The sequence below is a fragment of the Quercus lobata genome, chromosome 8 (assembly GCF_001633185.2).
Source record: "Quercus lobata isolate SW786 chromosome 8, ValleyOak3.0 Primary Assembly, whole genome shotgun sequence".
NCBI classification, from domain to species: domain Eukaryota; kingdom Viridiplantae; phylum Streptophyta; class Magnoliopsida; order Fagales; family Fagaceae; genus Quercus; species Quercus lobata.
Window position 1 is genome coordinate 52,435,159 of NC_044911.1, and position 103,490 is coordinate 52,538,648.

The following is a 103,490-nucleotide window of genomic DNA, read 5'->3' on the forward strand; positions in this document are numbered from 1 at the left end:
TTTACAACCACCCTCAACTACTCTGAGTATGGGCTGATAGGACAAGTATCAACCCTAGAAAGTTGAACCTACACGTGGACGTTGGAGGGAGGGTAAATGCTAGTATAAAAAGAAAAGAGAAGCAATTCAGGAAGAGGGTGACAAATCGTCTCTCGGACCATGGAGCCCTAAAAAATGAGAATCATAAGATCAGGAAGCTCCTCGAACGAGGTCCAAGGACCGAAGCCACTCAGGCCGTACTCGAAAAAAGTCTTGTTAGATACACTGGGTTCATCCTAGTGCGAATACCATGAAAACCATGAGTAACCATTGTCCGGTGACCAAGGCCTAGCCTTTCAGCCCACGCTCTACAAATTTTATTGTTTGGGCCTTTAACGTATGAACCCAATACCAGTTTGGAATCGTTACAAATTGAGTCCTTACAATTGGCGTCGTCTGTGGGAAAAGCTTATGCGTTGGCACAGGCGGTGGATCGAGCTCCTATCAAACAAGGGTCTACGAAAGCCCCTTCATCACTTCCAGCAACCCGTTATTGTTGCCCTAATGTAAAGTTCCACTAAGAGTTACGCTTCGAAGCGCCAGTGGCACGGACAGTTCTAGGGGCTTCCAGCGTCAGGTCAATGCCCTACACCTTGGCCGATGGGCTAATCCTCGAAACTCAAAGAAAATCTAAGTTTTGGACAGAACCAAGGTATTGCATGGTCCTCGAACTTAAACCTATGGGGAAACCAACTACTTAAAGAAAATCTAAGTTTTTGACAGAACCAAGGTATTGCATGGTCCTTGGACTCAAACCTATGGAGAAACCAACTACTTAAAGAAAAATCTAAGTTTTGGACAAAATCAAGGTATTGCATGGTCCTCGGACTCAAACCTATGGGGAAACCAACTACTTAAAGAAAATCTAAGTTTTGGACAGAACGAAGGTATTGCATGGTACTCGGACTCAAACCTATGGGGAAACCAACTACTTAAAGAAAATCTAAGTTTTGGACAGAACCAAGGTATTACATGGTCCTCGGACTCAAACCTATGAGGAAACCAACTACTTAAAGAAAATCTAAGTTTTGGACAGAACCAAGGTATTGCATGGTCCTCGGACTTAAACTTATGGGGAAACCAACTACTTGAAGAAAATTCTAAGTTTTGGACAGAACCAAGGTATTGCATGGTTCTCGGACTCAAACCTATGGGGAAACCAACTACTTAAATAAAATCTAAGTTTTTGACAGAATCAAGGTATTGCATGATCCTCGGACTCAAACCTATGGGGAAACCAACTACTTAAAGAAAATCTAAGTTTTGGACAGAACCAAGGTATTGCATGGTCCTCGGACTCAAACCTATGGGGAAACCAACTACTTAAAGAAAATCTAAGTTTTTGACAGAATCAAGGTATTGCATGGTCCTCGAACTCAAACCTATAGGGAGATTAGTCGTTAGAAAATGGATTAAGTCCTAGACAGAATGGAAATCCCGCCCTGTCCTCGGATCTTCAGTTCTAAGAAAACTAATGCAAACAAGTATTTAGACCCGGTATAGTCATACCTCGGTCCTCAAACTGGATGCCAAAAATGGTTAAGGCCATGAATGTTGTCAGGAACATGGCAAAGCACCCTAGTACTCGGCGATCCTCTCGGATGGTTCATTTTGGGTTACCCATCCTCGGATGATCACCTCATACGCAATACAGAGCATTCAGCTGTTATCTTGGTTAATCTTATATGTTTAACCTACTATAGGTTGGTATTATTGTGCCTGTTAGTCTCAATAAGTTCAAAGTAATAGCTTTTTGTTAACAAGGGTTTCGGCCCTAAGTATCGTTCCAAAAAAAAAAAAAAAATAGCATATCCATTCACAAAATAACTACTGTAGAAAAGAAGGAATATGTAGAATAAAATAAAGTCATCTTTTATTAAGAGAAAGAAATAGTACAGCGTACAACGAGGGGCTTAAGTAAGCTTATACCAAAAGCTAACTACAAAAGCAAAAAGAAAAAGATACAAGGAAACGATAAATCTTTCAAAATTCTGCTCTAGTAGCGGCTACGCATGACAGGATGGCCCCATTAATGGAAGGGAAGAAGAAGCAGAAGAAGAAGTAGAAGCACCAGGATGGCCCCGGTGATGGGAAAGAAGAAGAAGCGGAGGCAAAAGGAGGCACCAGTGAAGGAAGAGAGGAAGAAGCGAGGATGCCTAATCCCTGCATCAGCTCTAACTCCTATCACGCAGGTGTCATATTAGCAGCGCTCGAGAGAGAGCGGATGGTACCAACTATGAGAAATCTCAGTGCTGTCGCACCAAAAATCTGATGCGACCAACGCCTGCTTCGGATTTTGGTTGAAGAAGGAAGAGGCTTCTTTCCCACCTTGTCAAGGGAGAGAAATGTCTTGAGTCTCTATCTCCCTTACCCTGACCAGGCCATCTTGAGTCTCGGAGAGACCCAGTGCTTCTGGAGAGGGTGTGGTCCCTTCATCCCCACCTTTGCCTCAACCATATCACTCCCTAAGGCTTAATCGCACCGGTAATGAAAATTTTGAGCGCAGCTGGAGGTTTAGGAATTTGAAAAGACTAAGGGGTCTGTATGTAAAGGAAATGACCTCCTACCTTGCTTCTTATATGGAGGGCAAGTCTTGTGGCATTTAATCTACACAGATTTCCAAGAAGAGCTACAAACGAGATAATTTCCACTCGACTCCCAACACCGTCTACAACCATTGGATTTGAATTACCTCGTAAAGGGAACTTATTAAAGACGCGCCTCGTGCACTGAAATGGCAAGAGCGCGATGTGAGTAAAACTACGGAAATGTTTCATAATCAGGCGCATTTCCCAGGCAAATGAAGAGACACTGACATTTATGAAGGGCAAAGCTAGGCAAGCCATGATATAGGCCTGACATCACCAAAACCCTTCTCTCCGACCAAGGGGTCAGACAGCAGGATTTTGAGGGGCTAATGTGGAGTCAGAGAATTTATGACCCCGGCCTACTTTACATTAGGATCCAAGGCCCGAGTCAAGGAGAGGCATTGCCGAGGACACACAATGAAAGTCCAAATGGCCTAGAGATATGGCCAAGGATGATCTTATCCTCGGCATCCCAGAGCGCCCCTAAAAGAAAGGGCGAGCCTCTTCAGCTTTTACAACCACCCCCAACCACTCTGAGTATGAGCTGATAGGACAAGTATCAACCCTAGAAAATTGAACCTACACGTGGACGTTGGAGGGAGGGTAAATGCTAGTATAAAAAGGAAAGAGAAGCAATTCAGGAAGGGGGGGACATATCATCTCCCGGATCATGGAGCCCTAAAAAAGGAGAATCATAAGATCAGGAAGCTCTTCGGACAAGGTCCAAGGACCGAAGCCACTCAGGCCGTGCCCGAAAAAAGTCTTGTTAGATACGCTGGGTTCATCCTAGTGTGAATACCATGAAAACCATGACTAACTACTGTCCGGTGACCAAGGCCTAACCTTTCAGCCTACGCTCTACAAATTTTATTGTTTGAGCTTTTAACGTATGAACCCAATACCAGTTTGGGATCGTTACAAATTAAGTCGTTACAGAAATATATATATATATATATATATATAAGGCTAAAAGTCAAACGGTAATTGTTAATATGTACATATTGTTGATTTAACAAAATCTTAAATCTTATAAAAAAAACAAAAAACAAAATCTCAATGAAACTTGACCGATAACCAATACATACATACATATATATATATATATATATATATAACAATAATCAAGTTAAAAATGACGTTTACATTAAATTTCATTAGGTTTTTTTTTCCTAAACAAATAGCCTGAAACAGGGCAAGGAGACAATTAGCTGTGGAGACCATACTTGGCTATAAACATAATAGTACTTACTTGTTAAGGAACTCATACTTGAGGGTTCTAGAATCTAGATGACATGAGAGTTGACCTTAGATAAATAAATAAATAATAAATACTACTATTAATTTTTTTTTAGAATCAAACACATAAGAGAGATAGAATAAAGTTTTAAATTTTAATATAAAAGCATGTCACAAACTCCATTCAAAAGAGATAGAATAAAATTTTAATATAAAAGCACATCACTAATTCTATTCAAAAGTTAAAATAGAATAATTTATATTACATGATAATCATATTTCTGATCTGATCTCATGTTTCTATTTTATTTATTTATTATCTAACATGTCAGTGAACTTGACATGCCACGACTAGGTGTCAGAATTTTTTTTCGTTCTTTATTGCAAATTTGCATATTCTTTTATTGTTCCTTTATCAGCGTCAATTTCTTCAGTCAGAGAATTCAGCTGGGAAATTTCCTCTTACTTTGCAATCAAGATTTGCGTGGAATGTACAAAGCACACATGTAAGTGTACAGAATGACAAATATAAATGTACATATACACATAGACGGCAACGAAAACAGAAAGTACATGTATATTGCAATTGTTTTATACAATCTCTTCAAAATAATCAAATATAAAATGGTATTTGTCTTATACAATTAACTATTCCTTAAAAAAAAAAAAAAAAAAAGTATTCCTCCTATTACTTCCAGAAGTAGACTTTCCGTAAATTTCTCAGAAGATTTCTTAACTTTTTAATGAATAATATTCAATCACATCGTCATATATAAAGAGAGTGAAAGAGAGCTATTTCTTCACATGAGAGCTAGGCAATATTACAGGAACCGAGTTTGGCATGAAGATAGCTTCCAATATTCCTGCACTTCTTTTGTGCCTAATAATCCTTCTAATCCTCTTGATCTTCTTTTCTTTGTCACTCTCAGCTTCTAAACAGCATAACCCTTTTCTTTCTACGTACGAGTTTATTGTTTTGAAAAAGTCTAGTCGGGGGGCTGTGTTTTTCGTGTTTAATGTTATTGTTATCACAATCTGTCGTGGGAATTTTAAGCCATCCGATGGAGATTTTGATTACTTTCTTTCTTTCCCTCCTACAGTATATGAATTTGATGATGATACAAAAGATGAAGCAAAAGATGAAGATTATGATGATAGTGATGTTGATGACAGTGACGAGTATCATGGTGATGATGGTTATGACGAAGATGGTGAAGGTAGTGATGATGATGTTGATAGTGATGATGAGCAAGTTGAGGATTTGGAGACGAGGATTGAAAATTTCATTGCCAAGGGCCATAGGCAATGGAGGGAGGAGTTGATTTATGAGAGGTTTCTTTGCATAGCAGCTACAGAGTTTCAATAAACGAGCTCTAGCTTCCAAGGTTCAAGAAAAAAAAAATGCAGTTTGAGTTGAAAATTTGTTGTAAACTTAAGTTTTTATATATGTATATACCAAGAGTTTCTCTGGGGGGGTTGATTATAGTCTTGATAGTTCTGGTTTTTTCTAAGGCACTATTACGACTCAGCAAATGTACATTATTTGCTTGAAATATGTACAAATGAATTGTATGATATTCATAAATAGTTACAATAATATGATTTAGAAGAGTACATAAGTGTGAATGTAAGATATTCATAAATAGTTGCAGTATTTTGATTTCTATGAACATAACGCTACGTTCAGTACATTCATAGGGTTTAGGGTTTTATTGAGTCTTAAGATCTGTTTGGAAACCGTTTATTTTGTTAAAACTAAAAAATTATTACTGAAAGTACTGTAAATAAAAGTAAAAGTTAATTGAAATAGTACAATAGAGCCTATAAATAGTGCCAAAAAGTATAATGAGACTTATAAATAATAGCAAAAATAAGCTGAATAGTGAAATAATTTTCATTTTTTTATTCTAACCCAAACGCACACTTATAAAATCAGCTTATTTAAAGTTATAATTTCAGCCTTGATATAGCCAATTGCAGTGCTTGGAGTGATTTCTCACCATCAAATGGGGTATGCACCCCCATGAATCTATTACGACTCACTTTTTGATAATTGGAAATAAAATCTAAAACATTAATGTCTTTAAATTAATTCAAAATAAAAATGTTATATCACGTCTTAAAAAAATCAAGGCATACATAAAATATTGTAAAATTTTAGAGTATATAATTATATTGTTGATAGTTCCGAGTTAATTTAATTTTTTCATGTTACTTTTAAGTATCTAAACAGAGTTATTTGAATATATTACACTTAGATTAATATTTTAACTTCACATACTAATGGCTATTTATTAATTATTTATTATTTTTTTTAATTTTTTGAAATATATATTTATAGTCAACTTAAATTAATTATATGAGGTAGATTAAGCATAACAATAATTATATTAACTCTAATACTAGGCTCAAAAAATGAATTGAAACCAAGCATGGAAAAAACAAATTATAACTTATATTTACATTATATTTTCTATGTTAATCAAATAAGGTGTATTCCAAAATACCAGTGGCAAGCATGCATGTGTAAAAAAGGGGTATGAATTCTATACGAATCAAATTAATTAGTTCGGAGAAATATCATCCATCTGACATTCAACCCGAAACCCTAGAAAATGAGCTTCTTCCACTTGATATATATTCACTTAACCAACTCATAGAAACCTCCTATGACCCTTCGTGTCAAATCGAACTAATTGGGTGGGTCAGATTTTCCCGGTCCCTAATCTTACATAACCTTAACAAATGACTTAATTCTCATATCAATGCTTAAGATAAACCATCTAATTTTTTTATTATTTAAAAAAAAAAAAAAAGTTAAGATAAATCCTCAATTTTTTTTTTTTTTTTTTTTTTTGAGAAACCTCTAATTTAAAATTTTGAATACAAAGATAACGTGAGATCATTCATAAGCCTCTTATTTTGGGTAGGTACATTCCTAACACTGCCAAAACAATAGAAAATGCAGAAGATCAGCCGTAGCTGCCAAGTTTTGCTAAATTTCCAATGATGTTAGCATCCATTAATTGGGTAAAAGCAAGATAGTTAAGCAATTAAAATATTGTCTACTTAAAATAAATTTACTAAAAGTCTACTAGCTAGCTAGAGCAAAGTCTAATAAAGAAGGTTTCAGTTGCCAAACCAGCTTAATCATTGATGTGATCAAGCATCTGTTAATTTGAGTGAAATGGAAATATCCTGTAAAAAAAAATAATAATTTATTGACTGCCAAGTCTTCTTAAAAAAAAGTTTCAGGCTTATTCAATAGAGGAAGATTCATAATATAGAAGACTGTTGTGCATATATATGTATATAACATTCAAAAGATTCAGTTTACAGTAATCTTCAAGAGTGATCTAATGTCAATTTCAATCAGATTTTTTGCGTATTCATTTTCTCTTGCTAAAACTATAAAGAAGCCAAGGACTAGAGAGTTTGTCTTGGTCAATTAGGTTAGGTCGGATAATATTAACATGTTTCTCTAATAAAGATTGGTGGTTGGGTTTTCTACAGTATGATGTATGCATGTTGACGTATTTAAACCTTGTGGACCTGCTTACACTCGATTTGTTGGGTACAATGATTTAGATTTAGCCTACAAACTTTTTTATCGGAGCTATAAAAGTTGAGGGAGGTTGCTTTATGAGTTATGTGACACAAAACAAACTCTTCCATCTCGGGGAGGCTTCTTTGTAATAATTAACTATTATAAATTACTCTATTATGCTAGAGTAAAATTCTATTTCAAAGCAAAAAATAATAATAATAAATAAAAAAAACCTATAAATATTTCTCTCACATGAATGTAAAATTCATTATTTATTTTTATTTTTCTATTAGGTAAAATTCATATGTTGGTCTCACATGTATGACATTTATGAATCTCACATAAATGTAAGAGTAGTGTACGTATACCCTTATTGTATAAAAAAAAATATAATCTGCTCAAAGGTGATGAGTAGATGCATGATTTGTTACTCACATATTTTACATCAGAATGAATTTTTTAAGTGAAACTTATTTTATTGGAAAGAGTACATCTAGATCTTTAAAATAGACAAAAATTTAAGCAAAACTAATTTTAAAATAAGTGAGACATGATATAATAATTTAAAGTTGTCACAACTTGTCTCCAAGAATTGGTTGTACCCTTGCTAGACACTTGTTTGATTGAAATTGCGACAAACAGTAAACCAACTTTGAAGGCTCAACAACTTAAGCTAATGATCTCCTATATGAAACCAACCCTTATTATAGTGGATTTTCTATGAGGTTAAATCCCCTAAAGTGTTTTTTCCTCTGAAGTTTTCTTTATCGGTTTTTCACTTTGTTACTAAATTTGTGTGTCTTTTACTTCTTTATATCTTAATTTATTGCTTTTGATTTGGGGTTTTTTTTCAATTGGTAACGGAGTTTAGGTACACTGCTTAAGAATCTTTTCTTGAGTATTGTTCTTGACTCCTACATTCAATGAATAAGTAGCAATCCCTTATTATTCCCCCGTACATTGATAGAATTAAATTACTTGTCTCCTAGAGCTTCTCACTTAGGAAAATGAGTCCAATGAATGTGATATGATGAGCCGTTTCAAAATTATTCAGATGAAGAATATGGAATTCAAGAAGCTTATAATAAGATTTTTAGGGAATGTATATAATTGAAGAAAATTTCTAAGAAATCCCTAGAAAAAATTGAATGATGTTGAACTGGAAATGTTGATCAAGCCCACAAATTGACAATAAAGTGTGAGGAAGAGAATGCCTCCCTCATGGAGAAAGTCATGAACTTAAAAAATAAGCTTGATAAGCCTAGATCTCTAAAGAAGTTCTCAAAGTGAATTTTTTTTTTTCAAATGCTCAGTTTTCAAAATTCAAGTTGTGACAGGAGTGGTTTATGATACATTAAAATGGGATCTTTTGTCCCATACTCCCATCTACATCATAGTCCCTTGCTAGTAATGAAGGAAAACAATCTTTGTCTTCCTAGTATTCTTGAAAAGTACAATGTTTATAACACTCTAGACATCATTTCAGGCCAGATGTACCTGTCTTACTCCATGTGTTTGTGAGTGGAGCAAGTGGGCCGGTTTGGGGGGTGGGAGGTGGGCGGCTAATGGGCCAAGGTTTCAAGAAACCCTTCAAAACTAATTTGATATATATATTTATTGAATATGAATTTTGAAAATCTAACAATTGGATGATGTGTTTTATATGTTTTTAACATGTATATAAAATTTCTTTGAAATCAGATTTTATTTACTATTTGATTAATGAACACATTTTTTATGCATACTTTTAAATCACAAAAACATAAAATTTAAACATATAATCAATGACATAATTATGGATTTTTTATCTTCTTGAAATTTTACAAGTATGGATGATACAATAAGAACATATAATTTAACAATTATATTTTCAAAATTCATATTCAATAAAAAGATATAAAAAGAGTTTGAATGATTTATATCCAAACTAATTTGGAAAGAAACTTTTTCTATGCTAATGTATTTAGAAAAAATCTAGATCGATCATACCCTTTTATGCTACAATTTTGATGTGTTAGGCTGTAAATAGTAGAGAGAAAAAAAAAATTATGGGTTAATATGAAAGTGACAAAGAGTCAGTCGCAATATGCCACACATGATAGTTGTGAATAAGAGTGGGGTCCTAGTATTACATAATGTGTCTAAGGGGGCAGCCAACCAAAAAATTAAACTATACCAGTAGTAGGGTACTTATCACTAAAAAGCACAGGCGGAGCCAAGGGGGGCCATGGCCCCCCTGAGTTTTGAAACTCTTTTGATAATAGTAATAAAATGAAATAAAAAATAAAAAATAAAAATAGGTAGAAATTAATTACCGTGGTCCCCCGAAATATTTTTGACAAAAAATATATACAACAATTTCAATCCTAAAAACTAAATAACTATGGGTCTAGGACTAGAATAAAGTAATGCAGCTGTAGGTCCTTCGCATGACTGAGTAGTTTAGTACTTAAATTAAATTTATTATAATTTGTTAATAGTAATTTGTTAGTTGTTTGTTTAATTGATATTAGTGGCTTGGATAATTAAATTAAATTATCATTATAAACTTGTTTATTCTATCAATTTGAGGTATTGAGGTTATAAAATTTAATATTCAAGATTTCATATTTCGTAATAACTTATGGAAGAAAGATCTACAATTGATGCAAAAATGACCTCTCATGTTGTTTGTACCAATTTAGTTTAGCATCAATTATAAGTGATTTTAGTGCCATGAAAGAGCGTAAAAGCAACCTTTTTAAGTTAAAGTTAATTTGTGAAATTAAGATTTTTTTAGTCTCCCCTTAAAAAAAAAAAAAGATTTTTTTAGTCCATTTTTTATACATAAAAACTTTATTGTGTTTACCTTGGCCTCCCCTGAAAATATTTCCTAGCTCTACCACTGCTAATAAGATGGAAGTTTCAAGTATGACAAGAATATATGAACTTCCGAGAGAGAGAGACAGAGAGAGAAAAAAAAAAAACCAAATTAGCACTATTATAAAAATAATCTTAGCTCCAAATATAATCCTTAACCCCATAAAAAAACCAAATAACAGCAAAATTAGCCCAAGCAATAATAAGATTAGATCAAAATATAAATAAAAGAACAAAATATTCAACAAAAATCCCATTAAAAAATAAATAAAAATCTTCGATCATTTAGATTCGTAACTCATTTAACTCATTTCATAAAATAATATTTAATTTCATTTTTCATTAAAAAAAAAGGTATATCAAGAGAGATATTGTGGCCATAAGTTCTTCTCAACATTGCCGATATCTATGCTCTTCTCAGTTTTGAAATATCAACATTGATAGTAAAACTATTATACAATAGTTTCAAAATATGAAAACTTGCAGAAAGAAATTATAAAATACTAAAATTCATATATTTGTATATATATGTGTGTTTTTTGTTTTGTTTTTGGTAATATTGATATATTCAAGTTCTTTTTTTATTAGATTTTGTATAATTTAAAATTTTTAACGACTACTTTAAAAAAAAAATTCTTAAACTTGTCATTGTAGGTTTATAAGTGTGTGGGACTATCAAATATGAAAGAGATGGTTTTATACATTGAGCAAGATCTAGGTACAGTATTTAAGTAATGTTCTTTAGATTCATTTTTTAAGATTCTGCCACGTGAATTTTTTTTCATAAAAAAGAAGTGTATTTTTTAGTTAAGTAGTCACATGACTAAATCTTAAGAGGAGAATCTAAGAAACAGTATCTAAAATACTATAACTAAATTTTGTCCTTTTACATTAGTCTCATCTCATGGTGGAATCTTTGAGCCTGATTTAGCCATTGGTAGTGCTCATCACCTAAAAGAGCAAGTTGCTTCAATTATTATGTTGAAAGTGTACGTCTTTAATTATCTCCGACTATGCATCGATCACGTGGTAGAAGACTAAACACCTCAAGTTAGCAAATAGCAATCGACACGTAGCATGCATATGCTCGACTCTAGTTTAAACTTTACAAAACGAAAGTCAGATAAACTTTTTAATTGATTGTTAATAGGCTTATAAACTGAGGTTTTATGCCGTAAAGATACCAAAATATACCCTACAATAAATGTTAGTTAATTTCCAATATGCCGAAAGTTTTCCTTATCATCTTGACTATTCTCAAACTTATCATCTTTTTCTTGAATTATACTTTACTGGCAATTGCTTAGCACTTTCTTTCCATTCCCAAAGAAAAGTTAGTTTCCAATTCCAACTATATCACCTTGATTAATTATTCACGAACTTAACTATCATCACCTTGCAACTTGCTAATATATTTTTTCTTTTCTTTTCCCCTTTTTTCCCAATCGAACCTTTCTAGAATACAGAGTTTATAACAAGATGAACATTCCAATAATGTTTGTCATTACTCATTATGTTCACATTTGATTAGACAATAATTAATGAAAAAAATGAATGGTCAGTTGAACTGGGGCCTTTGAGATTGATCGTGTCTGAGAAAGTGAGAGAATAGTCAAAACATGCATGCATGTCACTTGTTAAAATTCCGTACATACTGTGAATACCTTTCGTACATATTCTAGCTGTTGACTTTTCCATGAAAATTTCTCATTTTTCTATATATATATATATATATATATATATATACGCAAGTGCCGTACGTTTTTTTCATGTAATTTGCTGAACATTTTCTTACCAATCCGATTGTGTCCTAATCAACCCAAATACTCTGCAATGTGTCTTTTAAGTTTACACTTGAGCACAAATAATCCAAATGAAGAGTCATTTAATTTTGTGTAAGCCCCGCAGTTGGCTCCAGCTCCTTACCAACAACCTGGCGCTTCGCCGGAACACACCACAAGTCAGTCCAACAACCAGTTGGCTTCTCACTGCTGCACATTAGCAAAAATAAATAAATAAAAGACTGAATAGCCAACTTCATGCAAATTTCTCAATCGGTTTCCTTTATCCTTCATTTGGTATTAAATAACTCTTTCTCATGTGTAGATTTAAATTCTTTTTTAATAGGTAAAGCTCGACACATAAGATTTTAAATGGCATATAGTGTAGATCGAGAACTCAAGATGCACTCTAATACAATGTTAAATTACTAATTATTTCAAAAATTTAAACTATTAGGAGATAACAAATTTAATGATTTACCTACATAATTCTATCACTCACAAATCATGTGAAACTTATAACAGTAGCCTAAGCTTCTATCACGAAACTTCTCTTTTGATAGGATTAAAAATAGATGATCTCCAAATTAGCGCCTTGTCACAACTTATTTCTAAGCCCAAAAAAAAAAAAAAAACTTTTTATTCTTTATTTTTTATACTAACATCAATTGATATCTAAAGACCACTTTGTTAAAAGCACTTTGCTACGTTAAAGTACAAAGTCATTAGGCTCGTTTGAATAGTATCGATTAAGCTTTCTATTTCTAACACCTCTCAAATCTTCTTCTAAATATCAAGTGACAATACCACTATCATGACAGCATCTTCAAGACCACAACTAAGCATCACGAAAAGTCCAGTCCCAGAAATTTTTACCATCGAAAAACCAAATAACTAAATATATATGATGCTTTGGAACTTAAATATTGATAAAAGAGAAGATGAAAAGATTTAGAGAAAGGTTAGATGAGTTGATAATTTGTCACAAAGGTGACATGTTTCTCTTCCATTTTAAAAGTAGGGTCACAATTTTGGGACCCAAGCCTAAATTGTATAGAGTCTTGGTCCAATAAACCCAATACAATGAATTTGTAGAGAATGGGTTGGAAACTTGGATCTTAGCGAATCAAACGATTGACCAACAGGTCTTGATGATAAAGAAAGAAAGATAACATAGATTTACTATGAAGAGACGTCCTCGAATTTTATCCGAGGAGATTGATCCCCCTCATATATCGTCCCCCCCCCCTCTATTTTATACTTTCTTTCTCCCATTTCCACCATCCACGTGTAGATCTAGATTGGTAGTGCTGATACTTGTCCTATTAGCCATTCCTAGAGTCGTTGGGAGTGATTGTAAAGGCTTAAAAGCAGGGTTCAGTGAGTTGCAGAGCACTTAATGCAATAGTAGCAGCTTTCTCTTAGATATTTTCATGTCTTCCCTTGACTTTTTCTTTCTTAATACTTATCCTCTTCCATGGAATAGTCCAGAGTGTCACTCTCAATGGCAGACCATCCCCTTTGTCCTCGACCTTGCCTAGCCGAGGAGGAGTTCTTCCTCAGATTGGGCCCCTAACCCAACATATACATTGGTATGGGCCCCCTGGTCCATCACCCCTACAATAGCCCCTCGGGATTCTTCTTTTCTTCTCCCTGGGAGGAAAGGAGGATGTCAATGTGATAAAAGCCTCTTCTCGCCAATTTTACACCATTTCCGATTGCAAGATATTTTTAGTTTATCCAAATTGCGTTACTGACGTTTCGGTACACGAGGCGCGCCTTCATTAAGGTCTTTACGAAGTGACGCAGATCCAACGGTTAAAGACTTCTTTGGAAATTGAGCGGGATTTATCTCACTCGTAATTCTTTCTTTGAAACTCGAACGAATTAATTTCTACCAGATTTTGCCTTCTATATAAGACACCTTTAGGGGAATCATTCTTCTTCATTTACAGATCCTTGAGTTCTACAGGAACCTCAAGTTCTTAATCCTTTAGGCATTCCTAGGGACCCCACCAAGATGGTGATCAAAATCTAAGGAATGAGGTGGCTAAGGATAAAGGTGAGGGCAAGGAAACCAAGCCCTCCTCGGAAACCAAGGATGCCGCCAAGATCCTGGATAACGTAGTTAAGGCAAGGGAAGCAGAGACCAAAGACGTTCCTTCCTTTCAACTGAGCAAGAAAGAAATCCCTCCTCCTTCAGCCAAGACCCGAAGCAAGTGTAGATCGCATCAGATTTTTGTTGCGACAAAGTCTGAGTCTCACCCGTTTCTCAGCCTTGATAGCAGAACATCTTGTAGCTAGGAGAAGAGGGGTCCATCAAGCGTTCCCGTCTCTTCTTCTTTCTCATCGCCGGTACCATCCATACTGACTCGATTGCTGCTAGAACAAGATTGTGGATCTACCATCCCTACGAGTTCCTTTTTTTTTTTTTTTTTTTATAGTTAGTTTTTGAAACAGGGTTACCTAAGCCATTTTGTATATGATGTACTTTTCCTTTATTTAATAAAAAGCTGCATTTTTACTTTATGAATCTTTCCTTTTCTGCAATAATTATTTCGTGAATGGGTGTGTTGGTGTTTTTCCCTCAAATGGGACTTAAAATTGATGCTGTTGACGGTAACGAAAAGTTGTCACCCAAAATTTATCAGAGCAGACAGTGGCACCCGACTACTAACTTTAAATAAGCTAACTATGTAAAAATAATCAGGAAAATAACTGTGTACTCCATACTGCAATCAGTGCAATCATCAAAAAATGTGGAATTTTAAGTAAGCGATCTGAGGGAACCATCGTGTACTAAGGTTCTGTTCAACATTTATGATGATGTCACAGCATTAATTTCCCCTAAGCATCTGGTCCGAGGACTCAGACATGCGCTAGGTTCTGTTTAAGCACTCTGAAGAGATATCCTAGTGTTAATTTCCCCCAAGCATCTGGTCCGAGGACTCAGGCATGCGCTGGGTTCTATTTAAGCACTCTGAAGAGATATCCTAGTGTTAATTTCCCCCAAGCATCTGGTTCGAGGACTCAGACATGCGCTAAGTTTTGTTTAAGCACTTTGAAGAGATATACTAGTGTTAATTTCCCTCCGAGGACTCAGGCATGCGCTGGGTTCTGTTTAGGCACTATGAAAAGATATTTTAGTGTTAATTTCCCCCAAGCATCTGGTCCGAGGACTCAGGCATGCGCTGGGTTCTGTTTAAGCACTCTGAAAAGATATCCTAGTTTTAATTTCCCCCAAGCATCTGGTCCGAGGACTCAGGCATGCGCTAGATTCTGTTTAAGCACTTTGAAGAGATATTTAGAACTAGCCCCACTTCAGATCACCTTTGATTTGTAGTGCCATCAACATGTACCATTCTGGATAAAGGATCGCATGCAGCAAGGCCATGTCAACTAATTTTCCACCTATGTGCTGTGCTTCTGTCATTTCAACCGGCGAAGGTTTAGCGATATCGGCCACCAGGTCTGTGAGAACCTGTCCCATGACGGGGGCACAAGATATATATTTGATATTAAAAGCCCCCAATATAGTTCCGTACGGAGCAATCTTCTGCATGGCATACGTCACGGCCAAAATGGTCTCCTCCACCCATGGTTGATATATCGCTGCATCGCCTCGGTAGGTTAAGCATTCAACTTGCTTAGAACCAGGTTCCCACAGACGGCGCCAATTGTAGGGTCACAATTTTGGGGCCCAAGCCTAAATTGTAGGGTCACAAATGGAGTCTTGGTCCAATGAGCCCAATACAATGAATTTGTAGAGAATGAGTTGGAAACTTGGATCTTTGCGAATCAGACGATTGACCAACAGGTCTTGATGATAAAAAAAGAAATATAACATAGATTTACTAGGAAGAGACGTTCTTGAATTTTATCCGAGGAGATTGATCGCCCTCATATATTGTCCCCCCCCCCTTCTTTTATACTCTCTTCCTCCCATTTCCACCGTTCACGTGTAGATCTAGATTGGTAGTATTGATACTTGTCCCATCAGCCTTTCCCAGAGCCATTAGGAGTGGTTGTAAAGTCTCAAAAGCAGGGTTCAGTGAGTTGCAGAGCACTTAATGCAATAGTAGCAGCTTTCTCTTAGATATTTTTGTGCCTTCCCTTATCCTTTTTTTTCTTAATACTTATCATCTTCCATGGAATGGTCCGGAGTGTCACTCTTAATGACAGACCATCCCCTTTGTCCTTGGTCTTGCTTGGCCGAAAAGGAATTCTTCCTCAGACTAGGCCCCTAGCCCAACATATACATTGGTATGGGCCCCCTGGTCTGTCACCCCTACAATAACAGTTTATCTTTTGTTGTTTGTTTTAGTTTATTTAAATTTTTATTAAAATTAATTTCAAATCTTAAGATTTACATTTTTTTTTTTTTTCATCGGGTCAGGTTCATGGGTTGGCCCTATTTAGTATTAAATAATTTGTTTGATACTAACAACTATGCCTAAAACATTATAATTCATAATGACTTTCTCTTCTCATCATTCATCAATGGCCGATGTTTTCCATACTAAAATACTAACTCATCACTTAAGATTCATTTACCATTGGAAAAATTCCTAGCAATAGCTTGAGCTTCTATCACATAGCTTTTCCTTTTAGGAGGATTAAAAATACATGATCCTCAAAGTGCCATGTCACAAATTATTTTTAAGCAATAATTTTTGTTTTTCATAACATCATTTGATAACAACATTTATGCTATATATCTAAGGACTACTTTTTTATTATTATTTTTCTCTCTGAATTTGTTATGTTAAAGTCCAACATCATTTTGGTATATGTTATTGTCAATTTCTTTAAGATCTTCTCCCCTTTCTCCGTGTGTGTGTTAAAATACTTAGTATTCTCAAAAAAAAAAAAAGTCCAACATCATTTGGTTTGTTTGAATAGTGTCAATTGAGATTTCTATTTCTATGATTTATTAATTCTTCTATCAACTTTTTATCTAATCTTTCTCTCAATCTTTTATGGTTGATTTGGACGGGAGAAAAAGTTGAAAGGATGGAAAAATAAGAAAGAAAAATTAAATTAGAGTTTTTATTATTTAGTTTGAAATTTGGGTGGACAGAAAATGATGGGTGTCCTCCAAAATTGGAAGAAAAATGGGGAGGAAAATGTGTGACAGATTCAAAAGACATTGTGACCCCTGTTACCTCAATATTTTAAACTATAATAAGCATACTAGAAATTTAATGTCAATTATTCCACTTTCCCATCCTTTCTATAAAATACATATAGTGGAAAACTAAAATATTTTCTATCCTCACAACATTTTCTATTCTCTTATTTTTTTCATCCTCTCAACCAAACTCTTTTATTATTATTTTAGTTCCATAGCTTCAGATTTGGTTATTTGGTTTCCTTAATCATGAAATTTAAAATTTTCTGTGATTGTACTTTTAATTTTTCACATTACTTAGTTGTGATCTTGAAGATGTGGTCATGATAGTGGTATTGTCACAAAAGGTGACATGTTTCTCTCCTTTTTTTTTTAAGATAAAAGTTTATCTTTTGCTGTTTGTTTTAGTTATCAATTTTTTTTGTTAAAATGTATTATGTGAAATTTTAAGAATTGAATTGCTTTGTTTCGTTAATGTTTGTGTTATGAGTTTTGTTGTCATTGTTATAGGATAGTCTCCCCTTTCACGATAACGTTAATGGAACAATCACAACAATGATCATAGTAGTTGGAATTTATTATAGTCCAAACACGTGTTCCACCGCCCACATAGACTTGGGTCAAGTTCACGTTTGAGTCAATACATGTCAGTATTTGGGACCATTACATGCATCAGCAACAAATGTCACAATTTGTTGAGGGGTGGTAGATTGATTAATGCAGCGTCACTTTTACTAGAATCATCATTACTTTCATTTTTATTATATACCAATCATAACTTATCACCTTAGTAATTATGAAAAATATTGTGAAATTTGTTGTCATAGATTTATTTCTACTCACAAAGCGTACTTTCATCACCATTGCTTAATTTCACTTTTATTATATACTAATTATAACCTGTCACCTTAACAATTATAAAAAATATTGTGAAATTTATTGTCTTTAGATTTATAGTTACTCACAAAGCTTACTTTCCTAGTGTTCTCGTATGCTGTTGGCTTGCTTCTGTCAGTATTTTCCATAATATATACATACAATATATATTATGTATTTTCCATAATATTCATAGATTCTCAAAAGTATATATATATACACACACATACGTGTATGTATGAAATATGAATCTATCTACACAAGTTAGTAGATATTAACTTCCTGAAATAGCAAAGTAACATGTATGGACTAGTCAACTCAATCTATCTACCAGTTATGTAAGCCTATAATAAACACAAATATCTTCAGTCAATGCGACCACATTTTAGCTGATACAGTGTTTCCTCCATAATATAATCCTTAACCATGTTTTATTAATTACAAAACTGACACATTGAGCATCAGTTTTGTTGCCTCAGCTATACAAAATTAATTTTAGCAATCTTACCTGGGAAACATGCTTGTTACAACTTTCTTATTAGTCTATAGTTCACCAAAAAATCTCAAGCGATGCAATAAAGAGTCCACCCTAATAATTATTTGGATTCTAGTTATTTGCTCTTGATCAAATCCATGCACAGAGAAAAGCCATCCCCAACATGCAAACAAAACAAACATTAACAATATGAAAATTCGGCCTGGAAGACATCAAATCATTCGTGTCTTGGTAAGATATATATATATAAACAAAGTTTCCAAGATAAGTAATTCTATGCCAAAGCCAAACTTATGCTAACAAATTAAAAGATCATCATTTCTATTTAACTGTTGCATGTATCACTTGGAAAAGCACAATGGGCGACCTCCATAACTTTTGTTACTTCATGCCTTGTATCAATGTAAAACTTAATACATCAATAAAAAGAATGCCTGCAATGCATAAAAGAAGTGGAGCATCAACTGCGCTACCAACGACACAAGTTGCCGAATTGCAGCCAAATTTACAGACTTCCCGAAAATTAATACTCAAAAACTGTATCTAACTTCCCCCCCTTTTTTTCCTTTTTCTTTTTGGCAAGTGTAATCCATCGAAAGTACCTGGCATTCACCAGAAAGAGTAAATCAGACTCATCCAGGAAAAGAGGCAATGCATGAATTTGATACTACATGAATCAAGGGGAAGTTTTGAATGTAACATGGACCAATTTTGATTTAAAAAGAAAGCAGAGATTTTTTTTTTTTTTTTTTGATAAGTTATAAAAGAAAGGAGAGAATTGTGAGGAACATGTAATTGATAACTATCATTTGTCAGATATTTATTAATTTCTCAAATTATAAAAAAATAAAGTTCAGGAGGAAGAGTTCATCCATACTTCAAAACAAGTATCAGACACAATACATGATATGATATGATCATGATGTAATAATCCTTTTACAGCCAATGAGCTCTAGCTCAAATGGCACTTCCTTCCCCCATGAGAATGGGTGAAGGGAGATTGGGAGTTCAAAACCCATTGGGAGCAGGTGTCACTTAAAATCCTTTTTTTTTTAAGTACCCTTTTCCTAGTGACAAAAATAGAATTGCTTTTATCATGCTAACAAAAAAAAAAAAAAAAATCTTTATCTTATAACTTTATGTTGCTTACATATAACCTTTGCTAAACGGTAATCTAGAAGTACTATAAACTTACAGCAGCATGCTTGTCAGATGCAATAATTCCAAATTATTCAGGTTCATCTGCAATACTCCAAATCATCCTAAAAGAGATTGTACATGAAAGGGAACACATCATTTCACCAAAGTTGCTCTAAAAGTGTAAACGGCAATTTATCAAGGGTATAAGAATGTCTATTATCAGAATACCAGAACAGAGAAACGAAGAATAGGAATAGAAGGTAGGCAAGCTTTAAAAAGCGCAGCTTTTTCTCCCATCTCAGCTGGTTATAGATCTCAGTTACGTCAACCAAGTGCTGTTGCTTCATGTACCTGATCAGAGGGAAAAAAAAAGTGGGGGGGGAGGTGTTTATAAATCATCTCAGATGCATTGTTTGAACTGGGGCCTGATTATGAGTTTGCAAATACTTGCTATTTTCTATTTGAGGTCAAATCTGAAAATGCATGCATGTGTGCAAGCACTTGCCCATGTTAAATCAGCTATAAATGATAGAAAGTGTTCTAGAGAAGACAATAATAGAACTAGTGTGAGATTCAAAATGTCATGTGTTGATTGATATGTGACCTCCACTGAAGAGGCAGGGGAGAAGGCATTTGAGTCCTAATCTTGGTCACCCAAATTTATGAGCATGATTAAATCTACAATAAACCTTCTGGGGAATTCATAACAACTTTCCTCTTAATCCAGGACACAACCTCCTTGGTCAGAGTGGAAGGGTAGACAATGCTTATAGGTAATGTTATTTTCTGATAACACCACATTTTATGAGAACTATACCTTCTTAAAGAAAGATTTTAAAATCCAAACTTAAAACTGACACTTTCTTTTCATTCCATTTAACTTCACAAAAAGGAATATTTGTCCTTCCAGAGTCTAGCTAAATAAAAGAAGGGTCCACTTGGGGTATAAAAAAGGTCATTTTTAGCATGAAATCAGCAAATGAGTTAGTGCCATGGGAAATCATCATCATTTATCAAACCCAAGGCCAAGCCTTGTAGATTATTAAACCTCAAGGGAGATCGTTGTAGTATTTTTCACTTGATTAACCATTGACAATGAAGGATCATACCTCTCTATCATTTCAAAATAAGATATATACCTTTTTGTTTAAAAGACAAAGCATTAAAATGATGTCCCCTTAAAAAAGTTGGATTTCCTAAATAGAACCAATAAAAAGGAATGCAGGTAGTACCAATTTCCATGGAAATGTCAAAGGCTGATAACTCTTATGGATAAATGAGCATAAATTGTACCCTTTTTCTTATCCAAGTTTGCTCATCTCAAAGTAAAAGGATTCACAAAGACATGACAAACCAAAAGGCCATATGCATCTGACTGCAATAATTAGGTTAAGTACGAGAACTATTGCCTATTTCCACTCCCCCACCCCAAATCAAGTATTACTTGTATCACAACTTAAATGACATGAAAGTAAGTTTCAAAGTGCACAACATGATCATGCAGTATCGCTCAAATAGGAGACAAGACTATATGAACTACACTGACAATATGTCAAGGTCACAAGAAGAAAACTTACAATCTCACATTATAACATAGGTATGGGAGAGATGACAAAAACATAACCCAATTTCCTGTTAGGAGAAAGAAGAGGCTTAAGAGTCCTTGAGCAATAAACTCCGGCAAAACCGAGCTGTTTATCCGAGATGCTGAATCATATGGGTTGATATAGTCAGACTCTAGGTCCACCAAGCAAATAAGCTGCAATAAACATTTCCAAAGCTCAGTCTTCTTAAAGCTTCAAAAAAATTAATAAAGAAAGCGCCATATGATATCTCAGCCTATTCTTCATTTAAAGCACAACATGGTTCTGCTATTTGAACTATGTCTTTGTAATTTAATTATTTATTGCTTCACTTCACCAATCCTCTCTATCCCTCTCCCTCTTAATTTAATGCCATTGAATTATGCTTTTACTGCATAAATTTTTCAAGTCCTAAAAGATTTTTTCTTTTCTTTTTCCAACAATTTTACGAAATACCCATTAGCTACGTTAATATGTTTTAATAATAAAATAGCGTATTCTCTAATTTCTAAGCCAAACTTTATATGAATTGAACGAGACAAAGAAGTGAAATCACCCAATTTTTCAATAGAAATATGAATTATGAAAACATCAAAAAGTTCCCCCTTTCTTTTTACTACGTTTCCTTCAAGTTTGTGAAAGCAAACTTTTTTAATTTCATTTTTCACAACAGGCGTTCATTGTGGTTAAGAAACATCGAAACTGGCAATCATGCGAGAAAAACAGAAAAAAACAATAATAAGAATAATAAATGACACATTCGAACATGTCCTAAATAATGAATCCAACTTTATTAGTGATAAATATAGGGACATAAATATGTAGTTATTGCGAATAAATAAACAGATTAAAAAATTTTAAAATAAATAAATAAGAAAAGAAAGAAAATTTGGGTGAGGAATGAAAAACCTGGAAACCGATGGTGCAAAGAAGACCAAGAATGAAGAAGAAGGAGAAGAGCCATAACCAGAGAGTGCCCATGCCCTCTCTATTTTTGGTTCTCTGTGCTTTCTTTTTCTCTTCTGTCAGATTATAGTACTTTTGTTTTCGGTCGGGTTTTGACTTTTTTATGTAGTTCCTAACCTAAGCTACACTCTTCTGGAAATGAGGCTGTACTTTCCGTTCCTATCTCCACGCCAGCATGTTTTATTGCTCGTTCACACAGTAGAGTAGTGTTATTGAAGTCCTAGTGTCATGCACCATGAATCATCACATCCAGGGGTACTTTAATTGATGATAAGGGTACTATAATTTTAATATATTAAGTTTCTTAATTGATGGTTTACCGACACACAAAAAAAAAAAAAAAAAAACCATTTATTTATAAGATTTTTTTCTCTTATTTATAAGATGATTGCAGTTTTTCAATCATCACATTGATTGTGGCTGGCTTTAGGATTATAAATTTGAAGTTGGATTCTCAAAAAAAAAAAAAAAAAAAAAATTGATTTGTAATTTTTATATAATAAAACTTGTAATTAATACCTTTAGTATTTTCATTTCCAAAATATAAATTTCACTTGATTTGTAAGCTTTTTATTTTTTAGAAACCCCTTATCATATACTAAAACGAAGGTCAAAATTGTGAGCATCAATTATGTCTAGAGGAACAGACTCCATCCAATGGACTAATTACGGCTTGTTTATCTAGTCTATGAGCCACACAATTACCTTGCCTCTTAATATGGCGAAAAGATACATGACTAAAAAAAGAATAAAGAAAAATAATGTCTTGTAAGATATGCTCAAACTCAGATTGAGCTAGAGGTGTACATGGGTCGAGTTGGGTCGGGTTGAGTGGATTTTTTGACCCAACCCACCATGGTGGGTCAAAAAAAAATTCAACCCAACCCACATGGGTCGGGTTAAACCCATGAGTTTGACAAATTTATTATTATTATTATTATTAAATTGAGTAGAAAAAAAATATAAATATTAATATATTAAAAAAACCTAAAGATTAATATCAATGTAACTCCTTAAAGGCAAACAACACTAATGACTAAACAACAATAGTAATTTATTATGATTTGTGTGAACTGATTGGCTTTTATATAGGATAGGAAGAACTAATTATTTAAAAAATTTATTAATTATATAATATTATATATATATATATATATTAAATTAGTATTAGTAGGAGGAACCAAGGAAATGCTGCTCTACCACTGGTTTTTTTTAAAAAATTATTAAATACATATAAGTGCCCTACAGTTGATTTAAAAAAAAAAAATTATTAAATATATAATATATATTAAATATGGGTGGGTCAGGTCGGGTTTGGCGGGTTTATAATTTTATGACCCAAACCCAACCCAACCTGCTATAAAAAAAATTTTTGTAACCCAATCCAATCCACCAAGCCTAAAAAACCGACCCAACCCGGCGGGTTGGGTTAGGTCAGGTTTGGCGAGTCGATGGGTTTTCTACACACCCCTAGATTGAGCCATATTGCCACAATTGATTGAGTTAATAATGACTTCTAAATCACCTTCAACTATCAATCTTTGAAAACCCAACTCCTTTGCAAACCAAAAAGCTCGGCGCACTGCTAGCACTTCCATTATCTCTATTGAAGCAAGTAGTGGAATCTGTTGTGTTAAAGCAGCCATGACCAATCTGTCATCACAAATTATAATACCAAGGCCAGCCTTGTTTTCTTCTGCAAAGAGTGCTCCATCAAAGTTAATTTTAAGTAGACCATTCGACTGACCTTGCTATGCGTGGGATCTTGGTGTGGATTGGATGCAATTGTTGGTATTCCTGAAGACCTTCACAAGCCATAGAACTGATCTTTGCCAATGGGATTTGTCACTTTTTGGTATTTAGCTTTTATTTTTTTGGGGTTGTTTTTGTACGGGCTAAAAAACGTTATAAGATTGATTCCTAGGCCCAATACAATTTATTTATAGAGATGAGTTTGCAAGTCAACTCTTTGGGCTTCAAAGTTGAACAATTTGGAGAAAGTAAAAAGAAAGGTCGATTCCCTTCTAATTGCTGACAAAAAGAAATAACAAATAGGACAAGAATTTTTATTCCAACCTCCTCGAGTAGATCGAGGGGCTATTTCATACAAGTTCTATGGCTTTTGGCAATGTATTTCTATTTTAACTTTTATGATCTCTGTTCACTAGGGATCCTTCCTTTTTTATAGTTATTTTCTTTTAATCTAAGCCTTCCACTTGTATGGTTGTTGATCTTCCTTTTGATACTTGTCCCATCCTTCCCCTTCAGGTGGTGACTAAGTGAGATACGGGCTCTAGATTACTGTTCAGGCATCATCTTGTCATTAATGTGGCTAGTTGGGTTGTTGCAGTGCATTTAATGCGAATATGATGGTTGCATTATAGGGAAGTTACCTTCTACCCTCACTTGTATTTGTTACCATTACCCTCTTCGGTTATCTAGTTCTCAATTGGGACGGTTTCACCCTTGTCTGCCACGGGGCTACCCTAACGATGTTTCCTCGGGTATTGGATACCCCTTGGAATATTCGCTTGTCGCATGTGTCGGTCATCTCGACTGGATTAGGCTTGGTTTGAAAGTAGGTTGGGCCTAGTTGCTCCTTAGGCCTATTTTGATAGGAGTGCCACTTACAAACCTCCCCCCCCCCCCTTTTGGTTTTCATTTGGTTTTTAAATAAATTTTTTAATTTTAGTCACATCTTAATATGGTCATTTTGTCCCAATCTTTTTTTTTTTTTTTTTTATTGTTGTTATTATTATTCAATAGTTGAAAGAATGTGAGTTTTGAACTCTTAATGTCTTCGTTAGAAACGCAAAAAAGTATCAATTGAACTAAAAAGTTCTTTGCACGTATACAAAATGGACATTCCTTCCAAATCAATAGCTCCATATAAATTACCACACACCTAACTCATAATTTTCATACAACTCAAAATTATGTTTTTATTTTCTAAGAAGAAAAGAAAAATAACGAATAGTGAAGAGGGATGAGATACGAGGCTTATTTCCTATAATGAGATGGTAGTCGATCCTATGACCAAAGAGTTGACTATAGATAAATTTAGAGAGCATGAGTGAAAATAGGACTCATAAATCCAAATATCTAGGTGGATACTACATGAATTATTTGCATGTAATGAAAGGATCCAAGGACGCTTGGAAGAACATAATTATGCCCCTTCTACTTAGGGGACATAATTTGTTGATTAAAAGCATAAGTTCACTGAAAAAAAAATTACAATGACACCTGAAAAATAAGGGAAAAAAAAAGTAGAAAGATCCGAGGATGCCTAAAAAAAGAAAAAGAAAAATGTAGTTGATCTATGGTTGCTACTCTATACGGCAAAGATAATCTTCTCATTTATTCAAGATATATTTAGAACTAAGGGAGATAGGAAGATAGCCGAAATTTGCTTCTTCTCTTCTTCTCGTTTTTTTTGTTTTTTTTTTTTTTGATCCATTGCTTCCAATCCTCCCAAAATTGCTAGTATTATAATTTTACACACAACATGACGGAGTAAATATAATAGATCCCACATAGATCTATAACTCCATTACTTACAACTTATCACGTGAACAAATTGTGATAAAGTTGGCCAACCCTCCGCTTCCTCTATCCTATTTTCGTAAACATAGAATTTTTTTTTTTAGAAAGGAAAAAAGAGGCACCAACTTATCAATGAGGCTAGGCCCAGTAATGCTCTTACTGGCCCACAATAACAAAAAAAAAGGTTATTGGGCCCCTTATTTTCTTCATCGACCCACTTATATTACACGACGTCGTTTAAGCGTCAGTCTATATGTTTTCTTGAAGGCAAAGACACCTGACGATCTGAAGATTAAAAAAGCTCGATTCGAGCAATTAGTCTTTAGTTCCTCCTCGCCCTAAGTTGAGTTCTTCATCTCTCTCACTCTTCTCTGCTTCTTCAAATTACCAATCAACCATGACCAAGCAACAAGCTAACTGGTCTCCATACGACAACAATGGCGGGTACACACACTTCTTCTCTCTCTCTCTATCTGTTGTTGATTTTACTTTTTTAATTGAAGTGTTAAATCTTTGTTGTATATCGTAAATGTGTTTGGACTGGTATATGCAGATCCTGCGTTGCGATCGCCGGAGCCGATTACTGTGTAATCGCCGCCGATACTCGCATGTCCTCCGGTTACAATATTCTCACCCGCGAGTACTCCAAAATCTGCAAATTGTAAGCCCTTTTTCTTTTGTTCTCTATTTTTTTTTCTTTGAAGTGTGTTGTTGGGTTTTTTCGTTTGATTAGAAAGTTTTAGGATTGGTGGTTACTGTTTCCGGCTATTATAGTATTCCGGGTTTTGAGCATCAAATCAAATTTTAGGGCTTTTGCTTAAAAGAAAGAAAAAAAAAAATCGAAACTTGTTTGGTGCTTGGTATTGGTTCGGGTTCCCACATGACTCAGAATGTTATTTTTTGTATCTCATTGAATGTGTAAGTTTTGGATTTGGGGTGGACAACTTAAGTGAATTTAGGCCAAAATTAAGTGTCCTTAGTTTTCATTGTCTATGTTTATCATCAAGATGGTAATTTTTTTGGGAGAAATGTTGGAAGTTTGAGGTTGTTTTGGTTTTTAAAGGAGGTGGTAGTTTAGGAATTTTAACGAAGTTAGGTTGGGCAAGAAGAAAAAGAATAAAGGAAGGCTATATACAATTCATGGATTAGGTGTTGTGAAATACCGGGAAGGATATCACTTGAAAGCTACTTGGAAACCGTTCATATGGGTTGCCTTTTTGGCATAAAGAGCAAATCAGCAACCAAGTTTACCTTAAATTGTTTAGCCTTCTTGTTTAGCTAGACTCCTAGACATAATTATGACTTGAAGTCTTGAACATGTGTTTGCTTTAAAGAAACAATTATTTCAGTATCATATTGCTCAATCACAGATTTTGGTGTGGATTAGTACTATCTACGAGTTCATTTGTTTAGTATTGGAAGAAATTTGGTTGTTACTACTTTTACACAATTGATGTTTTGTACCAGTTCAGGGTAGAAGGTAATTGATGAGCCCTTAAGTTGATGGAAGAAACTAAAAGAAATTTATCTCTGTAGTTGTGCCTATCTGTTCATTTCTACTTGTAGCTACTCAATGCTCCTTTGGAACAATGGCAGTTAATACGCTGGTTTGATTTCTTTCACTAGGATGTTCTGATTGTTGAATGATTCTTTGTAGAGATATAGAATTTCTGGGACATGTTTTTCTTCTGTTTGTTGCTCAATGAGTCAAATCGCTGTCAGAGTACTTATTGTGTGGAGTCTTTGCTCCTGATAGCAAGGTTCTAGTGCTTATGGAGAGTTTTAGATCATTTGTCTGAGTTTCTGTGTAATGAGGTTATGTCTTACATTTTCCCTTCCATTGACCTTCCAGAGCAGACAAAGCTGTAATGGCCTCTTCTGGTTTTCAAGCTGATGTGAATGCTTTACAGAAGCACTTGGCAGCCAGGCACTTGGTGAGATTTCTAAATATCTAGTTTTATACTGGCTTTACTGGAATATATTTCCTGCTTATATCGAGTTGGTTTAATCTGATTTCTTGTTACTTTGATAATCTACATTTGCCATACAGATTAGTCTACGTAAGTTAATTTCAAAGCATGGACATTTTGTAATTATCTCTTAAGTTTCACTTAATTTATGGTAATTATTTTTGGCTTCCTGCTTGTTTTGGATTTTGTAGGATGGTTTTTTTTTTTTTTTTGGGGTGCCTTTTCTAGATGAGAATTAATTGAATGCCATGCAGAAAGTGGGGGTAAAGTTTCTCCACATGTTAGATAGAAGAGAATTGCTTCTCACATGAGAAGCACGGAGCACCAAAAAATAATTTAGTTTGTTGTAAACATTTAGTTATACAAAATGAGGAGCTTTTCATAGTAGATCATGACGAAGTCCTCTTGAGACTGCTTTTGGGGAACAGGAAAGCAGAAAGATATTATTTGTGCAAACTCTATGAATAAGTTTAAACTTTTGATGTTGCTTTTGGAATATTTTTGAGTGCACTTTAGAACGAGGAAAAGCGGAGTTTCGGTTGTGGTGGTCACTCATCTAATATTGGATGGAGGCTCTGATTAGTGATTATCTACAATTGAATTAGAAAGTAAAAACCTTTGATAAGCATCCCTAGTCTTATCGCTGAAAACTTTCTCTTTTTAGGCTGTTTCTCTTATGTGTAATAATTTGGCAAAGAGGTGTGGGCACTAATAAACGTGATCAACTGTTGAGGTTGTTTTTTTATTATTTACAGATGAGCTTGTATATGAGTTACTTAAGTTTAATTGCGTTATTGTTTGATGTGGTGCATTTGGCAAGAGAGAGACAACTGGTGTTTTGAAGATTCTGAAAGGACAATAGCCAGCTTAAACTTTTCTTCTTTAAAACACTATCGGATTGTGGATGTCTATAATAGGAATTCATTCCATTTTTTCGGTTTATGATTTGATGGATGCATGTAACTTGTGTATTTGATTGTGTATTTCATAGGAATCACATTGTTGTTCTTTCTTGAATACAGACCTATCAGCACCAACACAACAAGCAGATGAGCTGCCCTGCAATGGCTCAGCTGCTCTCCAACACCCTCTACTATAAACGTTTCTTTCCTTATTATGCCTTCAATGTTTTAGGTGGTCTTGACAGTGAAGGTAAATTACTACAAGATTTGAATGTAATTTTTATGTACTCTCTTTGTGCTAACAACCCTAACATACCTTTTGTTCTCCTCCTTTTTTGGTTTAATTTCAAATTACAGGCAAGGGTTGTGTCTTCACCTATGATGCTGTTGGTTCCTATGAGAGAGTTGGATATTCTTCCCAAGGTTCTGGTTCCACGCTCATCATGCCCTTTCTGGATAACCAGCTGAAGTCTCCCAGCCCTCTGTTATTGCCAGCTCAGGTGTGTTGTTGACTTCAGTTATGGGTTACAAATGTTCTTTGACATTGATATCTTATCTATATGTCTAATTCTTTAATCTGTGACCTTCAGGATGCTGTTACTCCACTTTCTGAATCAGAAGCAGTTGATTTGGTTAAAACTGTTTTTGCATCTGCAACTGAGAGGGATATATACACTGTGAGTTACTGTTCCCCCTCCCCCCACTCTTCTGTGTGAAGTTCTCCTATGTTTATTTTCTGTTTATTTTCTAACAAGTCATGGATGTTACTACAGGGAGACAAGCTTGAAATTGTTGTTCTAAATGCTGGAGGTATTCATCGTGAATACATGGAACTCAGGAAAGACTGATTTCTGTAATGAACTGTCGTGCTGGTCTTTCCAAAGAAGAATGCTGAAACTGTATGAACTGGCCTTTGAGTAGAGAGTTCTCATGACTCATCAATTAAGCTTTAGCTTTTCAACGACAATTTGATTAATTGCACTTCCTAGCGGAATTGTTGCAGCTGTGATGCCTCTTTTGGACACAAGTCTCCTGTACTAGACTATGTTAATATTTATTTTCAGTTTACTTTATCCCAAGTTAGACGTTTAAGTCTGACACCATGGGAAAAAGGATGTGGTAATGATTTATGAATGATGAATCTCTTTAGTTTTCTGTTTGAGGAAATATTAATTTCATTTATCTGCTTACATGATGTGTCGAAGAGAACCTGATTGGCATTCAGACGCCCATCACCCCTGTTATCATTGCACAAAAGCATCTGTTACTGACATTCATTCTTCAAGTGTTAGGTGCCTGTTGTTATAGCTGTATATCATGCACATGGTCTTTATGATAACAAACTTATCTGTCTTGGAGCTTCATAAAATTTAATTTCTTCTATTCTTTATTTCAGAAGAGATCAAATCTCTGTTACTTTTGAAGCTCTGCAGCCTTGGCTGAAAGAGTTTTGCTGGTTGTACAATTACAATAAAGAATCATAAAAATTCTTCTGATCTAGTCTATTAAAGATCATCACCACATGATTATAGGCTGTTTTTTTAGAAGTGAAGGTACAATGTTGTTATGATTAATTCTTCTGGTATGAGAAAAAATCCCTCAAAAACTGTCTTCAGAAGCCCATCCTTTCTTCTCTAACTCTAGTCGCAATGCCTGATATAAAAACTAGAGATCAGTACTGAGCAGTTGCTCATTGCATGACTGTGAATGTAAAAGCACTAACAAAGTGAGACTGTCTAGATTGTCACCTTGATTCTCTTTTTATTGTAATCAAAATCATAGTTTCCTAGCCGTGATGCTGATCGATACTCCACTATTGAGTTCTTGCCTGGTGGAAACCAGAATTCAACATCATCCACCAACTGTATGAACAGGAGAAACAAAAGAAAATCAGCAAACTATATGTTGCTTTTCTGAAAAACAAATTCATGAATTACATATTAGATCCTGGATATGAGTTACACCTACCCCCAGTATGGGGCTCTCATATTCGACTCGCACATAATCATCTTTCTTCTCCGCTATCCGCGGTGTAAACTTGTCTGGTTTTGTTGATTTTATCTGCCAGATCATGTGTTATAAGTTTAGTTCAAAGTTTAGAAATGTTAAACATTCAAATTTCAACGCCTTTGCTATTATGAGGGTCAACGACTTGGAATTCAATAAAAGTGTCGAGTGCATTGGAATAACTCTTCGAAAGAGACAAGTTGTTACCACTTGGATAAGCTCCTCCATTGCCTCTTCTCTGCTTACAGCCTTTTTCTTTCCGCGGTTGTAGTTCCTAATAAAAAAGTAAACACACTTTCATTGACCGCTCATGATCAAACGTGTAGTAGCAGAAGAAATAGATGCGTATTTTTCACGTGTTTGAAAGAAAAAATAAAAAGTTTCAGTAGAATTTGTTGATCGTAATGGACCAAGTCCAACCATGCACTTTTTATAGCAGAACAGTACTGCACTGCACGAGTACCACATGGTCGGTTCCAACTTCCAATCAACTTTTAGACCATTGTTGTGATTCATGCAATTGAATTTCCTGGTCCAAACTCTTCACTGTTTTCTTTAAATTATTATCACTCCCCAAAATTTGCAATTTCATTTTTTTTTTTTTTAAAAGGAAGGTGCAGTTGTAATTTTATACAATAAACAAAATAAGCCAAAGAAATTAAGTTCATCCTAACCGTACATTGGAATGAATATTCAAGCAAAATATTTTAAATAAAATCTACGTCAAATAAGGAAAAAGGAGATTATATTTGATTACCAGGGTGGGGCATAATGGGTGAGATCACCGACACTCTCGGACGTTGATATACAGTTTTTAGTAGCCGGACATAGTGCTAGTGCAGGTGGGTTTTTCTGAACTCCCAAGTACTCAGGCTTTTTCCCACTGCATATCCCAAAATACACAAATTGTAAATTTGTAATAATAATAAACTAATAGCTGAGCCTGAGCTTAATCTAATTAAACCCAAATGACAGGTCTAGTTCTTAAATTCTAAGACTAGAAGAAATGTACCCGAAGTTGAAGATGGCTCCAACAACTGCTAATTCGCTGCTCCTTAGTACGATTTCCCTTCAAAATGTAAATGCAAAAATTGCTTCATATAAGAAATTTTATTTCTTTGTCTATGTTTGTGTTCGTGTGGGTGAGAGAAAAATAGACAAGAGACAGAGACAGAGACAAGAGAGTGTGTACCTTCGGCCAACTTGGTCAGTACTGGGTTTGTGAGGCTGTTCTTCTTGAGATTGAGAAACAATGATGGTACGTGAAGGGATAAAAACCTTGCAAGATTTCTTGTGATTCTTAAAGAAATAATGGGTACTTGGTGTTGTTAATGCCATTGAAGCCATTTGTTAAAACCTCAAAACTCTAGAACTTCTCTCTTTCGCTCTCGCTCTCTCCTTTTTTGGAAGTGCGTCTCTCTTTCTCTCCAATAGATTTTATTATTATCTACTAGACTACTACTCCTAGTATAGACTTTTGTAATTGGGCCTAATTTGTAATTTTATAAACTCATTGACCTGGGGCGGGAAAGAGGAAGGAGCCAAATAGCAAATCTCAGATAATTTTAAACTAAAATATTTTAACAAAAATAAAAGTGTAAATTATAAATTTCACCCATAAACTTTGAAAGTGTTTAAAATTTTTACTCTAAAATTTCGGAATTTGAATTTAATCTTATGAATTTTGGAGATATTTAAATTTTACACCTTAAAATTTAAAGATGTTTAGATTTTATATCCAAAATTCTAAAACTTTATAATGTAAAACTTATACTCCAAACTTTAGAAAATAAATTTTAAATTCTGAAATGTGAAATATAAAACATAAACACTCCAAAGAGTAATATCTAAATCCTAAAATTTTAGAATATAAAATTTAAATAATCTCAAAATTTAGGACTGCAGTTGGCAATTAAGTCAAAATAAAAAGTACAAGTGTACAACTTTAAAAACTCCCTTTGCGTCACTATTCTCATTTCCAAACCCAGCTTCCTCACCAAGCTTTCACTCTGTCTCTCTCTCTCTCTCTCTCGCTCTCTCTCGTCAATGGCTCGAAACAAGGTAAATTATCAGTCCCCATTTAGCTTTGCAATTTCTTCATTTTTTCACTTCTCCACTGAAAATTTCTGCTTCTAATTCCTCTTCCATTTGTTACAAATTTCAATTTTTACGTTTACCTTTTTCTGCTTCAAATAACTATATAGTCTGTGATCATTTTCTCTTTTTTCCCTTAAATTTTGTGTCTGAAGCTATTAATTTTTTTTTTTTAATAAATTTTATGCGTGTCCAAGCTGGTTTTACTTTCTACATTTCACTGGAACTTTGTTAATTGTTACCTTTCCCTCTCATTTGTTGCTTTCATTACTTTCTGTTTCTATATTATATGATCTAATTTCACTTATTTTAGTTGTTTGTCGCTTCCATTATGCTACTCACTTTAGGGTTTAGGGTTTAGGGTTCTAACTTTTAAGTTTAACTCACCAATTTATGAAAATTCATTCAAATTTGATGCTTCTCACCTTTTATACGTTGCTTGTTTGTGTGTGTATATGTGTTTTTGGGGTAATAGGAGACATTACTATTGTTGCTCGATGTGGGACCGTCGATGCACAGTGTTCTTCCTGAAGTTGAAAAGGTCTGCTCCTTGCTAGCAGAGAAAAAGGTATTGCTATTTGTGACTCTGCATTTTTATTTTTTTTTACCTTTCTGACGCACTGTGGGTGCATTGATCTAATAGTCTTCCTTTTATTTGTGCAGCTTATATACAGTAAATATGATGAAGTGGGTGTTATTTTGTTTGGAACTGAAGGTATGTTTTGGATTTCTAATGGATTTTTTGGGCAGTTGATGTAAATTGAAATTAATTCACTTCATGATTCATCACTTGAAACACGGGGAAACTTTTATTACAATTTGTTAATTATGTGTAGTAAGAAAAGGTAGCATTGGAATTTCCTTTGTTATGTTCTACAGGTGTCTAGGCTCATAAGTCGTAACATAGAGTAACTTTAGATAAGGAAGAATCGACAACTTACTTGAGTTTCTGTTGGTTTATTGCTGATTTATTGGGGTTGTCTGCATTTTAGTAGTTTGCATATGTTTAGGAACTTTTTTTTTTAGGTTGGGGGGGGGGGTGTGGGGGGAATATTACTTGTTAAGAAACGTTACTTAGTGATAGTACCATTGGAATTCTCAGACACAAAAAATGAGCTAACGAAAGAAGTCGGTGGATATCAAAATGTAGTGGTGTTACGAGATACCAAAGTTGTTGATGGAGATCTTGTTGAAGCTTTACAACAGCTCCCTCGGGGAACTCGTGATGGTGATTGTATCCTTTAATTTTTCTAGATTTTATGTTTTGAAAGTTTATGCTTTGCTAGTGTGTCAAACTACTATCATCAATGTTTTCATTTTTACCACGTCTGCCTTAAATATTTTCATTTCTTGCATTGGGTTAAAAAAATGTGGTCTCTTTTCTTCTTCTGCCCACTGCAATTCCTTTGCTTCTAGGAGAGTAAAACTTTAATCACACATATTTCTGGCGAGATTTTTGTGTGACATATACTTGCATGTAATTATATCCTCTTTTGTTTATATATACACATGTATAAATATGCGTGAACAAAGTTCATGAATTCTGTCAAATACTGTGCCTGCATTTTGATAAATAACTGTGCTTTAACTTTAATATCAGTTAAAGGTTGTATGTTTTATGATTACTATATATATATATATTATCATATCTTTTTTCACTAAGCTTATGTATATTAGTACATATTCATTGTGATGGATTGTGGTGAACTTCATCTGAAGCTGAGGGAGATGCTTCTTTCGTGTAATTGTGATACACAATTGTTTTAGGAAGTTAATCTAAGTCAATAATTCATGCCATCAACTTTTGGACAAAGTGGCATCTCCAGCCCCCATAACTATAGGTTGGTGGGTGTGATCATGGGTGCAAATATTGCTAGGTGTATGAGTTAATTGTTAAGCAAAAGGGCAATTCATATCTGCTGGATTATGTGCTCAATAATATGTTCTTGGCACCTTGACTTTGTTGGTAGTTCTTGATGCTATTATTGTTGGGATGGATATACTGATAAAGAAGTTTGGAGAAACAGACAAAAAAAAGAAACGTATTTGCCTCATAACAAATGCACTGTGTCCGATTAAAGATTCATTTGAAGGAACAAAAGAAGATCAAGTCATTACCATAGCTGAACAATTGGCTAAACATGGTATGGGAATGGAAAGTATAGTTGTGAGGGGAAGGCTTGCCGGGGATGCAAATAAGAGAATAATGGAAGAAAATGATGTTCTATTGAATATATTTTCACAGAAAACATGTGCAAAGTTGGTGTATGTCGAGAGTCCAACATCATTGTTTGGTGCGCTAAGAACTCGAAATATATCTCCAGTTACAATATTCAGGGGTGATCTTGAACTCAGCTCCAAAATGAAGATTAAGGTGAGATATTTGGTGTGTTATACAAGGAATTGTCTAGCATGTAATATTCCTATTTTCATTTTTGATAATCATTGAATGCTACTATTTCCTATCCTAAATTACTTTTGCACATTATATTGAACTTGATAAGTTGATATTTCACACCTCTCAATAGTTATCTGTGGGCTCCACTTGTCATCAAATCTGCCATTGGATTATCGATCCTTGGGTGTCATGCGATCTTAACTGTTGTCCAACCCATATCTCACATTTTATTTTCTATATAAGATAAGTGATGTAAACCTAAATTTCGAGCTGTACATGGATGGGACTGGGGAGCTGTTGATCTGCAATCAACCTGATTATTAGTAAGCATCACAAGCATGGGAAGCACATGGTTTGACATTGTACCCTGAAAACTGAATTCCAAATTTCAAGTTGTGCATGAATGGGACAGCTGTTGGTCTCTTATCAACTCAGTAACTGTCAAGCATGGGAAGCTCACGTAATTGAACATTGGACTAGCTGAGAAATGAATTCTGCAAAATGCTGTTGTGGGTGTAAAAGTACTATAATCTATCCAACAGTAGGTGTAGTCTGGTCTACATGCATGAAATTTGGGATGGTAATTATTTTTGTTAACAAGGAAACCCCCACCCCCCCCCCCCCCCCCCCCCCCCCCCCAGCACGGAAAAAAAGAAAAGAAAAAAGAACAGCCCCGTTTTTTGTATTTACTTTATTTCCCTTTTCATCTCCATGTATAGGCATTTGGCATTTGCTGTCATGACTTGGTACTACATTATTGGAAATTGTAGGCTGCTCCTATATGACTCTGTCCATCTAGCTATGTAATCACAAATTGTTGTGTATACATGTCTTAGTTCTTCTTAAAAAGTAGTAATAATTAACAAAATTGTTCCTCCTGTATACTTGAATTGCATGATAGAATCTGTCATTATCTTTAGATTTTCTTTTACAAATTAGACACTTTCGGTACTTTTAGCATATTATGGCCCTGTGCTATGTTTTCGATATGGTTCCCTTGAGTTTATATATGTTTTATTTTATCTTTTTAAGTGATATCATCAAAATATGTTACTGTGAATTTGATTGCTACTTATAAAGGCCCAATGGAGCTGTCCTCATTTTCAGGTAGTTTATGCATTTTTTTTAGATTATTAACCATATTGTCACTAAAGTGCATTATTTTGATTTGATACCTGTAATTTTGTTACAAAGTGAAGTTGGGAGTGCATTATGTTATTCTTTGAACTGATAGAGGGTTAATGTGAAGTGCACTATTTGTGGCCATATATCGCAGTTAATTTTAGCTATCAGCATATTGTTTTGACTTTCTGTTTGGTAATGGAGGTGCAGTGTACAAAATTAAAAAAATGTGTGATTGGGTATTAAAACAGATTTATAATGAGAATGAGTTGAAAAGAAAGCATCTGGAGATTGTGTCTGAAAGAGATCTCTGGAAGATCGGAAACATTAGACAATGAAGCCCTTGTTTTGATTTAGCATGTGTCAGAGCATATAAGCTAGATATATGTAATTATCATTCATTTTTACCTATATAAAATAAATAAATAAAAAGAAAAAAGAAGCTAGATCTATGTGCTATCTTTCATCTCAATACCAGGTGCTGTGTTAGCAAATTGAACAAGGGTAGAATAGCAAGAACCAGCTGAGGTTATGTTGTATATTAGGTAAGAGTTCTACGTAGAGAAGTATTCTCCTTCCCTCGTAGGTTAAAGTGGTAGTTGCTTCCCATATTTGGCCGACAAGAGAATGTATTAAGCCATCACATGGGTTGGTGGCAGTCTTGTTACAGACCATCTATAACACAAGTGTCAAACTTGTTTAAAGCTGGATGGATCTTGATTTTCTACCAAGCACCTAGCATCTGGTGCAACAACCTAAAAGTTTCCAGAGTTAATCACCTTGCTGTGACTCATGCTTTTGGTCTCCAATCACAGGCTTGATGCTTTTAAATTTTAATTTCAGTGCACTGACCTGCTGTAAGGAACCTGTCTCTCCACCACCCCACCCCCCCCCCCCCCCCAAAAAAAAAAAGAGGACAGCATGTCCCTGCACTAGATTTTATCGCATGCTGCATTGTGGTATTACGGGGCCTTGTCAAGTTTTCTACCTTTATGCATAACATGGTTAATTGAATTTCTGAGGTTTCGATGGCAATTTGTTGCAGTTGCATATATATTCAAATGTGATTATTGTAAGTCTATGCCTTGTGTTTATAGTCTCTTGCCCAAAATTTGTTGTTTCATATTCTTAAAACTGTCCTATGCTCTTTGTACGTGTATATAAAAGCATACCAAAGTTATCAATTGTTAATTGATATCCAGGTATGGGTGTACAAGAAAACGTCAGAAGAAAAATTTCCCACTTTGAAGAAATATTCTGACAAAGCACCTCCAACTGATAAATTTGCCACCCATGAGGTCAAAGTAGATTATGAGTACCGAAGTGTTGAAGATACTAGTAAAGTTGTACCTCCAGAAGGAAGGATTAAAGGATATCGTTATGGACCTCAAGTAGTTCCCATAGCACCTTCAGAATGGGATGCTGTCAAGTTCAAACCAGAAAAGAGTGTAAAACTTCTAGGATTTACTGATGCAAAAAACATATTGCGGTACAACTTTAACTGCTTTGACTTGCATACATATAATCCTTTTGATTAATATTAATTGGAGTGATAACTTTTGATTTGCCTTTTCTTTTTTCTTGACCGCCGTGAATATCAAGACATTATTACATGAAAGATGTCAATGTTTTCATTGCTGATCCGGGCAATACAAGGGCAATTCTTGCAGTTTCTGCCCTAGCAAGAGCGATGAAAGAGAAAAATAAGGTGGCAATTGTGCGTTGTGTTTGGAGAAATGGGCAGGGGAGTGTTGTTGTGGGGGTTCTGACACCCAACGTTTCTGACAAAGATAATACTGTAGGTTTTAATACACATTCTTACTGGATCTTGTTATATTTGTTAATTTGTACATCTCTGCTTCTCATTTATTGATGGTTTTCTTTCTTGGTTAATTTTGCATGCTTGGTTGTAATTGCTGGGCAGCCTGATTCCTTTTACTTTAACGTGCTTCCCTTCGCTGAGGATGTTCGAGAATTTCAATTTCCCTCCTTCAACAATTTCCCGGCATCATGGCAGCCTAATGAACAACAGCAAGAGGCTGCAGATAATTTGGTCAAGATGCTTGACCTGGCACCATCTGGCAAAGAGGAAGCACTGCAGCCTAACTTTACACCAAATCCTGTTCTGGAGGTACTCATTCTTGCAAATCTTCTGTCTTTATATATTAGTTTGACATAGAGTGCAAATGAACATGGCCTATGATTATTAAGTATTTACAATTCTACCCAATTCAATATGCTGTGCTGGTTTTCTACTTGTAACTAATACAGGTGTTATATATTGTCAGCGGTTTTATCGTTATCTTGAATTGAAATCAAAGCACCCAGATGCAGCTGTACCTCCGCTTGATGAAACTCTCAAGAAGATGACCGAACCTGATCCAGAAGTACTTTCTCAAAACAAGTCTGTTATTGATGCATTTCGCAGGAATTTTGAACTGAAAGAGAATCCAAAGGTCATTTTTACTGAAGCACTTTCAAACAAAGAAAATATGTTATGCTGTGAAATTAATAGTCGCTAAATCTAATTTTATTTGGCTAGCAGCTGAAGAAATCAACTCGGCGATTTTTGCAAGAAAAACCATCTGGATTGAAAGAGGGAGAAGGTTGTGGCGACATTGCTGCTCAACCTGTTGATTCCATTAAAGATACATCTGTAGTTAAGGTTGAGAATATTGGGAATTTGACGCCTGTACAAGATTTTGAAAACATGATGTCATGTAGAGATGGTCCAGAATGGATTGGTAAGGCAATCAAGGATATGAAGAAGAGAATATTTGACTTGGTGGAGGACTCCTTTGAGGGGGACAATTATCCTAAAGCACTTGAATGTCTAGTTGCCCTTCGCAAGGGTTGCATCCTTGAGCAGGTACCTCCCTTCCAACTATATTTCTTCTGAACCCCAATTGATTTCAACTATGGTTTGATGATTATATATATATATATATATATATATATTTTATTTTATTTTGAGAATCTTATATATATATAACTTTAACTTTTTACATTTTTTTGGCCAAACAATTTTGTTTCACTTGGATAATGGTTAAAAGGCTATCTTTCAGTGTTCCTGCACAGCCATATTAAATTTAAAGCTACAGTTACAGCTCTGTTATTTTGAGTTGTCTTGTGCTTGCTACCCTAGTGAACAAATTTTGGCAGGTGGACTACTAAAAATATATTTGCGAAAGGTAGCATGAGGTTAACAAAAGGGCAGTGATCTTTTTCAGTTTTATAACTTTTTTCTTTTCACAATAATTTGTCTGTAATCCCTCCCATGTGTTATTTAAGGAGAGAATTCTCTCAATAGATGTATGTATACCTTAATTGTGTATGCTTAATAGCCTGGGCAACTTGGTGATCTCTTGGTCATATTTTGCATGTATTTTGATGACTATGAACTATGGTTACACTTATACCAACTACTTACGAATTTCTATAAGTTTTTCCTATGCAGGAACCAAAACATTTCAATGATTTTCTACACCATCTTTGTAAATTCTGCCAAAAGAATAACCTTAATTGTTTCTGTGAATTTCTTGCATCCAAAGAACTCACCCTGATCTCCAAGACAGAAGCCATCGACAGGTTTTGTACTACCTTTTTCCCTGTTGTATTCAATTTTTGATTGCATACTAACATTTCTATTCTTGTCCTTCTGTATTATTCTCGTTTCTTGTGGCCGCTAATTTATTCTGTATTTATTTTTTCCTAAGCAGTGAAGTTACAGATGATGAAGCTAGAAATTTTCTGGTTAAATCAGAGCCAAAAACTGTGTGAGGACTCAAGTGGATCTCCGTTCTTGTAGTTTTCTACCATGTTGATGCTAATCACATTTGTGTATAGACGCCCAAGTTTTGTTAAGAAAATGGGGATTAAATTGTAAATGTCCCTCAAATCTTCAATTTTGGAATCTGCTTCAACCATGAAAGCTTTTTATGGAAACACATAATGAAGATGAATGTTTATAATTATTTCCTTTTTCTTTATCTTTTTTGGGTCCACAAGACTCATCTGGCTTGTTGATGACATAACGGGAGTCTTCTCCCATCCCCAAGACAACCATTCCTTGTCTAGCGCCATGTCCATAACTTGCTTTGGTAACTTTCTTAGAACTATGCAAGCTCATTTGTTTGTGGCTTTCAAGTTACAACCTTTCTGGGCCTTGGTTTTTAACATTGAGGGAATGATTCCAATTTCGCCCATCACTTTTGTTTTAACCCAATGGTTACTTTCCCTCTTTTGTAATCTGGTGCTGCATGCTTTGTTTGTTTTATAGAACAAGTAAACGAAACAGAATCCAGTGATGGTGAAGGAGGGAGGTAATTACCAGGAGCAATAAGAAGATGAGTTTCATCAACCCCTTCCCACCAAGCCATGGAAATTAAAGCATATAACAAAAGCGTTTTCAACCCTAGCAGAGCAATCACATAACAATAGTCATCGTTAGAGCTAAATCAATCACTTGAATGATAGAAAAGATTCATGTGGATTGAGCTAAAGAGAGATGCTACGTCCACAATATTTATTTTCACAACAAATCACAATTGGTTAGTTGTTAATAGTTTAAATTTGAACCTAACGCTAAGATTACTTTTTTGCCTCAACAATAACAACCAGTAACAACTTGCCACTTAAAACTTGTTGTAAAAATGTTGTGGACATATCATTTCACTTGAACTAAAAATTGAATGGAGAGAGAGATATGGCTACTCTTTTTGGGTTTGAGGGAAACAAAAACAGTTGAGTTGTTGGAAAATGAGAGTGTGTGAGAGGGAGGGATACTTACTGGAAATATTATTTAATGGAACTCGACATCCGTGTAAATTTTTTTTATTAATATATATATAGACTATATAATTCATATTTCAATTTCTGATAACAACACAAATTTAATGATTACAATGAATTCTTACAAATAATTTATGAGTAATCTACAATCATTCACTCAACCTTTGCGAAAGAATTATGAAGAAAACTTCAATGGTTTGATAAACCAGCAGAAAGAATCACACCACAACCAGATTGGCACAAAGAGATTGCCCAAAAGATTTTGTTTTTGTTTTTCCTTGATTTAAGAAGCTTGGATAAAATTGACAAAAACTGAAAAATAAAAGTATATATATAATTTTCTTTTTATATTAAAAATAAAAAATAAAAATAAAAAAAATAAAAAAACAAACAAACAAACTTGAGAGAGTAAATCAACACCGAGAGAGAGAAAGAGGACAATGGGTGGCCCCACCAACAGTAAATTGATAGTTATACGGTAAGTTGGTAGCATTTGGGGAAACAACATGACAATCGGGTGTGGAAACTAAATCAACAAGAGCTTGGTAAAAAATGTTGTGGCATATTGAGAGAGAGAGAGAGAGAATATACCTAATTGGTATTGGTAGGCAAAATAAAATGTGATGGTAACAATGATTAGGGGAAGAGCAAGGCTAATAATGGATGGCTAGAAAAACATGTGAAGAGGGGGGATTTTTGGGGTGGGGGGGGTGGGGGAGTCAAATCGAAAACAATTTTAGTTTGACTTGCATTTTCAACCAAGTCAAACACCCAAATATTTAGAAAACACTTTACACTGAAACAAACTAGGATGATCAACGACTTTGGTCATAATTGAATATCACATAATGTTCAAGACAAAAATTTCACAACTTACAAAATTAGCAAATTATGATTGGTGCAGCACCATTTTCACTTAAACCCACCACTCACGAAACTTTTATTATACACCAATCATAGCATGCTATTGCTATCTCTCTCTCTTTTTTCTTTTTCTTTTTCTTTTTTTTTTTTTCCGAATAAAAAGTATTGTTGCACAAGTAAGAAATTACAAATTGGAGGCCAGGCACCTTCAAAAGAGAGGAGATTGCAGAGCAATCAAAGAATTGCCTAGCAAAAGAATTTTGGAGAGACTATTAATCCATTATCCTAGAACACAGCCGGGGGGGGGGGGGGGGGGGGGTGGAGGGGGAGGGAAGGGGAACTCAAAAGGTTTGGAAGTTAAATATATAATTAGTGTACTATTACCACTTCCTTCTAGAAAATTGTTATCTTGCCTTCCAAATGATTCAGAGTTAGAATCGAGAAAAGAATGAATTCTTGCCTTTGCTCAGACTCTATTTAAGGAAGACATTTTTCTTCTTTTAAGAACAGCACAAACTATTCAATAGTACCAAGTTACCAACAAATATATTATCATCCTATCAACCAAAAAAAAAAAAAAAAACAGATAGATTCTCAATTTTAGGGACCCACTTGTTGCCAAACCAGATCATCTTGGCTATATTACAAAATTTGATTTAGTGTAGGGTTGTTTCTTCCTCCCCTCTACACGGGGCAGTTTAATTCTGAAAAATGGCCCTGAATAGCAACTTTAGCCCTCGTGGAGATTGTGTTTGTGGCAACTCTCCACAACATGCTATCTCTAGTGAAATTTTTTGTCACTATCATGTATATGGGCCATGTGGCCCAATAATTTAAAGAGGTACTGACCGAGGCACAAAGAAGCTACAACTTTTTTTTTTTTTTTTTGGTATTACAAGCAAGCCATGAATTATATTGACCACACACTCAACACATTCTACGATAAGGTCTTCCACTTTTGTTCATTTCATATGCATAAAGGTAGAATAGAAACGTTATGATATGCTTTTTGTTGCATGACACATGATATCAGAGCATAGTCTTATGAGATAGCCCCTTCCCTATTGCAACAAATTTCTGCATACTCTAGAACACATTAACCAATCTAGTTAAATTTGCAGCACTATAAGAACGTTGAAATGTTGTAATTTTTTTGGATTTGGCTGCACCAATATCTAGCCTTTGTTTCTTTTGCAAACCATCAAATTATCATGAGCATGGAAAAAGAAACAACTTGCTGGACCAATGCAACTTGAGAGTGGAGCATGTGGCCTACACGTGAGAGTTCAAAAATTTATTTAGAGAGAGCAACTTGCGAGATGTAGGCCATGTGGAAGGGTGTGGCCATGTGGGTGCGATGAGGTGAGAGCTTGCAATTTGTGGAATCCCACATCACCTGGGTGTGGAAAAGACCTTGTGTATGGGTTGAATATCCATCTTTGTGCTTGGAAAAAAAATAAAGCCATAAGGGGCATGGGCCCTAAAACAGACAATATTGTTGACATGGGGATTGGGGCATTACAATTGGTATCAAAAAGCCAAGAGACATGGGCCATGTAGATGGGTGTGGGTGTGAGGTGCGATAATGTAAGGGTTTGCAATTTATGGAATCCCACACCACCTAGGTGTTGTAAAGGGGTAGACCTTATATGTGAGTTGAATATCCAAAATATTAACAACGCTTTTTCCCTTACTTTTTCCTTGGGAAATTTAGTATTGTAGGAAATTCAGTTATTTGAATCACTTGCAATACCTTTCCTGTACCCACAATATATACATCTCATTCCCACGTATTCTACCATTGGAAGATCAAATACACCCACCTTAAGAGTGTGAGAGTTGGGCATTCCTTTATGAGAGCCAAACACCTTAGTTTCCATACACTCATCCCTTTAACCATTGCCAAATCTTTGAGAGGAGATTAGTTCCTTCACACCCATCTTCACCTTAGTGTTGTGAGTGTTGTTTGTACCTTTAGGAACCATTGGGACTTAACCATCTTCAGTCGTGGAGGCTTAGTGGTGCAATCAGGTGGTGTTGTGGGATCCGGAAAGCTAGTTGAAGATAAGAGTCCCAAAAAGTCCATTGGTATTTAGAGCTTGGAGGGCTCAAGTGCATTGGGTAGCTTAGCCTTGGAGCGCATTTGTGAATTTGTGTACTACAACTGATTTACTGGTGGATTTTTTCTAGCTAGGAAGACTGTAGAAAGGTTTTTACACAAAGTACTCCAGTTTTCCTCTTAGATAACACACCAAATTTTATCTTCGTTTGCATACTCTTTACCATTTGCCCTTTACATCATTCAATTGAAGAAAATAAAGTCAATGCATGTTCGGCCATGAAGAAGAATGTGGATAAAAAGTATCTCTTTTGGTATTACTATTTTTTAGATCAATATGGTGATAAAAAGCAAATTTAATTTGGGTAGGAATTTGAAGATGAGGAGGCAATAACAATAAGTAGGGAGTATAAACTTGAGAGAAAATGTGCATAGCTGGTGCATTTCTAAGATTTTACTAATTGTATGTGGGCTTCTTCAAAAGCTTTGATGCTTTATTATCTACATCTATGAAGTTAGAAAAATGGATGTCTATTATACAAAAAAAAAAAAAAAGGAAAGAAAAGAAAAAGAAAAAGAAGAAGAAGAAAGATTAAAAAGAAATAAAACCGTTCCCCTCCTTTCAATGAGAATCATCATTTGATATTTACTTTCTTAACTTAAACTAATGACATCTTGAGTCTAATGAACAATTATCTTTGTTTTATAATAATAATAATAATGAAATTTATGAGTGATAAATGAATTCAAAAGATTGGCTTTATTAGCTTCTAAATGCGTTACTAATTACCAAAAATTTTAATCAACACTAGACATGAAAGATTTGACGTGTATATAAAACCGAAATCTAGTGCACATACATGACCATTTATTTAAAAGTAACTCAAATTCTTAATGAATAAAATGGCACATGGAAATCTCTTTTATTACACATTCATAAAGCTATATTTTTTGCTTCTTACTTTTGCATGAGGTCGAAATCACTAGTAGATATAATACCTCTTATCTCTGGAACTATGATTTCACTTTCTATGAGAGGTGAACACCATTTAAAACCTTGTGTAGCGACCCTAATGAGCTCTACAACTATCATGTTAGTGAACCACAAGAAAGAAGTAAGATTCACTTGTTAAATCGTGTTTAGTCATTTTTACTAACTCCATATTGATGGGAGTTGAAACATTGATAGCTTGTTTTTTTCGTAGTCCTAGAATGGGCCTACAGTACATGATAGTTCCAAATCTCAGTATCATTTCCATTTCTAGCTTTCTTGTTTATGTGTATCACTGGTTCTCTTTTGTTTTTTTTTTTTTTTTGGGGGGGGGGGGGGGGGATAAATTTGAGGAAAATAATTAAAAAATTAGGGTTATTTTTCTTAAGAGTAAATGAACAAAAAATTATGGCTTATCATTTTGCTTTTTTGCTTTCATTATAATTAGGTCATAATAATTAAAAATGTTAACCTGGAGATATTTTTTATCTTGTGTTCTCAAGAATTTAATAGTTTTATTTTATTAATTTTTCTCATAATTTTTTTCTAGTATACTATTCCTAACACAATTGATAATATTTTATTCAAGATTAAGTTGATTGGTAAAATCATAGTAATGCAAATATTTTTGGCCTAGTTTTCTCATTCAATATTAAGTGTATATATTTGTTATTGTTTATTTTTATATTTATGTTCATACATATGTTCATGTTAAAGTTTGTAAAAGCGTTTATGTCTACACATATATTTTGCATGACTATACATTTGTGTTTATGACCATCATTCTTTATTCTAATTTGTAATAGATTTTTTTTTTTTTTTTTTTTTTGATATTTGAATGAAGTGAAATCCGATGTGGAGTGTTTTTGAAAAGTGAGCATGGAAAAAAAAAAAAAGGTTGTTATGTTTAAATAGTACAACCTAAAGTAAGCTTAATGTTTACAAATTTTGCAAAAAACTAGTTTAACTTTTTTACGAAGGGAAATGTTAACCATTATCCTAATTAAGAACTATTTTTAGAAACATTTTACATTACTCCTGAAACTGTTGTTGACAGCTTTGAAAGGTAAAATTAGAATGATAAAACAATAAATGTTGTTGACAACTTTTTATATTTCCCATGAAAATGGTGTCAACAGCTTTTTATATTTCCCATAAAAATGATGTCAAAACTTTCTTATTATGGTTTATTAACAATTGCCTTAAGGGCATCCGTTAACATAGCCTGTTATGAAAATCCAAATCTAGTTTTAACTTTAAGGAAGGGAAAAAATGAAGGAAAAAATACGATAAAGTCACTCTATAAGTCATACCTCAGATCTTTAGAGTTGGAACGAGGCTTATGAAGATGGCAACAATTAGGAATAGGCTACCAAACACATAAAAGAGTCTTGAAAGGTTAAAGTTCATTTGCATAAGTAATAAAAGAAGCAATAAAAGTTTCACATTCCCACTTCTCCTGAGGATCTGAGCTAAATCAGATTTCTCAGTTTCCTCGTAGATCTGAGGATTCATTTTGTGAATGAATAGCACAAATGCGGCGAAAATGGCCAACTGGCCTTAAAAACCAAACAATCTAGTTAGTAGGCGAGACTTAGAAAGATATTTGGTTAATAGCATCTCGAGCCTCAGAGGCTCGATTTTAGTCTCAAAATCGAGCCTTTGAGCCTCGATTTCCTTGTGTGATCTGGCGTAAAATGGTCCACCTGGAAATCGAGTCTTATAGACTCGATTTCGACGTGAAAATCAAGTTTCTAACAGTCGATTTCCAGCTGGAAAACGAGTCTCACGAACTCGATTTTTGAGTACAGTACTCTTACTTTATTCGTCTGATATCTGGTCATGTCAAGCACAGCTCTAACGTGCCTTTGCTGCACAGCTCTAGCGACTGGTCATGTCAAGCACAGCTCTATAACTGCAAAGTCAAGCACAGTCAAGCACAGCTCCGTGCCTTTGCTGCACAGCTCTAGCGTCTGGTCATGTCAAGCACAGCTCTATAACGTGCCTTTGCAGTTTGCACAGCTCTAGCATGTGCCTTTGCAGTTTGCACAGCTCACTCATTGTAGGTTACATTCAGTTGTCTGGCTTATAGGTACACACATGCACTACCCACATCCTTCCTCTCACTCATTTTCATTTCAGCATAAAATTCTGCATCTGGCTGTGCTGTTTTACTCTCATTCAAATCTCACCCCATTACAAAATTCAAATCAACTCACCCCACATCCTCATGTCAGGTAAGGTTTCTCAATCTCTCTAATTGTTAGTTTCATATATAAATATAATATATATAATATATATATATATATATATACATATATACATATATATATATATATATATTATTAGGTTTTTTTATGGGTATGTGTATCATGATTAATTTTTTTTGTTTGGTTTGATATTGTTTTTTATATTTTTGATAGAATGATTTGAAGGTTTGTAATGGGGTGAGTTGTGTGTTTAGTTTTTTTATTTTATTTTTTTTTTAGTATAATTAATGATTTTTTATTTTTTATTTTATTTTGGAAAAAAATGATAATGATTGGGTGTGTTTGTATGTGAATATGCAAATGTGGGGTTTGTAAGAAGTTATATTTGGAAGTGTATATATTTGCTAGGATTTTATACAAAGTAAAAAATTTATTTAGGTATATATTTGTATTGTTAGGCTTTTATCATGACTAATTTTGCAAGTTAGTGTATATAATTTGCTAGGATTTATACAAAGTAAAAAATATTGTAGATATATATTTGTATTGTTAGGCTTTTATCATGACTATTTTTGCAAGTTAATGTATATATTTGCTAGGATTTTATAGCAAGTAAAAAATATTGTAGTTATATATTTGTATTGTTAGGGTTTTATCATGACTATTTTTGCAAGTTAATGTATATATTTGCTAGGATTTTATAACAAGTAAAAAATATTGTAGATATATATTTGTATTGCTAGGCTTTTATCATGGCTATTTTTCTTGTTATTTGGTTTGATATTTTTATTTATATTAGTTAGAGCTGAGTTGAAATTTTGTAATAGGGGTGAGTTTTGTTTTTAGTTTTTGTATTTGTTTGAGTACGAAATGATAATGATTGAGTGTGTTTGTATGTGATGTGGGGCGAGTATATGCAATTGTGGGGTGAGAATTTGTGATTTTTGTACTTTGAGTAGATAGAAAAGGTTTTGTAATTGATGTTAAATGAAAAAAAAAATATGTCGCTAACATATTATACTTGACTCTTTAATAGGTTCACAACATCTGAAGAATATTGATATAAATGTATACTACGGTGGACCTCTTAACAATCCTGGGGGGATTGAGGGATTTCCATTTACAGGGCCGGGTATCCAATGCTACCCCATGATGATACGTCGTAAGTTGATGACGTTGAATGATTTGAAGTTGAAAATAATGGACGAATTGAATTTGAACTCTGCTTGGTATGACATCAAGATTATTTATCGTTACCCACAAGAAGTCCTACATGAATGGATAAATTACGGGTATATGGCGATTAAAGAAGACAAACATGTGAAGATGATGTTTAATAGGATCCAGAAAATGCCCCAAGTAAATGCTGCTGAGTTGTACATAAGTTCAGAGCCGCTTGCGGAAGTTGATACTGAGATGGTGCAACAAACAACTACGTCTTTACAATTTACAGCCCTTGATGATGGATGCACTGCAATGGGAGGGTATACAATGGGAGATTATATGCTCCCATCTCAAGATCATGTTGTAAATACTGGTGAAACCCTCCATTGTCAAGAGACACATTTAGAGGAGGATGACGAAGACGAAGACTATGTTGAAGACGAAGACGAAGATGAAGATCATGCTATGAATGATGGTGAAAGTATTGATGGTGTGGATGAGTACGAAGAGAGGATTGAATGAGGTGAGCTTGAGAACGATGTGGATGACCATGAAGTCGTTCCCCATTTTGAAGAGGAAAATATGGAGTTCCATGATGAAGATGATGCAGACGATGATATTGGCATCCAGCGTGATACAAATACGACCACTGGCTACAGACCTCCTGCCGACTCATTCTACGCAAATACTTGGGAAAATATGTTTGATCCTTCACGTCTATTAGAACCATTTGTTTGTACTTGGTAAGATGGGATGCATTTTTGTAAAGGATTGACTTTTGCAAATAAATCGGCGGTGAAACGTGCATTGACAATATACGCAGCAAATGATAATAGAAATTTTATAACCCGGAGGTCAAGCACCACAAAATTGTGCGTTGCATGCGTTGATGACAACTGCAAGTGGTATGTTGGGGCATTCAAGAAGAATAAACTTAATGGTCTGTGGGTGGTCACGTCTTATGTGGGTCCACACACTTGTATACCCTTTGGCCTGCAAAGAGACGGTAGAATGATGGATTCTAATTTTGTTGCATCAGAAATTGTGGAAAAATTGCGACAAAATCACACTGCTCGTATTGATGAGCTCTGGGAGATCATACGTACTAAGTATAATCATGAGCTTTCTTACTATAAAGTATGGGACGCAAAACAAAAGGCAATTGCTAAGATATTTGGGGATTGGGAGGAGTCTTACCAAAGGTTGCGGAAATTGTTGTTGGCATACTTGGATCAGGACTCAGGTACCAAGTACAGCTATCACACCATACCTAGGCCATACGAAGGTATTGCGGTACTTCACTATGTATATTGGGCATTTGCTCCATGCATTGCTGGATTCAAATATTGCAGGCCAGTGATCAGTATTGATGGGACTCATTTGTATGGTAAATACAAAGGGGTGTTGATGATTGCAATGGCAACTGATGCTAACCAAAAGGTTTTGCCTCTCGCCTTTGCTGTTGTAGACAAGGAGTCAGGGCCTAGTTGGGGTTGGTTTTTAGAGTGTCTTAGGACTTCCATAGAGCATGTCATACCTGAGGATGGCATTTGCATTATTTCTGACTGACATAAAGGTATCAAATGCGCCATTCGAGAGTGGCCTATAGGTGAGGACGGAAGAGAACAGGTATATCATCGATATTGCCTTCGACATGTTGCTAGCAACTTCAACACAAAATATAAGGACCCGACTTTAAAGGCATTGGCCTTGAAAGCTGGATATGCAACTCATGAAGCAAAATTCACGTCCATAATGCAAACCATTAAGGAGGCCGAGATTAATTTACTGAGGGGTGTAGACCCTACTGATCGCCACATCCTACGCTATATGCCTTACACATATCTAATGAGTGAGGATGTTGATAAATGGACCCAGTCACAGGATGGTGGAAGACGTTACGGGGCAATGACAACCAATATCTCTGAGTGTTTTAATGGGGTACTTAAAGGTGCCCGCGGTTTGCCCATTGCTGCAATGGTTGAGTTCACATGGTCCAAACTTGTTGCATATTTCTACGATCGACATGAAAAAATTCTTTTTGATCTCTCTCAAGGTAAGGTGTGGAGTGATTATGCAATGAAGATCTATAACAAAAATGAGCAGAAAACTGCAGGACACACTCTGAGGAATTTTAATCATGAAATTGGTGTATATCAAGTGGTTACCCCGTATAACGATCATAGAGGTGGAGGGGGAAACCACAGTCATGAAGTGCATGTAATTGAGCAAACATGTGGTTGTGGGAAGTGGCAAAACTTGAAGATCCCTTGTTCACATGCAATTAAAGTTCTTAAAGGTCTGCACCTCGATGCGACAAGCTATATTGACCCATGTTACAGTTTGAACAACGCCATTCAGACATATTCACATCATTTTGTGGTGCCAAAATCAGAGTCATTGTGGAGGGATGTTCGCGGACCACGATGGGTGCCTAACCCACAGCTGTTGCGGGGCAAAGGTCGTCCTGTGAAGTCAAGATTAAGGAATGAAATGGATGGGATACAACGAGAACGGGGAAGCCAGAGGGAAGATCCGGACTTGAGAGAGATTCAACCAAGGCAACGATGTGGAGTGTGTCATCAAGAGGGGCATAACCGCAGATGCTGTCCCAATTCCCATGGCGCTTCGACAAGTGGTAGTGCTGCAAACTAGGCAAGTGTTGTCACTGTTTTTATATAATATGCTCAGAATGTCATTTGGTTGTTGTTCTTCACATTTGGAAACTAACAACTGTACCTTCGTGGTTGTCAGGCGAGCGGAGACTGGATTTTTGAATGGCATTGTACGTGGGAGTTGTGGTTATGTTCGGTATGGACAAGTGCAGCAAATTCTATGTAGACTATGTTGTATCAGTATGGAAATGTTATAGGTGACTATGTAGAGTATGTTGTATCAGTATGGACAAGTGTTAGACGACTATGTTGTATTGACTTAGTTTTTATTTTGTTAATTGCTAAATATTGTGCTAATTGAACATTTGTTATCCATTGTACTCGTTACATGAATTGCGTTGTGCAGCTTTTGCCTGTAATGTAATGATATGAATTGCGTTGTGCAGCTTTATCCATTGTACTCAAACTATACCCATGTAGTACAGCCCAGCTTTTTCATAGTCCCCCTAAAGTTAAGATGCAGAACATTAATATTATTAGTAGTCAGAAAGACCATAGACTGCAAAACAAGCTTTTAAACAAAGGAGTTAACTTCAGATGTATGCCTAACAAAGGGAAAGAGGGGAAAGAATGAAAGTCAAGGGAAGAGAGAGAGGTGCTTTTGGTAGTCAAAGTAAGTCACTTATCATAATACATGATGGATAAGGGTGGTTGAATACAAAAAGGAGACAAAGATTCACTTGAACAGGCAAAACAGTCTTATTTCCCCCTCCTTCCACCTTTTTTTAGCAAGTAAAAAGTTTGCACACCTCATTAAAATGGTATTAAGGAAAAGGGTATTGTTTCGAACCTTGCTATGGTAAGATCGTGCTAAATTGTAGTAAGAATGTGCCTTTGTTGGTCCATGATTGGTAACAGCAAGAGCAGTTTCAGTCAGTTGCTCAAGTAAAAAATGTTGACCAGTAAAGAAGAAGTGATTTGCTAGATAATGAAGCGCCATTGCACAGTAAGGATATATTTCAAAAGCTCTCTGCATTTTTTCCATTCCTTTCCTAATTCCAGCAGCTGTGAAGATATTATAGAGCAGCAGAATTAGTCTACACAAAATAAGAAATTAACATGCACAGATAATGAGAAGATCGTATGAGACTTGACATAAGGAAAATAAGAATTTTTGACATAGCTTTACCTTTGTTTGTATGTAGATCCGTAATTGCAAGTGCAACAAGAGCCTCAGCATTTTCTGGATCCAACTGCACGTATCATCATGAAACATATGCAGACAACAGAATTAGCGAAAACTTGCAGCATGTGCTGTAGATTTTATTAAAATCAATTTGTATATAAAAGATGATACATGCCTGCAAAACCCTCGCAAATGCCTGCCGAGCTTTATCAAATTGACCTAGTTTGTAGCGACAGAGACCTATGCCAAGTCTTACAGCCGCAGGACATCTGGGATGCACTATCAATGCCCTCTTACAAGAGTTCCAATATTACAGGTCAAGAGCAACATCAAACTCATGTACATTGCTGAGAACATATCTGTAAAGTACAAATACATCAATATAATGTTATGCAGAGGGCTAGTGATGATCCCTATCAATTGATTGCATGCATCTTTGTTGTATTTATGTATATCTACTTGTGTGTGGTGTTATGTATGTATGTATGTTTGCATGTGATGCAGCCATGGAAGATTTATTAGTTACCACGCAGATTCATTAATACAAGATCTATTTTATGAGGCCCGTGTGTGAAGTGCAATTGAAGTGAAAATCTTGTGGTTTTAAAAGTCTAGTCGTATGTGTTCTAGGGTTACAGTGTTTAATTTGGGTTTTTATTGAACAAGTTATGGTCAATTTTGTATTCAAGCACAAAACTGTAATCTCTATGAATTAAGAGTATTTTGGTAATTTAGTTGAGTCTAGATTTTCTAAGAGATTTGACTCTTTGTTATATCCTCAGTACATTGCCTGTGCACTTGGGCTTCTTTTTTCAATCTCTTTTTATTTTCAATAAAGCATTATTAGTGTTTTAAAAAAAATTCTTTTTCCTAAGAGATCCAAAGTGCCTTCGGTTTTATTTTCTTTGGGTCTAAGTAATTCTTTTAGTAGTTATTATTTATTACCTTCTTACGTTTTTAGTTTACAAGTCATACTAGGATTCTTAATACTACTAGTACAAGAAAGAGTCCCTGTATATATGTGTGTTAGTACAAGAAATATTCCTTACATATATTGTGCTCAATGTACTCAAATAATAGATGGAGAACATTAAAAAAAAAATATATATATATATATTGAGTGTTTTTAGTACGGAGCCATGTTAGTCTTATTGACTTATTATTATTTTTCCCCCTTTCTCTTATTTTTTTACTTCTTCTTCTCTTTCTTGAGTAGTTCACAGGTACTGTTCATACAGCCCTGAACACTACCAATTTCTTTATTTTCTATACATACATACATATATATATATAGAGAGAGAGAGAGAGAGAGACAGAGCCCTAACCCTTTCTTCAACTGTAAATCAGAGACAAATCCTCCTAAATCTTATCCCGCCACAAGTGCAAGTAAACAAATTCCCCATTTTGTCCAACATCAATATGTATGTATGTATGCATGCACATAAAATCAGAGACTATTAAGGTGCACATTGCTTTCCATTGGCAATATAACATGAAAATAACAAACCTTGTACAGCTCCAAAGACTCACTGTAGCGTCCACGATTGAACTCAACACATGCCTGCAAAATGGCAAATATCCAAAGCAAGTTATTTACAACGGAGGAAGCATGTGTGCACCAAACATATCAAATCATGCCCCAATATGGCCTCTCCAGGCTGACCCAGTTTTTCATCATAAATAGTTGAAGAAGCTCCTAGTCCTTAAGTGAAATTTAGCTCTAATGGTGTTATTTACCATTAGGGTCACCCCTACACCCCAACCCCAATGTTCTCAACTTCCATTTCTACATCACACTTTTTGCTAGTGAGAGTCCCATGCACATGGCACATGAACCCCTCAAGTACGCAAGATGTGGAGAGGACATATGGTATACATTAAACCTATCATAAATTCAAGTCAGCCTCAAGCTCAACTAAGGGTTAGCTAAATACCAAATGAAATAATTGACAAATATTTAAAGAATTATTTCAAAGACAATAAACTCCTAGACAGACTAAAATAGTGAGAAGAGTATTGCATTGCAAAAATGCCACAAGTAATAAAGAAAAGGCTTTTTTGGGCAAAGTTAGCATCACATTATCATCTAGAATGTCTAACATACCAGGTTAGGAAAATAGATGGAGATTTTCGTGAGAGAACAAATTTTCAATGCATGGAAACAAAAACTTTCAATTTGACCAACTATGGTTCACTACAGGACAATAATGTTACAAAATTTACAATTAAGGGCAGAGCAAGGTGATCCTCAAACAAGAAAGGAATAGCAAAATTGAACATACCTGACCCAGAATAGCTGGAACATTATCACGATCTCCATCTAATACAATCTTAAAAGCAGCAAATGCCTGTTCTACATCACCCTTAGCCAGTAAAAGCTGACCTGTAAGCAGCAGCAGCATAAATTTTTTAAAAAGTATTCATGCAGTGACCTCTAATCTAAAACATGGCTCAATCTGTCAGTGAAAAGCAACATAGCACCTAGTTTTGAGAATTTAAGAGACACTCGTTCAAGAAGAATAACAGTACAGGTAACTTGCATATACTGAAAACCAGCATCTTCCAGAGAGCTTAACAAAGAAACACATTTTAGGATGAAAAGAATTATGTACATTTCACAGGTTGTGATAAAAAAATCTTACAAATAAATAGTGAAAACAGTCAATCATTGTTGTGGGGAGGTTAAACAAGACCGATGCATCAAAGGAAAATAGGACTATCCATATAGTAAGTAAGTAAGTAGTAATTGTTTAGTTGAAGAGTTCCACATCAACAACAAGTATGTATGTATGTATGTATGTATGTATGTATGAAAGACTTGACCTTTGCCAACCCAAGTAGAAGGCTCATGCATGTCGATCCTAGATGCTTTGTTATAGTATTGAGTAGCCAAAATGAAATGTTCCTCCTTTTCTCTTTGTTTCGTCTAAATCTTTCCAAGGTAGCTATCTAAGCCCCTAAAGCATTTAAGATGGCAATCCTCTCATATCTAACATCCGAATAATACTCATCAATTTCTGCACAAAAACAATTTCAATTATTATTATTATATGACCAGATCAAATAACACTATGAAAAATAACCTAAGAAGCATCATGGAGTCGGAGACAAAATTACCAGGGCCTGAACCTTCCTCCAAAATTTGACGGAATTGTTCAACTTTTCCTTGTTCGAAGTACTCCCTCTGCAATGCATCATCATTTACAAAAATAAATAAAATTACTACTAGTACTAGTACTAGTGAAAAATTTGAGTGAATTTGGGGGAAATTAAAATAAAATAAAAAAGTAAGGGAACTGACAACGATGATAAGCCAGAGATCGAGAGGGGCTTGCTCGGCCTTGAGAATCGACCTAAAAGCTGCCTCCTCCAAGCTTATTGGCATTGGAAAGGTTATTTCTTGGTACTTTTATTGTGCTGAACTTGAATTTTGGTGCTTCCGGCCTTTTCATACCATCATCATCTTCATGAACATAATTAATGAACAAACCATAATGATTAAGTAATTATTATATGACAAATAATGCTTTTTAGTTGGTCATATATTGTTAAATAAACTTTGAAAATGTATCATTTCAGTTACCTTTTTTGGACCTTCTGCCGTCTCGTATAATAAGGAGGAGGTCTTGCATGTCCTTCGTCAGATGCCTCGGGCCCAGCATTGTGTCCATGTTTATGCCCTCCTGTCCCACAAGGAGGTGCCTTTGATATGCGTTTCGGCCGACCTTCTTGTTGAACAGGTAACCCACTAGCTTCCTCAACATGAACATGGGGTGGGGTGATGGCTGATGAAGGGCCAGTAGACATACTGCCAGAGGGTGGCTCCTGCTGTATGTCAGGTGGGGTTAGATGAATACCCAAGTCAAAGGATGGAATGGGTGACACATCGGGAAATGACCGTGGGGTGGGTGGAGGAATGTCAGGCCCAACAGAAGGATGTGGAGTCAATGGGGGGATGGTGGGACTACGAGATGGATGTAGGGTGGGTGAAGGGATTGTAGGGCTAAGGGATGGATGTGGGGTGGGTGGAGGGGGCTCAGAGGTAGGGACAACTCGAGGGGTACGAACACGCAAACGTCTAGTGGGAGCTATGCTCGTGCTTGGGCTCTCAGTAATGCTTGGCCTCTGAGTAGCTGCTGCGGCAGGAGTAGCTGCCTCCTCATTCAGGACCTCAGGGTCCCGAGGTTGTACACGGCCAATCGCCTGTACTGCAGTCAGCACATCTATAATATCCTGGTAGTCCTCCGTGCCCACCGGGTGACGGCTCAACAAACGGAGGTATCCTTCAATCTGCACATGGAAAAACTAAGTATATTAGTAATGCAATACAGTTTATGTATGTACGAATGAACAATCAATGTTTTATAGGCCCTCTGCTTGTAGGGCAATTGAAGTTATTCCATAAAAAATTGGGAAGAAGAATATATACCATAACTCTAACGGCTGAAATAAGAAATATGACCTTCGATTTTGAAATTAGATTTTGAAATCAACAAAGTTCTCTATAACGTAAACAAATAAAGTTCTCTATAAGGAATCTTACGTAGAAAACAACTTTAACCTACTTCTTTGATGCTAAGCATACATTGGACCACCTAAATCATGTTCTAAAGAGAGCGTACTAACTGGATAGTTTCGTTTTTAAGGCCACTTGGCCATTTTCGCCAAAAACTAACGTAATACGATGTATTTTTTTTTTCCCAAGATATCCAAATAGAGTTTAATTCATTTACAAAAATAATTTAAAAGTAATTATTTTTTTGGACTTCAGGCCCAAAAAATCATGAGCTCCAAAATTTGACTTGATTTCTTCACAGTTGTACACCGGCTCATTACATTACAGCAGCAGTTTCCCTATTTCATCACCTTCAACAAAGCTTTTGCGGTGAGTCTATGTTTCTCTCAAGCGTTTTTAGTATTTTGTCTGACCAAAAAAAGACATCTTTTATTGTATACTACAAACCAAAAGATGAGCTTTGCTAATACTAAGTAAAATTGAACCATTTGATTACTAATTTGGTGGAATTAATGAGGGTTATTGACTGGTAGTTGAAAAATAGTTAATGGGTTTTTTGTGAGATGGATAGATTGAGCAAAATTTTTGGTCATATTTTGATGGCCAGAAAATATCATTTGAAAGGCTTTCAAATGATTGTGAGTAAGCTGGACTGTGATGGGTTTAACCTAAAATTTTAGAGTTACTTCTTAAAAAATAATGAACGAAAAAGTTTAGTGCTTCCTTTGGTGTTTGTGAAAAGTGAGTGCTTCCTGGAAGTGGTATTGAAAACCCTTCAACGTTTTGGTGCTCATAGCCATATGAGCTTAGATACTCAGTGGATAATTCACTGAATATTTGCAAAATTATGGACTTTAAAAAAAAAATATTTATGTACATGAGTTATTCAAGGTGATACTGATTCTCTAGTAATGCGGATCTATGCACATTTTTTCTTTATATCTTATAAGGTGGTATATCCTTGAAGTAAATGGCAGGTAAGGCTTTGTTTGCAGGTTTGAAAGAGTTGTTTTTTGAAATGGCAAAACTTCTACTAATCTTGTGCTTCTACTACTTGAAATACATATTTGATAATTGTTTAAAGAGTATCAACAATGAAATGATGAAATATATGACATGATGTGAATTGTGAAGTGTCTTCTTTTAAATTAGAAAATGCGAAGGACATGTTAAAAGAACAAGCTTCAAGTGTCTATAATCTCAATAAAGTTGGCTTTCGATGGATACACAGGATTGATATTTGATCACTAATTTGCTAGCAGGACCAGTTTGTAGGGAGCTTAAGGTGACAATGGAAAGCCAGGACAGAGATGAAATGACACGTGTTGATCACTAATTTGCTAGCTTCAACTGTTTTCATGCTAAGGAGTACGGTAAAATGTACAAGATGTGGAGAAGTTACCAGTATAGTCAATGTAGCACCAGGAACATCAATGAACCTCCGAGTCACCCTTTTGAACCATCCGAAGTACTCATGCTGTGGAGGCATATCACCAAGCACTCCTTGACAACACCGTTGAAGGCGGTTACCCCAATTTAGTAAATGCAGAGCATGTTTCCGCATCCAATCAACGCCCACCTTCCCCCTCAAATCAATGGCATGAAGCACGGGGTCAGTGTTAACATCTTCGGGAATTTCTTGGATCATCCCAAATTGACGAACGACACGATCCGGTGTATGTATCTCTACTAGGTGGAAACATACAAGCGGCACCGTTGCCGTCCACACAGCCCTCCCTGCAACGCACCATGGCGGAAGGTGCTCAAAATCAGCTTCATATGGCTGCCACACCACCTACAGTAGCCCAAAAACAAGTACGCAACATATTAGGCAACTATGTTTATATTTCAAAATTCACCAAACATATATCTTGTTCGTAAACATGTTAACATATTAAACAAGGCATTTTCATACCTGGCTTGGCAGCATTGAAGCTATTTGCTGGCGATACCTATCCCTGAAGATGTGGGCAGGCCTGTTTTTCTTGTTTGGGACCCACGCCCACCTACAAGTGTTGTCAAGAACAAAAGATCAATATTTATAACTTTCCTACTAAGATAATGTCATGACTAAAACTATAATGTTATCACATATAACTACTAAGATAATGTTATAGATAAAAACTAGGCAATTAATAATATCACTACAATAAGAAATAATCCTTATAAGGTAGATACTTACTTCAGGTATAGAGGACCACGCGCTGGAGGACCATAAGCGCCTACTGGTGGGCCACGCTCAATTGCCGGGCACAAATAAGGGAACCTGGCCCATACCCAATACTGCAGCAACAGTAAGCATCCACCGATTTGACTGGTTTCCTTATGGCTTGCCCTGCATAGCTCTCGGTACAACCATGCAAGGCAAGCACTCCCCCAACTGTACCTTCGTGGGTTGCGAAGGTCTTCCAACTGCTGCACCCACATTAGATGCACCCTATCGCCAGATTTGTCCATGAATATTGTGTCCCCTAGTAGCGCTAGGATATAGCATCGTGCGTACTTATGCAGCTCATCCTCTTCGGCATTAGGCGGCAATGGATTAGCAACTTGCTCCAAAAGCCGTTTGATGAGAATCCTTTGGCCATGAAGTTCCTTATGCTGGTCTTGAGTTATAGGTTGAAAGCCAAGGAACTCCTCGCACACAGCCGTCCAAGTTTTCTGTGTGCTCCCTGTTACAGCGTCACCATCGATAGGAAGCCCGAGAATCACCTCCACATCCTGCAATGTAATGGTCATCTCACCATGTGGCATGTGGAAGGTGTGAGTCTCGGGCCGCCATCGCTCCACTAAGGCTGTAATTAGGTCGTGGTCAAGCTCTCTACCCGGCTGCCTCAGCAGTCCCTCCAAGCCCAATGCCTTAATAATATCAACAACTCGATCATCTACCATTGGTTCTCGGTTGGAGAACTCTTCAGTACGGCCACGGCAAGTAAGGGCCCCTGGATCCTGCACAAAACGAATCCTTGGATTAACATATGAGAAACGTCTGCATGTATATTGTATGAATTAAATATGTGTACATTTTACATAAATATTTACTGCTGTATTGTACCTGCCCATTCCAAATAGCTTCTGATCGATGGGTGGACTGCAACGTTAACACCGAATCGTCAATAGGGCCAGGCCGTGTATGGTCAATCCGTCCAGCATTTGCAGCATCCATACTGCACAAGAATGATAAGCAATTAGCACGTAATATTGACATTGCAAGTAAACATAGATATGATGGTGCAAAAGTTTTTTCTGAGCTAAATAAAACAAAAATATGATAATTTAATATTTTACTAGCTATATAAACTTGCTGATTAGAATCTCAATGAGATCACTTAGGTCTAACTAGAATTACTATACTCCAATGAGAACACTTAGGTGTTCATAACCTTCCCATTTTTTCCCCTATATTGAATAATGGTCCAAAGCCACACGTAAGTGGATTGGATCCATATGATATTGCAGCAAATTGAACTAATCCTTTTACAAGTACACTACAATTATGTGACCTTAAATGTTTAAAAGTTCTATTAGTCGTGATTTATGAGGATCATTGTATAATCTCTACTTATTTGTGCTTTTCTTTAGTAAATTCTCTTGGTGAACAATTAAAAGTTATTTTTACCTTGTGAAATTTTTTTTGAATAGCCATTGTTGGGGACATTACACCTTCAGATGGGATTTCAAAGGAAGAGAAGAGTCGACAAGAACGAGAAGCATTAGACCACATGTGCAAATTACTTGGTGGAGGGTCAAGAGGTACTTTATTCACTAACTCTATGTGTGCGCACGTGTTGTTGTCAATGTGAGGAAAATGAATTTGTTATTCCTCTACCTGAAAGTAATTAGTTGTTTGACAATTTTTGACTTCCTATTTATAAATTGCAGCCCAGGAAATAGGTGTATTTTTCTCAAAATATGAGGAGAATTCTTCACCAAAGGCTAAAATTGTTAAGGACCTTGACAAGGTCTATTGCGGCTATAGTAATGCATTTTATTTAATAATAATTTAACTTTGATTCACTCACTACTTTTGCCAAGAAGCCTTATAGTTCAATGGCATTGCTTGGTGTTTCCAACAGAGACATCTAGGGTTTAAATCCCCACGCCCAACTTAAAATGTATCAAAAAAACATTGTTGGTAAGTAAGTTTACATATGCATCCAATATGTCTTGAGCCCAAGACTTCACCGTCCACCTAGAACTTATAAGGGGAGGAGGTGCCAGTCGAACTAGAGAGCTCAAATGTCATATTTTTTTGTTATATGCAAGTTAAAGTTTGATGACATAGATGTAAGTCAGTGTTTAATTCATTCAATGAAAATCCTGCCTCGCTAAAACATAATATATTGGAAAGAAATAGGAAAAAGCTTTTAACTAACTAAACTTCTTGCCATGGAAGTAAAGAATGTTCCAGCTCGAGCAATCTAAATTGACATTCTAGTCTGTTGGAAAGCAATGCTGACACTAGGAAAAATCAATCACTGGTTTAGACCTAAAAAGCATCTGTAATGTAATTTCATATAACTCGAAGAGACCATCACCATGTTCTGACACCGAGGCTCCACCCCACCTCCTCTAGTGGTGTGAACTCACACAGGTCTGAAATAAGGTTGGACTGGATTCAAGAAACTACAATGCCCCAAGCAGGATTGGGTGCAATGGCAGGTTTTATGGTTGCCCCATAAATATATATATATATATATATATAAAACCTAGAAGATCAATTAATACATACTTGGGTTACAAGTCTGGATCTATTGGTATTATTACAAAGTCTGTTATGATCAGTACTCCACTCAACTCTTGTCTCTCACCTTGATTCCAACTAACTGGGGTTGATCCGTTATTCCATTGTCAGCTAGGTATCTTTCTTGGCCATTCCACCCTAAGGCCAGATTCTTCAGTTACCTCTTTGTTTTATCATATCCGTCTTTACTACTCGAACATCCCTCTTACCCTTTTCATTCATTCAAAATGAAATCAAGCCTCTCTTTCTCATTAATGCATTTGAGATTTGTTGTACATACTCAAATCATGTTGGGCATCTCTTCCTCATTTTTTTAATACGTGCTATCTCACTTTTGAATGGATTTCACAATCCTCCTTTTTATCCTCTAATATAAAAATTGAATAAAGTAAAATAACAGGGGTGGAAGGATAGGGTTGCGCCACCTCACATTCACTCCATTTCATAAACTTGATTTCCTTTTTTTTTCTTTGAAACAATCTTTTTTTTTTTTTTTAAAGAGTATAATAATACTGGTAATAATCTGATTTTTCTTTCACTTCAATGTTTGAATATAAGCCTCAACCAAGTAGACATTGGAAACTAACCAGAATCTACAGAGACAATCACCATTAACAACAACAACACAACTTACAATTGACCAGCGCAATTCATACTATTCAGCCTCCAATATATGTAAGTGCATGACCTCCTAGACTATACAGTTAGAAGTGAATGATTGCTAGAGCAAGCTATGAGTCTTAATTGCAATGTTTACTATCCATACCGCTCATTTGGAAGATGATGTTTTTATACAATATTTTATCGGGTCACATTTGAAATTTACCTTTCAAGCATGCATTTCATTTAAAATTTTGAACATTTAAAATACATTCCTTGTTAAGTATTCTTTCTAAAATAAAAGATAATTAAATGTTTGACAAGAATGGAAGAAAGTAAACAAAGGTCACATGGCTGTTTAGCTTTATTGCCATTTTCTTATAGTCACAAGTGTATTGCTAATTTCCTATTGATCAACTTCAATATTCAAGACCAGCAAAAAAGGGTGTGACAAACTACCATAAGCTGACCCCAGTAAACACTGCCGAATCCCCCTTCTCCAAGCTTGTTATCATAATTAAAATTGTTTGTAGCTGCATGCAGCTCCCTTAAAGAAAAGACTCTCCAAGTTTGACACAATACCATTCCTAACCGAAAAACCTAAAGCATAACCAATCAACCAAAATTCATAACTGAAAAAAGACTATGTAATTTGTTTCTTCAATAGCAAACTACTAAGTGCTTTTTTATATGCATATAATTTAGTAATTTGTAATGGTACGCAAGCACTATAAATATATGAGATAACTATTTCATATAAACTTGTAAGTTCTAAGCTCCTAATAGACAAGCAAATGAGCCTAATGAGATATACAATTCTCTCGTATAAGCTATAATCCTAATCAGCAATAACAATCTAACCTGAAGCCAGAAATTTGGAAAGTCTTAAGGATGGCAGCAACAATATGCACTATCCAAGCAAGAATGTCATCTGCACTCACCAAATCCAAACCCAAATTTCATAAAAATCATAAAATAAAAATTAAATAAAGTATCTACCACAAAATCCAAACCCAAATTTCACAAAAATCAAAACTGAAAATTAAATAAATAACCTAGATGTTAAGTATCCAAATCCAAACCCAAAATTTCACATTAATCAAAACAAAAAATCATATAAAAAACTTACCAACCAAAATCGGAATGGGTATGGGGGTGGTAATGAGAGAGAGGGAGAAAAGGAGAAAGGATCTCCTAGTGAGGGAGAGAGAGATCGACGAGGAGAGGAGCCGATGGCTGGGCTCAGCCTCGTCGGCGTCGTCGCTGGGCTGGGCTGGGCTCTGCTCGTCGACGCCGGCGGGGTTCTGTGTGTGTGTGAGCGTGTGTGAATGTCAGAGGCCGTGTGAGAGATAGAGAGAAAATGAGAGAGTTTTGTGAGTGTGGGAAATGAAAATGTAAGACTGAGGGTGAGAGAGTGAGAGCGCTCTGGTTTGTGTGAGAGTGAGAGGGTGTGAGCGTGAGTGTGAGTGAAAGTGAGACAAATGCAATAGACGAAGACGTTAAATTTGAAAATCCCCAATTGGAAACCGAGTCTCTAAGACTCGATTTCAGTCTGGAATACACGTGGAAATCGAGTCTAAAAGACTCGATTTCCAGCTGGACCATTCCACCGTGTACAGGCCACATCACACAAGAAAATCGAGGCTCAAAGGCTCGATTTTGAGACCAAAATCGAGCCTCTGAGGCTCGAGATGCTATTAACGAAATATGTTTCAAACGAAAGCCTACTAACTAGATTGTTTGGTTTTTAAGGCCAGTTGGCCATTTTCGCCCACAAATGCACAAACAGTGTATGTAGGCAATAATGTAAATATTTACAATAATTAAAAACATTATAATTTGCAAGCCTTCCACCTGCCCTTCCTCAATTCCTGCTTCACTTTGCGCGTACTCAATATGCTCTTCTTCTACATGCTTCTTTGAATTTTGCTGCTTTGCTGTAATTTCTTCAGCCATGAATTCAACCCATCTTGTTGTTCTTCTCCCTGAAGGTTCTACCTTCATCCAATGCTCGAATCCATATGGCTCTTTTGATGGAACTTGGGCATCTATGTGATTAACTTTCAAGCATTTAGCCTTTAAATGCCCCAACCTACCACATTTATAGCAAAATTCAGCCACTCTCTCATATTTAAATTGGATCCACAGATCAGGTTGAGGACTTTTGCCAAGATAAAACCCACTTCGGAGAGGGTCATCTACCTTAACTTCCACTTTGACTCTTAGGAATTTGCTGATACAAACTTCCCCATTGCCTGTGAAGTCAACATCTAACACTTCTCCTACCAGTGCCCCAATCTCAATTGCATTTTCTTTAGACATGTATTCAATGGGGAGATTATGTACTTGGATCCAAATCAGTAGGCTTGAGAAGTCTAGATCTTCCACCACCATATTCTGATTCCACTGCTTTAAAATGAGAGGGAAACCCTCAATATTCCATGGTCCTAGTTCCACAAATTTTCTTTTATCACCTTCACATGCAAATTTAAATAGGAACAAATTTTCTCCAAGATCCACTATCCAGACCCCTCTTGATGTTCTCCATGCCTTTAAGATGATAGCTTTCACTGCATTTTTGTTAATACTCCTGTTTGCCAATAACTTACCCACTAGCCCAATATTGTATAGTTCTTCCACCACTTTCTCACTTGCTTTTAACTTCAAGGATTTACCCGAGAATCTTAGCTTGTTAGTTTCAGCATTGAGTGCTTCCACCAATTCATCTTGTTGAGACATCACAACTAGGAATCTGTGGTGATGGGGAAAACCCCCAAACCACCAAATGAGAAATTCCCTAACCAATAAGAGGTTTCAAATGAAATTGAGGCTCTTTGGCTAATGTGGATAGAAGATAAGACAAAATAGATGGAGGTAGATGTTTGAGAAAAGTTGAGAAAAGAAATTTGGGGAGGATATGGATGACAGAATGAGCGCAAGAAAAGCTATGAGACCTCGAGACAAGCTCAGGTTAGAGAAACCTTGGTACCAATCCAAGGAGAGTAAAGTTGCCAAAGCAACGGGATATAGGAATAGGCAATACCATCTCTTTCACTACATCTTTATGTCATTTTTTTTTTTTTGGTTTATAAATGGTTTCCTCTTAGGAATTAGGTTTTCATGATCCTCTCGACATTTGCCATGTGTACCACTCTCAAGTTCCTTGCCTTTGCCATTAAACCAACCATTTCAAATTAATTTTAAAATTCTAATCATGCAAATGTTAGATGATTCATGCACAAACAATTAATTGTGGATAATATCTATATTTAATATAAAATGTTCTTATATTCATTCATTGTTATAACTTAAATTAAGTTATTTATATACTATTCTCAATACAAGATACAATGAAAAAAAAAAAGAATATTTTATTTGACATTTAGACGGTTGTTAAAATCATTGTGATTGATCCTAGTTTTCTCATTAAGTATTTTATTTAAGTATTTTATTAAAATATTTGTTTATGTTTATGTTTATATTTAATATTTTCCTTTTGTTTGTAATATTGTTTATGTTTAGACATTTATTTTTCATAATTACACCTTTTTCTACTCTCTGCATAGTTGCATCATGTAGACACATGGTTTTAAAAACTGGAACATTCAAAGAATTGAAAATAGGTCTGGTTTGTAGATCAACTGTCACTTTTCTCAGTTTTTACCGGACCGGTTCCATGTCCAGTTCCTAGTTGAACCGGCCGGTATCTAGTTCAATTTTTAAAACAATGTGTAGACATCCCATTTTGCAGCCCACATCTAAACTTATCTAAGGGTATAATGATCATTTTCACATCCTAAGGGTAAAACTATAATTTTGAATGTTTGATTTCCTAAGGCTTCACATTAAATAAATCTTGAAGTCATAACAATCAAAACAATGTGTCATGAACTCTAATTGGACTATCGAATTAAAGATATCATGAAATCAAATTTTAACAGTCATGATGCATTCACATAATTGAGTTTGATCACATGTGATTATGAAAAATTGATTTTGATTAGTCCCAATGATGTGTCATGATCCTATTGGTTAAGACTTAAAGCAATGGTAGGATTGCATGTACTTAATTAATCTGGTTGTCAAAGCATTAAAGAAAATTACACTTTTATAGAGATGATTTAATGATATTTTGAGTTAGGTACATTCTGAAATTGAGTTAATTGGGGCTTATTAATACTAAAAGAGAGTTAATTTGAGGATTATTAATTATAATTGGACCCAATAAGCATCATGAGCACGGGAAGCACATGGTTTGATATTGTGCTTGTTGAAAGCTGAATTCCAAATTTCAAGTTGTACATGAATGGGACAGTTGTTGGTCTCTTATCAACCCAGTAACTGTCAAGAATGGGAAGCTCACATAATTGAACATTGGACTTGCTGAGAAATGAATTCTGCAAAATGTTGTTGTGGATGTAAAAGTACTATAATCTATCCTACAGTAGGTGTAGTCTGGTTTGCCCAGATGAAATTTGGGATGGTGGTTATTTTTGTTGTTTTTGCTAACAATGAGATCAACCTCCCACCCCCACCCCCACAAAAAAAAAGGACAAGAAATGAAAAAAGAACAGCCCATTTTTTTTTGTATTTACTTTATTTCCCTTTTCATCTCCATATATAGGCATTTGCCATTATTGGAAATTATAGGCTACTGCTTTATGATTGTGTCCATCTAGCTGTGTAAACACAAATTGTTGTGTATACATTTCTTAGTTCTTCTTAAAATAAATAAATAAACATAATTGTTCCTCTTGTATACCTAATTGCATGATAGAATCTATCATTAATAAATTGTCTCTGTAGATATTCTTTTTCAAAATAGGCACTTTCCATACTTTTAGCATATTGGTTCCCTTGAGTTTATATATGTTTTATTTTATCTTAAAAAAGAAAAGAGTAATATCATCAAAATATATTACTGTAAATTTGATTGCTACTTATTAAGGCCCAATGGAGCTGTCCTTTTCAGGTAGTTTATGCTTTTTTTTTTAGATTACTAAGCCTATCGTCACTAAAATGCATTATGTTAATTTGATGCCTGTAATTTTGTTACAAATGAAGCTGGGAGTGGATTATGTTACTCTTGGAACTGATAGAGGGTTAATGTGAGGTGCACTATTTGGCTATCAGCATTTTGTTTTGAGTTTCTGTTTGGTAATGGAGGTGCAGTGGACAGAATTTAAAAATGTGCCGTTGGGTATTAGAACAGATTTATAATGAGAATGAAGTTATAAGAAAGCAGCTGGAGATTGTGTCTGAAAGAGGAGATCTCTGGAAGATCTGAAACATTAGACAATGAATACCTTGTGGTGATTTAGCATGTGTCAGAGCATATAAGCTAGATCCATGTAATTATCATTCATTTTTACCTAAAAGAAAAAAAGAAGAAGCTAGATCTATGTGCTATCTTTGATCACAATACCAGGTGCTGTGTTAGCAAAGTGAACAAGGGTAGAATAGCAAGAACCAGCTAAGGTTATGTTGTATATTAGGCGGTAGTTCTACATAAAGCAGTATTCTCCTTCCCTCGTAGGTTAAAGCAGCGGTTGCTTCCCATATTTGGCCAACAAGAGAATATATTAAGCCATCACATGGGTTGGGGGTGTAGAATATGGTTTGAATTAGGAATTCAACTCCTTGTTCGATTTGGATAATAAAGGAATTTTATTCCTTTTGGGTTATTGTTGTTTGAAGCTATCAAGTTCTATTAAAAATCTTGTCTACTACTTGATTTGGAATTCCTTTTAGAATAGGAGTGATTCTCCTTTTATGAGTGGAAAAGAAGTTTAGTCCTTTTTAGTTTTAGATATTCTAGCCAACTCAAGTCTCCTATTAGAGAGAGAGAGAAAAGAGCGTGTGTGTGTGTGAGAAAAGGCTCTCTCTTTGTTTGGTTCTTTGATATTTGTGGGTTGCAATTTGGAATAGTGAGAGAGGTTTGTTACCGCTTGGTTTTGGTTTTGCAGTTTGGTGAATTGCTCTCTCTTGGTGCATTGTAACTTTTGGATTTGATTTGTGGCTCTCTCTTTGGTTTGTGCGCAATTCGTATTTGGTATTTGGTATTGGTATTTGGTATTTATGAATCTTTGGTTCTTTGGTTTTGTATTTGTGAAAGAGAGCTATTTGGGTGTATTTGGGATTTGGGTTTGTGAGATAGCCTCTACACTAATTTGTATTATCCCAAATTTGTTATAGTGAAATTTGTTCGTCATCGCCCATAGATGTAGGCTATTGCTAAACCACGTAATTGTTGGTGTTTTGTGTCTATTTTCTTTTGGATTTATTTTTTTCATTCCTATTGATTAGTTTGGAGATCTTTCTCAATTCTAAAATATTTTCACAATCAATCTTGGTGATTTAAGCTTCCGCTATTTTACAACAGGTGGCAGTCTTGTTACCGACCATCTATAACACACAAGTGTCAAACTTGTTTATTGCCAGAGTCAATCACCTTGCTATGACTCATGCTTTTGGTCTCCAATCACAGGCTTGATGCTTTTAAATTTTAATTTCAGTGCACTGATCCGCTGTAAGGAACCGCCTTTCCCCCTCCCCCTCCACCCCCCACCCCCCCCCCCCCTTCTTCCCCCCAAAAAAGGAGTGTCAAATGTCCCTTCACTGGATTTTATCGCATGCTGCATTGTGGTATTATGGGGCCTGGTCAAGTTTTCTACCTTTATGCATAACATGGTTAATTGAATTTCTGAGGTTTCGATGGCAATTTGTAGCAGTTGCATATATATGTGTGTGTGTGTGATTATTGTAAGTCTATGCCTTGTGCTTATAGTCTCTTTCCCAAAATTCGCTGTTTCATAGTCTGGCCCTTTTCAACTGTCCTATGCTCTTAGTAAGTGTATATAAATGCATACTAAAGTTATCAATTGTAATTGATATCCGGGTATGGGTGTACCAGAAGAGGGAGAGGGTTATGGCGACATTGCTGCTCAATCTCTTGATTCTATAAAAGATACATCTGTAGTTAAGGTTGAGAATATTGGGAATATGACAACTGTACAAGGTTTTGAAAAGATGATGTCATGTAGAGATGGTCCAGAATGGATTGGTAAGGCAATCAAGGATATGAAGATGAGAATATTTGACTTGGTGGCGGACTCCTTTGAAGGGGACAATTATCCTAAAGCACTTGAATGTCTTGTCATTTATATGCTACAATATTCAAAAAATGATTTGTTGATTACCCATGCTCTACAAAGATGCTCTTTGGAAAAGGAGTTTCCTCAAGCTTATGATGATGTGCTTTGAAAAAAGAAGTTTCCTCAAGCTTTTAGTCTTCTTAAGTGCTCTTTTGGCAACACTTGGCACTTTAAATTAAAGAAAATGACAAGATTCTGTTGCTGAATGTTTGAGTCAAAAAAGTAAAAAATACTGTTCACTCCGAATTTTTGCCTATTTAAGGGGGGTTGTCCCTTAAGTTTAGGTTAGAATTCTTTCTTCAAAACTTCTTTCTTTTAGAAGCCTCTCTAGAGAGAGTTCCTTGTTTCCACCTTAGATTTCCTACTACTATCCCTACAATCTTATGTGTATATATATATATATATATATATAAGTCTCACATTTTTTTGGCCAAACAACAATTTTGTTTTACTTGGATAATGGTTAAAAGGCTATCTTTCAGTGTTCCCGCACAGCCATATTAAATTTAAAGCTACAGTTACGGCTCCATTATTTTGAGTTGTCTTATGCTTGCTACCCTGGTGAACAAATTTTGGCAGGTGGGCTACTAAAATATATTTTCGGAAGTTAGCATGAGATTAACAAAAGGGCAGTGATCTATTTCAGTTTTATAACTTTTTTTCTTTTCACAAAAATTTGTCTATAACCTCTCCCATGTGTTCTTTAAGGACAGAATTCTCTCAATAGATGTGTGTATACCTTAATTGTGTATGCTTAATAGCCTGGGCAACTTGGTGATCTCTTGGTCATATTTTGCATGTGTTTTGATGACTATGAACTATGGTTACACTTATATCAACTACTTTATTAATATCCGTAAGTTTTTTCCTTTGCAGGAACCAAAACATTTCAATGATTTTCTACACCATCTTCGTAAATTCTGCCAGAAGGATAACCTTAATTGTTTCTGTGAATTTCTTGCATCCAAAGAACTCACCCTGATCTCCAAGACAGAAGCCATTGACAGGTTTTATACTACCTTTTTTCCTGTTCTATTCAATTTTTGATTGCGTACTTCCATTTCTATACTTTTCCTTATTTATTATTCTCATTTCACGTGGCCGCTAGTTTATTTTGTATATATTTTTTCCTAAGCAGTGAAGTTACAGATGATGAAGCTAGAAGTTTTCTGGTTAAATCAGAGCCAAAAACTGAGTAAGGTCTCAAGTGGATCTCCGTTCTGGTAGTTTTCTCTTCTCCCATGTTGATACTAATCACATTTGTTTATAGAAACCCAAGTTTTGTTAAGAAAATGGGGATTAACTTGTAAATGTCCCTGAAACCTTCGATTTTGGAATCTGCTTCAACCATGGAAGGTTTATATGGAAACATATAATGAAGATGGATGTTTACAATTATTTCCTTTTTCTGTCTTTTTTGGGTCCATAACTTGCATTGGTAACTTTCTTAGAACTATGCAAGCTCGGCAAAATTTGCCAAATAGCATGTTTTTAAAAAAAAAATTAGGAAAGTAGCATAAGGCTGAAATTAATTAGTTAAGTAGACTGTTTTTTAAACTCAAGTTTGGGTTGGAACTCGAGTGTGCATACGGCTTGAGTTTGACAAACTCAAATTCCAAAAATAGTCTACTTAACTAATTAACTTCAGCTACATGCTATTCACCAAAAAAATTTCTAAAATGGTACTATTTAGCAAATTTTGCCATGCAAGCTCATTTGTTTGTGGTTTTCAAGTTACAACCTTTCCGGGATTTGGCTTTTAACATTGAGGTAATGATTCCAATTTCGTCCCATCACTTTTGTTTTTGCCCAATGGTTGCTTTCCCTCTTTTGTAATCTGGTGCTGCCTGCTTTGTTTGTTTAATAGAACAAGTAAACTAAACGGAATCCAGTGGTTGAATCCAGTGGTGGTGAAGAAGGGAGGTAATTACCAGAAGCAATAAGAAGATGAGTTTCATCAACACCTTCCCAACAAGCCATGGAAATTAAAGCATATAACAAAAGCGTTTCAACCCTAGCAGAGCAATCACAAAACAATAGTCATCTTTAGAGCTAAATCAATCAGTTGAATAATAGAACAGCTACAAGTGGTTTGAACTGAAAATTGAGTGGAGAAAAGAGATATGGCTACTCTTTTGGGTTTGAGGGAAACAAAAACAGTAGAATTGTTGGAAAATGAGAGTTAGAGGAACGCTTACTAGAAATATTGTGGATTTAAAGTGGAAAGCATAACTCACTTGTATGATCCATTAACAACCTCTTTATTTTTCTGGTTGATAGGGTTACATAACTACCATATCTTGCTAGATTAAATCTGGGATTTGAATGGCTTTAAGGCTCTGTTTATTTCAACATAAAATGTTGTACTCAAATATTTTTAGTTGAAAACTGCATATATTTTTTGATGTTTGTTTGCGCTCCTAAAAATGTTATGAAAAACATTTTTTAAAATTTGACTTGTATTGAAAATCACAAATAATTTCATATCTATGTAATAAATCTTACAATTTCTGATAACAAAACTAATTTAGGATGTTGATTACAATGAATTCTAAATTCAGTTTCCACACTGGATTGTCGTTTTGCTACCCCAAATGCAATCACTTTCCATATTACCGACCATTTACTCTTGGTGGGGCCACCCATTGTCGTCTATCTCTCATTAACCACTCTAGTTAAAATTGGACATTATGCCCGGTCAATTCCCCAAATCCTTTCGTAAGCTACATTGTTTTGATACTTACAATCATATTACAGCACCATAAAAGAACGTTGAAATGTTGCAATTTTTTTGGATTTGGCTGCATCAATATCTAGCCTTTGTTTCTTTCGCAAACCATGACCAAGCAACCTTTTATCAATAGGTCACGAAGTTAAATGTATCTTGTACAAAATTGGTCATGATACAGCAGCTATAACTATAAGGGAGATACAACAGCTGGCTAATTTCATCCCAAAAAGATATGAACAGAAAACAAAACTCCAGCAATTTGCTTAGGTACCCTTATATTTTTGTACTATTATAAAAAACGACATTGTCAAAGTAAAATAAACTGAGAGATTAGACAGCACCACAAGCAATGAAGCAAATCAATCAGTGGACTTTAACCAATTCAACATCATACACCAGCCATGAATCTGGCGGTACGTTTTCACCATGCCCTTTACTCCCATAACTGCAACACACACATGGCATGTCAAGCAAGGGGCTAAGAACCCAAAGAAAGAAGCAAAAAGAAATGTGCTGCAATATAGAGTCAGAATTCAATCACATACCCCATTGATGGTGGGATGATAAGTCTTCTCTTTTCACCAACTCGCATACCTAAAAATCATGCACACATGTCAGCCAAAGAATACTAAACAATAACTTAAGTGAAAAAAAAAGTTCAGTCGGGACAAAAATCTGAGTCATTACCATTAATACCAATGTCCCAACCCTCCATAACTTTTCCCACACCTGCAAGAAGCCATATATATTAAACAACGTAGTAAAACTAATAAACCTTATTTGGCAAAACCATGATTCTATCTCATATGGTAATACCTAGGCGGAATTTAAAGGGAGCATCACCGACATTCGAGCCAACTGATTCTCCATTATTTTTCAACTTGCCATTGTAATTGATACTGATCTGGAACCAAACAAAATTCATATCAGCATTTTTCTAACATACATGTCTTTGGTTTGCTATAGTAGAATATGTGCAATATCAGAATATCATTTTTGGTAAGCTACCCCTCCAGAGGAATACTAATAATAATAAATCAAATTACTCTCTGTTCATTATTTGGATCAAAGATTGCATGCAACAAAAAAGCCTTCAATCAATATCATTCCAAGGGACTTGCCTTTTTCCCTGACGCAGCTACTTTGCTGTCTGGTTTCCCCATTTCTAGCACCTCAAGGATTAATCCATTAGACAAGGTCCAAACTTGAGATGACTCGTCATCAGCTTTCTTGTCCACTGACAGAAGGGATGTATTCATGTTCACATCTTTCCCATTCTCCTGGATTTTATTCCTTTTCTTCTTCTTAATTTTTTTGTCCGAAGAATGATTTTCATCAGCAAATACATGAGATTTGCTGTCAAGGCTCCTGTACAAATAGAAGAATGATATAAAAAGAAAGCATACAGCAAACAAAGACTCAAAGAGTCACCCAAAGAACAATTCGTCTTGCACTCAGCTTAGCATTCAGAAAATCTAGATGGCAAGAGCATTATCTATTTGCATCCTTAGTGATATTGATTAGTAGTAACTCTCCCTCCCTCCCTCTTGCTCCTTTGTAATTCGACCAGGTTGGAGGAGGGGGGAGTTCATGCAACTTTTTATGTGTGTTTCTACCATTTGTAGAATTGAATCTAAAAGAATACTAACTTGTCATTGGCTGGATTTGGATTTTGTTCAAATGTCATAGGCAGACCATGGACAATGTCTTCAGCCTTTGCCTTGTTTTGCTGAGCTCCATCCTCTCTGACAACATTTTCATGATTACTGTCAGATTTAGAAGCTTTCACATCCCTTGCCCGTTGTTTGCTTTTCTTTTTAAGTTTTTCACCGGGTTCAGAGCCAACTTCAGTAGAAGGCAGCAAAAGATTTTCAGGCAGTTCAGCTCCCCTACTCAAGTAAATATAAAACAAAGTATCAACAAACTGAAGCCTCAGTAAAAACTCTAAATAAGAGGAATATGTGATGTCCCAATTAGTTGAGTGTGTGTTATGTGAGTGTGTACCGAGTGAGTTCCACATTGGGCATGTACTGGGTTGATCTAGGCTTTTTGTGTTTACAAGGAGTCTCAATTGTAACTAGACTAGTCCTTTTGGAGTATAGCACAGATGTGGCTAATGCCTCTAAGCTTGAATACATGTTTACAAGTATGTTGTATATTCTTCTTTTTATATATTCAAAGCACAAATTACAAAAATACTCACTTGTAATTTTGTTGGGTGTTATCATCTTCAACGCTATGCTTATGCTCAGCTTCATAATTCTTCCCTTCCTTTGTTCGTTGTTTCTTTCTCTTCTTTGGCCTTTCAACAACTTCAGGGCTCACTTCAATGGAAGGCAGTGAAACAGTATCTGGCAGTTCAACTCCCCTGCACAAGTAAACTCACATAAGGACAAGGATCAATAAACAGAATTGTCAGTAAACCTTCTGATTAAGAATTTTATATGTATGCACACTAATATATGTTATAGGTTAGCATATTTGGTCCTTAGCCTTTAACCTTTGTTTCAAAATCATCCTTATAATCTAAAATGTTTTACGTTAGTCATTATACTTTTTAAACTGTTTTAAAGATGTCCTTATCATCATCTGATGGATAGAAAATTCTGACATGGCAAATAGAATTCATGCCACATCATCAAAGTGGCCTTGATTTCATGAATTCCATTAGCTACGTCAACATTCTCCATCTCTCAGATAACTATAAGGACCTTTTTGAAACAATTTAAAGCATAAGAAAGATTTTGAAACAAAAGTCAAAGGCTAAGGACCAAATACGCAATTTAACCGATATTAATTTCAAACCACAGATCACAAAATCACTAACTTGTCATTGGCTGCCCGCCACTCCTGTCCATTTTTCATACACATATCCTGCCTCATATTATCAATCCTTGCCTCATCTTTAGGGGCTTTATCCTCTTTAAGAATATTACTACAGTTAGCATTATCGGCCTTGAGAGGTTTCTCCTCCTTAGACCGCTCTTTTCTTTTCCTCTTTGGCTTTGCACCATTTTCGGAGCCTACTTCAGAAGCAGATGGCATTGAATTGATTGGCAGGTCAGATTGCCTGCAACAAGCATGGCAAACAAAATGAACACTTTCTCCAATGTTGCTCAACACAGTTACCATTGACATAAGCAGTAAAGGAATAAAACAAACCTTTCTCAAATTTAAGGGTATGTTTGGTAACTGTTTTTCCCCTTATTTTTTGTTTTTAAAAACAATTTTCTATTTTTAAGACTAAAAAACTTGTTTGGCAACTCAAAATGGGCAGAAAACAAAAACTATTTTCAAAACTCAATTTGTGAAGGAAACTGAAAATATGCAAAAGACTGTTTTCAGTTTCTAATTTTCAAAAGTCAATGAAAATATGCATTTAATTTAATGAATCTATCTCATTTAATGAGTTAACATTAAATTTCCAATCCTAGTAACAACATATTTTAGTATTTTCTATTTTTTTTCTTCAAAAAACTATCTTTTTAATTTCAACTAACCAAACATGTTTTTGATTTCAAAAATACAAGAAAATTGTTTTTTTTCTTTATATTCCCAAAAACAAGTTTTTGAAAATAGGAAACAAAAATTGTTACCAAACATAACCTAAACATTTGAGAAAACGCATCTAATTGATTTGTGTGACAAAAAAAAAATTTATAAACAAGTAGACTCTAAAGCCACACCAGTCATGCAGTACTCACCTTTTTGGCTGAGCATCTACAATCACATCATCAGCTTTTACTTTTGCTTCAATGACATGATTGACATCATCTTCAGTCTTCTTGTCACCAGTTCCACATGTTTCCTCATCAGCTTTGCTTTTTACTTCCTCTGTTGTTTTCCTGGTGGTGGTTTTGCTCTTGTAGATAGATGAAATGGGGAAGCTGTCCTCATCTTCATTTTGTAATACTGGCTCACCACTACTACCGTTGACTATATTTTTTGGTTGAGAACATGCCCCATCATCAGAGTCACTCATTTGGTAGATCTTCCTAAGCCGTCTACGGCTGCCCTTCCCATTCTTGGGTCTCTCATTATCCAACATTTCCTCTGTAACCGCCAAAAAACATAGAGCAAAAACTCAGAAGTCGGAACATATATTCCATAAACATTTACGAACACATACTACTGAGTGGGTATATCTTAACTGGACATTGCAAACACATGACACATATATTCAGCAAGAACAGAGAGAACGATTATTTAAACTCGGAAATGAGCAGCATAATCCTGAATTTGGATGCATGGAAAATGTTGAAGAAAAGAACTTGAGCATATACATGAGATTAACCAGGAATGTGAGGAGATTAGGTTGATATGTATATATATATATATATATATAAGAGTGAGGCCTAACACGTGGGATTTTTAAATGGGAGGTAGAAAGGAGACAATGATCAAACTTAAGAGTTAAGATCTCTTGCTTTGATACCATGTTAAATTACCGATGTCCCAAAAGCTAAAGTGAATAGGAAATTGTGAAATTAATCATTTAACCATATTTCTAACAACAAACACACACACACACACACACACACACACACACACACACATAGATATGATTTGATCTAGTAATAATTGATCGGAAGTGATTCAATAATCTGATGGTTGCAAAGTACGCAGTTCTTATCAGCATAACCAGTCCAACCACACTATCATGTTTATTGTTAACTTTGACCATGATCAAATTCCATTCACAAACAAGTTTGATAATTGTAAGTTTGTAGCTACCATTAAAGAAGTGAAGTTCAATATTGGAGATAATTTAAGTCCACTAAAAACCAATTCTCTCATGCAGCACAAATACGCAATGTATGTAATAGCAGAACAAATAATTGTTAGCACTTGGCATATGAGTACTTCAATCAAAATGATAATGTAGAAACTACCACATCGTAGATGACACACAGTCTTCTCCATCTGGTGTGATATACACCAATGATTAAAAAAAAATTAGACCTAATATTATAGGCTAAATTTTAACATCATTTAAGGAGAACTCGTGAGGAAAAAATTAAACTCAGAAATTGTTTTTTTAATATACCTTCATCATTGGAAATGGGAGAAGGTGGACAGACTTCTGGCTCATCATCGTCAATAAAACTATCCTCGTACTCATCTTCATCACTATTCTCGGATAACTCTGTTTCAGTGTCAGCAATATCTTCTCCGCAGGGTTCTCTTGCCATTTCAGTAAAGGAAAAGTATAAAATTAAATAAAAAATTAAAAAAACTCCTAAAACAAATTCTCAAGCAATTAGTCAAACTCTTTCTACCACCAAATTGGTTGTTAGTAAGGTAAGAATTTATGTAACTTTTTTTTTTTTTTGGGAGATAAGTAGATAGTGGAGGAGAGGGAAGTGGGGTTCGATTCACAGATTTCAAGCCTAATGTTTTATGTTGATTTTATCTCCAAGAGATGGAAAGCTCATCTAAACAATCCAAACTTACCAAGCATAATTAAATCAACGGTTCCAAATTATGGGATAAAACAGCAACCCATGTTTCTAAATTCTTTTTTGCCCCCCACTTTTCCCCAATGACCAAACAGGTGCTAAGTGTGTAGAATTTTTAACTAATAACAAAAGTTAAAATAAGATAATGTCTTGTCATAATCAATGCCAAAGTCCTAACAAAAAAAGGATACAGCTGGCTAGTGCTCACATAATAACCAGAAAGGAAAATGCTCCGGGGACCAAGCACTGAGAAAACGACATCATCAGCCTCCTCGAATTCCAAATTCAATTGCAGCGACTCAGAATTCACAGGATACAAAGTGCAAAGAAAAACAGGACTCTTTTTTCCTACATTGCACTGAAGTATACTTCTTATTTTGGCAGCACCAAGCCCCAGTGTTGCCTGAGTAAAAACCCAAATAAACATCATCATTCACCATAACAGTCAAAACCCAGTTCAAAAAACCTCAAAATCTCTTCAATACACACACAGCACAGAAGATTTAAATCAAACACATCCCATACCTATTCTACAAATTGAAATGAACAAAATTTGCCAAACCCAGTTCAAATAAACTCAAACTCTTAACAAAAAAAAGCAACCAACACCAACACCAACAAGAAACATCAAAACTGGATCTTTTCCCTCAAAATCTATTCAGAATACAATAACAATACATGGGATTAAATAGAAATCGGCAAGCTCAGCTGGTAAACAATACCATTGATAAGTGAAGCCGCCCTTTCGTGTCGTCATGTTTATGTTTGAAAGGCTTCCCTGGTTTTACTTCAACTCCTGCAAAAAAATTATATATGCACACACACAATTATAACACATGTGGATTGAGAAAAAAATTGCAAAAGTTTCCAAGTAGTTAACTTTCCAGATTATTAACCAAATGATTTTCAAAAAACTAACCCCAGAAAGCCATAGTTATGGGATAGAATCAGAGCTCCAAGTCCAGCAGAGGCGTTTGTAAAACCCTAGAATGAGAGCAATTGGGCTTTGTCTCTCTTTTTCTTAAACCCTAGAAGAACCACGGAGCTGTCTCTTTCTTCTGTGACTTGAAGGACGAACAAAATGAGGGTTGTCCTATTTTAAAACACAACGGTGAGATACTTAGGTGGATCCAGATGGATGGCGACGTGGTAAGCGCTTATGGGAAATTAGGCGTCACCCGCTGTTACGCTAGCTGGGTTCAGCGCGGGACGCTGATAACTTTTTTTTGTATTAGTTTTCCTTTCGTTTTGGTTTGAATTTTACAACCTGCTTTTTCTGTATTGGAATATTTCTAATATAGAAATATTAGAAATATAACCCTACTAAAAGCAGGAGGTGGAGGTGTATTAAGAAATAGTAAGGGAAGATAGATAAAAAGTTTCTCAATTCATATTGGTATTGCCTCAAATAATATTTTAGAAATATGAGCTATTAGATATGATTTTAAAATGGCCTGGGAATTAGGGTATAAACATATAAATCTAGAAATTGATTCACAAATTCTTCTCAATTGGTTAACAACATATGGTGCTTTGGCACCAGAACATTCTGCTTTTATTTTGGATTGCAGGATGTTGCTTGATCAAGAATGGACTGTCCTTCCACGTCATGTCTTTTGTGAAGCAAATGGCATGGCAAATGAACTAGCAAAGAGGAGACGGGAGCACTAATGCAATGTCAAAGAATATAATGAATGTTCAAATTTTGTTTATGTAAAATATGTGCATGATATTTTGCAACTAGGCAATCCTCACGAGTGCCCAATGGACAATACTTGTAATAGTGTTCCTTAGTTAATAAATAAATACCTTGTTTTATCAAAAAATATATATATATATTTCTATATTCCTAATCTTCACAATCAAATAGTAGTTCCTATCCAAAAAAAAAAAAAAAAAAAAAGTTAAAAATAAATTAAAAATTAGGGACTATACTGTGTTTCTCTTTCTTTCCAATCGGATTATGTTTAAATTTTATCCCTAATATATATATTGATAAGTAGATATTAGAAAAGAGGGGAGACAAGTTTCAAACCAAAGACACGAAACTCTACCCAAAAAAAAAAATTAGGAAGAGAAAAGATAGCTATAGGTTCATCCCATTAACAAAAAGTTACCTAAACAAGCTAATATAAGCAAATTAATTTAGGTTCCTAGATACAAACCAAACTTCCTAACTCAAAATGGATTTTATAGAAGAAGAAGAAACAATGCCCTATTGATATTTGTTGATGCTCTCTTTGAGTTAGGAATGGGACCTGCAAAAATAGATTGGTTTTGAATTCTCAAATGTTGTCAAAGAAGATGGAGATAAAGATAATGAATTATGGGAATCCTCATCTATCTCTACAATTGTGTAATACTACATTTTGTAAAAGAGATGATATATTTCAAATGTACAAGTTAGTAGATGCCTTTTCACGTCGTATTAGTGACTGTATGGACTATGGAGTACTAAAATTTTGCATATTGTGAAATGAAGACAAAAATATATAAATTACACCTTACAAAGCTTGAGACTATTTTTGTTTTGCTCTTACATTTAAAATTATGAATTTTTGTCTCTAATATTATATAGCATTTTAACTATCAGCCTTCCATCCATACTTATTAATGAAGTGGCCATTAAATAACAACTAAACTCAATATGATATAGTGTTTTTCTAATTCAAAACTACGATGTTTTAAGCCTCATTTAAACCATTTTAGCATACTTTTTATTAAGCCATATATAATTCATTTTTAATCATTTGCCTTTTTTTTTCCTTAATTCCTTTACTCTATATATCCATTATCCACTGCTTAGTATTTTCTTCTTAGTGATTTGTCACCTAAGCGAAAATTTAAAATTAAAATTTTAAATATAAAGATGTAAAACAAAATCAAAATGAACATAGAAAACCTAATAATCTCCACTTGTTTATGCAATTTTAATAAAAATACACATTTCTCATCGAAAATGAGAGGAATTAATGCATTTTTTATTTAAAAATTATAAATAAATAATAAATAAAAAACAACCAATTTCCACTATCCCACAACCTCAATAATTCATAGTAACCTCAATAGTGATTGAATTAATAGTCAATAAAATTCATATTTGATTGACTATTAATTTTTATCCTAACAAGGTCACGTACTAGTCAAGTAATTATTATTAGATATTTAATATTCCGCATCGCCGCCAATTATATTCAGCATCTTAATCCAAAAACATTACTAAATCGGAACAAAATTCATGTTCTTCTCACTCTTAAAGTCATAATCCCATATATGATAATTATCACTACAATAGTAGATTTACATTTAGCCCTGTTCAGGCCCAGGATTTAACCTAGAATTGGTGGGGTGCGCCAGGCCCGTGCAATAGTGCAACGCATGGGCGACGCTTAAGAGCCCCAATAGCAAGCTATTGTGGTGGGCCCTCCCCCTCAAGAAATAAATTTAATATCGTGTGGGCCGATGACCCACATATCAGATATTAAACTGATAAGAACAGATACTACACTTGATCTTAGCCAAAAGGCCGAGAAAGGTATGAATTGTAAAGTATCTTCATTCGTTTTTTATAAGTCATACCCGACTACCGCTGCTCTTAACTAAACGATGTGGGATAACAGAAACTTTCGTGGCTTTTAGTTTTAGAGATAAACATGGGCGGTAGCAATACGAGCCATTTGGTTGGCATTTAGAATTTACTGATTTGTTTTAAAACTGCACTTTTCGTTAATCTTGAAATCTATATAGTTCTCTGGGCATCAAACCCGTTTTTGCTCCAAGTCATAGCAGCTTTTTACCATGAATAAATTGCCAATACTATGTAGAAACATTAACTAAAATGATGGAGAATTTACACGATGGTGGTATCTTGATTATAAGGTAAATGATTTGTGACAGAATTAAAACAGGTGAAAGTGAAAAGCCACATAGGCCCCCTTTATTTTATTTTTGATAATTTTATAGTTGGGTGAATGGAGCTACAAGGCTCTTGGTCTTTTATTCAAGTATGCTGATAACGAATTTTCATTGAAATTGGTAAAATTAAAGGTTTGTTGCTTGGACAAATTGAATTCTATGAAGCCTCTGTCTTTTTTTATTTTTTGAGTTCGTTGTAGTAGTCATGTACTTGGTGGCATTGTTGAGTGTTGTGACAGTGATAATGGCATCTGATCTAATCAGGGCTAAGAAAACCAACCACCTCAAATGTTGTTGTTGCTGTCTCAGTTCTAATTTGAGTAATTTCAGCATATTAAATTAAGTAATATAAATGATTTCTGTAAGGCCATAAGATGTCGTCAAATGGACTTATGGTGACAATAGACATTTGACACCCTACAAGATATGTCTTCCAGTTCCATTACAATTACATTCAACTCATTTGGTATGGTTTGGTTCTGCACTTAACATTAGTCTGTTGAAAGCTTGACCTCTTTATCTATCAAATCATGGATCATAAGCTGGTTAGGGGGTTATTCATTTAATCAGGACCAGCTAGATGAATTTTGGGTGGTCTTTGTAAGTACACTATGGTTACTTTAGAAATTTAGGTGCAAAGCTGCATTGCAAGATTCTGTCATACTTGCTACTAGCATTCAACTTTATAGCCGATACTGCAATACTTGATTTCCTTGTGCACACAATGTAAGCAAGAAGTTACAGTTAGTAGCATCCATGCCGTATCTACTTGAGGCAATCTTACTCTCAATGAATGTCTTGGTTGGAAAATTTTTCTTATGGTTGAAGACTGCAAGGAAATTAATGAGTAAAGACGAATGGAAGGGCTCTAGTTTTGTAGCAAAAGATATGATTGGCCAAAAGAGGATGGCTGGCTGTTTGGTTATCAAAGAGGCTTTGTGCATTGCTCTTGAGAAAGGGTACCAAGCTGTCACTATGAACTGGTGCATGTGCTTAATGAAATCTTGAAGTAAGATGGATTTTGGCTCTTGTGGTGGAATATACTAAAGAGCTGGTGCTTAGGTTGCTGAAGTGTTGGATCAGTTATACTCAAAGGTGAGTGCAGAGTGCTCATTAATTGAAATCAGATAATTAGCTACAGTGGCAACTAAGACCTGCTTGCATATCAAGTGGAGTAGCAGATAGGCTAGCCGGTTGACTCTCTTCTACTAATGTTAATACTGTAAGAAGTTCAAACCTTTTTTTTTTTTGAGAAGAAATAAGAAGTTAAAACTGTATAACTTTAATTGGTATGTACTTGTACCTTTGTATCTGTTATTTAAAAAAGAAAAAATTGAACGGAAAAAAAAACTCTTAAAACTTTATTTTTATGCATAACTGCTTCTTAATAATCACTTTGTTAAAGTTATTTCTCATTATTTCATGTTAACATGTATTATTAACATGCATTGCTTTGGGATTCAAGTGATAACAAAGTAGTAGTGATATTTTTTATGATGTCTAATATATGTGGTTTGAACACCGGATTTTCTTTTCCCGTTGTCTATTCATAAAAATAATATATAAAAATAAATAAATAAAATCATGATTTGTCACTTATATAGTTTGAATGCATTTCAAAATCAATTTTCATTGGCTTTTGAACAACATTATTGGAAAAAAAAAAGTTTTAATTATTTAAAATATTATTACATAAAGTTGTGGGGTTGGCCTCACACCCTTAGGTAAAACCACTACCTAGGGCTCCAAGACGGGGCTCGAGTCCACTTGAGGGGAGGTTATGGGACTCCTTGAGTAGGCCAAGTCTAGACAACATAAAGGAGATAAAGCCCGGATGGGTGCCTAAGCCATCTTGGGCACCACAAACTATCACTAACCGAAGGACTACCAAAACTAAGAAGCACTTGTGGATGATCCGTATCCACTACTATTCATTCCTTGGTTATTGTTTTGAAGCAAAAAGTCATCACTTTCACATTTATTACTTTTATTTACTAGTAGCCACCCTACATTAAGAGTGTGTTTGGTTGGAGGGATGAAAAAGTAGAATGACAGAAAATATTTTAATTTCCCTCCTTTTTGTTTGGTTGGGACTTGGGAGTGAAAAAGTGGAAGAATGGATAAAAATAAATTTGTATAAATTTACTCATATACCTTTATTAAAAAATGATGCCCAATTAAAACAAAAAAGTGATAAGCAACCAAAAAAAAAAAAATCACACAAATTTATTTAAAAAAAAATCATTTTCAAAAAAAAAAAAAAATCATTTCTAGTTAAAAAAAACACAAAGCACCACATCCAAGAAATCAAAAGAAAAAAATATATATATATATAAATAAAATAAAATAAAAAAGAAGGTAACTGGACTTTGTCATTTCACCATCAAACTCCCCCCACTCAATTTTCTCTCCATTTTGAAGAGAGAAATTTTGTGTGGACTCGGGTGGAAAATGCCTAAATCCTACATAAAAGTTTTCTTTTCATCCACTCTATTTCACCTCCAATCAAACATACTGTAAATGTCGAGTGACTTGTTTGATTGGTAAAAGTGGTAGGATTAAGTCTATAGTGAGATTGTAATTTGTGGGTCTTAACTCTTAAGTATGGGTCAAGTACATCAACAATAAGATAAATATATTATATTGAGTTTATTTTTACTCACTCCAAAACTCATTTAGTAAATAAATAATTATTAATTTTCGAATTATAAAATAATTTTGTAAATGGAAAAATATTGGAACCTAGATAAACATCTTATTTGGATGAAAAATAAACATGTTTTCTTTGCCAAATTATACCTATCTTAGTTTTTTAAGGGTGAAAAAGATGTGGAAAATTGAATTTAAAATTCACATTAGAAATTTTCCCAGATATTGAATATGGTAGAAAATATAACAAATAATGAAACTGTTATGAAAGCAATTCAATAAGAATTGTTTCACAAGTGCCCGTCTAGCTCAGTTGGTAGAGCGCAAGGCTCTTAACCTTGTGGTCGTGGGTTCGAGCCCCACGGTGGGCGTAAGTATTTTTTGCTGTTTTTTAAAACATGCTCAGAGCAAAAAAGTTGTTCTTCTTGTCTCCTCAAAAATATATAAATATATATATATTTATTTATTTATTTATTTCCCTGCATTAAGACATCTATATTACTAATGTATTCTGCCGAAACAAGAAAGCCCGTCTAGCTCAGTTGGTAGAGCGCAAGGCTCTTAACCTTGTGGTCGTGGGTTCGAGCCCCACGGTGGGCGTAAGTATTTTTTTTGCTTGTGTTTTTGGTCTTTATAAAATGTGAGACGAAGGGACGATTTTTTTTACAAGTTGGTGTGTTGATTCTTTTAAACAATTGGGCATAATTGAGATGAGATAGAATAAAAGCCAACAAAAACAAATTGAAGATCTACAAAGACTTTTCTTCTAAGGAGTCATTGTAACATTATTATTATTATTATTATTTTATAGTGGAAATCAAGATTTGTGGCTACTTGAATGTAGAAGCAATTTTATGTGTTATAAACTACTACAATTTAACTAAAACATGATATGAAGAATGGGATATGAAGACTCTAAAGACCGAACTGGGTTAGTACACTCACTCTCAAACACCAAGGCATGATATAGTAATGTAATTTAGCATGTCTTTGGATAACTGAAAAATTCTTGTGTTTTCAGGGTTTTGCTTATTTTTGAGCTAGAGGTGGGTCCCTTTTCATTGTTTATGGACCTCATTCACAAGAAAAAAACGCAACTCATTTTGCCCAAAATGTACTGTTTAGCGACGGTAATATTTTAAAATATTAAGCTTTCTCTTCAGCCAGCGATGCGAATCTTGCAAGATCTCCATTCTTCAATTCTAGCAACCCGACCTCCTCATCAATGCCCCAACTTCTTCCTCTTCAATGCTCTTAAATTTTACATCTACATACCAACTACCCAAATTTATGCTTCACATCTGATATACAAACTCTATTATTCCTTTATTCAGACAAACCCACCAACAACCACTCTTTTCTTCCTTTATTCGGACAAACCCTTATCGGTGATTTTCTTGGCTATGAGAGAAAATCAACCACAAAGCTGATGCCACCACTGTGAGAGAGAAGTGCCGATGTTGTCAATGAGTTGTATTTAAATTTTTTATATTATAATGTGTCGGTGTGTTTTCCATTTTTATTGAGTCTGGATGAACTTTGGATTAACTAAATATCAACGGAATTGTGTGAGTTTGTTTGTGGGTTTTGTATTTTTGTGTAACTTTGTGTGGGTTCTTTTTTTTTTTTTTTGGTAAACAGCACACAGGCCCAAGAAGAAAGCAGGAATCTTGGGCCCAATGCTTTATGATTGAGGGACCGGGCTTGGTTCACTGCAGCTAAGTTGGGCTGATTTTGAACCAAGTTGTGCACAAAATGCAAATCCTACAACACATACATACTAACACACAGAAAAAGACATACATATTGTACAGCAAGGAACAGTAAGGAAGTGATATAAGAGAAAAAATGAAATAAACGTTAGGGATCCTTATGATGATAATTTCATTATTTTCTTAAGTTTTTGATACATCACGCTCACTAGAATATGTTACAAGGTCTAAATAAGTTCAAAAATCACAGGCTTAGATGACTACTTAGGCCTCTAAGATTTGCAAAATTTATATCCAAGTATATTCTCTAGTGGTTGTTTCAGGATCCCGAACGGTGTTTTCCTCCCTTTCCTCTTTTTTTGAATTCTATCAGAGTTTTCTCAAGGATCTTTTCTCTCTAATTCATTGTTGCTGAATGCCTTTCACTCCCTCCTTTTATAGTGTCATCCTAGAGTTTTTGGTGTACCACTGATTTGTTTCATTTGCTGTCCTGGATACCAGAACCAATGTTGTGCCAGCAACATTGGTGGCTGACCATTTCTTTATTTTCTTGCTATTTCCCTCTTTTGAGATTCCCTCTTCAAAAGCCCCTAGTTGACTTTCCCATTCTAGGGGGTCCTAAAGGGCTGACTTTTGATATTTCTTTTTCCAAAACTTCTAGATACCACCTTACCTTTTCAGACTTACTTTTTGGCTGCTTTCATTTTTGTCATTTTTCCTAAATGGGCGGATTTCCTTCCATCAGGTTGAAAGATCTCCGGCCACCTTCCTTCATAGTCCATCTTTTTGAGTTCCCCAAGGTACCAGACCCTTATTTATGAATTGTTGGTTCTCCAAGTCTTCTACCCCTTTTCTACATCATTGGGTGACTGATGGGACACATCTACTCTCGTTCTTTGTGTTTCTGGGCATGCTTCCTTGAGCCATCTCAATCTCAACCTGGCCTTGCTGCATATCTCAAGGATCCCAGGCTTCTAAGAATCCTAGGTATCTTGGTTCAGTTTTCTTTAGGGGTGTGCAAAAAACCCACCGACCCGCCAAACCCGACCCAACCCAACCCGACTCGCCGGGTTGAGTCGGTTTTTAAGGCTTGATGGGTTGGGTTGGGTTACAAAAAAAAAAATTTATGGCAGGTTGGGTTGGGTTTGGGTCATAAAATTACAAACCCGCCAAACCCAACCCGACCCACCCATATTTAATATATATTTAAAATATAATTTTATATTTAATAATTTTTTTTAAATCAATTGTAGGACACTTTTATATATATATATATATATTTAAATATATATTTTATATTTAATAATTAAAAAAAAAACAATTGTAGAGCAGCATTTCCTTAGTTTCTCCTACTAATACTAATTTAATATATATATATATATATATAAAATATATTATATAATTAATAAATTTTTTTAAATAGCTAGTTCTTCCTATCCTATATAAAAGTTAATTAGTTCACACAATTCCTAATAAATTACTATTGTTGTTTAGTCATTAATGTTGTTTGCCTTTAAGAAATTACATTGATACTAATCTTTAAGTTTTTTTAATATTTTAATATTTTTTTTCTACTCAATTTAATAATAATAATAAAAAATTTTCAAACCCATAGGTTCAACCCGACCCAACCTGACCCATGTGGGTTGGGTTGGGTTGGGTTGGGTTTTTTTTGACCCACCATGGTGGGTTGGGTCAAAAAATCCCCTCAACCCGACCCATGCACACCCCTAGTTTTCTTTCTAAGTTTCCCAGCGATTTTCTCCCTTAAGGGCTAGACTGAACTTCTTTCTTTATTTCGTAAGTTCTAGTGTTTGCTCATTCATGGGCTTGGGTCTTGCCTTTTCATTGAAAACCTAAAAGGTTCCTGGATTTCAATATTTTTTTGGGCTTTGGTATAATATTGTGATATTTTGAATCTCAACAGACTTATCTTTTTGGGCTTTGGTATAATATTGTGATATTTTGAATCTCAACAAACTTATCTGTGGGTTTCTCTCTATTTCATTTACTTCAGCTACAATACTTTCAGCCAAAAATCAACCAACTAGCTTTTAAATTATTTTGCTTAAGTACTTTCAACAATAAGTTTTCAATTTCAGCAAAATAAACGGATCTCAAACAGACCCTTAGCATTGTCTTTTTGTTACAAAAACCCATATGAACTGTTGTTTCTTCATAAATAGTTAAAAGATGCATAAGATTTGTTTTTAATGAATGCTGATTGCATCGCTACTCACAGATACTACATAAAACAGCTTGATAAGCCATAGAAAAGACAGGTTCTACCGTACTAATAAATATTGTATTCACACACACACACAGAGACACACACAGAAGACAATGTGCTCGGTAAACTAAACTTATACTTCACAGCAGCCTATTAGTTTTTCAACATTACTTGTCTCTTTTGTTGGTCTAGCTCATAAACAACTAAAAACAAAAAAGCTTCCATCCATCTTATAATTCAAAAAGCATCACCCATGTCTTTCCCGTGACCAGTATGGGCAAGATGGCAGCGACACTAAATGATTGCAAAGGAAAGATGGCATCTGGTTTGAGCACTTAGTTCTGTTCCATGATGGTTTGAACAAAGAAACTAATCTTGCATCATCACATATCGTAAGCCAGGGTCGGTTAAAACAAACCACGTTTGTTTAATTTTGTATAAAACTTTGTCACCAAAATTGAGAGCATCTTCATGCAATGCTTCATACAAGTTAACTAACAGGTTCCTTTAGGATCAATGAGTAGGAGGAGCTGCCCACAACTTCACTTTCTTGTCAACACTGGCCGTGGCCAAAACCAAAGCTTCTCCATCTCCTGTTGAAGAATATGATAATGTTATGCAGTTTATATCAAATACATATCTTTAAGGCGGCAAAAAAGTAAAGGAAACAAAAACATAGGGGAAGATATGAGATATCAGTAAGTAATTCAGGTAATTGATCAAATCATGACTGCAAGTGCATAAGGGGGATCAGAATCAGCTTTTAATGTATTCTTGCCAAAAGTAAAGCAACTTTGATGATGTTATCAACCCAAACTCTCAATTTTTATTTTTTTGATACTCTGAACATCCAAAGACATTGACATGCTACCCGATACTTGGACTGAATTCTTCTTATAAATTATTGAACTCAATCCACTAATAAATTGTGTGAATTCTACCTTTTGTGCACTAATGCCTTCTAATAAAAAGGACAGAGTGCAAGCAAATTTTGCTTTTCATTGATCACACATGGGAATTTATGGACAAACATCATGTAGACTTGCCAGACTTTACAAAATGTAAAAGAACTTCCACATAGGGTTTTCTTAGTAGGCATTTTCAAACTTCATCTAGCTTAGGGTTTTCCCGAGGAGGGGCAATGCATCTTGATGGGTGGAATCAAACTGAATTCAGATCTAGGGTTCAAGAGTAGAAAAAGAATAAAATATGCAGACAATTCGAACATGCTTCATAAGGAAGGTGATTTACCCATTGGAATGGCCTTAGGTGCCCATGATATCCATGTGATGTCACCTGCATTATAAACTGAGGTCAATACAAGATTCATAACAAAATTGTTTCATTATTATTGAGATAAAGCATCCTGATTATAACTTCACATAATTCTGACAAAGGGTTATTGGAGAAAAATCAATGGTGAATTCATACAGGTAACAAAGTTAGGCAGCATTTTTTGTATGGAAAACTATATCTAAATTCACATGCTAGCAACAAATCAATATATAACCAATATAGCAGCAACCTAATTTCCTTTTCATACCTAGATTTATAATTAAGATAACAGTCAGAAAAAAGTAAACTAGAAAATAAAGCAGAAAAACATTTAACTAATTAATACCATCATGGGCTTTGTCAGCTGTGTCCAAAACCTTCCCAGTTTCTACAGATAACCACTGCAATGTTGAACCATGGGTTGCTGCCAATATCCTGCCATCAGGGGATATACTGAGACGATCATAGTGCAAAGTAGCACCACCTGAATCATGCAGTGGAATTGAAAACATCTTCAGAGTTTTTGGATCCTCATCAAGATGATACCGAACTTCAAGAGGAAAGACAAATGAGTCAGCATAGACAAGATTAAGTCAGAAGCTGTACAACGAAATAATAAAATTTTTTTTTTTGATAAGTAATATAAATATATTAAAAAAAGAAGAAAAGTGTCACCTGAGTATACAGGAAGTATAAATCAGGGACAAGGTACAAATCAAGTGCGTAAAGTACAAAAGTCCATAAACCCATGAACTGAAAATAAATTATGAGCTGAAAAGAAAGAACGACAGCCTAACACTCCACCCCAGTCCAGAAGAGTCTTGAAAAAGAAAATAGATTATTCCTTAATTCAACACCTGAAAGGAAGATTTGTCACCTCTACCCAAGAAATCTTGTTTATTTATTATGAGAAATTGATAGAACACCTATATTCACATTGTTTGTGATATATGCTACACGTTTATATTTAAGAGTGGGTAGTTGTTCATTTTCTGATGATGTTTTCTCTTCATCCAGACACTTGCACGGTGGGGTTAAGGTGAATATTATTTTAACACCCATCATTTGAATTACCAGAATATATGTTTACTAAAGCGGTAATTTTCTGAGAGAGAGAGAGAGAGAGATGTATATATTATCTCAAAGTACATAAAAAAAAAAAAAAAGTACATTGTTTTATGGCTATTTTGCATCAATCTCCCTTATAAAAATCAAAATTAGAAATTTAGTTACAATTAGAAATACACCCTCCTGTTGTTATCTATGGATCCTTTACTTATACTTGTTCAACTTAAAGGATTGATAAGATTCAACTGATTTAGAAGGAAAAAAATTTGTTTTGTACTTTCACAACCCAATTCCTCCAATCTCTAACTTAGATAAAGCTCAAAAGAATGTAGACTCTTACTCCAATAAACTTTAGGAGAAATACATTTTCCCCTTTAGCTAATTAGTTAATTGGAAGACATATGAGATGTATATACACCATTATATTCCAAATTCTTAGAATAAAGACATTTGAAATGTATACGCACCATTGATATTCCAAATTCTTATTGAGTCATCTTTGGATGCAGTGATGATTTGCTCTGAGTTGGGAGTAAAGCATAACCAAGTTACTGCACTCTGAACATCAAAAAAAGAAGAAGAAGGGATTTTAGACATCAGAAGCAATATAATTATTAGGCCATCAAGCTATAATAAAAACAAATTGACATAACAAAGAATACTACTTATATCACACGAGAAACTGAGGTTTAGATATATGTTGACAAATTCAAAATTAGTGATAATAATAAACTTATATCACAGGAAGTGCTTAAGGATCAACTTTTCATTTCATTCTTCACTATTAGATGCTTTGTATTAACTCTCTTAATGTCATTAATGTTGATAACAAACCAGAAATATAAAATGCTATTGAATGTTATCTTGGAATCCCAATACCATATAAAACATCAAAATCTAAAGTTAAAAAAAAAAAAAAATCACGGATACAATATATAGTAAAAAAATCTGAAAATTTGAAAAAGAGAAAGACAAGGAAAACAGATATACAACCTTATGCCCCTTAAGCTGCATAGCCTTTGAAACCTCCTTGACCGAACCATCCTTTGAGTACACAACTTCCCAGACCTGCAAAAGAAAATTATAAGAGGCAAAAGAGAAATCCAATAGTTGACACAGACTACTGGACTAAGTCACACCTAGTTCCAGATTACATGTGTGGGACACTCAATTGACATGCTAGGGATAAGTACCAAATACTTTGGAAAAATGACATTCATTTCCATTGCTGACGAAAAATGAACCCCATAGAAAGGAAAACTTTTTCTGTATTTTAAGAGCGAATGATGCAGCCATGGAAGATTTATCTGCTATCACTTCGTAAACTCACATATTAAAGAATTATTTTATGGAGTCCACATGTGAAGTCCAATCGTGGTACTATTCACAAGTATAGTTCATACAACCAGTGAATACCACAAAGGGTGATGGTAATTTTGACACCCGGTCTTATTACCATGCAATTCGGGGTGCTTCGAATTCTTTGTTTCCTTGGAAGGGTGTTTGGAAACCAAAGATTCCTAGGCAAGTGGCGTTCTTTTTGTGGACAATTGCACATGGTTGGATCCTCACTTTGGACAATCTAATGCTTAGGGGTCGCCCGTTGGCTACTTGGTGTTGTTTGTGTTGTTGTGATGGGGAGTCGGTAGACCATCTTCTTCTTCATTGCCCTGTTACTCATTCCCTTTGGACTTTTATGCTTCAAGCCTCTGGTATTCATTGGGTTATGCCAGGATCAGTGGCGGGTTTGTTATCTTGCTGGCATTTGTGGCTTGGGTAACATAATTCGGATATTTGGAATTTGGTCCTAGGGTGCTTAATGTGGATTGTGTGGTTGGAACGAAATCATCGTTCCTTTGAGGATAATGAGAAGACATTGGACGAGTTAAAGGTTTTATGCCAACGTAATCTTTAGGAGTGGTCTCATTGTTGGGGTTTTACTGATTGTTCTTCTCTCTCTAAGTTTATGTCTTTCCTTAGCTTAGTTTCCTGATTTCTTGTTTTGCTGTGCTGTTTGTTCTTTTTTTTGTTGTTGCTCATCATCATGAACAACTTGTACTTTTCTTTTTTTTCCCATTTATAATAAATTTCTGATTACCTATCAAAAAAAAAGTGAATACCACAAAAACCCCTCTTTTTCTTCTTTCTTACAACTCCAAATCAGGCCTTTTTTTTTAATGTATCAAAACCCTAAAACCTCACATACTTCTACCAAATAGCCATAAAATAACTCATCAAACCACCTTTTCAATTACTATCATAACCCCATAATCCTTTCTTCAACAATTCTAAAACTACCACATATTCTCCAAACTCTAAACCCACCACAACCACATGGACAAATTCCAATAATCCTTTCTTCAACAATTCTAAACCTACCACAAATTCTCCTTAAATCTAAACCCACCACGACCACGTGGACAAATTCCACTATTTGTCCTAGGTCAATGAAAAACATTTTCTAGTATGTTACATACTCAACACATCACTAGAAATAGACTTTACACCACAAAAAACTCTACCAATAGTAACTTCATCAATGTAGAACACATGTAGGAAATAGAGATAAAAGGGGAAAGAGAAAGACTAATCAAAATAAACCCTAGGCTTCACCGCCTAGAATCTGCCTGCAAGTCCTAGGCATCACCACCAAAAAAAAAAAAGAGAGGAAACACATATTCTCAAATCATAATTCTTATTCCAAATCATACTGCCTTCACAAAACTGATGTAGAACACGGGTAGGAAATAGATATAAAAGGGGAAAGAGAAAGATAAAAGCAGAACAAACCCTAAGCTTCACCACCTACAATCTGCCTGCAACCCCTGGGCATCACCACCAAACAAAGAGGAAACACATAGTCTCAAATCATAATTCTTGTTCCAGATCATACACAATTACAAGAGCACTAGTTTAATAGGGTTCAAGGATTTTACCAATATGGGAAATACCTCATTAAATCTCTTAAAAGTTAAAACCCTCAATATTAAAAACCAAATTCAAAATTCAAATCTAAAAATTAAATCTCAGATGATTTTGGTGCTCCTTGCATTATTCAGTTTCTTTTCACCCTTTGACTCTCTCCACATACTCACTATTGACTGACCATTGAAATCTGGCTCATTTTCAAGCTCATAACAAAACATAGGAACACGTCATTTTTCCAGAAATAATTTTCATTCATACAAATGGCGTGTAAAATTGCATAATGAAGGAATCAATAGAAAGCTAGAGAAGCTACTTTTGATTGACAGGAAGAAAGGAGAAAAGAGTACATAAAATAGTCAGTATCACTTTTCACACGCCAATTAAGGAAACATGTGGACTAACCACTAATTGGAGGAAATGTGTTCCTTCAAACCTCATTGTGCACTTCAGTAAAATAAGCATCAGAAGAGAGGTCCCTATAAAGTTTTCTAGTTACTAGAAAACATCTTTTCATTCTCTCCACTTTATTCCATCTTTCTTGATAGCTACTTTCCAGCAAGAATTTCTTAACAAATAAATGAAAGAATACTTATATAAACTCAAGCATGCACGTTCCCATGCCATTGACAGTTCATGTCTTTTTTTCTTTGGTAAAATTTCCATATAGCTGTGTATGAATAATATCAAGCCTGAGTAACTACATTATTCTTGCATAGTGGTAGTGTTAAAGGATTGTAAAAAATGGCAAAATATCAACATGAAACTTAATAAAACATTTTAAAACCACTACAGTTCATATTCAACGGAAGATTTTTTTTTTTTTAATATAAGAAACCCATATTGGTCACGGATTTTCCTAAATTACCCAAGGAAGAAATTAGAGATAACTAACCTTCACGTCTGCAGTAAAAGCTGCAGCAGCAATAAAACGTCCATTTGGTGATATGGCAGCCATTGTATTTTTCAACTGATTTGTGTCGACATTTCCCAAAATCTTCCCAGTTCTTCCATGCCAAAGCATGATATCAGTCCCTGGAAAGTAACAGATCATAAGAAGCAACCAAAAAGAGACAACTCCAGGATAATTGGTATGAAACTACCTTCCGAGCAAGAGGCAACAATTGTACTTCCATCAGCTGTTCCATAACTTGCATTAGTTCCAACAAGGGTCAGAATAGCCTTTTTCTCATGGACTTTTTGATGTACCCATTTAATTTCTGGGAGAGGAAGCTTGGGTTGTTTAGTTTCATCAGAAGCTTTGGGTTTTTCCTCCCCATACATGTACAAAGAAGAACCATTGAGAGTCTGGGAAGCCACAACTATTGAAGACGCATCATCAGAGAATATGACTGCTGTAGGATGACCTCCAGCCGGCAAATTAATTCTCAGAAACCTGCAGGAGAGTCAAAGAAACTGAGGAGAGAAAAAAAAAAAAAGCAAGAATAAACTGGAAGCATCATTATATTTGGGTAAAATCTGGTATTGCATTAAGGTTACTTGAGATTCATACTTGAAACTTTTACTTGAAGCGTCATCCAGCTTGAATATCCTGACCACTCCATCGGCACAAGCTGTGTGGATATATAAGAAACTATAAGTATTAAAAATTCCCTCCTTTGTAAGACAGATCAAATATTTTGAATAAAACACATCCCAGCCCCCCCTCCCTCCACCCCTGCATTCAGACAGCACTCTAAAAAACAAAATTTCCAACTCGATAACTGAAATCTTCCACACTATTAAAATTTCAACCATTCCTCTTCCTCCATACCACCCACATTTGACACAAAGGAGACATCTACCAAGCAAAAGAGTCACCATAAAGTACCAACACAAACTTTCCACCCACAACTCAAGCTCAAGGAATGCAGAATGTATCGTAAAAATAAGCAGCCACACATATACATAAAGTTGCACAAAGTATGAACTTTTTTTTTCTTTTTTTTTTTACCTGTTGCCAAACTTCGCGCATCAGAGGAAAAACATAACCCTGTGACTGAGTCACCATGACCCTTCAAAGTGTTCAAATCCAACGGATGATGTCGCTTGTTTTGATCCTGCATTTCATTTCACATCCAAACCAAGTACGTTAAAATAAAACGCACCATACATTTCAATCCTACAAATACAAGTGTCTGTTCGCGGCAGCTATTTGAAAATTTGCATTTTTCAGAAAAATAGTTAAAATGTGTGTTTTTTGAAAACACGATTTTAAAAATCACGAAAAGCTACTAAACTTATAATAAACAGAAACACTGTTGTGAAAACTACAAGACGCTAAGAAATTTATATATATATATATATATATAAAAGTACTCACTCATTTAAATTTTCTCTAATAATTAAAAGGCAGGGTAACCAAATTTATTTCATCAACTTTCTCGGGAACCAAACAGAGGATAAGATCAAAATCATAACTTCACAGTTATTCCGAATAAAACTTGCTCGAAAAGCTAATCAACCAGAATTCAAACAAGCCTAAATCATGCATTTTTGGCTAATTTAGCATTAGGAGCACAAGATAAGATAAGATAAGATTCGACATTTTCTTCTTTTCTCTAATTCCTAATTTTCCTCCTCTGATTTTTCTCGGGAGCCAAACAGAGAAATAAGGGGATCGAATTTCAACCTTATCAGCATGGGAATGGGAGTGAGCTTTGAGGTGAGACTTCTTGGACTGAGAAGGCTTGTTTTGCTTCTTCGGATCGGGTTGGAGCTCCGATTTGGCGATGGACTGGACCTCGGATTTCCGCTTGCCGAAGTAGTTGGCGAAGAAGGCGAAGGCGATTAAACTGCCGAGAAGGATCGAAACGGCCGTAACTGTAAGAACCGGATCCATTTCGCGAGCGGAGAGAAGAATAGAAGTGAGCTGTTTGGTGGTGTGGATAACGATCGACGAAGACGATGAGAGAGAGGTGGAAATGGCGGGGGTTTATACTTTATACGTGTGAGAGAGGTGGTGAGGACTGGGGATGAAGGAGTATGGAATTTCGGGTGAAGGGGATGAAACGACAACGTATCGGAATGAGATTGAGATATGCTTACGCGAAGAGTGAGATATTCCCGAGTTTTTGTAGTGGGAAGCGTAAAAAGTAGGTTTGGCTCAAAATTAGTATATTTTTAGTAAATTTTATTTTACTCTCCTCCACTCTTTCTCCTTTTTATTCTAACCAAACGATCCTTAGAAGTGAAAAAGTGAGAGGATAGAAATGGTGGAATAACTTAAAAATAAATAAATAAAAAATAAAAAACAAAAAACACTTGAGGGAATCAACTTTTGCAAAAATTAAGAGTAAAGTTGCCTACTAACTCCGAGACCTCATAGAAGTGAGAAGCCTTATGTATTTTTGGTCTTGCTGTAGAGATTTCAAGGAAAAGCCACGGTGCTTCCTCAGAGGAAACTAGTGAAGAAAAACAAACTCAAGAAGTCAGGGGTTTGGCTTATCTCCAATACTTTTTTAATTGGAGATGTCATTTTGTTTTAAATACACAATAACAAGTGGTAGTGAGTTTTAATTTCTACATTTTATTTAGTTAATGGGTAATGTGACAATTTCTCATTAAAACAAAAGGAAATTTCAATTAAAAATGTACTGGAAGTAAGCTAAACCCAAAAGTCAGCAACTAATCACTGCCCTGTGATGGATGATTTTTTACTATTATCAGTATATTGGCAGGTATGATGAGGCAAACAATTGGAAAGTGGTGCACTCTTCGCCACACTAAAGCATTATTCTTTCAAGTCCTCTCAGATAAATTTTCTACTGTCTATGTGAACTAGCAGTAGCCATATCATATCATATTATATATAATAAAAGTTGGGTTTAGACGCCGTGGTTACGCCATATGGTTTCACCAAATTGCAAAAATTTTAATAAATTTTTAGATTTTAAGAATAGATATATACATATTTTTTGGATAAATATGACAAATCAAGTAATGAAAGAAAATAGTATTTGATTTACAACTATAACAGTTGTGTCTATCTAAAATGTTATCAACAAACCCTAAAATCGATAGAATAGAATTACTTAAGGATAAAATTTAAATTAAAAAAAAAAAAAGGAGATTCTTTCATCTTGATGCTTTTTTGGTGGTTCTAAGCTTTGCCCATTTCGGAAGAATCACAACACAATCACATGGCATCATCCATGGGGCTGGATTCTATATCCGAAGCATTTCATCGAGAAGGCCAAACTTGGTAAGCACTTAATATTTTAATCCATTCCATGCCATATTTTCTATTTTGGTTTTCACTTTTCAGTTAGTATAATCAATCCCCTTTTCCTAAGTTTCTTTAAAAAAGGTAAAAATATAAATAAATAAAAATAAAAAAATAAAAAAGAAAGATAGAACATGCATTTTTTTTTCTTGCATTTTTTTTCCTACGTTTTTTTTTTTTTTGGGTGGATAAATTTGCATCTTATATCATCTTTTTCCTAATAATAAAGTAAAAAGAAAAAAGTATTTGAGTTTCACTAAACTACTTTTTTTTGTTCATATCATCTTCTTCACAACCTAAAATTCTCACTATATATACACAGTTTTTTGGTGTTTCATTATTTGAGTTTCACTACGTACTTTACAATTATTTGTTATATTCTTCATTTCTCCTCTTTGCCCTACCTACAACCTTGCAGGTAATTTTTTTTTTCTTTCATCAAATTAAATAGATTTTGTGTATTTGTTGCCTTTTATTATATATAATATGATTTTTATCAATAAGTTTTAGAAATAGGCTGAAATTTTATATTTGATCACAACTTTTAGTGTTTTTTTTAGAAGTCAATATGCAAGCAATATATTTGTATTTTTTAATTTCTTATTACTTGATCATTTGTTGTTGACATCAATATTTTATAATAGATTTAATTTGTTATGACTTTTGTTTGGTGCTGTGTTCCATGCAATCTATATTCTTTAATTAAAAGCAAAATTTTCTATCAAACATGAAATTGGATACGAGAGAATACATTCGTGCAAATTTCTATGTAAGTATATCTTTACTTAACTCCTTTTTTTTTTTTTTTTTTTTTTTTTTTTTTAAGTTCAAAAATCTGGATATTTTTTCATTAATGAATTGAGGTTTTGGGTTAATTTTGTTTTCAACCGTTTCAATTATTGAATTCATTGTTTTTTCATGTGTAATATTGATATATGTGTTTTTTTTTTATGATAAAAAAAATATATATGTGTTCCTCAAGGCTAAAACACAATACAATTAACATTACTTTAAGTTAGGGTGTTATATTTATTTATTAGTAAGTTAGAATGTTACATTAAGTTAGAGTATTATATTTTTATTTATTATTAATTTAGAATGTTACATATAGATACATATGCTGGCTTAGGGTTAATATAACTTATAATCATTTGAATAAAATTAACACTAAAACAAATTATTTAAATATCAAAATAAGAAATAAAAATTAAATTTCTTTTAAGTGTACAAGTACAATTTATTTTTTAATCTTAAATTTTGAATTAATTCTTTTTTCACTTTATTTGTTTTTAAATTTAATTATATTATCAAAATATTTTTTATTAAGCCGTGCATTGCACGGGCATAATATTAGTATATATATATATTGTTAACATCAAGTTCTAATCCCCATTTATCAAAAAAAAAAAAAAAAGGTTTTTAAAAGATAAAAACATTCGAAAATAAATAGAGCACCAAAAATAGACAAAACAATGCTATTGGCTAGCATTTTTTTTTTCCCTTGTTTGAACTCTCAACCACGTTTCTTGAGAATTTACGATAATACGATTGACTTGCATAATCTCAAATTTAATCTTGAAAATCGTTGTATTCTCACTTTTTTTTTAATCACTTGCCTCCATTTTTCAAGCCACTGTAGTCTGTAGACCCTTTCTTTTGTTTCAAGTAATATATGTTGAACATATCATTCTCTTGGATTTTTTTTGCAAAATAACATCATTTTGCTAACAATTTTGTTGGTTAGCTACGTTTCCAAACTATCTGAGAAACTAACATTTCGAGCCTCTCATACTCAAGTTCATTGTAGCAACTCAACTCTTTAAGACTCGAGTTCTCTAAAGAATGAAGCAACCCAGAGAAGCAACAAAAACAAAAACAATGATGCAATAAACCTAGAGAAGCAACAACGAAGCAACCTCCACGGTTTGAACTGAGCCCAAGTGGCGAAGGCTCCAAGTGGCGATGGTGAAGACTCCAAGTGAGGGAAATCGGCTCGAACTAAACTTCCATTCCCTCTGCTCTCTAAACTTCCATGGCCGAGCCTTCTTGGCTCTTCCTCCGACCATCATCACCACCATAAGTGGTGATCCAATCTCAAGCTCATCTCTTTGAACCTAAACCAAAACCCTCTTCTCTCAAGCCGACTCTCTCGATCTAATGACAAACCCTAGCCACTACCATCATAAGGATGCAAAGATGACTTCTCTCTCTCTCTCTCTCTCTCTCTCTCTCTCAACTAGATTTGCAGTAACTCGAGCCTTTGGGTTTGGGTATTTTTTTTTTAATCTTTGATTTGGGTCTTAAGAAAGAAAAAAGAAGGAAGAAAAGGTACTTAGTACAAGAACTGGAACTCGAGTCTCTAGGCTCTGTTTAGGAATTCATAAGGGAATGGAATGAAATGATCATAAGGGAATGGAAATGAATGGAATAGAATGAAATGTATTTAAGTAAGGGAAAAGAATTTAATAGAATGAAATTAAGTAACCTTGATTAGATGTTTTAAAATAAATGAATAAAAATGAATGAAATATAAGTAATCTTATTTGGGAGTAACATGGAGGGAATGAAATGAAATCATTTTATGATAATATTACTGTTAGACCCCTATTTTAAAATAAAGAGTTGAATATATAGGGGTATTTTGGAAGTTTTAGTAAAAAAATCATTAAATCTAATTTCATTCCTTCCCATTCCTCTCAATTTTTGGGGGAATGAAAATTTAAGATTTTAAAGGAATAGAGAGGAATGAGTGTTCCCTCCTACCCATTTCATTCCCTTCCACTTAAACTCCCAAATAAGGGAATGATCTTTCCATTCCCTCTATTAAAACTCCCAAACAAGGGAATGATCTTTCCATTCCCTCTATTAAAACTCCCAAACAAGGGAATGATCTTTCCATTCCCTCTATTAAAACTCCCAAACAAGGGAATGAAAGAATATTCTAAAATGATTCTTTTCATTCATTTTCATTTCATTCCATTCTTTCCTCCCAAACGAGGCCTAAGGGAATGAAATGGAATGTACTTAAGTAAGAGAAAGGAGTGAAAAAGAATGGAATAGAATTAAGTAACTTTAATTAGATGTTTTAAAATAAAGGAATGGAAAGGAATGACAATAATGGAATGTAAATAATCTTATTTGAGAGCAATATGGAGAGAATGGAATAGAATCATTTTATAACAATATTACTATTAGACATTTATTTTAAAATAAAGAGTTAAATATACAAGGGCATTTTGGGAGTTTTGGTAAAAAAATATTAAATCTAATTCCATTCCCTTCCATTTCTCTCAATTTGGAGGGGAATGAAAATTTGAGGTTTGGGAGGAGAGAATAGAATGAAATGGAAAGGAATGAAAATAATCATTTTAGATTATTTTTTCATCCCTTTGTTTGAGAGTTTTAATGAAGGGAATGGAAAGTTCATTCTCTTGTCTAGGAGTTTAAGTGGAATGGAATGGAATGATTAGGAGGGAATACTCATTCCTCTCTATTCTCTTAAAACCTCAAATTTTCATTTCCTCAAAATTTGGAGGAATGAGAGAGAATAGAATTAGATTTAATGATTTTTTTACTAGAACTTCCAAAATACCCCTATATATTCAATTCTTTATTTTAAAATAAGAGGTCTAATAGTAATATTGTCATAAAATAATTTTATTTCATTTCATTTCTTCCATGTTGCTCCCAAATAAGATTACTTACATTCCATTCATTTTCATTACTTTCCATTCCTTTATTTTAAAACATTCAATTAAGGTTACTTAATTCCATTCCATTCATTTCCCTTACTTAAATACATTTCATTCCATTCCCTTATGATTATTCTATTCTATTCTATTCCATTCCATTCCCTTATGAACTCCCAAACGGAGCCTAAGGGAATAGAGAGGAATGAGTGTTATCTCCTACCCATTTCATTCCCTCCCACTTAAACTCCCAAATAAGGGAATGAGTTTTTCATTATTTCCATTAAAACTCTCAAACAAGAAAAGGGAAGATTATTCTCAATTGATTCTTTTCATTCCTTTTCATTCCATTCCGTTTCCTCCTCCTAAACGAAGCCTAAAACTTGAGTTCCACGTGGATTTTAATTCACCTCAATCCTGCCAACACATGGAACCCGAGTCTGTTAGGAATATGAAATAATTGTTTTAATCTTTTAGTTAGGTAGTTAGCTAATTGGTTAAGATTAGGATTAAGATGAGTTAGTTAGGATTTGAGTACATGTAGCTCATTTAACACATAGCTTAATACATAGAATACATGTTGAATTAATTAGCCAATTATTTGAGCTATGTGGACTAATGACATTAGAGCTAGTATTCTATAAGTATATGATTGTAATTCAACATTAGAGATCAATGGAAGAATAAACCAATTTCTTAGTGCATTAGTGCATCTCTCTCTCTTAATCTATCTCTTTCTCCATGGAGGGTGACTACCTCGAATTAAGTCAATTTCCCTACAATTCCCTACAATTCCCCTATAATTCCCATCAATCCCCATTAAAAACCACCGGGTTCTTAACAATTGGTATCAGAGCCGTCGATCTTGATACATACGAATGTGATCGAAGAGAACTTTGAAAAGAATTACAGCAAATGGTGAACAAAGTTTAAGAGGATGTCAAGACTTTGTATGAATCTCACAATGTCGTTGTAGAGAAGGTCAAGGTCTAAAAAGTTTATGAAAGAAGAGCTTTCAAAATTGCAAGAGGATCTTGAGAATATGACGGAAGAGGAGTTACAATCTCTTGATTCAATGGAACTCAAAGAACAAATTAAGTTCCAAGAATCTACTATTGTTGTTGTAAGTTGGGACGTTGATTTTTGTGTCAAAGTGGATGATGATATCCATGTACACGCTGCCCTTGAAGTTCAGTCCAAAGAACCAACGAAGAAGGTGATGATGATCTTCCCAGAACCAATTCTTGATGCACCAATGGAGGCTTTTATTCAAGAGCCAATGATTCAAGAATTGGCAATCCAAGTGTTGGTGATCTAAGAATCTAAGATGCAGGCGCCAACAATTTTAATGGTTCTAGAATCAAATGAGGTCTTGAGATTACAAGAACATTCTAAGGTTCAAAGAACCAATGAGACCTTGAAAATTAAAGAACCATTGAAGGCTCAAGAATTCGAGCAAAGTTTGAAGATCTACAAAGAAGAAACCTTCATGTGCACAGGACCGCTTGTCAGAGAGAAATGCATGAATATGGTGATCAAAATATCACTAATGTATTGGTCCATTGGAAGATCTCCTTTAATGAAGGTGTCATTTCACAACAACATCTTTGTGGGCAAGGTGCTTTCAAGGAGAGGGAAATGTTAGGAATATGAAATAATTGTTGTAATCCTTTTAGTTAGGTAGTTAGCTAGTTGGTTGAGATTGGGATTAGGATAAGTTAGTTAAGATTTGAGCACATGTAGCTCATTTAACACATGGCTTAATTCATAAAACACGTTTTGAATTAATTAGCCAATTATCCTGAGCCATGTGGGCCAATGACATTAGAGCTAGTCTCCTGTAAATACATATATGATTGTAATTCAACATTAGAGATCAATGGAAGAATAAACCAATTTCTTAATGCATTAGTGCATCTCTCTCTCTCTCTTAATCTCTTTCTTTCTCTATGAAGGGTAATTATTTCGAATTAAGTCAATTTCCTTACAATTTCCTTATAATTCCCATCAATCCCCATTAGGAACCACCGGGTTCTTAACAGAGTCATAGACTCGAGTTGCTACAGTTAACTTGAGTTTAAAAGATTTGAGATGTTAGTTTTCTAAATAGTTTGAAAACGTTGCTAACTAATGAAATTGTTAGCAAAATGATGTTATTTTGCAAAAAAAAAAATCTCGTTCTCTTTATACTTCAGTCAACCCATTCATGTTGAGCTCTCCCTAGTCTCTAGTCTCTGTCTCTGTCTTTGTCTCTCTCTGGGATTACTGATTGGTTTTCAAAGACAAGGCACGTGTGGCACTGGCATCGTGGGTCCTTGCACAAAGTCCTTAATTTCTAAATGTTCCCCCAAATGTGAACTACCTTCTGCAATCCAAATGCCTATGATCTGATATAGGAGCAGATTGAAAGATAAAAGGAAAAAGGATACAAAATTAT

At 34.9% G+C, this 103,490-nt stretch overlaps 9 protein-coding genes, 3 non-coding genes and 1 pseudogene across 14 annotated transcripts; 6 read left to right on the top strand and 7 right to left on the bottom strand.

The window, feature by feature from the left end:
- Positions 1–18,850: 18,850 nt before the first annotated feature.
- On the bottom strand, positions 18,851–22,469 carry LOC115958260 (protein cornichon homolog 4-like). The gene is made up of 5 exons (XM_031076669.1): positions 22,186–22,469; positions 21,271–21,452; positions 19,922–20,044; positions 19,749–19,815; positions 18,851–19,155 (listed from the first exon to the last, which is right to left on the bottom strand). Exons 1-4 carry the CDS (start codon positions 22,255–22,257, stop codon positions 19,782–19,784), a joined length of 411 nt encoding a protein of 136 aa, XP_030932529.1. The 5' UTR covers positions 22,258–22,469; the 3' UTR covers positions 18,851–19,155; positions 19,749–19,781.
- A 3,573-nt stretch (positions 22,470–26,042) lies between these two features.
- On the top strand, positions 26,043–29,850 carry LOC115957516 (proteasome subunit beta type-1). Its single transcript, XM_031075780.1, has 7 exons — positions 26,043–26,232; positions 26,342–26,449; positions 27,641–27,722; positions 28,781–28,910; positions 29,018–29,160; positions 29,251–29,337; positions 29,434–29,850. The coding sequence occupies exons 1-7, from the start codon at positions 26,186–26,188 to the stop codon at positions 29,506–29,508; spliced, it is 672 nt and encodes a 223-aa protein (XP_030931640.1). The 5' UTR covers positions 26,043–26,185; the 3' UTR covers positions 29,509–29,850.
- Positions 29,851–30,020: 170 nt separating this feature from the next.
- Positions 30,021–32,098, bottom strand: LOC115957517. The gene is made up of 7 exons (XM_031075781.1): positions 31,860–32,098; positions 31,680–31,736; positions 31,425–31,550; positions 30,875–30,941; positions 30,629–30,721; positions 30,409–30,522; positions 30,021–30,313 (listed from the first exon to the last, which is right to left on the bottom strand). Exons 1-7 carry the CDS (start codon positions 32,012–32,014, stop codon positions 30,260–30,262), a joined length of 666 nt encoding a protein of 221 aa, XP_030931641.1. The 5' UTR covers positions 32,015–32,098; the 3' UTR covers positions 30,021–30,259.
- Positions 32,099–32,644: 546 nt separating this feature from the next.
- On the top strand, positions 32,645–40,270 carry LOC115955261 (ATP-dependent DNA helicase 2 subunit KU80). 2 transcript variants are annotated; one of them, XM_031073330.1, is made up of 12 exons: positions 32,645–32,728; positions 33,237–33,329; positions 33,425–33,476; positions 33,864–33,995; positions 34,732–35,135; positions 37,484–37,770; positions 37,884–38,079; positions 38,206–38,412; positions 38,570–38,737; positions 38,827–39,150; positions 39,725–39,869; positions 40,001–40,270. In XM_031073330.1, exons 1-11 carry the CDS (start codon positions 32,714–32,716, stop codon positions 39,842–39,844), a joined length of 1,998 nt encoding a protein of 665 aa, XP_030929190.1. In that variant the 5' UTR covers positions 32,645–32,713; the 3' UTR covers positions 39,845–39,869; positions 40,001–40,270. The 2 variants fall into 2 exon arrangements, with proteins under 2 accessions (XP_030929190.1, XP_030929189.1); XM_031073329.1 differs by having other exon boundaries at positions 39,739–39,869.
- Positions 40,271–50,090: 9,820 nt separating this feature from the next.
- On the top strand, positions 50,091–51,332 carry LOC115955262. The gene is made up of 2 exons (XM_031073331.1): positions 50,091–51,015; positions 51,115–51,332. Exon 1 carries the CDS (start codon positions 50,116–50,118, stop codon positions 51,013–51,015), a length of 900 nt encoding a protein of 299 aa, XP_030929191.1. The 5' UTR covers positions 50,091–50,115; the 3' UTR covers positions 51,115–51,332.
- A 104-nt stretch (positions 51,333–51,436) lies between these two features.
- Positions 51,437–55,821, bottom strand: LOC115957045 (annotated as a pseudogene).
- On the bottom strand, positions 55,741–63,613 carry LOC115957047 (serine/threonine-protein phosphatase 7 long form homolog). The gene is made up of 7 exons (XM_031075287.1): positions 63,151–63,613; positions 62,883–62,952; positions 59,733–59,844; positions 58,860–59,626; positions 58,593–58,683; positions 58,080–58,472; positions 55,741–56,451 (listed from the first exon to the last, which is right to left on the bottom strand). The coding sequence occupies exons 3-7, from the start codon at positions 59,841–59,843 to the stop codon at positions 55,741–55,743; spliced, it is 2,073 nt and encodes a 690-aa protein (XP_030931147.1). The 5' UTR covers position 59,844; positions 62,883–62,952; positions 63,151–63,613.
- A 6,072-nt stretch (positions 63,614–69,685) lies between these two features.
- Positions 69,686–70,404, top strand: LOC115955263 (ATP-dependent DNA helicase 2 subunit KU80-like). Its single transcript, XM_031073332.1, has 3 exons — positions 69,686–69,754; positions 70,052–70,182; positions 70,314–70,404. Exons 1-3 carry the CDS (start codon positions 69,722–69,724, stop codon positions 70,372–70,374), a joined length of 225 nt encoding a protein of 74 aa, XP_030929192.1. The 5' UTR covers positions 69,686–69,721; the 3' UTR covers positions 70,375–70,404.
- Positions 70,405–71,847: 1,443 nt separating this feature from the next.
- Positions 71,848–78,562, bottom strand: LOC115957703 (peptidyl-prolyl cis-trans isomerase FKBP43-like). 2 transcript variants are annotated; one of them, XM_031076014.1, is made up of 13 exons: positions 78,285–78,562; positions 78,088–78,161; positions 77,557–77,768; positions 76,954–77,090; positions 75,616–75,959; positions 74,734–74,978; positions 74,110–74,274; positions 73,556–73,795; positions 73,028–73,274; positions 72,723–72,810; positions 72,594–72,635; positions 72,452–72,500; positions 71,848–72,351 (listed from the first exon to the last, which is right to left on the bottom strand). In XM_031076014.1, exons 1-13 carry the CDS (start codon positions 78,295–78,297, stop codon positions 72,270–72,272), a joined length of 1,938 nt encoding a protein of 645 aa, XP_030931874.1. In that variant the 5' UTR covers positions 78,298–78,562; the 3' UTR covers positions 71,848–72,269. The 2 variants fall into 2 exon arrangements, with proteins under 2 accessions (XP_030931874.1, XP_030931873.1); XM_031076013.1 differs by having other exon boundaries at positions 74,734–74,976; positions 75,611–75,959; positions 78,285–78,560.
- A 2,146-nt stretch (positions 78,563–80,708) lies between these two features.
- LOC115958759 lies at positions 80,709–80,904 on the bottom strand. Its single transcript, XR_004084680.1, has one exon. It is a non-coding gene; the product is annotated as a U2 spliceosomal RNA (small nuclear RNA).
- Positions 80,905–84,227: 3,323 nt separating this feature from the next.
- On the top strand, positions 84,228–84,300 carry TRNAK-CUU. The gene has a single exon. It is a non-coding gene; the product is annotated as a tRNA-Lys (tRNA).
- Positions 84,301–84,456: 156 nt separating this feature from the next.
- On the top strand, positions 84,457–84,529 carry TRNAK-CUU. The gene has a single exon. It is a non-coding gene; the product is annotated as a tRNA-Lys (tRNA).
- Positions 84,530–87,800: 3,271 nt separating this feature from the next.
- LOC115955866 (transducin beta-like protein 2) lies at positions 87,801–96,195 on the bottom strand. The gene is made up of 10 exons (XM_031074244.1): positions 95,772–96,195; positions 95,094–95,199; positions 94,653–94,713; positions 94,243–94,535; positions 94,035–94,174; positions 91,208–91,282; positions 90,682–90,772; positions 89,493–89,696; positions 89,123–89,167; positions 87,801–88,464 (listed from the first exon to the last, which is right to left on the bottom strand). Exons 1-10 carry the CDS (start codon positions 95,979–95,981, stop codon positions 88,385–88,387), a joined length of 1,305 nt encoding a protein of 434 aa, XP_030930104.1. The 5' UTR covers positions 95,982–96,195; the 3' UTR covers positions 87,801–88,384.
- Positions 96,196–103,490: the final 7,295 nt, after the last annotated feature.

Bases quoted from the DNA above. Each gene is read 5' to 3' on its own strand.
- LOC115958260 (XM_031076669.1), bottom strand. From the start codon at position 22,257: ATGGGCACTCTCTGGTTATGGCTCTTCTCCTTCTTCTTCATTCTTGGT. The intron at 21,453-22,185 runs GTTTTTCATTCC...TGTTTATTGCAG, and splicing joins TTTGCACCATCGGTTTCCAG to CTTATTTGCTTGGTGGACCT. The intron at 19,816-19,921 runs GTATTCTGATAA...AATCTCTTTTAG, and splicing joins TTCTTCGTTTCTCTGTTCTG to GATGATTTGGAGTATTGCAG.
- LOC115957516 (XM_031075780.1), top strand. From the start codon at position 26,186: ATGACCAAGCAACAAGCTAACTGGTCTCCATACGACAACAATGGCGG. The intron at 26,233-26,341 runs GTACACACACTT...TGGTATATGCAG, and splicing joins CCATACGACAACAATGGCGG to ATCCTGCGTTGCGATCGCCG. The intron at 28,911-29,017 runs GTAAATTACTAC...TTCAAATTACAG, and splicing joins AGGTGGTCTTGACAGTGAAG to GCAAGGGTTGTGTCTTCACC.
- LOC115957517 (XM_031075781.1), bottom strand. From the start codon at position 32,014: ATGGCTTCAATGGCATTAACAACACCAAGTACCCATTATTTCTTTAAG. The intron at 31,551-31,679 runs GTACATTTCTTC...TGGGATATGCAG, and splicing joins GGAGCCATCTTCAACTTCGG to TGGGAAAAAGCCTGAGTACT. The intron at 30,722-30,874 runs GTAACAACTTGT...ATGATCTGGCAG, and splicing joins TGGAGGAGCTTATCCAAGTG to ATAAAATCAACAAAACCAGA.
- LOC115955261 (XM_031073329.1), top strand. The intron at 33,330-33,424 runs GTATTGCTATTT...TTATTTGTGCAG, and splicing joins CCTTGCTAGCAGAGAAAAAG to CTTATATACAGTAAATATGA. The intron at 37,771-37,883 runs GTACAACTTTAA...GTGAATATCAAG, and splicing joins GATGCAAAAAACATATTGCG to ACATTATTACATGAAAGATG.
- LOC115955262 (XM_031073331.1), top strand. From the start codon at position 50,116: ATGCAAACCATTAAGGAGGCCGAGATTAATTTACTGAGGGGTGTAGAC.
- LOC115957047 (XM_031075287.1), bottom strand. From the start codon at position 59,843: ATGGATGCTGCAAATGCTGGACGGATTGACCATACACGGCCTGGCCCT. The intron at 59,627-59,732 runs GTACAATACAGC...CGTTTTGTGCAG, and splicing joins AAGCTATTTGGAATGGGCAG to GATCCAGGGGCCCTTACTTG. The intron at 56,452-58,079 runs GTAACTTCTCCA...TTCCATGTGCAG, and splicing joins GTGCTACATTGACTATACTG to ATTGAAGGATACCTCCGTTT.
- LOC115955263 (XM_031073332.1), top strand. From the start codon at position 69,722: ATGCTTGCTACCCTGGTGAACAAATTTTGGCAG. The intron at 69,755-70,051 runs GTGGGCTACTAA...TTTCCTTTGCAG, and splicing joins TGGTGAACAAATTTTGGCAG to GAACCAAAACATTTCAATGA. The intron at 70,183-70,313 runs GTTTTATACTAC...TTTCCTAAGCAG, and splicing joins AAGACAGAAGCCATTGACAG to TGAAGTTACAGATGATGAAG.
- LOC115957703 (XM_031076013.1), bottom strand. The intron at 73,796-74,109 runs GTGAGTATTTTT...TTACTTGAGTAG, and splicing joins AACACCCAACAAAATTACAA to GGGAGCTGAACTGCCTGAAA. The intron at 72,501-72,593 runs GTAATGACTCAG...CATGATTTTTAG, and splicing joins TTGGGACATTGGTATTAATG to GTATGCGAGTTGGTGAAAAG.
- LOC115955866 (XM_031074244.1), bottom strand. From the start codon at position 95,981: ATGGATCCGGTTCTTACAGTTACGGCCGTTTCGATCCTTCTCGGCAGT. The intron at 90,773-91,207 runs GTTGTATATCTG...TTTGATGTTCAG, and splicing joins TGCAGCTTAAGGGGCATAAG to AGTGCAGTAACTTGGTTATG. The intron at 88,465-89,122 runs GTAAATCACCTT...ATTCTTCAACAG, and splicing joins ACCTAAGGCCATTCCAATGG to GAGATGGAGAAGCTTTGGTT.